The sequence below is a fragment of the Sipha flava genome, unplaced genomic scaffold (genome assembly GCF_003268045.1).
Source record: "Sipha flava isolate LNK unplaced genomic scaffold, YSA_version1 167_pilon_pilon, whole genome shotgun sequence".
NCBI classification, from domain to species: domain Eukaryota; kingdom Metazoa; phylum Arthropoda; class Insecta; order Hemiptera; family Aphididae; genus Sipha; species Sipha flava.
Window position 1 is genome coordinate 163,946 of NW_020271856.1, and position 144,179 is coordinate 308,124.

Sequence of the window (144,179 nt, forward strand, 5' to 3'; positions counted from 1 at the left end):
ATTATATTCGACGGACGACGACGACGACGACGACAACGTATTACATTTGTGCATGACCGCGAAAACGACACTCAAGACCCCGTGGCGCTCTATAGAAGGGATATTTCACGTGTATTAATTTCGTCGAAAAAGAAGTACTTTTCGTGATTCGTATCATTATTACATAACAATAATATTGTTGAAACATAAATGCAATTTTAAAATTGTGTCTCACTTTGATTTAAAATCACGGTGTTAAGGTCCAACACGAAATTCTTTTCACGTGTTTGAATACATAAATATATAGTATCTACCTGTAAAATAAATATAAACTCAATATGAAAATAATAACGCTAATGGAAAAACGGCAGCACCGAAAACGCAATAATGAACAAATGTATCTGGGTGTGTATGTGTGTGTGTGTATAGCTTTTTACAAATAAATAAATGAAAAATGGCTGGTAGTTTTGGAATTATTTATAGAATAAGATTGTAGTATTATTACGTATTATTGTTTTAACGTTGCACGAACACGCACGCGAGTTGAAGTCCTGCGCAATAATTATACAAATTTATTTTTACAGCGTTTTAAAAATCTCATGAAGTCTCCGATCATAGTACACAACAACAACAATAATACCACTCATACGAGCGATACGATTCGCGAAAAAAAAATGTTCAACAGAAGTTAAGTACTAACAAGAGTACGTGTTTATGTAGATGATCCTGTCTCGTTAGAAATACTGCCAACCATCAAACATATATATCGTGTATAATATTTCTGTAAACACAGTACGTTTTAAAAATATATCTCTTTTCCCGTTCGCTTTGTTTTCCCAGATTTCATAAAACGAAATAATACTCGCCACGTCCTTAAACAAAGATCATGACGATACGGCGTGCGACTACTACATGAGCACGCAAAGGTATTTTATGTATAATTATCATACACGCGAAGGATGGGAAATCTCGTTCGGATTTATAAACATAAAACATAATATTATGGTCACACACATGCGTATGATATTGACATCGCGCCTAGTGTTGAACATTATTATTATTATTGTTAGATTATAACTATATGCGAAATAAATAAACCGTGTGCCGCATAATATTTCGTTCTTGGTGCTGAACGAGTTCTATTCGATCCCGCGCACGCAAGAAATCTAAACTCGTTGTTATATTACGAATACTTCATTCTCTCGAACGCGATACGCGGTGTAAGATATATGCGGCACAAGGTTGACATTCAAAGTTCAAAGAGCTAAGGTTAAGATGTACAGTTTTAGAACACTACAATATATCACACCAGTGGCGTAACTGGAAAAAAATCTAGGGGGAAGCAAAATAATTTATTAATCATGATCAAAATCCTAAGCCCTCTTAGTTATTTTATAGTATGTTAAATAATATATTACATTTTTTCTTAACTTATAATGATTAAAATATTTGTATTTTTGGATTATCTGAGAGGAGGCAAAATTATCAAGAGGGCGCTTACTCTCCCCCCCACAATTACGCCACTGTATCACACGGTATATCACATGAGCAATTAGAACTGTCGTTGATCGATAAATACGATGATTGGTTTCGTTAGATGAACGAGTATAGTTGTTCAAACGATGTGCAGTCGAATAATACGTTTTTCCAGCATTACTCATCAGCTTGAGATTAAACGAAATTGATATCCGGAAATAATTCATAAACCATGATAATATGTGTGATGTTCAACGGTCTTAAAAAACGTCGTTTTTCCACAACCCCCTCCCTCTTGCGAGTGTCCCGGCTTATACTACTCTCGTCTATAATACATCTGCAGGCATGTTCAATAGATACCACTATCACTGCCGCGAACGATGATTTATAACCCGAGGGAGTGGTTATCGTCTCGTCGAACCACGTGGCCGGCTGGAATATTGTAAACGAAAAAATGTTAAAAGCGACTTTAGTAACGTGGTCTCATCGTCGTGATGGTGTCCTGCACAATAAATTACGCACAGTCACATACACGAGCAGCATACGTTCGGTACGATTCGGAAACACATGTTGAACCTTTCACGGTATGAATACGTTATTAATTCGGTAACAGTTTTCCTCTGCAGCATTTCTATAGCTATTATCAGCATTATTATTATCATACTATTACTTATTAGGTATTTGACTGCGTTCTATCTGAATTCTAATTTATCATTAGGTGTCCGGCGGCGGCGGCGAGACATTATTGTAATATTATTTATGTTCAAAAAACGCACTTAGCGTGCGATATCTTATATGTTTTATGCTATTATTATTACACAACCGATATCCAACTGTGGGCCACGTGACGATCGCTTATACTCGATTCGTAACACATTGCGCGCGCGACGGGCAGCTCTTATCAATAGGTTCACGTTTTGCCGGGCATTATATACAAAACCCAATGCGTGCACGGACGGGCAGAAAGAAAAAAAACCTTTCAGTATAGCTCTCTGTACAGAGTCATTAATTCCCTCCAGATCTATGACATTATTTTCTTTAGAATTTATTTTTATTTGGTCGGCCGCCACGACGTGTCCCCGGGGATAAGTTAAGGTCTTCGAATCCCCAGACATTTCTCCGATTCAATATTTCCTTTATGGTATACATATTAATTATGATGTCGATAACAAAAGCATCGCAACTTCCTTTCTGCTCATCTTCCAACAACAATCCTATTCGGAAAAATACTAACCGCACTGATTCTAAGCACGTCTTCGATATTCGGAATTATCCCATTTTTGATTACGGTTATTCGGTTTATTTTATTGATCTTAATCCGTACTGAGTTCACGCACAAATTATTAATTATTCTCAACTATACAATCGTAGCGTATAAGGGTACAACGATGTTATTGTCTCTGGTTTACAACCGAATTATAAATACCACTACACCGAGCAATAGTTTGACGTTTATTTATAATATACTATACTACTTGATCGTACTATATAATTCATTAAATTAACGAGTAAAATTATTCATTCATTTTATTAATAGACTGTACATAGAAGTTACATTATTATAACGCAACTGGAATCGGTTTGGCATTAATAATTAATAACAGGAAAATTATTTTAAATTTAAATTAATTTAATTAAGTAGACAGTCAGTATAAAGTGCTAAAGTGCACAATACGCATGTGATATGAAATAATTTTATACACTCGATAGTGATAATTCACATACAGTTAATGTGTAATTTAGCTATCCGAGTTAATAAGTAAATATTAAAATTTAAAATAAACGATTCTACTACTATTTGAAAACAAAATATCATACTCGCCGAATGTATATACGACAATACGTATTGTAATTATTACCATGGGCACTAAACCGAACTTAAAACTCAATCATAGAAAGTGTTTAATACATCTAGAAAAGATAATTGCAGTTAACAATAATGTCTGTTAAATATTGAAGGAACAATTTTAATTTGTTACGTGATTCTTCTATTAAAAAGTCGTCCGATTGTACAAGACACTAAACTTGGACTGTGCTGTAACGGCGATACAGCGAATGCTTTTCACGTACATTTTACAGTCAGTTTTTACTTTATTCGGTATTTGCTCGTCTACGATATCAATTTGCTGCACCGTTGCAGCGTACATTTTCGTTACGGACACAACCGATTTCACATATATTATTATACTCTTGGTATTTGGTAGTATTTTCAGCTGAGTGATCGCAGGGCGTATACACTTGCAACCGCTCGACACTGCAGTGAAAACCATTAGACATATTATTCCGTCCGATGGCCGAATTTCAATGCACAGACCCCCGGCGATCGTTGCAGACATTTATTAGGGGATGCTTGGGTAGACGTAGACATACACACACACACACACACACTCAAATACAGTGTACTTACATTAAAATAGGAAAAAAAAATGTGGAAAAAACATGGTAGGGGGTTCGAGGTCGTTACAAATGTACATATCGCTGTATGTTGTTCACCGGTGAAGCGTAAAGACGACGTGGCAACAAAAGACGTATTGTGCGTCCATGATCGTATACACATTGTAAGGTGGTACGGCGAGAATTCGGGAGAAATCCTCAAGCCGAGTTTACACCAAGAGCAATGGACACACGTGTGTGTAGTAGACGCTGTTTGAAATCCGTAGGTACTTTTAAAAGTAATTCGTACGTTTATGTCTCACGAAAACCCTAATATTTACTCCCTATCACCACCGTGTATTCGAACCAACAGTCATATTAGATGATCGTACATATAATGTTTAGGAAGAAAGTCAAATTTGATGTATTCGAAGCGATACAAAATATGCGAAGTATTTAATAGCATATTAATTTCCCGTTGTAAAATGTATACCATCGTTTCTGCCCGTTCATTCTACGTGGAAAAATCGATGACAGAGGAACGGTAACGTGAAGCTATAATGACGATAATTAAAAAGGAATTGAAAGGAATACAAAAAGTTTGGGATATGCTGATATTTTATGCGGTAAAAACACTGTAAATCACTAATAATGAAATCTCATCGAAATTTTGAATTTTATGATATTGTTGTGATCGATCATAATGTACACCGGACGGAATTATAATTTATTCAATGACTATTATCGTGTGAAAATGTAGAAACGAATACACTATCGCTTTGGGCTTCCGGTAATGGCTGTAATGAGTGATAATAATGAACATCGTTAGTGAACGTGTACTACTCGTACACGTACGAGCTATGATTGATCTCGATAAAAAAACGCATCGTTGTACTTGAATGGGTTCCCTTTGGAAACGGTTATTTCATCTAGGGGAGCAAATTGGTTCCTTTTTTAATCTTTTTTTAATACCTTTATAAGAGGCAAAAAATAGTATCGGAAAAAAGTAATGTTCCCGAAACTATCGGCTTAAAACTAAATAGAAAACCTAACCTCTACGGACTAAAAAATATCATTTCGATATATGAATTACTAAGTGTAAAAATGTATCATTGATAGTCTTACACGGATGATTCACATAAGTAAACACGATTTTATGTAGCAAAAAACTGTTTGAAAATCAAAATCTGATCTATCCCTATTAACATTGGTTCGGTGACAGAAGCAAACAGAAACGGCGACCGATCCGGCTCATCTGAACGCGATAACTTTTTCCCGCTGCAATCGTTTCGACCGTCGGGGCAGTTCAGGATTCAGGCAGAGGTGGCTTGTAAGCACTTATTGCCGGGGCGGTGCCCCGGTAAAACATTTTTTATATACATTTTGGTTAAATAAATTAAAATTTAGTAAGCATACCAGTGTATTTATAAATATATTTGGCGATACATAATTTACGTTTTAGCGTTTTATTAGTTTAATATGATACCGAGGGAAGCCAGAACAATTTTTTCTGAGTAGTTGTGGTGGTTTAAATTATACTGCCCCGGTAAGATGTAAATGTTCAAACCGTCTCAGAGACCGCGATTCGGTAAACCAGCTAAAAATCATGCCTGACTATCGGTATTCCGTGCGGACAATGGTGTCGTGTCAAATTGTTCACGTACAACTTATCGCGCACGACCGTTTATGTTTTGACGTAACACTCGCAATGTACTCGGCGAGACACGCATTACGCAGCAGCGTTCCGATAGTTGTGAAAAGTGCAGTTAACGCGTTCGAAAACGTATTCTGCACACCTGTGTGCATCGTTGCACCGAACCACGGCGGAGTGCAGGTGTTCAGCGCTGTAATAAAATGTTATAGTTTACGACGGCCCAGGAACGTATACCTCTACGCATGTTATAATGCGTCAAGTGTGTGTACGAATGTAAAACCTTCGACGAAGGGAAAGAAATTGTGTTTTATTATTATTATTTTTCATTATTACTTGTAACTATCATCGTTATTATTCCTGTGAGTGTATCGATAAGCCGTACAAACCGAATTGTTCACGTACACGATGTCGAACAAAAACTATGTGGTGGGGTGATTTAGCGGTTTTCCGACAACAAACGAATAAACGTCAAACCTTATTTCTAGGAATGTTCAGCAGCACAACAAGGCACGGATATAATGTGTAACTTAAAAGGTATTTCCAAATTAATAAATCACAGCGTGGCGTTGCGTATATTGTAGTTTGCTGTTGCATTATATAAGTACAATATTAAACCTACTATGCGCTGTATGCTTATTTTACATTAAGCTGTACATTATTATTTAACGTTGTTGAGTTCGATCAAAACGGTTTTCGAATTATAAAAATGTCCATGAACTTTTTATTAGCGAACAACTTTTTACACATGTATTTTATAAAAAACCATGTGCCTAAAGTATTTTTTACAATCACTGTGTAGTTGTACGCTTGTTTATCGACTGTTTGATTATTAAAATATACTAGTACAAGTATTGAGTTTGTGAATAACTTTAGCATAATAAAACATTTTAATAACGTTTGTTAATTTTAACATCGAAGAGCGAAGCCGGGCGAGTTAACTAATTTTATCAACCGAGTTAAATTAATCGACATAAATGTTAGTTAAATTTAAGGTTAAAAGTTATTTCTCTTTTTGATTAACCTGTAAAAGTTACAAGTGTATTAGGAAAAAATTTACTAAAATTGATTAAAATAAGTTAGTTTTTTTTTTTAATTAATAATATTTATTATGCTATTTATGTGGGGCTATCATTATTTTGATTTTTATTGAAATCCAGGAATGTTGCATTCGACTTAAAGTGACTATAAAATCAGTTCATTAGCTTTATATTATAGAAAATAAAACTCCATAAAATAAAATTTGATTGAAATAAAAAAATTACTCATTATTTAATATGTTTAAAAACGATTTAAACTTTTAAGTAGTTAATGCTCAACACTTTTGATGAAAAGTACATAATTACGCGGTTTTAAGAACTTTTTCCATAATCGTTGATACATGAACTTATAGTTAATTTTTTGCGGATAAACGTTGCCTCTTCATGCGATGGTAATATACGCAATAATATATCATAACTAGGGTTAGGATTTATATGCAATAACAAATTGTAAAATATGTATTTGATTTACCAAAATATGCAAAAATATGCAAAAACAAATTTTTATTATTTCTAGATATATATTTTTATCATAATTCATAATTTATTATTATTACATTAAATATTAGTTTATATTATTACACACTACTATGATATGTTGTTTCAAATTTTCAAATACGAACAACCGGCGATTTGAACGTAGAATAGATTTATACTGACTAAAACTTCTTTCCACATCACACGAGGTTATTGGTGCATATTTGAATGACGCGATTTTCGCTGGAGTTAGATTAATATTTATATCTTCTTCTTCATTTTCATATTCGCCGTTTATAATTCTATGAATTTTTAATAGTGTTTTAAATCCCTTATTTTTTTTTGGTATAAAATCTATTTTAGTTTTTACAAATTCTGCTGCTCTCCCGTTACATTTAATCAGTTTATCTTTCACATTTAAAATAATGGTTAAAACTTTGTCAAGAGATAGTATACTTTTTTCTAGGTTAGTAATAGCTTGGATGAGAAAACAAAAATTACTTTTTAAATAAGCTAAATCATTTTGTAAATGTTTGTCTTCAAACATTTCTTTTGATTTTTTAATTGATTCTGCTTCGTCGTCTAAATGTAATATTACAGATTTTATTGAATCAAAATTATTTGAATAGTATTCTACTGCATTTAACCATGTACCCCATCTAGTGATAATTGGTTGAGGTGGTAAAGGTAAATTTGAGAATAGTTCACGAAGTTTGATAATTCAGCTGGGAGCTTTCAAAAATACTTTTTTAATTGTCGCTATTAATTTATCAGCAGTAGAATATTAATTTCGTAAGCATTCACTAATTCTATGAATCCCATGTGTCAAACATGTTAATTTAATTAAAATAGGGTATAACATAGTCAAGAAATTCGCTGATTTAACCATATATGGCACGGCGTCAGAAACAAAAAGTAATACTTCTTCGTACTTCACTTCTGATGGCCTTAATAGGCCTTATAGTGCATTGCATCATTAAATATTTTTCCAATAGTTTGGAAATTACATTTTTCAGGTTCTTCACACATTAATAGATATGGCTTTGAATAATTGTCTTCGTGGAGGAGACCAACTATGACGTTACAAACATATCGACCGTCAATATCTGTGGTCTCATCTATTGAAACCCAAATTGAGCCATCACCAATTTCCGAACGAATACGAGAAATAGTATTTTCATAAATTGCAGAAACATAGTTTTTGCGAATTGTAAACTAGTCAGGAACACATTAACACATTTACCAGTATATTTTTCTAAAAAAATTTTAAATGATGGATGATTTAACTTCCATAAAGGTATATCCGATTCTAACATTGCTTGACATAAATCTAGAGAATAATTCGTTTGTTTATTTTGGTTATCTAACGTATTTTTAATGAACGACTGTTTAGATTTGGCTTTTAAATTAATATTTTTGTTATGCTTGCCTGTATTTAAATGCTGTACCACCTGAAAACGTTTTTTAACGGCACAGCTTGATCACAAATAATACAATATAATATTTTACCATCTGTTTTAAAAACGTCACTTGAAAATTCTTCTACAAATTGACGTAACTTGACACTTTCACTTTCAACTTTCGGCATTTTATAAAATTGTTAACTGATACTGTTATTAAAACCACTCAAATTTTTAAGTATAAGTATCCGCACATTTACACAACACACGTCGTGCTAATGAAATTAAATACGTCGTTAAATAATGTGTAGGTAATCCTATCGGTCGTCCGACCAAGATAAGATTAGATAGGTAATATTTATACTATATATTCGACGGATAAACCAAAAACTATCGGTATTATGAAATAAACGCCATTTAAAATTAACAATAATTTATAAAAATTTAAAAATTTAAGTTAAAAAAAAATAAAAAACTCAAAAATCTATAAATATGCAATTATATGCATTGTGTTCAAAATGTGCAAAAATATGCAAAAAAAAAATTGATTTTATTTAAACGAGAGTAAGCAAAATCGTGGACAAATCTGACAAACAATCAATTTTGACTTAAAGAAAAAAACATGCAAATGCATATAAATCCTAGCCCTAATCATAACACCTATTAAAATATCACAAGATAGCGGCGGCTCGCAGAAAGTTTTGGTGTCATATCGGGTCCGTCGCTCGCGTTAATGTGCAGGTCGTATGAGCGCACAGTTATTCTATATCAGTGGTCTCAAACACGCGGCCCACAATAAATATTTCCACAAATTTTTTTTTTGTATATAAAATATTTGATTTTTTGACACCCTGGTACAAAAGAAGAGTTGTCAAGTATCAAGTGCTGCTCTAAAACAAAAATAAATTATTATAATTATTAAAATAAAATCAATACACAATACAATGTCCATTTTTGTTATAATTATAATCAATAAAAGAAATACATATTGTCTTAATATATTTTGTTTATTTTAGATTTAATAATAAAATGAGTAAAAAAATAAAAAAGGTGTTTTGCCAGCGAACCTTTGACGTAAATATATATAGGGTAATTTTGGAGTTTGAGACCACTGTTCTATATTAATATGGTACACGTCGCTGTGCGTACGTTGTTACACGATATTAGCGTTTTACCCGACGTAATGGAATTCCGGTTAGGCGTTCCTACACGATTCTATGCACACACGGCAGTTGCCACCAATAATACCGGCAATACCGGCTGAGGTAAACGAATACAATGAATAAGTTGTATAGGACCTATTCATCTATACAAAGGCGTATTTATGGGGGTGGCTGAGGGCACTGCAGTCCCCCTCACATCCGAAACAGAAGTATTAAGTGTCGTCGAGAAATAACAGTGTTTGTTACTTTACAACTGTAAATATTTAATGTCTACCTACTGATTAAATTGAAACGAGAAAACATGTGTTACAACGACTAATACAATAGAAGTATCATGACTATATTGATAAACGATAGCAATTTATAACACTTTATGCACAGCGGTGTTTATAAACGTACATTTATACATCGTCATCAGACCTCCCCACTCGTCTTGCCCATGAAATACAAAATCTGAATACGATCTAAATCTAAAGAACCGAAACACCAACGGCGTGTACGACATCAGAATCTGGAAATTCGCGTACGAACGATTTTATGAACACCTTGTCGTTAGGTATTCATCATAATCAGAGTTTGGGACTTATTGTACAACAATTTTAGGAAATATACATATAAATATGCGTTTAAATTAACCGAAATGTGCGCAAAAATATGTAACTGAATATGTTATTAATGACAGTTAAAAAATTTTGATTTATTCATTTAAATTTAAAATTTTTTTTAATTGTTATTTTTTGACAACAATAACACTATATATATTATATTACTAGGTATGTGAGATTTCATTTTCTTCATCTTTTCCTACAATGAAAAAAACTAATTGAATACTTGTTTTTCTTTTACATTCTCTAAACGATTTACGATAAACGGTAGTATACGTAGGGAACAAGGTTCCTTGTTAAGGTCCTTTGTTGCTCTGTCAAACTCGTTCTATGATTACGTATATTGACCGATGCATGTAAGTTAAAAAAAAATGTGAACTCTTAAAATAAATCAAATGAATCAAACAAAAACTGCGTCAATATAGTATAAATAACAATTAAACTGCCAAAATTTGTTAAATATACATTTTGCTCAGAAAACGGTGAAATATGCGAAAATATGCTATTCATATTTTTATATTTCAGTTCGTTATGACTTAAAACAAATCTTACTCAGACTCTTCTGAAATCATTATTAAACAATATGCAAATGCATAAAGTCCCGAACCCTAATCATAATCATTGACGACGTGTTGCAAACAATAATAATACGCGTGCACTGCGATCGAAGACGCGACCTGAGCAAGGATAACTTGTCGTAGACGATTTCAACCTCCCCTATGCTCGTTTAAAATATTTTTTCTATGCATAGATCACTGCGTATCATCCGTATCAATACGATTTAAAATAAAAAACCGTATCGTTGTTTTACATAGTTTCCAAGCCGAAGAAGATAAGGAATGTATTGATTTTATAATTAGCTTTATTTTTTTTAAACCAATTTATCGAGTGGAATAAAATACTCGCTAAGTTTCATACAGCCTCTATTCGTACGTAGTGCGTTACGGTTTTTGGTATTTCTTGTTCTAGTATGACTTAAAACCATTGCATTAATACGACGCACTAGTATTTCTATGAAAACCTATCTAATTTGATAACTCGTGGACGGTAATTTGAAAAAGTAACGACCCGTGATATTATACAGGCACATACTCGTGAATTTTCGAACTAACTGTATTTTATTTTATCCTTGTATTTTTCATACTCGTACTCGTGTTTTCAAATTTTTACTTCATGTAGTATACAGTAAACGATTATTTCGAAGACATGCAAAGATGCTCTTGATCTCGTCTCAAAGTGTATATTCATGCTTCGTATCGAATATAATACTTTTGTGTTGATAAATTGTAGACAAAAACGGAACGGCATATTCAGAGTATTTCTCTGACTACTTGGTAACGTCCTCCGCACGTGTGTCGTAATATTGCGTCGTTACACCGCTTCACACGATGATAAATGATCGTCGTGAAAAGTACGTGTTGGCCGACATCGTAATTGGTTGTCACTGTGCAGGAAGCAGACTTGCAGATTGCGCAACGGTCGACGAGCCACAAAATTATATTTTACGGATTCGCGCAGGAAATGGACAGGAGCGTGGTTTAAAATATTCTTGCGTTTGCAGACCGTTCAAAATCCAAATAAGCCATCGCGTCTTGTACTGCGTACACATATATTCCGCGCACTACATACGTGTCCGAGAATTGTTTGTAATACGAATATTACGCTGGGCAGATAGCGGTATCGTATAATGCGTATAAAATAGTTTATTCTTTAGATAGGGAATTTTTGACGGCGACCAACCACCGGTAGATGAGAAGACATCGACGAACACTTTTGGCTAATGAACGATAAAAAAAAAAATTAAATTTTTTAGTGTAATCAATAAAAATCGTTCCGGTTATTGAAATCCACCGCGCGGATTCAGCGCAGCAGCCGACGACTGCAACGCCGCAGCGGTGCACGCGGTAACAAGAAATCCAAAATGGCTGAGAGGTTTATCATTAAAAAAAGTAAAAGGGTGCGCGCGCTACGGGTGCACATGTGCTTGTACGGTAATGTATTACTACTAATACAAGAGCTGCTGCAGCGCGCCAGTTGCGAACCGACTGCGTGTGTTCACGCGGAGTGAAAGAAAGATATACGCCAGTTGGAGGAGCAGAAAGAGAGAGAGCTACGAATATAAATATGTATGTGATATTAGAGCCCCTCAGGGATCGGATTGCACTTTTTTTTTCCGTTCATTTTATCGTCCGACCATAACACATGGCGACGATGTGGGCCCGCGTGTCTCGTCGTTTTGAGGGTACGGGAGATAAAATGTTTTTCCCTCTGTTCGCACGGAACGTGTGCAATGCGCATAGCGTACGTATTACACCTAATTATGCGACGATACACTCGGTGAACTCGTACGCACAGCCGTAACTAGAGTTTGAGGCGAGCGAAACACTTGCCTTGGGTGCCTGATGCTGGGGGGGGCGCAAAAATATTAAACGATTAACTGGAGAAAAAGTGTTGATTATTGTACAATACTGTATGATTGACGGTGTAATATTTATATATTTTGCGTTACTACGCACCAATCCGTAAACGTAATATTATATTTTAAATATAAAATGTATTTCTTCATCGATTACTACTAACTCGTTTATTACTTTAAAATTATTGAATTACTTTTAGTACTCTTTATTATAAATAATTATTATTATTATTATTATAGTTTAATATTTTGTTATTAATATCTAGAATACATTATGTTACCCGTATGACTATTTTCCGTTTAATCGACGATCGGTCGGTATCTGCTTAATATCTACATTATATTTGCCGACAAAAAAGCAAGGAAAATTAATACATAAATAATATAATTTTTATTTTAATTTTTAATTTGTATACATAAAAAATAAGTCTTTTCCTATTAAATTTTATACTCATAAAGTTTACTCATTTTTATCATATTTGCCGCATTATCACTAATTACTGTGTAAATATAAGTGCTGTGTTTTTCTAAAGCTAAAGATATACATTTGTACACTATATTAGAAAGTCCTATTGCAGTTTCTTTAATACCGATTAAATCAAAAGACTCTAAGAAAAGTGCTTCGCTATTAGAACTATGCAGTAAACAAGCAACATTTTTTTATATTAGCTCATTATGCCTCATTTTTCCAACTATCTATTAGAAGAGCTGAATTTGAATGAAACTTTATAGCTGCACAAAAACTATCGTGTACTTCATTTAAACGCGAGTTGATAGGGTAGTTCGTGATGGTGGATTATATGCGAGTCTTAATGATTGGCAAAAATCTTTAAAATGTACCGATTCAACTACAGAAAATGGAATATTGCATCCAAAAAACAATTTTCCCAATTTAAAGTTAACTAAATCAATTTCAGCATTTGTTATTTTATCATGGTAACGTTGAATAGTATCCTGCTGTTTATTTTTATTTTTTAGTGTAACGAATGTATCAGAATTTTTTGAGGTAAAACTTTCAGGAGTAAGTATCATAGTATCATTAAAATTAGACATTTCTAATTGTTTTTCACGTGAAGAACTTGCGAGTTGAACATCATTGTCAGCTTCTAATGGAATCGATAAGCATACAGTGGATGTATTTAAACTTAAATTAGGCATAGTAGTAGATGAATTTGCATTATTAAATGGATCATCTGGTTCTGAATCCGATTCAAATATATTTATATGTTTACATTTACCTTGAGTTTGAGTTTCAGATGTTGAACTTGACGCTACTGGTAAGATAGGAGAAGATGCTCTACCCATTATTTTTAATACTGGCGGTTCTTCATTACGGATAATTTTAGTAGCAGTAGAATGAGCAGATTTTTTAATTTCTGTTGTAACTATTTTGAATAATTTTGAAGTATTGCAAATATTACGGTACATCAATAAACGTGATTTACTCGTATTGGACAATATTTTTGAATAAAGTAAATATTTTTACTAATTGTTTACCTATGAATTAATAATATATATATATATATATATATATATATATATATATATATATTAGATTTTATATTATTTTATTTTTTAAGTAATTATTAGATACACTAATTAACGTTTTTTACCTTTTGCTTCTTCTTTGTGCCGTATATAATTAACATCCCATCCACTATGTGTTGGACGAACAGTCATATTTGTTTATTTGAATTTTTAAATTACTTACAAAATAATAAAATTATATTGAATTATATTCAAAATTGTGTTTGTGTATAACACAATAACGTGCGAACGCGACGATAACAAGACACAGACTAATGAAATGTAATAATAAAATATAAATAATATATTATACCAGAAGGCAGAAACCTATTTTAATTTTTTGTGTTCAATCGAATGACAACAAAAAAAATATTGAAAATGTTATAAATATCACAAGTTCCAAGTACAATGGATTTACTATAAATATGTCTGCGATAAGATACTGATAATTATTAATATATAATAGCACCACAATTGTCTATTTATAATGTATGTTTCCTTATTTCATAGTTAGTTTAATAAGTTTAATTTGAACTTTAAATATTATAAATGAATTTTTATACAGTATACAACGTATATAATTTTGTGTTCTATACTATATGTTATATACGTTTTATACGTACTTATAATACGTGTTTTATACTATACCGTATTAAACGTTTCAACCCCGCTATTTACTATTGAACGTTGAATATGTAGAAATTTCAATGAGGGGATCCGGACCCAAAACCCCCTCCCTTGAGTACACCCTCGAATTATTTTATTATATTTTTAATATAATTAACTATTGTTTTGAAACTTCTAATAATTTACAAGTATCAAATTTATTTGTTTACCATCACATAAGAAGATGATAATACCTGTGGCTAAAAATTTTATTTCTTGTTTTGCTAGAAACCTCATTAAAATTTTTCAAATTTTTTCGAATCGTATTATACACATTAAAGGCTTTGGGTGTGACAACCCTACAACCTAGGGGGGCGCATTACTTCAGTTTTGCTTTAGGATAAAAAATGGCTCGACACGGCTCTGCTCGTACGTCTATTATATGTTTACCGTAAAAATGTGTTCGAAATACGCACACGCACCGTTATCGTGCGCTTGGCTTCCAGTACAACCGAAAAATATTGAACTCGACAAACTTACGGTTGCGCGCATACGTTTCCAATAAATTATGACTGCGGATGACCGAACTCGCTGTAGTATTTTGTAGGACATCATCCCACTCGTCCCTACCTAGTACTGAGCCGAGGCGTATTCTTATTCGCTTACCAACTGACACGCTAATAAATTGATATCGATGTACTGATTAAATCGATCGTAATTGTAAAGCAATAAAATATAGTTTTACTTAAAACACTCTGTGCGTTCACAAGCATTAAGTTTATTTTCGCATCATTATGGTCCATAAAATCAAAATACTTTAGATATGGTTGCCAATTTTTCACATGTTCGTTCGACTTATTGACGTTGGCTATCTTCGAGAAACGTTTTCTATAAATTATAATCCGTTGAATTCACTCAAAACTTTTTCGTAATTTGCTCTGAAACGATATAATATACCGTGCTTTTGTTTTTTTTGCTAATCCACGATTTGTATTTATAATACGTTAATATATTATCACTGTGCAATCGTTTCACCACACACGACTGCCGCTCATATGGTTAATACCATATTACCGTACGTATGGTATTATAAACGTACCGTATGTAAATACATATTTTAATAGATTTTTGTAGGTAGTACCGCATGCGGTTAAAATAATATTTTATTTTTTCCTTGAAGGTTACCCCTACCGAGTGTTTACCTTTTTTTTTTGCTTTTAGTGTTTTATCGTTATTATTATTATCGTCATTAATAATATTTATTTATTTTTTAATGGGTGTGGGAATCCAAATAGTTTATACGTGTGTTCGCCTATCAAAATCAAACAGAGAAATTAGAGGGCGTCTAATGCGGTATGGACGCAATTTTTTCAAGGGTATAATTATCTACAACGATGCACGGGACTAAAGAATCTATCATTTTATGTATTCCCAATATATATATATATATATATATATATATATATATAATAAGAAACACACACGCATATACGTAAATGCACTGTACGTGTACACACGCACGCGGGCTCGTGTAATATACGGGATTCGTTCTGTGAACACAAAAGCGCCTCACCAACAACCGTGAAATTATTTTTAGTAACAAAAAGAGAAAAAAAAAACCGTTTGATTTCGTTCTTAAACATTTGACATCTATCAAGTTAATACACAAACAACGTACGCATTTTAAATGGACGAGTTCTGTTTGCAAGTTAAATCGAACATTTCGTATCATATTATACGTTGCGATGTATACATATTGGGTTATTATATTTATTTCAATCGTTTGATAAACTGAAAAACTCGCTACGTATACGTACCGCTAATTGCTACTGGAAAGCTAACCGAAACAGAACAGCGGTATTATCATTGCGGACGGCACCGAAAGAATGGTCGCAGAAGAAAAACCGTGCACGTACAACCGTACTTCAGCTGCTTGAGTTATGATCAAGACTAGGAAGTTGTAGCACTAAAAACGTTACTTTTTAGCTTTTAAATATACACTTAAAAATTCAAAAATCAAAAAAATATGCATTTAACTTGAAAAAAATGTAATTTTACAAATTGTTGGGTTCATTAGACACAGTCTGGATTGATTGAATTATAAACTGTTAACATAAATGTTAAATTACTTAAATATATTTGTAAAAATGTACTTAATATTAAATTATTTTATATGTTTACCTTGGAAATTAACATTGATAATTAAAATGATTGATAATCTAATGTAATGATATAATAAGGGAATAAAAAAGACGTCACTAACTATTAATACATCAAATTGTCGATGAAAACATAAAATAATATTTGAGGAGGTCTATTTATTCCCAATAATTAAAATATTTTTAAAAACATAACTAAGTAAATACAATTATTATCAACAAAATGTGATTATTTTCTAAATTATGTAAAAATATACCCGAAAATAACAATGTAAAACCTAAATTAACAAAATAAATAAAACTCGTAAATATGCAAAAAATAGCAAAATTAAATTTTGTATATGATATCCAAGTAGTGAGAAACATATTTGTATCTTACTTTGGATGTTCTAGAATGAACCAAGAAAAATATGCATTTGCTAGAACTTCCGGGCCTTGGTTATGACCAAAGTTTTACGCTCGCACAAAAGTTGCAGTACACCGTTCGGTCCCCGATTTTCTTGATGAACCGCTCATTTTATTTTTTTTTTTCATATTTAATAATAGTATAATAATAAATTTATTTAGCCCAAAAATGGGTTATACATGTTAAATTAATTTTAAATATTAATTATAAATTATATAAATACAAATTAATTGCCCGATTCACCACTGAAGTATCCCTCGTATTGGTGAAATTAGAGTCTTATCAAGTTCTTATATATATTATTTAATTATTTGACAGTTGTAAAATCTAAAATATACACAAAAGTGGATAGTTATTTAATAATCGTAGGATCTTAAATTAATGGAAAAATGAAAACTAACGAAAAAAAAAGAAAAGAACATCAATTAAATTACAATAATGTTTTCGTCACAAACATCGATCTAAAACGTGAGAATTTGGTTCACGGTAAACCGGTAAAAACGGCACCTTTGCGCGCAGTACTGCGCGTAACATCAGTAGTGTAGGTGAGGGGGGTCCAAATCACCCCCTCCTATTGCTGAAACCCAAATAAATAGATTAAAATAAAAACGATCGTTACATAAATATATCAACCCCTACCCCTCGTAAATAATTTCGCACGGCTCACGGTGCGCACATGCGCATGCGTGTGTACGAGTGTGTGCGTTGCACGACCGAAGGGACGTTTCGAATACGCAATGCAAACATCCTGGGAGTCGGAACTTAGTTAACATAATTCTTGGCGGCCACGGTGCGCGTACAGTAGTGCACCCCGGGGAAACGAAGAGAGACCCTAAAATCTCGGACGTTTTGCTACGCCTGTGCCTTGCGCGCCGCGGGTGAGTCAACGTTTTCGCGTGAGCCGTCCCCGCGGTGCAGTGGATGGAACCGAATTTCGGCTTCGCGCACGGCCAAAGCCACATGTATTTGATTTTAGATTGAAAGCTGCAAAATCGGTTTTTCGGTTTTTCGACGTCAAGAACGGACGGGGCACGTAAAACGAAGGGTACGGAAGAACCAGCCGAGCGCACGTATAATACACCTGCACGCGCGTACAAAGGATCTCCAACGTACAGCCTCGAGATGGGCCGCGAAGCTGTGACGGTTTGAAAATATTATGGTTTTCGATTATTCATTAGGCTCCTAATAAATAACAAGATGAAATGCGTTTCCTGTATAATGTAGGCGTTGCGCTCGGGCACTTGTAAATTGTGCTCACATTAAGTAGTTAGTAAAAATACTATAGTAAATTGCGTCCGGGATTTTTTTGGCTCTAAAATAGATATAGTAAATTGCGCCCGGGATTTTTTGGGGTCTATAATAGGTATAGTAAATTGCGCCCATAGTATGTACTATCTAAATAACCTCGTATTTATAATTTTATGGATAAAATATTAGAGGTACAATCTGAAATTTAAATAAAAATTAATAGTATAAATGAACCTTATAGGTTCATACATTTCATTTGTTTCTACATTTCAAAACACCAAATCAAAAAAAAAAATTTAAAAAATGGAAAAAAATATTCAACAATACAATAAAAACACTATTATGAGGGCTGAATATGGTAAGATGATGTCACATTACTATGCAGATAACTTATAACTCTTATTATTGAAATTTTAACCTAACAAAAATTATTTAAAAAACTTTATACCACAATATTTAAAAAGAAAATTAATTTTCCTATTTTTTATTCATTTATTTATTCATTTCAAGTAAAACTAAAAAAACATTTTTGGAGGACAGTGATAGTTGCCTCCTCGTGGTGTCCTCTGGGTAATGCTATATCACTATCATAAATATAATATTTCTATTGGGCGAAATTTACTATACAGAAATTTGTACCTGAAAAATACTGAGCGCAATTTACAATTGTTTCCCTTCGTGGGACGCAATTTACGTTTGCCTTTGCGCTCAACAAAAGCAAATGCAATAAATCGATAAAATATTTCCCATACATTGAATTTCAATGTCTCTCCGACTCTCTCTAAAATGTATTTCGGTCCGCGATGCCGAAGTGAATCTCAGATTTGACCAACTGTTAAAAAAAAAAAATAGGTCGACGGATAGCGGAGATTCGTCGAAGTTGTCACGTGGTTCAATCCTTATAATACATAACTTATAATTATCTAATTAATACGTAACATCCGTCTTACAAGTATTATCCTAATTCGAGAGACCACGGTTTTGTCAAAGAACGGCATCCTGGGTGCTGCGGTTCTTCCAATTTATTGGGAATAAACACCGCACGGAAGAAATTGATCGATATGTTAGCGATGAAAATGTTAATGTCCGCTGAGCGCGAACGATGTATATGTTTAAGTTTTATATTATTCGACGTCGACGATGATGATGATAATGACGATAGCAATAATTGGGTTAGCGATGATGCTCAGTATTAGTTTAGTTCGTCGGTGTTTGCTTTACCAAAGGGTTTTAATGAAATATTTTTACTATAATAAAACGGTGGTATACCGTTAACGATATATTGAATTATTGTTAGTGAGCGTGGAAAGAAAAAATAAACATGTATAATAATAATAGAAAACGCCGGAGAAAATGTGATATGAAAATAATAATATCAATTTTGATCAAATCAAAAGAAAACAAAATTATAAAACTCTCATCGGAAAATCTATACGTTACTGTAGTATTACATACATATATCGTATACTATTGAGGTTATACTATCGCTAACAAATAGGCACCGGTAAAACCGTCGTGTGGCCATTTCATATCATGTTACTTGGACGGCAACGTGAATTTGGAAAAATATCTAAGAGAGCTTTAAGTAATTCCCATTAATATAATAATACGCGATGGCTTTTTTATATATTAATACCAATAGTAATTATAATAACCGGTTTCCTAACAACTTTTTAGATTCTAAATGTATTGATTTCAATTTTAAAATACCAACACAGCAATACAGGCAGACTGACGTCGAAAAATACTTTTGCATGTTAGCAATAGAAACTGAATTTTCCTATGGATTAATTCAATAATATACTTTAGAATTTCAAGGTATTCGCAACTAAACGTGTTTAAAATTATAAATAAAATTAATCGACGATCCTCGAGACATATTTTTTTGAAAAAAATGTATCTGCAAACAGATCAACAACCATATTTTACGATCAAAATTTAAAATAATTTTAAATTCAACAATATTTTGGTCGTATATTACATATATTTAAACCGTTTATGGCTAACTATTGACAAAATCATAAATTATTTAAAATATACATCTAAAAGTATAAAATTGATGAAATATGTCCTAAGACCAAAAAGACTCGTAATATGTATTTATATATACAACAAAATTTCAAAACTGACCTTATGAAAGCATGAAACGTATTTGTTTCGTTCTTTACTTTTTTGTGATTGAGTAAAACAAATATTCAAATTCTACAAATCCTCTGCCCTAATATCTGTATATAAAAATAAATTGCCCCACGTATGTAAGAGAATAACTTGAGAAGGGCTTGACTGATTTGACTGATTCTTTTTTTTTTTTTTTTTGAGCTCGTAATTGTCTAGACAATGCTTGTATGAAAGAACATTTTTATAATATCTACCGAATAATTCTAACATTTATTACAGTTAATATAATACATGAAATGTTCGACGGTTTTTGTCTTATTGACTCCATAACTAGTTAACTGATTTTGATAAAATTTAGCACAAAGATAGATTATACCTTCCAGAAGGACATAGGCTACCTTTAACCATAAAAAAGGAAAGGGGAGCATCAGTACACTTAATAAGACCCGAACGGACAGATTTGTTTTATTGTTGATTTAACAACCGAAAAGATAGAAACAGTAGGGTGTGAACCTAGAAAACGGTAAACGAGTTTATTTTACTGAAAACAATTTTCGAGAGCGATTATCTTTTCCTTCAAAAATCGATACTCTCCTCTTTTTTTGATGTCTGTACAAGATATAAATTTGCAAAAACTTGTCTGTATGATGAGATGCCGATGTACTTATTACACTTGGAACACTACAGGAAGATAATGAAAACGTAGTATTCAAGAAAACAGATGGAGGTGAAGTTAGTTTACTGATACTTTTATTTTTACCTCGGTAACAATAAACTGTAATTACTATTAAAAACGTTAAAAACGTATAAGTATTGATTGCTTTTTATATATAAGTATCTAAACGATGGCATTTAGGATAATCAAAATTTGCGATCTCACATCTATCTGACATCATTTTGAAACTACATTTAAAGTACAAGGCCAGGTGTACCAAAAGATTGGGTTGTTAATGCCAATGCCTATTCATGACCCGCATTTAATCCAAATCTATTTTGTGGGCAGTTATGAAGAATGCGCAAAAACTCGGTGCCAGAATAATTTTATCAAATAAGCAGAAGTGAGAGCAATTGTGGGATTGATGGAACATTTCGTAGAAAATCATAATCAACTTATTCAATTTTTTTAAAAAAGTATCATTACAGTTAAAATAAGACGATTAACAGTTGAATTTCAAATCTTTGCTGTTCAGGAGAGAAATCATTTTTAGAAGATATTGCAGATTTGATCCACCCGAACCATTAAAATGTCTCTTAAATTATGTCTAAAATTGTCTATTCTCGTCAAGACTCAAATTCTTGTGTGTTTAAGTTAATTTTTAAAATTACATTGCTTGGTGCAACAGAAATCAAGCGGAAGCTTGTCACGATGCACAACACAGATTAATAATTTAAAAAAAAAGAAAAGAAAGATTAAAAATGAAATATATATTAATAAAAAAAAAATAATAATAATAAAAAAATACAACAAGATAAATTTTATTTAATAATGTTGATAATAATAATTTAATTGTTCAGTATTTTAAGAATACTATATGAATTATAACAATCACAAATTATTATTTTTAAAATAATAATAATAAAAAAAAAGGACAATAAAATTATTGAAAAACCAAATGTCAAAAGACAGATTGTAATACCAAATGTAAAAGGCCACGAAGACGGCAGAAAGCAGACATCTCGACGGTCGTCACACCGTCCGCGAACGCTTCGGGGCTCATCGCCGACTCCGAAAACTGGTTTGATTATCTATCGGGCGTCCCAATTGATAATCGAACGAATGGTGACACCAAGGCAAAGGGGTGTAACGGGTGAGATCACGGTATTCGTGTGACACGACCGTGTCAAGCTTTATGTCGAAATTTTAAATTCCAAGTCAAATTTACCATTTAGCTGATCCTTTATTATCTATTGATCCAGGAGAACAAACATTTTTATAAATATTTTTCATGAGCGACTCAAATAATTAAGTAGAAAGACGTTTGTTTGTTGCTTGTAATACCGAAAAGCATATATTGTTTGATTTAAAATGGAATTTACAAAATGGCGGTTATAATTTTTACTTCATTTTTATTTGCCTACAGTCCCCTAATTTTTCATATAGATAAACATTTATTTTCACGGACGAAGCCGAGTAATTCAGCTAATAATTATTATTTTAATTTTTTATTTTAGTAATTTTATGACTTAATAATTATAATAATTTCATTATATTCACTATAATTGTTATCTACTAGATGAATGAAATAAAAATTTAAATATGGTTAGATATTTAGATCGATACTTTTAATTTAAGTAAAATAGGTAAATTAAGTCTCCTAATTGACATAATCAGATCTAGGCATAAAATATGGTTCAGAGTTGGATTTCAAGCTCTTAAATTCGATTGGAAATTTATATATTAATATTTCAAACATTATCATTACTGATGATTCGATCGATCAAATAAAAAATTTACTGAAAATGGCGAAAAGTTTTTTTTTTTTTACAAATTTATTTAAATTTTTTGAACCCATTTGTATTATTCACGTCTGGAATAAAATATTAGCGGAAAGACATTTTATTTCAATAAAGAATAATGACCACATCTTACCGAGATATAATAATATTGCGTTAAAATGTTAAACTAAACAATACTCGATAAATTTTGTAAGACCGTACTCAGCATATGGTCAGCATGGCGGTTGAAATATTTTTCTAAATTAATATTGAGAGACCTAAGACTCATCAAGTCTCCTCGCACCATATTCACATCAATGGCAGTCGTAAGACCGGACGATTCTAGTCGATTCAGTTGTGCGGGGAAAATGTTAAAAACGCGCAAAAATAAGTCCTCTGCAGGTTTCTACAAATCATATCGTAATGGTGCGTTTGGAACTCGGCAGGGTTATCAAAAAGTCGAAAAATCGCAGTCCTAGAACGTAATTACCAACGAGCGAGTTCAGATTTCCGTAGGTGACAGCGACAGGTACTCAGGGCCGCCTCAAGGTATAGGTGAGCTAAACACCTGCCTAGAGTGGCACTTTCGAAGGGGCGGCATTTTCAAAATTGACTCGTACATTTTTTTTTTATTTCTGTCGGTGTTTTATAAGAAAAATTTTTAAATTAATTCACTAGTGAAAACCCCTTATCTATATAATAAAATAATATTGTCTAAGGTCATTATATTACTTTATATTACGGCCTATGCTGGGCATTAACAATTATTCTAAAAATATGAAAACACCACAATTACTTCCGCGATTTACGATAGTCGCAATAGTGAAGGGTTTTGAGTAATAATTGTAGAAATCATTTTTAAGTCTTTGTACATATTTAAAGAAAAAAAATTTAATATTTTTTTACTTAGATATGTCTCATATGGTAAAGAATAGGGGAGAGACTAAGTTAAAATGAGAGTTCAATTTTTTTTTTTTTTTGTAGAGGTGGCAAAATTTAATTTTGTCTAGTGCACTATTTTGCTTGGGCCGGTTAGGTTAGGTTAAGTTAGCCCTGCAGGTACATCGGTATCGTTTAAATTTTACGCGTGCATCGAACGCGAGAGAGAAATAACGGACCGCGATAAGCGACGAGATCGTGTAATATTTCGCAAGCAACTTCGTGCAGACGATTGCACGAGAAACCGCTACCCGTTGTTATCTCGAAGGGTCGGTGTTGCTACTCCGTCGACGGCGGATGGGTCGTATAACACGTTGTCGAATGGTTAAAATAACGTGTTTGTACCGAGAAGCAGTGCGGCGAACGGTAACGTAACGAACAGAAACACCCAGGGCCGTTTAGTGAGGGGAGAGGCAATACGGCCATTTAGCCCCAGGTTAAGTATGTAATGCAGTACACAGATTTAAATGAGCTTGATTAGCTAAGGTTTGGAAAAATTGAAGAATTTTGTAATTCTCAGTGAGTGTATTTTGTTTATTATATCTTATTATTGTGGTCGAAGGGCCCGAAAATTAATTTGCCCCTGTCCCCGAAAAACCTTTAGGTCGGCCCTGCACGCCGGGCTCGTTGGGGCCGTGAAAAGGACCGGTCGCGTCGTTGCACCTCGTGTTTATTGCATCGGCCACGGAGGGGTTCGCGAGCATAAACAAAACGATCGGGGGTTGTGCGCGTACGTCGGTTTCTCGCGTATGATCGAACGGGGAGCGGACGAGTGGCGGCGAAAGAGCGAGAAGCTAATGCATTTGCGGCGGCAGGTGGACGAGCGAGCGGGCGGCGGCGTGGCTTAATGGGAGACAACATTGGATAAGCGAGCGGAGAAACAGGAGAGCGTGTGCGTGTGTGAGCGAACGAGTGCGAGTGGTGACCGTGTGCGGTTCGTCTTCAAAGCAGAGAGGAAACGGCGGCCGTCAGCTGTGCGCCTCCTCCGCCCCACCGCGGACGCGGAGGCCGTCAATGGTCGCGTCGTCGTCGTCGCGGCAGCAGCGCGATCGTGCGGCGGCGGCGGCGGCGGCCGACAAAGCGCGTAGGGTAACACAACAGGACGCGATTTACATCGTACGGAGGAGGCCTTACGCGCATGCCCAACTCTAATCACGATTGAATATATAAAAAAATAAAATATATATAATACACGCGCACGCCTTGAACCCAGTGCTCGTATCGTCCCCGAACTATCGATTGTGTTTCGCTATCGATTTTAGTTTTTCCCTCTCGTCACCGCTGGCTCGCGACCGTCCGTTCTCTCTCGGTGCACCTCTTTCTCCCGCGGTCCACACTACCCTCCCCCGCAAACGCTTAATCATCGTAATAACAACAATAACACGACCATCGCCGCCGCCAGGCGTTACTTAATCGTCGGTTGCTCCGGAGAAAAATAAGTAAATCGCGGACACCGTACCGCCAAGACGTCCTTCTCCCCTTTTCCCTTGTCCTCGACGCCTCACCGAGCCCCGATCCGCGCCCCACCGCCGATAAATATAATCGTTACGTCGATAATATGATATTAAATTTTCGGAATACCTATATCCCGATGCTATCCTTTTTACCTCGTTGTGATACCGTACAGTATACTACCCTCGCCGACGCGATACCCTCCTCTCGATTTTCTGATAGACTTTGAACGCCTTTCGTACCACGTTTGCTCCCCCCCCCCAAACAAATTTACGCGTAACCGCGGCCGCGGACCGGAGAGCGTTTATTTGACGCGGACGAAATCGTACGCACCCACGCGCTCACGAGTTATTAATTATTATTATTGTTATTATTGTTTTTACCACATGTGCGCGCGCCATACGCGTCGTGCCGATGATAAATTGAACGCTCGCAGCTTATTGATTTTTTCGTTAATTTTCATTTTTTTTTTTTTTTTTTTTTTGTCACCCCGTTTTCCCTCCGACACGATTATTCACTACTGCTACGCGCCACCGTTCCGTGGCAGCAGCATAGTTGGTTTTAATCGACGCGAATTTCTCGCGTGCCCGAGCCGCGGCTGAACAAGGAAATATGTGCATGCGAATTACGCTGCGATCGAGAAAAACGGCGCGGTTGCGACGGTACGGAAACAAAACGGCCACCGAACATCGTGACAATAAATCGCTATATTATTATTACAATAAATGCACATCAAGTCTATTGCTACATTACTATCGTATAATGCATAAGTCCTTGGTCACTTCTGTACATGTCATAGCCGTCGTCGTCTTCTTTCGCGAGATCGACCAAGATGTCGAACAGGCGAACAATTCTAGATTTGCGCTATCGGTTATCTTTCCCGTAGAAGATTTAGCGTTGTTACCATGTACGAGGAACACATTCGCAAAGCCGCAGCAGAATCCAGGGAGACCTTTATGGTAAGTATGTGCGTTTCGAGTGGAGGCCTTGGGCAATACTGTCACAGTTGACAAATTTCCAACTATTTTTACGCGTCGATGATATTACGTATACACGAAACGGAAGCCAAGATTTCTACACTCTGTTGCACTATATTTTTATCAATAAATTTTATGCGTAATAAAAAGTCTTCTATTCGCTTGACAACCGCCCGAGAGAATTAAGTAATTTTATAAATGAAATAAATAATAAAACGAACTCCAGGTATTCTGATTTCTAATAGTTCGCAGCAAAACTAATCGAGTAAAACAAACGTGACCCATATCTTATACCGAAATGGTGCTGTTTAATTATAGCTTCGTAAATTTTCTCAATATTTTATTTTCTAAAACAACGTCAATAGTTTTAATAACCAATTTAAGGTTAGTTTAGGTTACAATGAAATCAATACCTATATATAGTTTCTTCAATAATTTAAATACTAAATAAACAATTAAACTAAAATTAGGTAATGCGAATTAATAATCGTACTTTTGCTTCTAAAAGGGCTCCTAAGCTCTGTATGCACAATGTCCCCTGTAGACAGGAATTTCGAAAAGTATATAGGTTATGTTTACCAACTTTAAGTTTACCTTAAGTTATTTAGTTATTTAGCTAAAAAACTAGATATCCGAAATTATGCTTTACCGTAATGATATATGATAGACGGAGGCAACAGACCCTGACGTTCACTTTTAGAGTCTTTACGAAATGCAAGGGTTTTGAAAATCTATAACCATATTTCATGAACATATCAACATTTTGCCATTATAATTTCTCTCTACGATTCATTTGTTTCGAGTTCAAGTGCTTGACTTTTATCTAATACGCATTATCTTTACATACCTACATAAATCCATTCTATGCGTCTATTTTGGCTAGAATTAATTAAACTACGGACTTTGATATACCATTCACATCGGATGATAAATGTAAAGCAAAAACAATAAATCTAGATTTTTTAGAAGATCTAATATTTAAATTTCAATTTCACGTTATTCTATAAAAATAAAATCTTAGAGAGATTTATAAACAACTGATAGATGCAAACAGTAGAATTGGTATTGACATACCTCAAGTAATTGGTTCGTGAATATAAATTGAAATAAATAAATGTTATTTTTTTCTCTTTTCTCTATTTAAATTATATTCCACTATCTTTTTTGATTGTTATTTTTGCTACACAGTTCAAGATTTTAAATACAAATATAAATTTTAACAGAACTTTTTTTACTCTAGAAAAAAAAAATAATATATACTAATGAAAAATGTCATGTTGTTTTACAAGAAAATTATTGATGACAAATAATTCCGTTTTTGTTTTATATGTTATTCTTTTAGGACTCGAAAAGAATATTACCGAAAGGCATTTATGCGATAGTACTCATTACTTGTGATTTAAAATTACTTTAATTTTAAACCTTTTCCTCTATCTTATGGTTTTTGTTGCTTTTCATACCGTCCAACGTACAATTTTAAACATTTATAGCTCGTTCGATTTTTGATATAACCATAAAAAGACACAGAAAAAGATAAAAAAAAAAAGATAGCTAGCTTTTTTAACGATACTCATTTTACCCTCGAATAAACATATTTCCATTATTTCTATGCTGCAGACTTTTTCCACCGCAGTTTACTTGTTTTTATTTTATTTTTTATTTTTATCATACTCCAACACTATTTATTCATTGAATAAATTATTCGTGAGAAACCTCAACAAAAAAACGAATGGCCCAATTATATATTCATTAAAAACATTTTAATATAATTTTATTGACGTTAATGTTATTTGAAAGTTCTACAAAATTATTCCTTATCCTTATTTGCAAATGCTGATATTTTTTTAAAAAAATGGCAATTCTATAAAAACGGTCACGTTTTAAGAATACTAAATCCTCTTTTAATGACTCAAATATAATCTTAATACTATGTGTATAAAGTAATGATTGGTTTAATTAAAAACATAATAAATATGGGTCTCAGATCGAGATGATTTTATTATAAATGTAACATTTTATTTTGCAAAAATAATTGAAAGATTTCTTTGTACAATGGAAAAACAATCAATCAATAGCAAATACTGGCAGTTTTATTTAATTATTAAATAAAATACATTGATTAGTTGTTTTTCGACCTTTAATAAACACGCGAAATCCTTGACATGTCGGAATTTTATGGGAAAATAATGATTATACAGTAGTAAAAATCAAACCTATTGTATGTGATTTATTATAATACATGTAGTAAATAATTTAACCAATGGCAAAAATTCTTGAAAATTTGTCGAATATATTTTAATAATATACACCTATAGGTATAATTTATGTATACCTAATACAAGCTTCGTAGCCTATGTATGTGTATTCATAATCCATTGGCACTGCAACGTATGCATACATAACATATGTATACAAATGCAATACAGAGGATAAGGATAAGAATATATATATTATATATTATTATATTCCTAATGGACTGCATAATATGACTTCATTATAATAAATAGTGGGTGTAAAAAAATAGGTAAGTGGTGGTATTGAACGGTAACAGCCAAATAGTTCATTATGAACCAACTATGTACGTAACTAAATCTTCACTTTTCAAATAGTTTTCAATGAAGACGGCCATTTCCATAATTACTATACGGCATGGGTACAAAAGTATCAGGTATATATGTATTATAATATAGTACAATATACCAACTATAATATTGTAACTATATGTATAATATACGGTGAATAGTATTTAAAATTTGATTTACTTGGTTGTTCCGACCGTGTATTTTCCCGCGCTCTCACTAATATCACAATTGAATGTACCTAAACATAGACATATACGTATATATAGAAATATTGATACAAATTACCTACATACATCGTATGCACGTGAATGGACCGTGACCATGATAAGGTCCCTCTCGTATTATAGAATCAAAAAATCTTCAAAACTCTCATTTCTTAAAAATATAACGCATTTATTTGTTTATTCTCAACGAAGATAAATTTTAATAAATTATAACGTAATACAATGTGCTTTTGAAATGTACTAGGAGTTTTAGTTTTTCAGAAATTACGACACGAACTACGATTCTCTTTCAAAATGACAAGAATATTGTAATACTTTATGCATTTCGAACAACTCAAGATTTTGTTTTACACAAAACATTAAGCATTAAACATCCATCAACATTCTATCAAGTTTATATATTTTACAGTTCTAAAAACCGTAACTCTTAATTCATTATGTATGCATGCCCAAAGAACGAAAACAAATTGATATTGTTACAGAAGTAGAAATATTTTCTATGAACTTGATGAATTTACATTCATAATGTCTATAATAAAATGATTACATTCGGTATTTTGACGGTTCTCACTAAAACCACGTAAACATAAATAACGCATACCAAGATTTAAGTACAATCGTCCTACACCGTAGTTAATTTGATTGTTTTACTGTGTATTGTAAATTGTATATTATTCGGGAAACGCCTTTGATTAATTTTATTTCAAAATTATTTATAACCACATTTTAACGGAAGTCGATCAAGAATAATCCAAATCTATACGTTGTGTAAGGTACAGCGTAAACATGCGTATATAATATTCTAAAATCAAATTCAAAATGTTCAAAGTAGTTGGACAACCGAGACCCTCGGAAACCCTAAATACTGGTTGGATTAATACGTTTTATTATACACTGTAAACACCGGTGTATATGCTATCACTTCCTCTAGGGCCGTTGGTAACAGCGGAGTTGAGGTGAGCCGTAGCGAGTGAAGATACCCCCAAGAAAAAACTCTAATCATGCGCCTCTTCGTCGCACGGATTTTCTTGTTCTATCGACTGGCTCGAAAAAAAACCATACATTTTCAAGGTTTTGACCTTCGATTAGAGGTTCACACGATTTTTACTCGACTGCACAACAAAATTATGCTCAGGATTTTTCATTCCCTAGAGCCAACCGGTCCGGCAGTTTCACCATTCGCCAAGTTTTGCAGCGCACATGAAAAGCTCAGAAACGTTCCACGTCTTTCTAGATTGGTAATTTTTTCAAACTTTTTCATCATTCTGTTTGCATTGTCGCAACGTAGAGGGGGCTTAATCGTATTTCTCTTCGGTCTCCACGTATTCGCAGAGCGCATACCCATATTAGAAAAATGCGTTTCGCTTCATTTTGAAATAATACCCTCACTTGCCCTTTCAACATCGTGCGATCCAAATCCAAATACTGCTTCTCCGGGCACAACGCGGTTGCGCGTACGCATTAAATACGCAAATGTCTCGGGCGCATGCCGTAAGGATGTGTGTGCGCACAACAATGGGTAAACTCCGAGGTGGAGGTCGTATTATATGGAACAAGAACGGATCGAACGGGCAATCGTAAAAAAGTGCCTTTGAATGTTGGAACACGGCCAATCCACGAGGCCGTATACGAAACCGCATCGGGGTGTACCTGCAGTCGAATTGACGTGTCACCATACTCATGCCGTAAACTTATTCCATTACGATATATTATAATTTATTTGCATACCGTATATGTGTATGTGTGTGTACGTGTAAACCGCCGAACGGATCGATCTATAAACATTCCGTTTTACTATAAGGCAGGGATGGGCAACTCAGTTACTAGATAGCCAATTTTTAGAAAATTAAAATCTAGCGGGCCAGAGCATAGAAAATAAAAAAAAAAGGTTATTTAAAATATGAATTTTAATTAGCATTTATATACACAGAAATAATACACACAACAGCACGATACGAATGATACAAAGAAACAGATATAGATAAATAGTTTGGTACAAACAGCTATGGTTAAAAGCTTTAACTTATACATACGTATGACATTTACACATTTAACGATGTTTAATACCCCAATAGCAATTATTATATCGATAAGTTAGAACTGTGGTACGCGTACCCCTTGGGGGTACTCTAGAGTTTTTAAAGGGTATAAGTTTGGCCAACAAACCTTTAAATTTAAATTATTAATGTGGAAAGGTTATTCAAGTTTAAAAGTAAATATAGAAACAAGTTAGATGTTGATGATGATATAAGATTGTATTTAACTAAATTAGAACCCAATATTGATCAACTGTACCAGCAAAAACCCTTCTCGCTAATTTTTTTGAAAGTAAGCTATTTTTGTTTTTAACATTTTTTGTGTATTAGTTTTTAATAAAATAAAAATGTATTTAAGTTTTTAAATTTTTTTATATTTATTGTACTTTTTCTAACTAAGGGGTACCCAAAAAAGTGTATCGATAAAAAGGAGTACATCGTTTATAAAAGTTTAAGGATCCCTAAGTTAGAGTATAGACGGTAAAGTTTAAAATTGTATTATGTAATTTTAAAATATAGCACGGGCGACATTAAAAAGGCTCGCGGGCCGCCAATTGCCCACCCCTGCTATAAGGTACCATAATATACGCAAAGTCAAATGTTGGCCCAGGTCTTACAGATAAGGGAGGTTAGGGGGTTAACCTGGGTTGCAAATTTATTGTACCAAACAAAAAAATAATGCATTTTATTTATTTTCATTTTTTATAGATCACAGTTTTCAGATTTCGGGTGCATATTTGTTTTCAATATTTATTCGTAGAACATCGGCCATCATCATAATTCTAATAGTTAAAAAATGGATTTAAATGCACTAAAAAACAACAAAAAATCCTTAAAAATTACGATTTAATGCACTTACAATATAATTTTTTTTTAAAAATTACACTAAAAAAGTGTTCTTAAAATTGTTGTTGACGTTAATAAAAATTGTTTTGTTATTTCAAAATTTCATATTCTTATTAATGATTCGTATAATTTTATAATTAATCTTTTTCGATACTCAAATTTTTCCAAAACTCAGCATACGATTTAGATAGATACATTCGTTATAATTTTACCTTGTTTCACATGAATTCAATATATGAATAAATTAATTTTGATTTTTCTGATTTTTTATCAAAGTTTATCAATTTATCTATGTTTATTCATTTTTATTAATGACTTAAAAACATTAAACTGCACTAAAAATGTCAAAAAATGCTCTAAAAAGTAAAAAAAAGTCTTAAAAATACAAAATGGGAGTTATATTGTTAAATTCCTTGATGTATGAATTTATTTTTGTGCTCGGAAAGCAATGTTTTTGGGCATTCAAGAAAAGTACAATTTGCAATGTAATCTGTTCGCTAGTAATATTATACGCGATTGTACAATACATGGAAACATTATTACTGCGCTGTGGCACTATTCTATTAAAATAGAATTTGTGAAACAACGAAAGAAAACAGTTATATACCAATTAGTCGTTCTATAATCTTTATTCCATCATCTGTGTTGGTAATTTTATAACATCATGTTTATTTTATTTGGATAAAATATGCGTAGCCGCGTATCATATATACTGCTCGCTGTCGACCTGTCGATATATTAAAGCAATTTTCAATAATTAAAAAAAAAATGATACATGACATAGAGTAGAGCAAATTAGTGGATAATTCAGGACTGTAGCGGCACTTTTATTAAATTCGGCCCTCGTATAAATAATTGTCCTGCTTTTTTCTAGATCTCTTCCGAAACAGGATTGATCGAAATCCATCAAACAGAATATGTCGATGTAGCCAACATATCTACACATATGAACTAATTGTGCATACAATTGTAAATCAATTATAAAACTAAGTATCGTGGAGTCGGAAAAGCCTACAAACCTCGACGAGTTTTTGATGTTAGAGGGAGAAGAATAGAATGAAGGAAAGAAAAGAAATATCAAGTTTTAGAATTGTAGCACTGAAATATTTAGTCGCTTTAGTACAACTCCGAGAGAATTGAATTGCTAAACTGTTCGTGCACTTATGATTGTTTTATTTCTTCTGTTGTGTGAGTGAATAGGAAATAAAGACGTTTTCAAATCCATTTGGTATGCATTCGAAAGTCGATTTGATCAGTAACATTATAGTTCTACCTCCCAAAAAACAAATGCGCATCGCATGACGAGCATATAACATTTTAGGCAAGTATTTTCTGTTTTATCCGAACATAAACATTCATAAAAACGCGCACTCACAACCAATACGAAACCAGAAACTAAAAATTAGGTTGACGAACTTCTATAATCGTAACACACCATTAAAATAAATTAAATGTTGTATTCGATATTCGTGTATGTTTTAAAACTTCAACTGTCTACTCGCGTAATTTGCATGCACTACGCAATAATGTACGGCAAAGTTAAACAAGTTAGGTAAACACAAGAACACGTTGTTAAATATAATTCGATAATTAATAACTAATCAATTTAAGACTCAACTCTTCAAGTAGTTTTTTTATTTTGTTTAAGTAGTAGGTAATCATTTTGTCAAACATTATGAGGAACGAGCGCACACTACAGCATTTACGCTGCTTTTCGTGTGTTTGAAATACGGTTAAATAAATATATATCAAACCCATTTTTGACTATAATATAACCAAACTTGAAGACAAGTTATTAAACAGTAAAACAACCAAATTGTTAACCGTTTTTAATGCTCACAATTATACAGCACTATAAGAACATTCGATCACGTCGACCAATACATATAGTTTGTTTTTGAAATTACGTTCTCCGCATTTAATAAAAATGTTACGTCATATTTTTTATACATTATCATATTTGTACTTTCATAAATAAAATACGGATGCGGAATTCGCAAAGAGTCACTCTTGAGTTTTATTATTTTAATAAACAAGCTAGTCGGACGTATACCTATAGCAATAAGTACTTGCGCACAATGATTACACTATTAAAATTATAGTCAAGTATTCCAGTAAAATTCATCTTTTTTCCCGAGAGTTGACCTATACTATTCAGTTGTCCTTCTATAGCCATGTAGTAACTATGTTATTCGCATGATACACAAAACCGCAGGACTGATTTTTTTTTAACTTTGTTAAACCATATACAATGATGTAACGCACCGAACCTTTTGGCTTTCAGACTTTGGTAAGTTTATTTTAGCCAGGCATCGTTTGCCTAATATACTTTCTTCTTTTACCTCTAATTGAACATTCATCCATTTTGTTTACCCTTGCATATAACCACGGATGACGGCGCATTATATGTGTGTGTGTGTATGTAATGAATACCTATATTTAAATGTGTACGATTTGTGAAATACCTGTTCACTACGCATAGACTCGACTGAAAAAGAAAACCCGATTATGATCATAATCGTTCGATCGCGTTTTCAACGATCGTTGAAAACATAACCTCATACCATTAAGACTGTATTAGTGGTTCAGAATGAAGGCGCACGATAAGAGACAGTGTGATGTACTGTTAATCCCGAACCCGTGCGAACGCCAATGGTTCGAAGAGAGAATAAAATGCATAGACCGAGCACATAATGTCACACAATGTGTGCGGTCCGCCCGCGCGAAAACACGTAAAACAGTATTATTGTTCGGAAATCAAAAGTTGGTAGCGCTCATCGATTCGTAACACTCGGGAGAGAAGTCGTAGAGTGGGCAGCCGTGCACTGGGCGGACGCGCGTGTGTGCATAATTTATATTTAATAAAAATTAACAATAACGACGCGGTAATGACAAGACGAGAACGATTATTGTATGGAATACACGTAAATACGCGTTGCGATGGGTTTACGCGGCGAACACTTAACGCACAAAGCGTTTCGGTCGACACAAAAGATGCCCTCGCGCGACGTAGGTCGACGACGGCGGTGGCGGCGGCGGCGCGAGTTGTAAAACGCGTGTGTAAAAGCAGTCGGTCGTCCGCGGGCGAGCGGTGACAACGCGTCGCGCGACGTCCGTGAACAGACGAAAACGAAACAAACGGAATTGAAAAAAAATTGAATAAAATAATGATAATAATGGAGAAAAAAAAGGCGAAAAACGGCCTTGGACGATGAACTTACGGCGGCCTCAAGGAAACGAGGATGGGGGAAAAAAATGTAAGCACGTGATCCGACCGAGATAACGTAACACGAGTGCTAGAGTTGACTGACGGTCGTTGTAACACGGAGCGTTGCGGCACAACATTGTAATACGGTACGACGACGCGCAAAGGATGTACAAATCCGCGGTTCGGATACGTTTTTATTTTTTATGGTCCGTTCGCGTAGTCTCGGAGACACGTTCTGACGGAAATCTACGACCCCCCCCCTCCCAGGAATGCTGATTCTGAACCGTATCACGGAACGATTAATGTTGATCCGATTATTCCCTTACAACGCGTACGTATTTGTGACACGGGTTTATTAATACTGTCATTGCAACACGTTATACGCTTTATTTTCGAGTTTTTTTTTTTTTTTTTTTCAGGCGGACGGACCCAATAATATTGTGTAACGCACGACCGGTGGCGCCGAAATAAAATGAAACCGATGAGGGGACGAGAAATATTTCTTGCTACCCACCGTTACACCGTAGAAACATGTATAGAAAGCCATATCGAGAAATTTTTTTCGGGAGGGGTCCAAAACATGTCTATTGTTATTTTATTGAATTTAGATTTTAACTTTTTATATTTGGTTAAAAATAAGACAGAAAAAATTTAATCTTCTTTTATTAAAATTAATATTCATATTTTCATAAGATATTATGATATAAAACTAAAAGCAGTCAATGGTTAAATGGAGTTTAAGTCATTTTTGACTGAAAATATTTATGTTGGTATTAAAAATAAATAATTATTTTAAACATTCGTACAATATTGAAGAAATTTCGGGGGGGGGGGGGGGGGCAGACACCCTGGACCCCTCAGATACGGCCTTGATAGAAGTTGACGCATAAAAGATTTTTTCGGCTACTCAACCACCGAATAAAAACGGGAAGAAGGCAGTCGCCCTTCTTGGTTTGGCGTCGCTGTATACAACCTGTACGAATGCAACAGTCGCGCTCGCAGAAACACACGCACTTACAAATCATGGAGTACACGTCTAGGTATAAAACGTATATTTTAACGCTGCCGTCGGATACTTGCAGGCGTACAAAGCGAAACGTGTGTGAAGTTAGCCCCCCCACTATAAAAAAAACTTTCCAAAATAATTGTAAACTTATTTTCTTAATTTGTAACTATTTGTAACCAAGTTTTTAGAATTTGTAACCTCATATTTTTCAATATACGGGTACTTTCTCAATGAGGAGCTAACTTCACGCAGCCCCCCACCCCCAATTCAACGAAATCGTCCAAAACAAATTGTAACTTATAAAACCCAATTTGTAACTATTTGTAACCAACTTTTTGAAATTTGTAACCTCTTAAATTTCGTGTAGTTACCGATTTCCCTATGGGGGGCTGCCCCCCCCCCCCAGTTCAATGAAATCGTCCAAAACAAATTGTAACTTATAAAACATAATTTGTTACTATTTGTAACCAAATTTTTAGAATTTGTAACCTCATAATTTTTAAGTACCGATGGATTTCCCAAAGAAGATAACTGAATAAAAAAATTAAGTTTTTAATTTATAATATCACCCAGTTCAATTTATCAAAATACATTTTATCATTAGCATAAGATTTATCTACTGGAAATATTTTATAATTACTTGATTTTAATTTATTTATTAATATTCTATTTGGATTATTACAATGCAGACATAAAAAGTGTAATCAGTAAGGTGCCACGATTTTTGATTGGTAGGGCTAATTGGAGACCAAGTCAGGATATTCAAAAATTACTTTTTAGCACAACCTACTTCCCTGAATAAATATCTAGGAACAATATATATTATCTAGGTAGGTACTACATTTATTGAATAACACAACGAACGAATAGTTATTTTATTATAAATAGCAAACTGGAGAATTTTTGTTCATTGTGTTTATACTACTCTCCATTATTATAATAATTTTATACCATTTTATATAATAGCAAATCATTTTCACTCAATAAATATTTAAAAAAAAAAGTTGTACTCATATATCAACTGCGTAAAGATCAATTTACAGATTCATTTTATTTTGTATTATAGCAAGAATTAATTTATATTACGGTATTTTAAAATGTAATGCATGTTGTGAGTTGAACTAGTGTTTTATACAATGCACATATTTTATAGTTTATAAGTATAAAATATAATTATAGTAATATATAATATTCATTGTAACTATAATATGTGACAACAATAGGTGAATTCTGAGTATACTATGTACTGTTATTCATTTGGGCTTTTTGGTTTCTTGGTTTTGTCTTGTGTATCTAGTGGATTAGTATAATACTATCCACACAGTGTTTCTAAATTTAGACATATAGATAATATTATTTTATATTTTATATAGTTCAAAAAATTTCTCTTATTGTAAGTCATTCAGTGGTCTATGTTTCTACTGGTATAGTTGTGTGAAAGGTATTCAAAAACAATTTTTTTTATTTAATTATGGCCAACAATGTAAGTTTTTCAAATATTTAAAACTTATTTTTAATTGTATTTTGTAAGACATTTTTGCTATGCGATTTTATGTGTATAAGTACATCAAATTAAATGATATTTTACTAATATTTTAAAATAAGAAAACTTTTACATTAACACGTTTTACATTAAATCTTAACAAAAATAATTCTCAGTCTTTCAAAATGATTTCAAATTTATTTTCGTAAGGCTCTAACAGGTGTATATTTATATTAAAAAATAATTTTAATAATACAAAGAAATATTTACATTAATCTACTTAATAGTTTATTTTATACTTTTGAATTTTAATGAATGTGAAGTGGCTTCTTATAATAAGTTACGAGTGGTAATAATTTATTTTATACGTTTATAATTTGAGTATGTTGTAAAATATTTTTAATTTAAGATTTTAGCCTAATCAAATAAAAATAAAAGTGAAATTCTAGTTAATTAAGACATTTATTCATTCTAGATTTTGTTTTTCTTAAATATAGATTTATTTTCTTCAACTTACGATCTATTCTAGACGAATTGATTTGGGTGATATTATAAATTAAAAACTTAATTTTTTTATTCAGTTATCTTCTTTGGGAAATCCATCGGTACTTAAAATTTATGAGGTTACAAATTCTAAAAATTTGGTTACAAATAGTAACAAATTATGTTTTATAAGTTACAACTTGTTTTGGACGATTCGGTTGAATTGGGGGGGGGCCAGCTCCTCATTGAGAAATTTATAATTACTCGGAAGGGCCGAGGTTACAAATTCTAAAAAGATGGTTACAAATAGTTACAAATTGAGTTTTACAAGTTACAATTTGTTTTGGACGATTTCATTGAACTGGGGGGGCAGCCCCCCATAGGGAAATCGGTAACTACACGAAATTTAAGAGGTTACAAATTTCAAAAACTTGGTTACAAATAGTTACAAATTAAGAAAATAAGGTTAAAATTATTTTGGAAAGTTTTTTTTATAGTGGGGGGGGGCTAACTTCATACACGTCAAAGCGAAAGCGATTTTACCGGTCGTTAAAGCATAAAATATCGCGACACACGTGCACTGTCCTCGAGCTGCTTAAACGATGTGCAGTGACGTATTCAGGGGGGGATGGTAAGAGGGTTATACCCCCCCCCAAACATTTTTAAAGTATGATTATTGTTTATTGATTATAATAAAAACACATAAAAATTCAAAAAAATGTAATGTTACATGTTTTTAAACCTTCCCCAAAAAAAAAATTCTGGATACGCTACTGATGATGTACACATGTGTAACGTTGTACACGTTGTTCCGGAGCACACACATTACGAACATCGTAATACGTAAATCGCATTTTAGATCTTGACGTTTGTCATACCGTCTGGCGCGTACTGGCCCACCGGCATTCCTGAAAAATCCCACTAGGCCCTCTAAAAAATTATAAGCCCTGGTCCCTTTACGAAATAAAGGTACCTGTAGTTTCAGTTAAATTCAGTAATTTTTTTATTTTTAACAATTACAATACAATACTGATGGACAGTCGACTTCTTATTTTAGCACCCAATGGGAAATGAGTAAAACATGCAGTTTTTCGAATAATTTAATTGATTTGCTTTTGATAAATATGTCTCTTATCATTAATTCGATTATTCCATTTGATTATCGCCATCACTAGTTGTAACATAACCAGCAGAATCAGTAAGTAATGCTACTGAAAATAAGTTCGGCGAAAAAAATGTCCTGTATCAGCTCGGGAATACAGTAAATTTAAATATATTGCAATTTCTTTGGGCATATTTCCAATTTTGCTTTTTCCAATAACCTGCTTGATGCATTAACCTTTTTATAACTATTAAATAACTATTAAATTATTTTAAGTTAACAATATTGTTTTCCATATCATCTTAATTTGATGATTTTCATTATTCTATAAGTAGTTACGACTTTACGGGTTCTATGAGTGAAATATTGACTATTCAGCGTATGAGTTATGTGTGTATACTAAAATCAAATACCTACTATATTTGGAACTTCCATGGAAAAATAAGAAATTAAGTTTAAAAATAACCAAAAATATTTTCCCGAAATGAAAATACAAACAAAATGTCATACCAAGAAATAATAATTACTCATTAATAATACACGAATTATAATTATGAATACAAAATCTATACATATATATATATTTATATACAAAAGAAAGTTGGGTTGGTTACAGAATTTATAATTCAAGAACGGCTGGACCGATTTTGATAATCTCTGATTTATTGAATTCGTCTCCGTACAAAAATAAAAATAACTCTAATATTAGCAAGAATTCAGAAAATTATCTATATAAGTAAAAATTTTATCTTAGATAAGTAATTAGATAACTTGGCGTTATTTATCTATATGAGATAAAAGATGACAAAAAATATATCTAGATAAGTCCCAACACTGTTTGTGGGTCATAAATCCATGTATTTCTAAAAAATATCAAATAACTCCCCTTTAATAGTAAATGATTGTAAACAATTTGTTTTTGAGTAGAGAAGTTTAATGTGTAATATATTTTTTTTTTGTTTTATAAATCATCCGAAGGCTTTTTTTATTATAATGAATTAATATAATCTTTAACAATACTTTTCAGAAGTGTACATAAATATTAAATATTAATTTTAATGAATAAATAATTTAGTAAATATTTACAAAAAACATGTTTGGGTTATCACTCCCAGTGGATATATATATTATAATATATACTTCACTAATGAATATTACATATATCGTAATAAATGAACGAAGAATGAATAGCCAATATATACAAAACAATTTTATCTCACCAACCTTTTTACTAAATATTGAATATCAGGAGCTACGTCAATGAATTTTTTATATCGATTAAAGTCAAAACCTAACTGGAATTTTTATTTTTTATCCACTCGATATTCTCTTTAAAAAAACTTGTAATTTTAAATAAGTATCAAAGTTAATAATATGTTTCATATTTTTCATGTTTTCAAGCATTGAATAAATAGACAATAGAAGTGACGGTTTAATTTCTGTAGATAATTTATTAAAATTTGTAAGAAACACATTTTCCGACAACGATTTGGTTTTATATATTTTTCTCAATTTTAAAAGTTTTTCATAAGACATTTTATATCTTTCTTTTGATTTTTCAGGCAATAGATTTAGTGAAACAGCATTTGCTGTTTTAACCATGTATGGTGACGTTCATGATTCACTACAACTACTGTACTGATTGTCATCTTTCGTATTCATGCTTGTTTGCGCGCTTCGCAGTCATACCATCACTGGTTCGATTGTGTGACGTGTTCGCGTCATTTGCAATAAAAAAGAACACTTAACAAGGATAATCAATGAAATTATAACAAATGCCGGGATAAACGGGCCAAAATCGCCACAGTAATATTAACAAAAAAAGTAATAATAAATATGATAAATCTAAAAATAACAATAAAACCACATAGGTATGCTCCAACCGCGTTGTAATAATATAACAAGACAAATCGTATAAAAATAAATATAATATTTTTAATGAATATAACGGAAGATACCTTGGACGGTTTGGCGTTCGAGTGGTTATGCCCACGCGACCGTGTTCACACGTGCGACGAACGCCACAACCGGCAGAAGAATCGGTTGATCAGCGGCGTCGGTCTCGATTAACTGGCTTCTCCACGCACGACGATAACCGAAAGAAAATTTCGGGGACACGGGTCAGCTACGGTCGAACAGTCGTCACACACACGAAGTTGTCCCCGGAGATGGCGACTCCACCGTGTTATGCCGCAACTACAAAAACACACGGCCGGTGGCACGGGAAAAACGACGAGTCGGACGTTCGCAGTGAAATTGTCGGCGAAAAAAAGTCCTGGCAGTAATGGCGTCCACGGACCGGTGATAAGCATACCGCGATAACGTACTGATCGAAAATACTTGAATATCACACGCCGACACCGTTATCGGGTGCTCCGGTTAATACGAAATGAGATAATTTGAACGACGACGTGACACTTGCGCGAACGATCTCATTCTCGAATTCGAATTATTATGTAAATCGCGCAAAACAAATTTATCCGTAACATCCAACGCACTTGTGTGGGAACAGTGAAAACGAAATATGTTTAAACGGTTAAGCGTCGTGCAAGGAGGTTGTGATACGTGTAAAAGATTTAACCTCCTAGCGGTCGCGCTAGCGGTGTTTACACCGCATCATTGGGAAAAACCGTTTTATTTAATTATACTTATCGATAAGATTAGTATGACCCTCTACTATTCCCACACCTTGTATTTATAAACATAATGCAATAGTCATGCATTTTGTCTTTACACGTAAAGTCACCAGTAAGTAGTCACAAAGTGTTAGTGAACGTTATTGTATGTCAATGCGGCGTAAACACCGCAGCGCGACTAAAATTGTTTTTCATGGATAATCGATAAAAAAATTTTAATATGCACAATATTATGTTAAAATAAAGTTATTTGATAAATTTAATTGTTTGTAAATGTCATTGTAAATTATTCCTTACGTGTATTATGTAAAATATAAGATAACAGTTCTAAAAATCAACACTAAAAATAAATAAATAAAATAGCGGTGTTAATTCCGCGGCGCGATTGCCAACGAGATTCTCATAGGCGTGACCTCTAGGAGGTTAACCAAAAGTTTATGTTTTGTACGGACCGTGGTATACATTTAAGTTTCTGGTTGTGCTGGGCCAGCGCTCTTGGAAATTTCTACTTTACTACACAGTGTTATAGAGATTTCCACTTTACCGTCCGCTGGATGGATAAATATGACAAACCAACGCATCGACCGTGGTCGAAAACCAAACTTTTGGTACAGGTGTAACAAAAATGTTATACCTAGGAAGTCATGTTTTCATTTCGATTACCGTTTACCTTTGTGTTTATCATTTCGATTCCTACGTTTGTATAGCACTTACGAGTGTAACAAGAACTTTGAATGGCTGATGAAATTATCTATTGGGATGAAAGTAATTCAACAGCGGACGATCTTATAAGTAAGGGAACAGGTTTTGGAATTTTTCAAGAATTTCGTGGAAGATCGAATGTTCTGCAAACGTTTTCAACGTCTATAATAATACACAAAAACAGTAAGATAATGATATATATTGAAATAATAATCTCGAAAGATTCATCCGATCTCGTAAAACATTTCTGTTCTCTCTTAAAATAATAATTATGTACCGTCACCATAATAGCACATCTTCACGAAAACAAATAAATTGATCTTGTGTCAGGCCGGGCGCAAATTGAACCGCAAGCGACGCAGCGCAGCACAGGTTATTGTGATCTACTGGTTTAAACAGACGAGCGTAAATTAAGTTACAAGTTGCGCAGAACTGCTCCTATGTCAACCTGCGTCGCACGCAGCGTATACGACACAGTTTCCTACGAATGTGTGACACAGTTTTTCAACTTAATTCTGATTTGATTTTTGGTCTTTCTTCAAGATCAACAGGTTTTTGAGCATTACACCCATCAGAAAAATTAACATCCTTTAAAATATGGATAACTTCATAAAATTGATATCTATTTAAGTGGAAGTAGTTCGTAAATTATTTTTCAGATAATTCTGTTGTCAAAGCAAATTCACCGTAGCTCTTTCTTTTTTTCATAAAATTACTATTCCGCGACTTTTTTCGTTTAATTAAAGAATATAAAATAAGTTCAACTAATTCCTCATCAGAATCGGATTCCGAACTTAATCTACTACTTCGTTAGCCATCACGTTGATGTCAAATGTTCAACTACACGAAACTGCGTTGAATATCAGCTGTTGATATTCACTCTTGCGGGTCACGCATTTGAGTCCTATGTTGCGCTATGCTACGCTGCGTTGCGTCGCCTGCGTTTCAATTTGCGTCTGGCCTTAAGTTTATTGTTAGTGCTTTTTCATATGCAAAAATTTACATTCCAATGGTCGTCAACATTTAACACAAAGGATTTTAATTGATTTTTATTTGAAACGTAATGTACTGTATAAGATGGTTAAAAGAGAACTAACATAGTTTATTTCAGGGATGAAAAATGTTTTTAATTTTTTTGTTTTTGTTTTTGTTTATTGATTTAAAAAATATCGTTTTTGTTTAACGTTTATGATTAACGTTATTTTTTTTAATGTTTCCAAATAACGTTTTTGATCATTTTTTTTTTTTTATATATTTTTATTTCTTATACCTACCTTATAATAGTTATAATGAATATTCAATACACTGAATATAGGATTGTACTTAAGTTATAATTAATTATTCTTACTATTTAAAATTTAAATTTCAAATAAAAATTATAATTTATATGAAATATGAAATAAGAAAATTCAAAATTTTAAATTAAAACGTTTTTAAAAAGTGCATTGGTAAAGACTAAAGAGTAAGTAAAAACGTAAAGTTAAACACTATTTCAGATTTCTGTAATGTCATGTTATTGTTAATATTAACTATAATAGTCAATAGGAAAAAGAGTAGATATAATAAATTATAAAACAATATAAATTCCTAATCAACTGCTAAAATCAATAGATAATAATATAATCATATTATAATAATTGAAGTGGTAACCATGTTATAGATTACACTATGAATCATAACCGTCGTTGTGAAAAATAATATAATTTTACCGTTACCACTGTAATGTGTATGTGCCATGTGGACTATAATTAATTGTTGTGCGATGTTATTAATATATTTTATTTGTCAACAATTACCTATTAATTATCAGAATTATCAACTTTTTGATGACAGATATACATTTATTTCGTAATAAATAATAATAGTATAATACTACAATTTATTTTCGTTTTATTAGTTGATTTCGTTATTATATTTTTTTTGTTTTCATTTTTTTAATTCATTTCGTTTTTCATTATTTTTCGTTTAATAATGTTTTTTAAAAACGTTTTAAAAACGTTTTCCATCCCTGATTTTTATAGAACTTAAATCAAAATGTAGATTAAATTTATTATTTAGGTTTATGGTTATTTTATAGTTTTATGTAAGAAATGGTTAAACAACCTGGCTATTGTTATAGATAGGTATAAATGAGACTCATCTCCATTGGTTTTTATATTAAGTGGGCCCTAATTATATCTACTTTCCCGGTAGGGAAAATGGACCCAATACGCGCCTGCGTACCGTAAAAATTACTGCGCGGGCTCCGATCTACGTGTCATGGAATTTGTTGACGACGAATTTTGCTCAGCGGAGCAGTAGTGGAGTATACGTCTGGGTGAAATAGTAAAAACCATGTTCACTGTGCGTTACACGCGTGGCTAATTATTACTGAACGAGATTGCGAACGATTACAATATTCTAATAAGAAATGTGCCACCGATGGCTGGTATTAAGAACATACGTTGTTCGAACAAATACGAATCTTAGACGTTCGCATTCGGCCGTTTTGCCGTATCGATGATTTTACCTTAAAAGCCAGTGTCAATAAAATTTAAATGAGTAAATTATGAGTATATTTAGGTCGATTTTGTAATTCAGTTTATCATGGCGATGTATTTATATGTATACCGTATTCAGACAATTCGGTATTTTGACCGGTAGCTCCTCATTTTTCGGTTTCCATTTTGTCGATCGACATTCCTTTGTTATAAGTATTTTAATTACGATTTAAAAGTGCGCAATGGATGACATAAATGCGGAAATTCTTGTATCATTGGTTGAAGCATTGTGGGATAATCATTGGATGTAGGTTTATAAGGATAAAACATCGAAATAATCGATATAGAGGGAAATATGTAGTGTTTTAAATGAAGGCTTCCTAGTACATTACTATTAATGTATTCAAGTCTACCTTCTCGAGTTTTGATGAGCATACGAATAAGACTGAAAACCAAGTGTTATAGTAGGGTTGCGTATGGTGTACGGTGAAATAACAGTCTAAACGGTCAAACCGAAAGACATCGAATCGAGAAAATATCCGATACGGTAAGACTATCGAATCGTGTGAACGAGCTCTTATTATATCAACTCAATTCAGTCATAATCGCCGTTGAATACGTTGTATATCCTCGTCTAATGGTACGTTTTCCTTGCAGCGTCCAAACACAGCGTCAGACGCATTATCTAGTGAGATTGCACATTTTATATGTGATCGTTTTCCTACTCGCGTTTGGTCGTTGCGCGTCTGTAAGATGACACACTACTAGTCTGAATCGGTGTTGCGTCTACACATTAACAATTTCAAAACAATTTGTATTTTCTTCGACCGAGGATGAAATATTAATTGAATTTAAAAAAATAGCGAGATTTTTATCAGCGCTAACATTATTTTCATTTTTGAAATTCGGAAAGCAATTGACAAAGAGCAAAAATATTCGCTTGTATCTCAGATATCTGGAACATAATTAAAAAAAAAAATTTTTTTACAACATAAAATTGTTTTACGTACATATTATGGTTATTGTTATCATAAATAAGTTCAATAGTAGGCAATTTTCACTCTAGTATCCAAGTATTATTTAAATAAAGTATTCTAACTATACTGTTGAATTCTTAAAATTAATTCTTAAAAATAATTCATTTTTAAACAATTGTTCTTCTTTAAGCATTTCACAAATAATATTATTATAATTTAAGACTAATTGTCGTTACATCATGATGAATATATATAATAAATAAATTTTAAAAAAACGCGTGTATAGATCACTGTTGCAAGCACTATGATAGAATTGTAGTCACCGCAGTTTGATTGAAAATTGAAAAAACAAAAAACGATTGCGTGGAGACGCATTCAAAGAAAACAGGCGAACGTTGAAGAAAAATTCTGCGTTTGGACGCTTCAGGGAGAATGTACCTTATAGCTGAGGCAAAACCGTCAGATTTGAAAAATAACGATAATAAAACCATAAATTGATTGTACATATTCCTATTATTGAACGATACAGCAGCAGATGTTTTCGATGAGTTTGTTGAAAAGAAAAAAGAACAAAATGCAACTGACCCGCAGATTATAGTTAATTGCTCAAAATTTCCTTTGTGTCGCAAAATAAATCATAATACACCGTTCCGTATAGGTCCCCGTATATGGGCAAATCGCCATTATTGTTGAAAATAATCAGATCTTAAAAATCAAATCAAAGCACGTTCATAAATAAAACGAGGATTTCGACCAAAACAAAACACATCGATTCCGTACGTTGAAACCTAATCGTATCGCGCAATCATCTCCACGCCGCATTTTCTCGTTTTCCACAGCTGCACATTCGCAACAATCTTATTGTTGTGATGTAACATTATACAGTTTTACGTTCGAATTATAATTACCTCTGTTCGTTATACATTTTATAATGTACGTATCAAATCGAAATTATTCATAGATTAAAATCATTGTTTTTTATTTTTATTGCTCATTATATGTATTTATTATCCACTTCTTTGTGTTACGCGATTTTCATATTATATTACACGATGCATTTCTCTTTTCGTGAAAAACATTGCATCGCAAGAAATATTGGCGCTGGTCACTGTGTAAAGGTCGGTTTGTTCGTTTTTCATGTTTTCGCTAGATCGGCAGCTCGAGCGGTTCGACGTCAGCAGTGCTGCCCGTTTTCGTCTTATTTCCGATTCGCTTGTAAATCACGAGGCGATAAAGGAGATTGCGCAAAAAAAGAAAATTTCTCAAAAAAAAATACATGAAATGTTAACGCAGCGCGCTCGGTACTAAGTCGCGGCAGTAGCGTAGACAGGAATTTTAATTGGTGGGGGGAGATGTTACCCAGAAAAATAGCAAATTTTTGTACAAAAAAAAATTATTTTTATTTTTCTACAAAATATGTTATAGTTTTCAATATATCTACTTTTCTTGGTTGACCTGACATGATATCAAGAATTTCGTCAGGTATAACAGGAATTTCACGGTTTAGATTTATATTTTATACTAACCTTAAATAAGAAAAATAATTATTTATATTTACTTCAGCCATCGTATTCCTTAAATATGTTTTCAGCCTTTTAAGTTGTTAAAATCGTTCGTTATTGTCGTTAATTTTAGCGATGCGCTAGACGTCGTACATGTTTTCGAAACGTTTCGCGGTATCGGCGAAACGGAGAAATTACACGATGGTGTTGTGTCAGTATGGCATTTTGTATTTGGCAGTTAGTTCGGCAACTGTTTACCGAAATATTTTTGTTTTATCGGGAAACGAAAGAGCACGCGGGCCCGGGAATTTCAACAGTACTCGGAACGCGTAACATTATTCCGCGCGTTTGTCCAGATAACGATATTACCTACGAGTTTATGCAGTACTATCCGTTGGTTGCGACTATACTTGAGACACGGCAATATATTGGACTTGACAATTGAACAATATTGTAATAGCGAACGAAGAAACCCGTACACGACAGATTTTTCGACTTTGATACGTTTTCACAAACATAACGTGTATGGTATTGTAGTACAACGTGTAATACGACGAGTTGAAGTTCGAATGAGCATTAAACTTCAGTACAATAGGTTGATCGATTTTAACGATACGTCCTGTTGGCTGTAGAGTGTCGAGTCGACGATAAAGATGAGTTGTACAAATTGTGATACGATAAGTTGTAAAATGTGTGCGGTAAATCGTGTATTGCGAGTTGGTAAGACTAGTATACACAACCGGTGTACAATCTGTCGTACGATTAATTGTACAGTGTATGGGACGCTTAAAGCCAAGTAACGCGTCATTATTATTGTTACTAAGCTATTTAGTTGAGTTTTGTTGAAATTCATCGAGACGCGCGATAATAAAAATCCCCGAAGTCGACAATCGAGTGATAACCACCGATTAAGGGCTATGTATAAAACGTACGGGCGCTCCCGAATCTGTAGGGGATTCTATTCGAGACCTAATCGAGGACCGTACGGAAAATGAAAACCTATCATAATTGATTGGCATTCCCATCGTCGTTTCTGCGGCACAACGAACGAGTGGTGCCGAGAACCCGGTCGTCGGCTTAGTTTTTAAAAAATTTTCGTCGACGGGGAGGGAAATCCGCGCGTCGAAACGTAACGACGTGCTCCGTTGTCGTGTTTGTTGTGTTTCGAACGCGTGACGGTGACGGTGGTAGCGGGGTGGTGGACGCGGCGCGCGTAAAAGCTTTAATCCCGTTCACAGGTGTTTCCGACCCGGTGGCGGCCGCAGCGGCTGGCGGTGGTGGGGCGCGGGCATATACGTTCACGTCGAAGTTACTACGGTTAATTTTCACTTTCTACGGCTTCTACGCGGGCGAAAACAGTCGGAAGCGAACGCTGATCGAACGCGTTCCGTGGTATTTTTTTAGTCTATTATTTCTCGCTTCGTCCGAACGGACGACGGCGGCGGCCGCGGACGAATATTGTTATTATTATATTATTTTCGACGGAGTCGTCGGCGGTAAGGTGAAGGCAGCGGTGGTGGACGAGAACGCGGATAAAAAAGAAGCAGTAGGAGACGAACGGCGGAGGTGAATAATTTACAGTGTAGCGTACGTGAAAAAGAGGGAAAAGCCGATTGTGCTGTCACGAGACATCGATAGTGGCGATGTATCGATAGCCGTGACCGCCGTCGCCGCGTGCTGAACTCGCGGTGTTGGCACACGTACACACGCGCGCGCACACACACAGTCACACAAACCCACAGACGCACGTACACGCGCGCACGGCGGCGGCGACGACCACGACCATGGTGGGGAACGTGACAGAGGGCTGCCGCCGCCGTCTTCGTTCAGTGTTCGACGAGATACGGGCGCGGCCAGTACGTCGGTTCGTGTGCGCGTTTCAGTGTGGCGTGTGCGTGCGTGTATGTGTATATAATATATATAATAGAAAAAAATAAAATAAAAAAAAAATAATAATAATTAAATAAAAAAATTTTTTTTTTCATCGTGTTCTCGTTCGTCGTCGCTAACGCGCGCGCGTGTGTGTTTGGTGCGCGCGTTTACATATCCGTCCGTGGTTGCCACTGCGAAATAATAATAATCTAAAAATTAGTATTTGCGTGTGTTGTGTATACGTGCGGCGAAACCGTGTTTCATTCTGGTTTTTCTTACCGTTCAATAACCGTCGTTGTTGTGGTTCAGGAATACAACCGTTGATACCGCCTCTTCGTTTTTCGCGTTCGCCATCGGTATCGTCGCGAAAAAAAGTGTCTCGTCGGTTCGTGTGCGCGCGTGGTGCGGTCGTTCCGAGTGCGTTTTTTCGTCGCCACCGCCGCCGCCGCCGCCGCCTAGTGTCTCGTTGTTGTCTGCGCGTGGCAGTCGCCGCGGCTGCCCCGTCGCTGTGTATGCGTACGTGTGATGCGTGTCCGCCGAAACGCCGCCGGAACCATCGTCGTCCAGAGCACCGGCACCACCACCACCAGCACCGGCACCAACGGCATCAATAGCATCGGCGTAACGTCGTCGTAGCGATGGCGTCGTGCAAACGGCCGTGCTGCAGCCGCAGCACGGGCGTAGCCAACAAGCGGCTGTGCTGCAGGGACGGGGCGTCCACGTCGTCGTCGTCCGGCGGCGGCGGCTCGGGCCAATGCCGCACGGTCGACTCACTGTTGGATATCACCGCGCGCATCGTGGCCGAGACCATACCGTTCCAGCGCATCGAGGAACGGTACAGCCGCATACCGGAACCGGTGCAGCGGCAGATCATCTACTGGTCGTTTCCTCGCAACGAGCGTGACATATTCATGTACTCGTCGCTGATACGCGTGTCGCAAGCCAGCTCGTCGTCGCAAAACTCGGAGCAGAGCAACCTGTCCTTTTACAAGGGACTCAAGTTGCTGGAGACCGGGTGCGTGGACCGGGTGCTGCAAGTCGGTGAGTGCGATTGAATGTTTGGAACCCCTAACCCCGTTTACGGTCGTTCGCGACCCGCAGGATATAAAATAATAATGATAATAGTAATAATAAAATAACAAAAATGTGTGCGCGCGAAGAACGCTATGGGTTTTTTTTTTTATTGTCCTTATGCGAAGGGTACAACGCATCGCAGGAGTATTAGTCGTGGAGTAGCAGTGGTTATAGGCGTAGGAGGTGGTGTAGGCGCAGTGAACCGACGGAACGCTGGATAAACGGCCACGAGGGGGAGGCGCGCATCGTGTGTGCACGCGTCGTCGTCTGCGTAGTGTCGTAGTAGTCGCAGTACAGACCGGTACACTGTACACACATACAATATACGTGTGGGGATACACACACGCACGGGCGCGCGCGTACATGCACCCGCGTCATATTGATCTAATAGCCGGCGGAATTATGTAAAATGCATGCGGGGCACGTCCAGGAAAATTCAACCCCGCCGAGAAGGAACTCATTTCAAATTCTTATTAGCCGTCCGTCTCCATCCCTAGCTTACTGCTTCTTCTCCGATTCTCTTTCTGCGCTCGACTCTTCCCCTGTTTCACCCACACATACGCACACATAACATCTCTAATTCATTTTTTCGTATTCTCAATAAAACGATGTGATAAGAAAAAAAAAAATCTCTGTTAACCGTTAAATCCAAGACATACCGGACTCGTAAGGCGTCATGTCGTACGGTTCGGACACCGCCGTCGCGACCACCACCACTACCAGGTGTTCCGGTGGATATGCATTATTCAAAAGCGCGTTTCTGAGGGGGAAATATCGATACACATAGGCGTGCGGTAATTATTATGGAGCCTCCTATTCCGTTTGTCAGCCACCGGCCGTTCCTCCCGCCCCTTCACCCCGAACACCACGGAGAATACGAATTAAAATAAATTACAATAACTAATATATAATATTTTTTCGTTTTTAAATATTTATACGTCGTTAATTATACGCGAGTCGGCCGAGTCGTATATTCATGAATGCGCCGTATGTAAATGCGGTCTATTGCTATTATTATACCAATACTATGGTCGTCATCATTATATTATTTCGCCATTGAAGCCGCCGTCGCCTCGTTCACACGGGCGAGCGAGTATGCCGTATGTGTGTGTGTGTGTAGGTAGAATTTTATAGTAAGACTTCACAAAAATAATAATTTCACGTGGTCACGGAAAACCGGTGTTTACCGGTGTTGTGTACATAGGGACGAGCAACAACCTAGAAGAGGAGAGGTATACATACTACATACATATTGTATAAAGCGACCGGACAGCAGCAGCAGCAGGTCGTTGCGTCGTCTTCGTCGTCGTGTACACACATACGCTAGGGCGAGCGGACGTTTTTATTTATTTTTCCTTAATTGTTGGTGTTCGGCCAAAAAGCGTGTAGGAAATCGGGCGTGCAGGATCGTGGTCAGGAGACGAGAGCCGCGGTGCGTGATCGCCAATGACGACCGTTATCGCCGCCTCGGGGCAGTCAGTGGATCTCAGGAATTTCCGGTATGCATCACACGTCGATTTCTCGGCGGCGGCTCGTAAACTTCTCATTAGTCGCCGGTTTTCGGATGTATCGTTCTTTTCGTCCGATCACTGATTTCCGTTCCCGACTTTCCCGTTGCTCTCTCGATACACTTCTGATCGCACATGTGAACTCTTATTATTATTATGACGTCGGAGCCGTTGTTTTTTTTTCTTTACGATTTAATAATATACTAATATTATTAACTCGATCGATCACCGTGTGCGTATATGTTGAGTTCTTCAATTATTAGTTAACGCTGTTCACGTCCCGTTTGGCAAAACTCTTGGCCCGCCGGTGACTCCCCGGTGGTGATGGAAGGACCACCTCGAATAAAAGGCCACGCTTTTGTGTGTAAAACAACAGTGTACACACGCGCGCACACTCATTGTTATCCTGGAGTAGGATGAGAGCGCGTAGGAGTCATTGCGACGAAATGTGTCTATTATATTATTTATAGAAAATCGGACGACATTAAAACGAATGAATTAGCGAAAAAGCCAAGAAAAATATATCGGGCTAGTAGTAGAGCGTATACCGTGCGCGTGGGGGTTGTATTTATCGAGTTATGCGCAGCGCAACACAATAGGGTTCCGGAGGGGCTGGGGAATTTTGACGTAATCGCCAATTTTTATTTTTTTTTCACGTGTAATTTTCCCTCGTCGGTTTTAATATTTTTTCGACGCGATGTTATTGTGTACGCATCCGCGACCGCCGTCTACTCTGCTGTTGGCGTCTGGGATGGTGTGTGGTTCTCATTACGATTAATATTAGACCTTTTTTCCCTCTTTTCCGCCCTCTCTGGTTAGAAACCTGAACAAATATTTTTCTCCGCGCGCATAGGTCTCTCGCACAACACACCGCCGCGCGCACTACATATCGACGCTGGGCCGCCGCCGCCACTGGAGGGTTCTCCTTTTATTATCTTTGCCCAAAAACAAACAATTGGCGTCATCGCGTTTCCAATATAACAATAGTCATACATTATATGTATACACATCTATCTATGTACTCTTGCACGGGTATTGTACGCCGCCTCGACAAACAAAAGTTTGAATTATCATTTTATTATTATTATTATTTCAACAAGTCAGTCTTAACAAGACACACGTATATTTTCTAACTTGGTGCATAGCCGTATGCAGTTGGTAGTTTGAGTACCTATGAAATGTATTATGTGAATCGATCCAAATCGTAACGCCTGAAATATGTATTATTATAAAAATATTGTAATCGGTATATTTATTGCGAAAATTTGAACAGCTGCGCGCAATGCTGATAATCGCCTCCACAGGTCGACGGTATTTAAAATAACTATACTCATTATTGATGACAATAATAATTAACGAGATAAACTCTTCGCGCCTGGTGTAGTTATCGCGCAACAACGTGACTTGGCTCGTACCACTGCGAAGTACTGCACCGCGCTCATGCACAGATACGAACTTATTACTCGAATCCCGTGTACGACTGGGTTGTTTGTAAACGCGGTCGACGTGGGCGATTTTCTTCCCCATGAATTATGCATATTCTCTTGATTATCGAACACTCGAAAGTTTGCTAATCCTTTATTCCGTTTACCCGATTGGCCTGGTTTTTTTCTCTCCCCCCCATTGCAGCATGTCCTCGTTGTGTACTTGTCGTGTGTGTGTGGTGGTACACCTAATTCAATGACTTCATTATGTGCTTTCTTCCCGTTCACGCGATTGGTAATGGAAAAATCGAAAAAAAAAATTGCGATTTGTCACCGTCGTCGCGTCCTGTGAGAAATCCACATGAAATGCACCGAAATACGAGTTTTGTTCATTTTTTTGTTCGCAAACAAGATGGCGTCGTCAGACAAAGAAACAGTTTTGTGCTTTTTGTAAAGGGATTTCATGTATGAAGCAGCTGAACCAAAGAATAAAATACGACCAGTTTATGTATGTGTGTGTGTTATAGGAAATCTATTATACGACTAAAACACGTAACCTTATATTATTTTTTCTTATAACACGTTACTGAGTGTTTGAACAACTGGCGTTTGACGCGTAATTATTGTTTACGTCGGCTCCGCACCATGTGTATGACACAAAATATTCCAAAAAAAAAATTCAAAAAACACGTTTTATCAGATATTGGCATTCGTGTGAAACATCGATCCGTCGTCGTCAGTATATTTTATCACGTCCGGCGCGCGTTGTTAACGCAAATGGTAGCCGATTAATCGTCGTCTTCGTGCGCTACGTCTCGTAGTTTCACGCCTTTATTTTATTATGAAATTTATCTTAAAATAAAAATATTATGAAATAATATTTATCTTTAATTAATCCTGCACTATAATTACAATAAGACATTGTTCCCTAGATAAACGGCATTCATTGGTAAAATTAGTTTGATCACAAAAAACGTATTAATATGGTATATAATAATACTAATAGTCATAATTTATAAGTTTCGTGCGAGTCGAACGACTGTTGTAATGATGTTAAAATTTTATATCAACGTCATCGGTTTTTTCCACGATTTACGATGTGGTGGTATCAATCTGTATACAGGGTGATTGTTGAACTAACGAGTATAACTACTATCATCATGCGAGAAACTAAAATTTTACATCTAGGTGCATCGAAATACAATACATATAGGAAATAATATGATTAATTCAAATAATTGTATTGAGATGATTTGGGCATGCGATGGGACGAGAAGAAACAAGTGCAGAAAGAGTTGTTATGAAAATGAACGTTGAAGGGAAAATAGGAAGAAGAAGACCAAAAAAAAAGATGGTTGGATACAATTGAGAATGATATGAGGGTCGTTGGTGTGTGTAGAAGATGTAGAAAATCTAGACGAGTGGAGGTTCAAAATGAGGGTGGCCGACCCTAAATAATTGAGAGAAAGGAAGGAAGGAGATAAAGAAATAATTGAATCTTGAACCAAATTAGTGAGAATTTTTGTGATTTATAAAGAAATAAGTTAATTTATGGTTAATATATATATTTTGATTCTTAACTTTGCTTACTTAATTTTATTTATTTTTTGACATTTAAATGTTCACTGATTACGTTCAGCTCGCATGTATCGCATGGTTCTGTTTATTTCGTTTGTATACTTCTTTTATAAATGGTATTAGTTTTGGAATATTTTCTTCAGCACATCGATTTAAGGTTAAGTTAATAGTGTTAATTTTTTTCTTTTCTGTAAACCGTGTTAAGTCGTACGTCTAAAGTTACATTATTAACCGTATGCTAATAACAATAAATTTCAGCTGTTAATTTTACTGCTATTCTCCTGAAAAACAGAGTTTACCTAGGTACTAATACCTAAGGTACCTAAGGTACTAAATGGATAGCTTGACACAATGGGATGTTCTTCGTAAGGGTGCGTTAAAAAAAAAAACGAGTATTACGTAATTAGTCTATACATATATATTATGGTAACATTTTTGATCTTCTGGCACGACGATACGGATTTTTCTGTGCTGTAGGCGTTTCTCGTATATAAAATATATAATATTTAGTCGATTGCGCGTCGTACAAGCAGCGGCAGTGACGATTCCTGCGGCAGCAGTTGCGTCGCCACGTGTGCTGGGAATAAGGGGAGAGACGGAAAGAGAAATAGACAGAGAAGGAGGGAAAAAACGAATAAATCGAACGTGCCGCTGGGGCCAATATTCGCACAGAGCAAACGTATTTTTCTCCTCCTACAAACACACGCACATATACCTTACACACAATACTGTTGTCCGTCTCGCGCCTTGTGTCGCTCCGCACCGACCCGCGTACCATGAACAACCCCATTGTTTCCTTTCTGCACAACCAACACCCTCGTCGACGGTGACGCGACGACGAGGGCTGCCAAAGATGCCGTTTTCGGCGGCGTTGCGACGTGTGAAGTATGCGTTCGTTTTATTTATTCAACCGTCATTTGTCCGAGTGCTGGTGGCGCACGGAAATCGTTGTTTTTACATAACGCGTTTTTTCTCTCTCGTATCCCACAATACTACCCCCGTCCACCATACTCCTGTCAATCGGTCACCGCGGTCGACGAGTTAAAGTATGTGCGTGTGCGTGTATATGAAAAATGAAGAAAGAAATAAAACCAATTTCCATCAGAGACCCTCACGACGCATAGTAACCATTAACCGCATGGGTCCAAAAATGTGGTTTTAGCAGATGGAGGAACGCCTTGTCTGCCGATCGGCATTATCGTCTTCGTCGTCGTCATTATTATTATAGATAGAAGCCAGACCGTAAATAAAAATCGGGTGATATATACGCCGGTGTGTATTTTAAAACGACGGCCGGACATTATCTAACCGAGAAATCTATACCGTCCTCAGCCGCCACCGCCACCACTACTACTACCATCACCGCTATCACCGAGTGGTGTGCGGTCTCTCGTCAGGTTCCGAACAGAGGCGGCGGCTGCAGCTGACTATTATTATTATAATAATATTAAATTGTACATTGTGTGTACATTGCGAGAGCCGACGGGGCACCTGGTCCTCGTCGCCGTTTCTCAGTGGTACTCAAACGTATCACCGCGTACGTGGCCACAGATCTTCAGGGTTGGAGACGAGATATAATAATAAAAGTTTGCGAGAGTATAAATCGACGTACAAAATGTGGTTTTTCGGTCTAGAAATTGATGTGCTTATAACGTAGTGGCGCAGAAAGTCTCATTAGGAGCCCGTTGCAAACTTTTCACCTTTTTTTTTCCCCTTAAAAACATGATTTTGTACAATATTTCGCACACAATATGTGTACGCCGTATTCGTACGCTGCTCGGGGTACATCAGGTCTTCTGTGCGTGGGGCTAACTCGTTCGACCACGGGAGAGAACGTGGCACGCACACGCGGTGGCGGCATGGCTATTAAGGAAAACACCGTCGCTGCCGCCCCACCGCGCGCGCGATCGGCAACGCTCCGATCGGCAACGTGGCAACCACTCGCGGCGGCGGCAGTGACTACACATACACCGCATTAATACTACTACTACAACTACTACTACTACTACTACTACTACTACTACTACTAATACTACTACTACTACTACTACTACTACTACTATGTTAATGTGTATACGCGCGTGTGTGTGTCAATGCACGAACGTGTGTGCGCTCACACTCGGTAACACTCGTACACAGTCGTACACACGCACACGGTCGGACGCGGGTGGCAGACCCCGTCCACGAAAACGAGATTGAAATACTTACGTTCGCGCACGCGGTTCAGAGAACGCGTTTCAGGGGCAGCAGACTCCACCGCCGTCGCCGCCGTCGTTTAGGCACTCCTCCTCCGCTTCCCGTTACGCGGTGTTGCGTGGTGCGTGCGTGCGTAATCTCTCGTGCTGCTCTCCGTCCCCCTCCTAGTCGCGGTCGAACTCTTCTCTTTTATTATTATTGTTACGGCTTGTGCGTGCGTGCGTGTGTGGTACGCGCAAGCGTAGTGGCCGGTAACACATGTCCGCGTGTGTGCATACAGGGCGATCCAAGAGAAACTGTATAAACGCTGTAATAATACATTATCGTGCTTGTCCTCGCTACTCGGCGGGGGTGTTTTGATTACTTCTCTCACCCCATCCCTCTCACTCGCACCCTCTCATCACTATCCGTCCCCTCGCCTCGTCCACTCGCTCGTACCGTCTTTCTGGTTTTTTCTCTTCGAATTTATCGATTTCCGCCACGGCCTGTGTTATTATTATTCCTACTTCTGTCGTCGTACATCTCCCACCTACTGTTTCCGATCGCTCTGTACACACACGTTTGTCCGCATAGTTTATTATTTTAACGTGTACTGTTTAATGTACTTAAATAGTCTTCGACGACGCGAAATAAGGACCAGACGAAATACTGGAAATAAAAATAAAAAAAAATACGGGTTTATTTTTTTCTCGTCGAAAACCAGTCCGAATTGCCGACGAACATGCGTACTATTTGGGTTATGTTATATTACTATAAGTACGACGACGACCGCGACGTCGCCAATTCACAAACTAGACTACGTTTACCGAGGGAGGGACACGCCGTTCATTATTATATTTTTAAATTTATACACACTCTCCTTGATTGACGTTCAAACCAAAGTGTAATAATAATATCACTGTTACTCTTTTTTTTTCTTTCTCCTTCATCGCTACGACGACTGTAGTAAAATAATATAATAATAAAAATAATATTAGTGCCCTGATATATAATACCTAATGATATTAATAATATTTTCGTGAATCCTTCCAAACTAACTGTTCTTAAAACTCTTACGATCATCGGGAACCCTGTAGCTGCACCGCACGAAGTCTTTCCGTGCCCTATAGTAAATAAAGTAAATTAAAGGTATTTTTCTACAATTAGGAGTGATTTATTTTGAAATTCGTCGAATCTACTCGCCATGAGAAGTTTAAGAATTTCTTATAGAGTTCTATAAACCTAGGCTTAAGAATTGTTTTTTATCAACGCGAATATCGTGCGATGCCCAATGAATATTTTATGACTATTTTAGTGATTTAGGGGAAACGTTATAAAAATTGATTTTCAATTAATATTTTAATCGGTAAAAAGAAAAAAAAAATGTGTACTTTAACGTCAATTATTTGAAAGCCATTTATATAATTTCCGAAGGTTTATTATTTGTGCCCTGCAATCGTGTATCAATCGGATCCGTAATGATTCTCATTTACGGTAAGTTCTAAAAAAAAAAAATTAAAAATAATATAAGAATAAATAGTATTGAATGTTCGAATTTGTGTTTTGTAAAATCTAATAATAAACTTAAGTAGTTAATAGTTATATTGTTCGTGTTGAAACTCCAAATTTTCTGAAAAAACCTATAGGAATGTTCTAGAAACTGGTTGTGCTACGATGAAGTTGCCTAGTTTAACACAATGTTGCTTTCAGTTCGGTGGAATTGTTTTTTAAAATTAATTTTCCCCTTCACGTGTAAAATTATTTTCGTACTAATTTCACTGATGAATTTTTACATCATGTATTACACAGCGCACGGACCGTAAAAACCATCAATGGTTCTAATAACACCGTGTTAACGTGATGTCCTGATTATGCGTTTATTACGTAAAAAAGGGGCAAAAATCAAAAATAAAACCAAAAGCGTGATTTGTATTAAAAAAACACGATGCCACGACAGAACACGACGCTAACAGCCGGTGCCCCAACACGCAATACAATAAACAATTCTCAATTATAACACTTTTTTTTTGCTTTTCTCGCGTTGAAACGTAATGAAATTATGCGTAAGAGCCATATCGCGCAAAGAATGGACGAAAAAGCGTCAAAACGTGAAAATACTGCGTGTCTTGTGGACGTCGTGCGTGGGTGTGCAATATTACGTTGCGAGAAGTAGGAAAGACTCACCATGTGCTGACGATCAGTGGCGGATTTAACGGTCGTTTGGTTGGTAAATGCCGACGGGGCCCCTTCTTAAATTGTTTACCGAGGCCCAGAAAAATTATAGTTAATTTTTTTTAAATTTCACCACAAAAAAAAATATATAGTACAAACTGTAATATCGTTTACAATTACCACTTTTATTTATAACAAAATAATTTAAATATACAGAAAATACTCAGGAACACTCCGAATACTTCAAAAATAGAACATTTTATTTACAAAGTAGAAAAAATCGAATCTAGATATAATTAGAAATACTGTTGCTTATAGAATTTTATATAATTTTCGAGTATGAACACTACGAGTATATGAACAATGATTTATTATCGGTTTCGCTGCATCACGTTATTTCTAATGTACTATTTTCCATTTTCGTATCTCGGAAATGCGAATATAGCAAGCAGCTTTGTAAAACGAGGCTAAGAATTTTAGTGATACATTTACTACGAGGTCCCTCTTTTGGATTTGCCGACTTCATTTGAACCTTTAAATTCACTACTGCTGACGATACAGAATGAGATGTTCGTGTTTTCTATGAAATATGTAATATACCATAATGTATACATACATTTTTTTGGCTAATTTAATTTTTAATTTTTTTTTTTACTTGGAATATTTATTTTGATCTATTCAAATTTACGCTGAAACCGACGCTTTATACTCCGGGTTTTTGTTCTGACCTAAAAAAAGAAGTAGACAAAAAAAAATAAAAAAACCGAATTACCATTAAATGTAAATTAATGTTGAATATTTATCAGGAAAAGTATTAGCGAGCCACTTAACATAATTAAAAATATTCAAATTCTCATTGTTAATAAAATGTATATGAAATATATAAACGCATTTCGAGGAGAGAAAACACAGCAGCACTGCTCTTTAATCTGCAGATTGTTGGACGCGTTGTACACTACGGGGCCCTACAATAATGGACTCGGTGCAAAATATAACAGTGATAATAATAATAATATTTTAGTGATTGTCTTAAATACGTGTAGTGGTTTTTTCGTATAATATAATAATATATACACATATACGTATTATGTGAATATATATATATATATATTACGTTTATTAATGTTTCTAGTTAAAATGCAGTGGCGCAAGGTCGTCTCGTTTAAAAGCCACTTTTAATTGGAAACTTCCGGACTTAAATGTAATATTTTAGACGATTGTGTGCTTGTTGTTGTGTATGCTCTTTTGCCCTAAGTAATATTTAAAACGCGTGCGTTTGCTCATTTTTACACGTCCAAAAGGTACGTGGGGTGTGCGATGGACGGATGATATTATCAGCAGCAGCAGCAATGTGTGCGTTCCTAGGATAATTTAGGTGCTACGTGTCGTCAGCGATCGTAAAGTAAAAAAAGCATATTTATGTATACTATGTATACATATATACTTTCTTTTTTCGATTGCGCGTAAAATAATAATATCTACTCTAAATTTTGCACATAATATATTATTATTATTCGCTTTGTGAGCGCACATAAAAAGGAACGAAAAAAAATATATTTATTGATGTATAGTATATACACCGAGACCACGCGCAAAACGACCATTGTCCGATTGTTCTCTAAATCTCAATTACATGTATAATAGTGTAAACGAAAAGAAAAATACACCTCGAAACGGGAATTTGTTTTATTCGTTTGCTTATAAACTATACCCGTGCATTGGAAATCGATAAAAATATATAGGTACGCGACAAAAGTGCTTATAATTCATCTTGGCAGGAATCCGAGTAACACAGTGTAACCACGCGCGCAAAGATTCGTCGACATTCGTTTTTTGGTTTTTAATTTAAAATTTGCGTATTATTAAAATATAATACAAAATTTGGCTTGATTATAATTAGGGCTGGGATTTTAATGCCCTAAAAAATTTTAAAAAATGCTCTTAAAAAAATGCATTTAAATTATATTTATTATAGCTTAAAAATTGGAAAAAATATTTTAAATTATACAAATGTATTTTAATAATATATAATAATAATAATAATAATAATAATGTAAAATATTTTTTTTGTTTATTATACGTTGTTACTTGTTTAGTTTTTTTATGCTTCTGTTTTCTTAATCATTCATTCTAAAATAATAATTTATAAAAAAATTTTAATATTTTAACTTGTTTTTGCTTGTTGTTATTAATACCAACCTGAACAATATCGCTATTGCACTGGATGATGATATGCTGTCTTATATTTTCAAATAAAAATAACCGTCGTTGGTCGGATAATATACTTTTGTGAGTAGATAAACTTCTTTCAATTTCGACTGATGATACTGAAGCATATTTAAAGTGTGAAATATCGTCCGTTGTTATATCTTCTGGTATATTATTTTCATTAGGTTTTTCGCCATTTATAATTTTTTAAATATTTTAAATAAGATAATTTTATAGTATTTTCAACCCTTTATTTTTATTTAAAATATTTTCCATTTTCTTATTTATTGCAATACCAATTTCATTTGGTGCTTTATTTATTAAAACTCTTATATTTTCTAATATTCTTAAAGATTCTGATAAACTTTGTCCACGAGTTTCTAATTTAGTAACTGATTCAGACAATGTACCGAAATGCGCTATTATATAAATAAAATTTCTGTGTAAGCTAGAACCTTTAATTACTGTTTGCACTTTTTTAATAGAAATAGCATCTTCATTGTCCAGTGCATTGACACAACTTGTTTGATAAATTCAAAATCACTATTTTATTTTTTACGTAATAATCACGTTCCCCAACGAGTTATAACTGGTTGCGGCGGTAAAGGTATACCTTTTGCTATTTATCTAAATTTCTCTACGCGGGAAGGTGCTTTCAAAAATATTTTTTTCCCTTTTGAAATTAATTTATCTACTTTCGAAAAATGCCCTCTTATTTCTTCTGCGACTCGATGTAGTGCATGTGCATTATAATTTATAATACATATACATGATACGTATTACGATAGAATGTTCATTCGATTTATGATTGAACGCGCTTTTGTTTATTATTGAAATTACTTCGAACCGATGTCGATCAAATGTTTGCTGGTCTGATATTAATTAAATGTAATGTTTTTCGTTCGCGCTACTCGCACGCGTAAATTAATAATAATGCGTATCTTACGAACGTTTTCATTTGAAATAACATAGTGGTATCTTTGACGGGTTTTTTGCACGGAACGAACCAAACCGACGGTCGTCGCCGACAACTGAACCGAGTGCGCGTTCCATTAAACATTTATGCTGTTTCTTCTGTACACCACGTGCACATTAATCCGCGTAATTTCTTCACCCGGAGAGGAGACAATTTGATATTTTCTCGAAATCGGTAAAGTTCGCGCGCCTAGCCGTGCGTGGTACGTAAACCGATCGAATAAATTCACATTCCATGTTTCACCGTTCCAAAAAATATTTTATAGGTGGTTAACGCAGCGGATGGGTATCGGAAAACATTTCCGACGAGTAAAACGAGATAAATATAACATCTGAATTCGAAAATCTGTGTTATGTAAAGATTTAAAAACTGATTTATTGCAACCGCAGTGAATTGTTATTTACGCTTCGCGCGACGTACGGCTGGCTGTCGTTATCAGAAAGCGACGAAGAAAATAGTATTGTTATACGTGTTTTACAAATGTTGTTTTTATTATTTATTTTTTGGCGTTTTAATTTTTCCTTTCGTATTTAACCTGATTTTTTCTAGCATAACACGAAGAAAAAACGACGACGTCTTCGACGTCTAAATCTAAATTGTTGCTTTCCGCGAAACAACAATAAAAAATACCACAAACCAACAAACCGTACGCTGTGTAACGTAATGCTCCTCCGTTCGAGTGGATGTCGTATTTTTTTCACTCGTCTCTGTCACATCATAATAATATTTCGGCCCTCGACCAATTGTCGGAAAAATTATTATTAATAAAAAACGCATCGCGCGCACCACTCCACTCCACTCTCTCGCACGCACGCACCCCTACCTATTGGGTTTAATTCGTATGATAATTGGAACGTTATAAAAAAAAAAAAAAACGAGATGGTCGTGTGTACATCCGTTTCCGGAAAGAAAAATCGCACCGTGGCAGCAAGCAAAAATCCGTTACGCAGATACACACTCGCTTGCACGTATTCATATAAATACATTAACCGGAACTTGTAGCCAGCCGTCGTTCGGCGTAGTATGGGCTCGGCGCGGGACCGGTTCTTTTTGTTTAATAATAATTTTATACATATTTAAAGAAAGACACATACACACACAGACTCGTATACATGTCATTAACATAAAACCAGACCATTATAAACGACGACGACGGCTGTGTTTGTGCGCGTATATTATTATAATGGAAACTTCTATGTATATAATAACAAGTACTTACAATATATTACTAAAAGGATATGTATACGCGCGCACAACGATCAGCCAGCCAGCAGTCTCTACGGCTACACCGCGTTGCCACGTCTTAGGAGAACTTGTAGCCGTCGTGTTTCCTTTAGGTATTTACGTTGGGGAGGGTGTTGTGAAAACACATTTGTTTCGCAACGTCGTCGTGATATTGCCATTATGTATTTGTGTGCACGTCCGTACGTTTGCGTACACAAAGTGATTCATTAAAAATCGATTTTCCTTTGTTCCAGAATATAGTCCTGTGCGGTAATGGTCTGTTGTATTTTTAAATCCAATATGTTATAAAATAATAATGTAATACACTGATGGACTTACCGAGCGGTAATAAGAGAACGCGTGGAGGGGGGATAAATGGAGTAGCGTTGGTGGAATCAAAATTGTGTAATTTCGTATTTTATTAATGATAAAAAATTTATAATTTGCTTTGAACTGTTTAATGCTCCGGATTAGAATATACTTAAAATGCCAATGAAATTACGTTTAAACGTTCAATTGAAAACGTATAACGCCCACTGCTGTCGACAAGTATCATCCGTGTGTAGTCTTCATGTTAAGCGACTTAACCGCATTTCGATTGAATTGGTTTTTAAAAGTTTCTATGTTTTTTATACAAACGTAAAACGATCGGTCTGCGTAAAAACGCAATTACATTAAGACAAGATTTAAAATATTTTTATTAGCATTTTTTCAAAACTGGTTTCGCCTTATGTGTTTCGGTTACATTCCTGCTTTTCATAACCTATATGTTCCTAACATTTAGCTATTGTCAATTTATTCAAGTTATTATAAAAATTATTTATGTAGTTTTGTGGAACACATTAAATTTTATCGTTTCTGTAACTAAAAAAATAGTACGTTATATTAATATTTTATGGTTTTTATTGTTTTGATTAGAAAAATTTGTTACGTCTGATACAATAACTGTAATATATGATTCAATATTTTAACGAATTACATAATAGGTTGGTACAATGGTGTGTGCTTGTGCATAGATGGTTATTTCAATAATTGTATTTTTAATAATATTTTGCCAACACTTTACAGTATGATGATTTATCAAATAATATGGTGGGAATGTGATACAGAAGGTATTATTTTATACAATAATTTATAAAATTATATACTTATGAAGTTTTCACATTTTTCATAAGTTGAAATAATACATACGTACGGCTATAGCGGTTCTTGACTACTTGAATGTTGTGTAAGATTTTAAAACAACTTAACCCGACAGAATAAACATGATAAATCATATATTGCTAGTTATTTTTATTAGTAAAATTTTATCGTATTACTTTATTTATCCTATGCTATAATTATAATTTTATCTATATTTGCGTTATTATTTAATTAATACATAATAAATTGAGTGGTTGGTTGATCAGCGGAACTATTCAAAACTATAATCTTACAGCGTATTTTGACTGTGCACTGTTAAAACACCATTTATATTGTGTAGATTAACTGTAGGTAAATTTAAATCATTAATACATTTAATTTATGCTTCAAGAATAATTTATATCTATTTACTCATACATTTTTTTTATAAAAATGTAATTTATAAAGTTAGCTCAATTGAATAGTGCTTTTTAAACGATGATGCTATATCTACTTTTGTGTTTAACGGAGTAAAATATTACCTGTTTAGCTCGAAAACAATTATAATCACCTATTATTTATTTTAAAATTAATTTAGAGATTACGTTAAAAATTTATTGAGTAAATAAACTAATATATTTTGTATTAGGTATAATATTAGGCACTATATTTTTCTATTAAAAATTTAGCTATAGAAAATTCAACTTATTATAATTTATGTTTCAGAAGTACTTAAATTTACTGTATAATCAAAAACAATTTTATTTATATTGAATAGGTTCACGTAATTACACCTAACCTCCTGTGTTAAACTAAGATATTCGCAAACGCATATGTATAGGACCTTGGATAAGAACATCTTATTTTAATTAGAATTTAGAGCCGTATATTAACTAATTTATCTAGCTGTTAGTTAATATATTTAGTATATATATATATATATATAGAGAGAGAGAGTGACTAGTGCTTAACATAATAAACTTATAATTCCTGTATGTTGGTTTAACTTTATTGATCTTACAAAATAAACATTTTAATATTCAAGAATATTCTTATCGTGATTTTATTATATTTATTAGTTTAATTAATTTAGTTTAAATGTGAATATAAAATGGTATATATCGTTAAATTACCATGGGCCATTAAAATTGTTTTTATCAATTTTTTCAAAATATACATCTCTTTTTCTAGTCAAAAATAAAATAAATTAAATGTACAATTGATTTTAAATTGTTTTACGGTGTACATAGATTGTTTAAAATTATATTTAAAAATGTATACATTTTTGAATTTAAAATGTTTGTTAACCTTGAAACTAATGTCAGTTGATCTGATAACAAATTAAGTTATCGTTACAAATCAAAAGTATACAGTAAGACAAAATAAAAAAAAAAAAGTGTACAGATTATTAGGGCGTTATAATAAATATAAAATGTATATATTGTATAAAAAATATATTATTTTGTATTTAAATAATATAGTAATTAAAGTATATTTAGTAAAAGTATACCATAATATTTTTAGTAAATTTCCATCAAATAACATTTACTGTTTGATATGAGGGTATTTTATGATATTAATCAACTGTAATTGTAATATTGTTTAAGTTTGTGTTGAGAGTTTAAAATGTTATTTTCTGAATCGACCGAATTTAATTTTCTGAAAATTTAACTTTAAAGTAAATTTGATGTATAATTGTTATAATTTCATAAATAAACTATAATTTTCATATTTGCTTTTCATTGGCCTAAATTCATTTCTCCAACCATTTTTCGTTAAAACTTTTGTAGTGCAATTCTAAAAATCAATTTTTAGCTTCTAGTGTTTTAATTAAAATTGAATTAAAATCAAATTACTCGTTGATATATATTACTTGCCTCGCACATATCGCACACAGGATGTCATTCTAATGGAATTATTTAAATTTAATATCAAAATAATAGTATTAATGTTGAGTTTTAAAGTTTTAATGTTCTATAATTTATGTATGCGCATATCCAATGGCTAATGCCTGATTATTGGAAATTTGATGTATTACTAAAATTCTAACAAAACCACCTAGTATTAATATACATAGTATTCAGTAGTTTGATAAGCATATTTTCGTAAATTATACGTATAATATTGATCAACATTTATGACAGTTTATATTCGGCTTAACCTCAGTTAAATTGCCGTTATTTTCATGTATAGAATTAACACGAGTCGTAATTGCTTATCGTTATTTTATGAATTTATGGAGTTTTCGTACTTTTATTTGTTCACAGATTTTTCGATAGTAATATGGGCTTTCTCGAAAACAATGTTTAATTATTTTGCACAATTATTATATCTGTTGAACGTATTGGCTAATAGAATCTTGCATTTTCTATGATATTCTACGATCCATCGATGTAGTGTTTATTGTCGAGATCAGTTTATTTCCTATAATACATAACACGTCGAATCAATAATAATAGTATTTAATATAGAATGTTGAAAAAAGTTTACCTAAAAATAATATAGTTATTAAAACCGTGTAAATAATATTACATATTTACTAGCGAAAAGTTTTATTCCGCGTAGGGTTTAAATGTTTCTTTTGGAAGGGGAAGGTTTGAATCATTGTTTTGAATTTGATTTCGAGGCGTACGCGGTCACTGGTTTACAAAGACGTCGGAATCGTATCTTTCGTGTTCAGTAGTACGTCATTGTGTCTTGCAGTCGGGCGACGGCTGTTTCCGTGTTACGTGACCGCGAAAACATCGCCGCCTCGCTCGGGTAGTAGCAGTGCATGTACGCTCGTGTACATACTATTAACAACAACTGACATTTCAAGCGGCGGACAGGCGACCAATATTCGGCGCGTGCGTTCAACGACCTCTCGCTCTTCACTCTCTCTCGCTCACCGTTTAGAGGGTTTTTTTTTTCGCCCCCGCCTCGATCCCATCATCGCTGGCCCGTCCCTTTGCGCGCGCGCTCACACGCACATGCACAGCGTAGCGCGACTACGTGTACGCTCGTGGTCGTGTCGTGGTGGTGTCGTCCACGGGGCCGCGCGCTCGGCGGCGGACGTCGTCGTCGACCACCACGACACGGCGACGACGACGACAACGGTGGCGGCGGTGATTCATCCCCTGCACGTACGGCTCTCGGAGGCTCGCGCGCGCGGCTTATACTTACGCACACACGCGGGGCGCGAGGGCGCTCGCCGCGACGCGCATCGATCCGATGCACACGCACACACACGGACGACAACGCACATGTACACACGCGCGCCGCACGCGGCCCGCAAGCGATTTTCATGTAAATTTCCCCGCCCCGCGGCCTAATAGTCATTTCTAATTTATCGCCTCTGCCTACCCCTTTGCCACCCCCACCCACCCACCGTAGCGCGCGATAAAACACCCCATGCGAACACGTCGCCGCTCATCATTGCGCGCGCGCTCATTCTCCTCTCCTACAATAGTGTAGTCCGCGGGGCCACACGTATGTGCGTTCGTTATTATTGTATTATACGTTTTGTGCACAAACGTATAGCGGAGAAAAATAAAAAATAAAAAAATTAAAATAAATAAACAAAAAGCAGAACGTATCGCCGCCCATATTTATGTATATTTTTTTTACCCTCTTCGGCCGACAGCCGCGCACGGGTTTTTGACTCTCTCGTTTTAATAATAATAATAATAGTGTGTAACAATACGACCCCTTATACTCGCCGCCGCTATACGTGCCCCGGCACCGGACCTTAGGCTGTTGTGCTGTACGCTGCTATTATATCAAACCCGTGTGTGCGCGCGTGTAAGTTGTAAATACTTAGTTTATCGATCGGTCGTGGCAGCGGATGATAATAATATTATTTGGACACGTTCGGTACTCACGCACGCACGCACGTCACCGCTTGCTCGACACCATGGCGCGGCCAACGACTCTTAACGACCACCGAAGCCGCCACCTCATTAGCTTCGATCCGTCGCCGTACTAACCGCTGCCGGCTCGTATGTACCTATACGCGCGTATTAGCAAGTGATATTTTTTCTGTTACGCCGTCCCGTGCGATCTGCAAGGGCGGTGGCTGCAGACCGCTCAGGATTCTATCGCGACGAAAATGTACCTGCGTAGAGATAATTAATTTAAAAATCGTTAACCTATATATTGTAACTACTATTAACAGAACTGTACGACAAGGAAGGGACGAGAGATGCCTATGTCCCGAACGGTATTCCTGGGAAGGCGCAAAATGAAAACATTTGCATTTTATGTTAAAAACTGTACATTTTGTAAATATTATTCACAAAAACATCATCGTCTTTTATAGTAATCGAAGAAATTGTTGAAAATAATATCTAATAATCGTAATTATTATGATATTTTGACGGTACTAGTTAATCCCACGTAAACGCTTCTCGAGTTCCACGCAGTTTTAGATTTTTGACATACGTGTAACTTTTCGATTTCCTTTACGCCGTCGCTTGACGAAACTTGAAAAATAGCCTTTGAAGGATTTCGAACCGTGAATTGAATACATTTGGGCTTAAAAACTTGAAAATATATTCTAATATTATTTAGCACTACCATTACGTGACTATTATATCAGCTCCGCGCCTCCACCAAATGAAACATGACTACAGTCAGTATTCGATAAACGATAGCGAATGTCCAATAAAAGAGTTATGTAGTGGAATCCTTATGATATAGCTACACATATCTATGCTATATATGCACTAGATACTCTAAAGTTCCTTTATTAATATTTGTAGCCCTGTTGTGGGACTCCAAATACTCGACAAATCGTCAATTTCGTAAAATATATTACTGTCAAATTAGCAACTCGATGATGTTTTTGAATTAAAATATATTTGTAGTTATTAAATGTATACACCTGAATATTGGACCACCGCATTGAACAATGATAGTCCGAATGACAGTCGGAGATGATATGAATGGACCTGATATTGTTAAGATCTTAAGTTACTAGCACTGAGATGGTAAAATTTCAACTAATATTGTAGATCATTACTGACCGTTGACGTCGTGAGACGACTCTTCTGTTGTATAACAATATATTCTATATTTATGATGATTTAGCTAAAAACGGTTTGTGACTCGCATAAAGGAGCCGTACACTGCAAATTAATTGGTACATATGGTTCATTTAGTTTATATAAATAATTATTTACCAGTTTTATAAGTAGTTTGAAAGACAAATTTTACGAAATTCTTAAAATTATATGTAGGTAGAATCCTTTTGAAGCCTTTTTATCCCTAGTTTAAAATGACTATGATGCCTATCGTTAAATATATTGATTTCAAAAATATTGATTTCAAACTTTTGTACGGATATTAGTGTTTTCGTGGGCTAATGGGTTTTCCTGTTATTGTTTCGGGCGCGCGCGCGCGTGTGTGTGTATGTGTGTATCTACACAGGGAAAACATTTGCCAATAGAAATTATCAGTAAATACTAGTTACCCCGTTTTTCTGTTCATCAACACTTATATCAAGGGGCAACCGTGGTTACGATGTCGCGTTTGACGAATAGCATTTATTGTCGAAGTGTATACCTATTTTGAAATGTACAGGCTCGACCGGGGTTGTCTGTAATCGAAAGAATACCGGTGAAAAACCCGTATTATATTGTTATTAGTCACGTATTTTTTTTTTTTTATATTGTAGTAGTGGAGGTGCGCATTATTGTATTGTAAGAAAATCGACTACTTATAATAATATGTCTGTACGAGTGTATACATTACAGGCGACTGCTTTCTTTTTGGCGTTACTAATGTATCAATTACACTGTCCGGAAATATTTTAAGAACTTTGTGCTGCGCGCACTATCAAAATGAGCATTATTTCGTCTATGTGGTGAATGTACAGAATATAATATAATAAAATAACGCCATAGTACATATTATTATGTTTATTACGTATAATTACGTTTAATACGTATCGTATTTTTAATTCGCTCCCAAATGCGCATTATAGTACCACTGGGTGTTGTCGTACATTGTAGACACTTCAATATTGCTTTTATTATTATTGTTCATATTAACTTTGCTGTCCTTACTTGTAACGATTATGTACTGCTGACACGTACCTGTTAAAATACAATAAAATGTATTGGTTAAAATGAATGAACTCCAAAATACTTGTTTTCCTAAAACGGTAAAAATATTCGATGAATTTATTTTTTTGAAGATGGGTGAATCTTAACGGTACTAAAGCCCTTTCGTGTGACTGATTGTGTTCGAAATAATAATCGATTGCCAACTCGGTGCCCCCCCCCCCCGCACTCTTCGCCAGAAAATCGGCCAAAAATCTTGGTGTACACACGTATATTTGTATGTGTACAACGATATTGGAGTGACGGACGTTGCGCAGTAGTTTGGCAGACATGGATATTATTGGCTTTGCTTGCGACGGTCGTCAAACATTTTTATCATCGGCCGCTGTGTTCAATCTGAAACTACCAAACAAACATGTTCCGCAACGGTTCGTGTAGCCTAACTTCTAATTCTGTAATTCCGATTATTTTTCGTGTACCTAATACATTATACGTACGGTATATTATAATATTCGGCCATTGTGACTGCCGAACAACCGCAATTGCGTTACGACACACGAAAACATGCAATTAGTTCTGCCGGCGATGCATTGTAACAATAACGATAATACGATAATTAACGTTTTTAATTGATAAAAAAAAAAAAATACTATGCTGTATATGGGCTTCTCTTCTTTAAGTTTTGCATGGTTATAATGGCGATCGCGTAATGTGCCTTTCAAGGAAGTCCATTCGTTATCAACTCGAAACACAATATTGCATACTATTGTTATATCGATGTATAGTATATTTATAAAACGATCGGTGGAGGTGTAAAATCCACTCGAGGAGGGCGTAAAGTGATATCCATAGCTCGTTTCGAATCTCCTGCGTGTTCTGCCGCAGCAATGGTCGGCAGATGTGTATTATGTGTACCACGCGTGTGGTGGGCACGACATGTCGCTGTGGAATCCTTCGAAAAGAGTCTCCCGCGATCAAAAGCAAACGGGAAACCGTCGTATATTTAAAGCTTTTTGGCTTCTATTCCAGACATACTTTGTGAATATTTGGCATCGGCCGTTGTTGGCCCGAATATCCGAGGTTTCCGTTTAAAAACGTACATGCGGACCGGCCCGGCTCCGGGCGGCGGCCGCTGCGATGCAGGCACGACGGTACGGGGAGGTGGGTTTGGGTGATTTTGGCCAGAAAACGCTGGCAAGGATTATTATTGAAAAGTGGCCAGAAGGGGGGAGGTTGAGTCGGCGACGGTGGTGGTGGTGGATAGGGTCATATCGTCGTTTGGCAATACGATTTCGAAGTTTGGCAGCTCCAGGAGTGCGCGTTCCCAGATAAGAACTCAACATTTGGCACTCCGCGATGCTGATAGGTGATGATGGTGGCGGTAGGTGTTTTCGGGGAGCACGCGCCACGGTGCGCGTATTATCATGTACTAAATCGCGTATACAGCAGTGGTATTGCGTAGTCGTCGGAGCCAAAGAAAAGCCGCGAGTGTGTGCGGGCGTTTGGCAAAGTCGTTCAGATATGTGCTCAGGCGGTGTCCCTTTCAATGCAGCGATACATACGAATCATACGTATGTACGTTGCTGTGCCGAAGAGTGTGTGATAGAACTCGATTGGGGGGATTCGGATAATATTCTCTTATCGGCCAGCGAGAATTTCACACTCGCATATGTACACGTGGTGACCGCTGAAACATACCCTCGACTGTGGCCCCTTGCATTTCCGCGTGTGTAGGGTATCCTCGTCAGCTGACGACGGTCGTCGTCGTCGACAGGCGGGAGAACGAGGAAAGGGAGAAAAACTCGTGTTTTCCGGAAACGGAAAGAGAGTTGAGAAACATCGTCGATGGCGGCGGCGGCATGGCGCGGAAGAGAACGAAAACAAACCGTCGACTTTTACTACGCTAACCCCGATCCACGTGCCCTCCCCTCTACCGCTTTCGACGGCGTGTTCCCTCCCCCCGTACTCCGTACGCCCGCGCCACCCTTCTCTTCGTTTCGGATCGCATGACCTCGCGCGCCGTAATACGGACAACGTTTCCCCTCCGCCGCCGTCGCCGCCGTTGCCCCCGCCGTATTCACCTTGACACGGTTTTCATTCACTCGTACATATATATACTCTCACAATTTATATATATATATACACATGCAATAGTATATGGTATATACAAGTATATATATATGCCGCCCCTCTTGTGCTGCAACGTGTATTTCGGTCCATTCATCGTGTACGTATGTATGTAACGTCGGTAACGGGTGTAATCTCCGCGGACTTGTGTAGTAGATTAAATGATTTTTTCGTTTTTTATCGGGAACGGTTTTCGGATCGAGTGTTTGGGATCCAGTCGAAATATGTAAAACAATAACTGCGAATCGAACGATCTCGACCGGATATTTCGTTACGCGTAGGTTTTGCGATTACGCACGAACCGTCGCGCGCCCTGCGCACGGATCGGATATTTCGCGGACTCGCCGATCCGCGAGGGTTGACGGGAAAAACGGTATTTTATGCGAACATACGCGCGCGCCGGTAAAACGACAAATAGTCGTGCAGGAGTGTACCTCGGATGCATGTGTGTGTGTGTGTGTGTGTGTGTGTGTGTGTGTGCGCGCGCGCGCCCCCGAACTCGCGCGTGTGTCTGTGCGTACGACTGCGGCCGGAGAGAGTCCCATAAGTGCCTGCTGCTGGCAAGCGTGACGGTAGTGGTGGTGTGTAGTAGTAGTAGTAGTAGTAGTAGTATCGCGCCGCCCCTCGGACTAGAGATCAATACGCACCGAAAACGCGTGTGCACGGTCTGTGTCTTTTTTTTATTATTATTATTATTATTAGTACTATTTTTTTTTTTTATTCGTTATCGCTGCCCTCTCGTCGCGCGCGCGCACACAGACCCATGAACGCAACTGTGTATATTATTTTACATACCCGTTTGGTTACGCGTGTTCGTGATGACGACGACTACCGACGTGGACGTACAGATTTTTCGAGGCTCCAATAGAAAAAAAAAAGAATAAAAGAATCTCGATAGACCCGAATGAACATGTACATATTATAGCATAATTTTTTTTCTCCCTCATTATTTCATTACTTCCACCGTCGTCCATAGATTTTCTATTCTTTTCCGCGTCCATATTATCATTATCGTCGTGCGCCGCCGCTGCTCCTTTCACGGTTCGCGTCGGACTGTCAAGACCGCACATGTGCGCGCGTACACGTAATACGTACCTCAGCGATATGCGACGTTGTCGTTCCGAGTACCGGGTGCACGTAAATAAACGCGCGTACACCGCGTTCGTACGAAAACGCGACGACGGCGGCGGCAGCGTTGGTTCGCCGCGGGTGGAGCGGTGAGCGGTGACGCGGGGTTGTGCAGTAACGGTGAGAGTGATGGGGAGAGGGGCGGTAGACGTGCGGTCGGGCGTACTGGGGAACGATGGCCTTGACACGGCAACACGGCCACTGAACCTGTCTAACCGCCGCCGCGGCCGACACGACAATAATGACGTCACTTTTGTTATTTTTTTTTCGCTACACACATATATATATATATTTCTGTATACAATACGTGTATTTTTATACGTACACGGGCTCTTACGCGTACACTTGCGCACACGTTCGTGTCCGCTTGACGAGATGATTCGTACCGGACGCGCGTCGTCAGTAGTCCGCCGCCGACGCCTCGCGTGTTTTCTGGATGATGCTGCTGCTGCGTTGCCGTTCGCGAGTTATATTGCGGCGGGCGGGCGCACGTCAAGGCCACGGAGACCTTGCGCGTCGTCGTACGCAGTGCACGGTCGCACGTAATCGCGGTGATCGACTCCCTCGGCCGTGTACCCCCAGGTACACACCGGTGGTTAGGGGTTCTCGGGCAGTGGTTCGGCAGGGACTCCCTGAGCTGCTCGCGTGACGTGCGAGGTGTTGGTTCGTCGGGGGCACGCACAAGTACTACCGGGCGGCTCCGGTGACCGGAAAACACGTTTCCGAACTCCTCGTATCAACCCTTAACCGGTTGAAAACCACTGAGCTGGTAAACAGCGTTTGGAACGAGCGCAAGCTTTTCAAAAAAATTTCGGAAAACCTGGAAACTCACTTAACCGGGAACAGCGTTCCAGACCTTATGTGTACGCTCGCGCTTTTAGGGTCGAGCGTGTTGTTGTTTTCTCTTCGGGAACGGCGACGGGCTCATCACCGGGGTAGTGGAAGCTGCCCCCTCCCCACTCGACGGGACATGTTTACACGTGTAGTACACAAATGCTGTGCATTGTTTTCTTTTTGTGTACACAAAAACTTGTAATGTACGAGTACATACGTATTGATCAACAACAATTATAACGCAGTCATTTTTTGTTTGATTTTTTTCAAAACCGTCGGTTATCCGAAATTCCTCGGACCGTGGTTGCGCAATAAGCGGTGTTAATAATGGTAGTACTAGTGTAGTGGTGGTGGCAAAAAAAAATGGTTTTGAAAATCCGTCGCGGTGTCAATCTTTGTATTGTTTTATAATCCAAGTAATAAAGCCGCACCTCGTTTTTATTAAAGCCTTGAAACAAACGTTGAAAATTTAATGTCTTCGGTTCCTTTCTTTTGCTTTTATTACCACCGAGTTTCGAATAATTTACAATGCCGGATCAATAGTCCTCTTGGGTCCCATGCACGTCACAAATCCCCAGACAAATGCATGTAGAAAAAATCGCGTGTGCATAAGACTCGGTATCGCAGTATATATACTATTTATAAATATAATCGTACGGAATATAATAATATATTGTATAGACTCTAAGAGGATTTTCGTTCTGTATAAACGCGTCTATTTTTATTACCGCGCGCTGTCGTTGTAATTATTATTATTATTATTAGTTTTTTCTATACTTGACTCCGTCGAATCGGGTTTTCTCCGTGCGATCCGTTTCTGCCCTACTGGGGGACGTTTTACCGCACACACAATGTATTCTTTTCCTGTACGTATCATACGTATGTAGTATGTAAATTATCGTATAACTGTATTACAGTGTACTATAACAAGTGTGCATTTGTCGTGTTTCAGGATTCCATCTAAGCGGAGTGGTGTGGAATCAGAGACCCGGGTCGCCATCCTACAACCATCCCGACCAGGAGAACAAAAAACACAAAGTGTCAGTCAGCTTCGACCGGTAAGTCATACTTCCACTAAACCAAATGTATACAATACAACCAAATATTTGTTCACTACACGGTATAGAATACAAACGGTCTCGTTACGATTAAAATTTATGATTTATAATTAAAGTCGTACGTAACGCGGCTGTTTGTCCTACTATGGCGTAGTGCCCTTTAGTTGTCTGATAAGTGTGTGTATGTGTGTTTTGTCCACGCCTTTTAAATAAAGTAATGAGATTAATTTTTTATAATTTTTTTATTGAATTAAAGTGACTATTTTATATTATCTCCTTCAAAGTAATTGCCCTGAGAATTCACACAGCGCTGGAGTTGATGTTTCCATTGTTCGTAGCAGTTCTGGAACTCAGTTACTAGAATAGCTTTCAGTTGGTCGGTTAGACATTTTAATATTTTCTAGTGTCCCAAAATGTTGTCCTTTAAGGTGAATTTTTATTCTTGGAAACAGAAAAAAGTCACAAAGACTCAAATCCAAGACTCGTCTCCAGTAATGACACGTTCTAAGAAAGAATGGTCATTTTCAATCTATTCTAAGAAATCGAGATACCTATCCCTCCTGTTGTCCTTTTGGTCTTGTGAAAAAATTTTCGGAACCATTTTTGCCCAGATTTTTCTCATCTCCAAATCAATGGTCAACATTTAATGAACGGTGGTGTGAGAAAATTCCAACTATTCTCCAATTATTCTGACCGTCAATTGACGATCGGGATCGGACAAGATCTCGAACTCTAATGATGTTTTCATCATTTTTTGCAGTTGAAGGTCTTCCACTGCGAAGTTCATCTTCAATCAATTCTCTGCCTTCTGAAAATGCTTTAAACCATCTAAAAACCTGGGTCCTTAAAAGCACACTTTCTCCATTAGCTTGTTGAAGCTTTTGAAAAGTTTCTGTCGCACTGTGACCAAGTTTAAGACAAAATCGGATAGCACATCGTTGCTCAAAATTATCGTCACCCATTATTAAAACGTACTAAAAAAAACTGGTTTACGAATATAATCGCCACAGACCAACACGTGGCACTACGAAGTTCAAACTCGTACTGACGGTTCATTACATGTTTATCAATAAACCTTTTCAATCGGAAAACCATTAGTGCTGCCAGATAACTACGCTATCAGTCTCATTACTTTATTTACACATATTCATATATATTTATTTTACTGCAGTTCGTAATGTATAATATATCTACTCGCAGATCGGTTTGCTGTTTAGAAAATATAATTTGAATTATTGTTACGTTTCTGTACGTATATCCGTTTCATGATTACAGAAAAAAAAACGGATAGGATAAAATTTTTATACGTATATAATATATCCGTCGTATCATGTACATTCGTGTTCTTATTATTATTATGTAATAATGTTCGCGTCATTCAATATAACAACATCCAAATGGGTTTCACGTTGAACATAAATCGACGTTTGAACTGTATTATATGTATAATGTTTTATGTATTGATGGTTGTGTTATTTTTAATTTTTTCAACTAAAAAATAACGCTGTATAAATTATTTTTTTAAGTACATTATTCATGACAACATACCTCTGTATGTTCGTACCTGTTCGTGTACGCATAATTTCATTTATTAAATTGCATTCATTCGTTATATTTGAACACACACTCGCGCATATCTTGCTTCGCTACAATATCATCGTCAGTTGGTTTTTAATTACTCTCGCATAGTTGTAATGGTCGTAATCATTCAGACGTAAATGCAATTTAAAGTGAGCATGTGTGCAGTGATACAGTATGATGGCCGTGACGAACGGTGCACTCGTATTACGCTGATTTACAAATTGTGTGTCATTTTATATTTGCATACATTTAACATGTGTTCATAAAATTATTCGTCCGAGGTACGTACGTTTGTTTAACACAAAATTTATCTGAAAAAAAAAAGAAAAACATTAATTTTTAGAGCGCGTGCGGTATAAAATGTACGTGAAAAAAATTGAAACGTAATCAAATATTTTCAGTTGAAAATACTCTGAAGTATATTTTTAATTTGTACAAAAGGAAAATCGTGTGTAGAAATACAGCACTTCTCGGAGTGGTTTCGAAGCGTTTCTTTGTGTATAGCGATTTTGATAGGCGAATTTTATAACAAACGTTTTGTGTACAAATATTATACATAGTTTTTCTTTTTTTTGTTCGTTTGCAGGTGCAAGATAACGTCGGTAACATGCAGCTGCGACACGAAAGACATATTCTGGTGTCCCCACGTTGTAGCCTTGTCCTTGTACAGGATACGGAACGCGGACAGTGTCAGGCTCAGGGTCCCCATATCAGGTAAAAATATTTTCATAGTTGTATTATTGTTGCGATTATATATCGTTACGCGGAAGTTTATGTTACACACAGAAATGTCCCGTAATGTAAACGAATAGTAACGTTGTTTGATGGAGGAATGAATAAAAACGCACGACACGTTCGATTTTCTGAACAACAACATATACTAAACAATAATATATTATAATAAAAATAATAATAATAATTATTATGATAATAGTGACAATAATTATAATTTTAATAATAATAATAATGATTATTCTAAATAATACTAATATAATAATAATTATAAATAATTGTAAAATGTCTTAATGTCATTGCCTATAGTTGACAGTAACACGTTAAATGTGAAAGTTTTCAAGACAATATATCGAATTATTAGTTTACAATGATTAAAAATACGAACAATACCGAACCCACGTTGTTACTATTGTTTGGATAGGAAAACCGTGCTCTCGTCTAGTTAGAAAATGTTGAGGGTTTACTTGTTTATCATGAACAGTTATACGCGATTCGGATTCATCGAATTCTATCTTTATAAATGGTTATTTTAAAATAGTATTTTTTAAATAGTTGTAATAACAAATACAAATCGTTGTTAAAATTAATAGGTTTAATTATAAAGCATAAGACATTTTAACGATTCCGGAAAACATGCGTTAAAGATGGGCTTAAACTGTTAAACTTTTATGACTGCAGAAAACTTATTTAAAAAGGCTTCGGATTCCGTTTGTACTTAAAACGACAAACTTCAGAAAAATATAATTGAATGCTTCAGCTTGTAAAGATTTGCTGTAAGACATTTATTTCATAGTTTATGAAACTGTAAATAGTTGATCAATTAGATGTAGTCGTATTACGTAGTTTTAAATTTTTTTTTTTTTTTTGATAAAATTAAAATTATATCAATTTATCGCAAATATCATGGCTTTTGTCGTTGACATTATTATAAATGTGCGTAGTATGAATTTCATTTAAGTACGATTTAGTTTATATATGTATATACCTATACGAAACAAGTTGGTTGAACCGGACTAGGTTTTTTAGGACAACAACTTAATAAAAATAGAATAAATAAAACATAATATGTGTTTAACTATAGATTATAATATACCACGTGAGCGTCTTGAAATTAATTTCTCTAGAAATATGCGTTCATTTATAATTTATAATATATTTATCAATAAATGTTAATACCAGTTATCTATGCATGCAATAATAATGTTTCAACATGAAAATTAATTTTTCTTTTTGTTGCTTGCGTGTTTGGCGTTAATACATACATGATTATTTATACATATTGTTCCTGTGTACATATCCATTATTTCACAACCCAATTGATTCACCTTTACAATTTTGTTTTCGACGTGTCTATACACTGTTAATTCGACTAAAAAATATCATTCCAACTCTCTGATGTGTGTGTGCAATGATATAGTTTTTTTCGACTGAGAAAAATTATTCAATTTTTCATTTCGAAACACCGGAGAACAAAAAGAAAAAAAGAAAATAGAGAACCAAAACACTTTTAATTCAGTTATGAAATAAATGTTACGTAATTGTTTTTTACCAATCATTATAGTAAAAAAAAAAAAAATTAAATAAAAAATATAACCACATCAAAACGAGCCTTTTAAATTCTGTTTTTAAGACGTTTCAGTTCGGTGCTCTTTCGTAGCGGCAACGACGGGTTGCGCAAAACTTCTATACATCACCCGTGTAGATATGGCGTAACGCCGTGTATACACACTTGTAAATATTTTTTCTTACCGATATTTTTTTTTATTTTTTTTTTTTTTTTTGGGAGATGTCAATGGTACGTTGGTTTTAACGTCAATGTTTTCCACCATTCTTTTTCGATAGAAAAATAGATTGGTCACGGAACCAAAACGAAACTGGCGAATCCAATATCCTTTTCGAATGGGAACCATCGTTTTGTATTGGAAAAAAAAATGTTATTGTTTTTTTTTTTTTATTATTATTATTATTATTATTTATAGACTTACAATATATTATTATAAACTGTAGGTAAGTACAAAAGTACTTTTAAAACATATTTATTCGGGTGAAATAAATACCTCTGATAGAAAATAGCACCGGTAAATATGTGGTAACCTTAAACATTTAAATAGCTTCAATAAACTAATATATGCACATGTGGTGGGAATAGTGACTGATAAAAATGTAACTATATTTTTCAAACAATTGTAGGTAGTGTACATACAAGTAGTATGTAGTACGATTACAACAATAATATTCTTGTTATGCTGTATTCTATATGTGCAGTAACTGAAAACAAACGCCTGAAACAAAAATAAAAATAGCGTACGTTGTTGCATAAATGTTTGATTATATAAAAGTGGAAATAATTTTACACATGATTTTTTTTATAATTTTACCAATGAAAGCCTAATTTAGGAATGAGCAAGGTTAGATCAATAAGGTGCAGTGTGAAAAATGGGTTTCTTTCTCTGTTATAATAATCATAGTTTCTATTGTTATAATTGTTTGCTATTTCTCTCTTATATCTCACTCGAAATTAAAATTTAATAATAAATTTGTTCCCAACAATTAATATTCGTTATTATTTGCCTACAACGTCACTACAATGCATAAAGTTATAAGTCTTAACAATTGAGTATAAAACAAAATTTAATCATATGATAAATTATAAGTCTCAAATATTTTATAAATTACAAATTAAGCACATAATTATGATTATGGTATTATAACAACTATAAGCAATTTATATAGTAATAGTGAGATAGAAATGTCTGAGGGTTGTTTTTTTTATAAATGATTACAACAATAATTAATAACATTACAGAGAATGTTATAAGCATTCCATGAATTGTCTTGTATTGGTCTTTGGTAGTGTATACATTTTCCTTTCTTAATATAATATTGAATAATGTTTGTACCAGCAAAAAAATTACAACATAAAAGAAGACTATCATAAAATCTCCTAGGTCCTCTTTATTTTGGAGGCCATAGGAAACTTGTCTTTTTGTGTTTAATGAAAAATATTCCATTGATGCCAACATAAAAATCTTTGATATAGTACGTATATCTCAAGCCGTACTAATATTTCTGAACGATATTTAACTGTTGGTTAAATAGTGATGTATGATGTAATTATAAATGTTCATTTTTTATTTTTTTAACCTTTACAAAATGTCAATTATCACATATGAATTTTACCTTCATTAACTGTGGGGTACATCAAAAATCGTTGATATTGCAAATTGTAAATTTTTATTTAGAAACTTTTTAGTATAGTACTAAAAATCGTTATAAATTATAATTTATAAGTAATTTACTGTTATTATTTATAAATTTAATAATGTATAATATTATAGTACAAACTAGTTTGGTGTAAATATTAAAATGTTTGCCTCATAATGAAACATTTGTTATAATATATTGTTTACGGTTTTGTATTTGTATAAGTATTTGTCATTTATTATGCTTGATAACATTCATCAACGTTATATTACACTGAATTAAGAGCATATACAGTAATTGAATAAACTTTATAAACTAAATGAATTGACAATGAAAATGTATTGAGTCATTTTAATTTTGACAAAGTCCACATTATAATTGTTTTTAAATAAGTTGTTTTTCCGAAACAAAATTTGCTATAAATGAAAATTTCTCATTAATTGGATAAATATAAAATATATGAGTATACGTTATGAATTTAATTAAAGTAACATTATAATAACTAAATAATTTTATAAATTTATTTTAACTAAAATTAATCTTAGGTAACTGAATAAAATTTGTAACTTTTAATTATCTCAAACATTTTGTTAAAAAATGTTTAAACAATAAAGAAATAGTAAAAATGTAGTAAAAATATTAATAAATCATATATTTTTTATAATAGTTATAAGTAATTAAAACAAATATTTTTTTCAAATAATACCTTTGTTTTGAAATTTTATTTTTATTGAGCTTATTCAATGGTATACGTATAAAACAAAAATAAAAGCGAAAAATTCAAATTGATATTCTTTAAACATAAAAAACCTATTTATTTTTAACTGTTGAACCGACAAAAATAATAAATATTAATAGTCAAAATGATGCACTTTTCGAAATGTGAACAATGCACGCAGAAATATATTTATTTTTGAATCCTCTACCCAATTAATGTTATAAATTATAATATTACTGTAGAAGATGTTATGAACGAGGTATTGAAGACTGGAAACTTATAAAATACTAGGCATGACTATTATACGCCCTTGCTGATTCAAAACTACGAGAAAATACGTATTTTTTAAAAAAAAGACGTAACAGGTGTCATTAAAATAATTATTTTTTTAAATACAACTTGCCTTTTTTTATTGACTTATCAAAGTACAATTTACTACGTGATTGGGTTATAGCTTAATCTAATCATTTTATTCGATTACCGAATGTCAGTCTTCGTTATCTAATATTTTATCTAAAGTAAATTTTACACGTTATTCAATGTCAAATCAGCAATAACATTTTTTTTTATTCTGTATTTAAAATGGATTTAATTATATTGTTCAAAAATAAAGGTTATTGTAAATATTTATTTGCATTATTTTATATATAATTACTGCAACATTTAGACTTGTATAGCGTTTTAAATATTATTAATAGTGTTGTTAAAGTATTGAAAACAAATGCTAATACTAATACTACCCCTATAGTATTTCTTGGTATTAAAAAAAATAATAATAATGTGCATGCATAACTTTTCCCTTGTACTTAAAAAAAAAAACAATAATAAAATAAATATTCTCTTAAATACCCTAACATTTTTGGTTGTTTTGTAGAAACACTTTTACAAATGGATAGACAACAGCTGCAAAAGTTCGTGCAGTACCTCATATCAGAACACCACACCGAAGTATTGCCTACAGCTCAAAAACTAGCCGATGAGATCTTGCAGCAACGCTCCGAGATCAATCAGATAGCCGGTGAGTCATTTGAACCGTCGTACATATTATTCAATAGAGTATCATATCGCGTTTAAGTTGGGTTCCCTGTGCGTGTCTCATCCGACCTCCTCTTCTCATCGGCGTGCACACACTCGTCCCCGCTCTGACCTAATCGTTTATTCTGGTGCGTAGACATCGTGTATACAGGGTATATCACGAAGATTTCAACATATTCCGATACGGTTTCGCTGTGTAATGCTGCGTCGTCGTCACGTCTTCGCGATACACCCTGTGCACACGTATTCGTATCTAACACTATTTGTACCTGTACCGGCTTGCGCACACATATACCTACGTGTTATATAAATATACACAGCGTGTACGTGTGATAAAATGTATAATATAATGTCCATGCTCTCTGCGCGGACAACGACCAAGTGTGTGTAGTCGAAAAAATAACTTTAATGGCTTGCGCGCGAGGTGCCCGACGACTGCGACGCACAAAAGGGGAGTTTCATTTAGTTTGACATCACCTGTCAGCCGTGAATAATGTATTTAAACAAACAAAAAAAAAAACAGTAACAATGGTCCTTTTTTTCGATTATTATTATTATTGTTCTGTGGTGCGATCATCATCGGGATCTGTACGTATGCGGCATGCATTTGTACGTTTGTGTGTACTATGTTGTGTGCTGCGACTACGATGTACCACCAAACGATTTACACACACTCGCTCACATAATTTTTATGTCCTTCGTAGACGATTTTTATTCTACTCACGTTGTTACGTTTAACGTATAAGGATTTCTTCTTTTTTTCAGACCAAATTAAAAGACTTATAATAACGGTTTTTTGACATCGTAAAAAAATATACACACAGCACTGTTGTTATCATTTCATCTCCTTCCTCCCCCTTTTATTCTTCTCCATTTCATTTTAAAGATAACAGACAAAATTATAATTTACCATAACGGACGGTTATTTTGTTTTTATAAGTAACACCATAAGTAACATTGCGATTTCTAATTAGGGATCTCTATGTAACGTACCCTGGAATGTGATAAATTTTAACGAGCTTAACTGAATAAACCGAGAATATGGATTTTGATTTTAACACAATCGTTTGTAGTCGACATTTTTTGATATGCTATAGGTTTTATGTTTGTGTTTAATTATTTATACATTTAGTACTTGTACCCAATATAATTTATAGATCGAAAAATAACGCTTACATAATGCGTAACAAATTTAATTAATTTAATAAATCAATGTAATTTACATATCTTATTAAGTAAACAATAAAAATATGAGCAAACCATGTAGTACCTACATTTATTTGAAGAAAACTAAAGTGGGATAAAATTTCTCTTTCAACGATATTTTTTTGTAAATTAAATTTTTATTTTTGATCCAACAACCCACCTGTGCTTTCCATGTAAACATTTAGAAGTTTACTTACAGGATTAGAATTACAAGCTGAATAAACGATGGAAGTATATTTTCCGTTCCACCTGTTTTATTATTATGGTGTATATCCGGTTGATATTACTTTATCACCGCTCCTAATGTTAAGTACTGTGACGTACGTCGAACAGCTCGAAAAAAATGTTTTAAGTTATATATTTTTGTATGTTTTTAACCTGCACTATCACTACTTATATCTCATTCTATGAGCTGTTATATGTTGAATGATGTGATTTAATCCACGCATAACAATTATTATTCTCGCTTTAATTAGTTTAACTGATAAAAATCTTCATTAATGTTGTTCTATGATAACATTCCGTATCTATAATTATTTATTTTTATTTGAGAAACATTAGTTTAAACTTCCGGACCAATTTACTGATTGAAATCGACTGTTTTTTTCTCATTTTAACTGGTGCAAGTGCGATTGTTTTTACGCAACATCCTTTGTAATTATCGACATCATCTAAAATAACGTTTTTTTTCCGGTTCAAATGTTTTATAAACCAATGTTAAATGACATTTCATTAACAATTAATAATACTAGTTGGTGATTTGAAATGTACAATACGTAAAGTTAACAATTTTCCTTATAATGTGCAATGGTTTCCACATTATTCAGTAAATTTTTTTCATCGTTAAATTTTAAAATACCCGTTAGATGTTAAGTTAGATTAGTACCTAAACTAACATTGTAGTCCACAAGGGGTAATTATAGAGAATTTTGATGTATACGGCAAATATAAATCCTCTTGGCCAGATTAAAAATTGGACTTCTTAATTCTCCTGCGATGCGTATCTTTGGTTGCGTACAAATGATAACAATTATTTTTTGTGGCATTGAATAAGAGACTTAGAATGAGCCATTCAACATTTGATAAATGTAATTCTGGGAAGATGAAGAAACCATTATATCGTATCCTATGGCTTTTATTCATCCAAATCAGATGTTTTAAATGTATACCTTACATTTTATTTATTTTATTCATGCAATATTGCTCATTATTTTGTTATAATTATGGTTTTCTTAAATCTGAGATAATAATAATATTTTTTGTTAATTTTTTTTTTTTAATTACTAATAAATTATGATATAATTAAAAATTAATAAATTATTAACAGTTGTAAATTAATATATTAATAAATAAATAGTATAAATAAAAGATTAGTCTGAAGTATTGTTATATTTGTAAAATACGAATGGTTTCAAATTAAAAATTCATCTTCGGGTATATGCAAAGTTAATAAAATTGCGACTGAATATGATAAAATAAAATCACAACAAACGACAAACACGAACAATTAAATTTTATTTATTTCTGTATATAAACTATTTATTTATTTATTAATTACTAATAACAGTATATTTATAGAAATTAAGATGTGGTCGTTAAAGCGAGCCATGTTAGCAACTATATATCTTAATACGGTTCTCTCTAATATAATGAAACAACCCATATACTTAGGTTAGGTATAATATATATGTGTTACACGCGTAACGAACATAATATTATTTTCTATTATTAGTTGAATTTAACTTTGTTTCCTTTAATTAAGTTATCAAACCTACCTAGTTAATAAGTGGTATAAAAAAAAAAAAAAAAAAAAATACAATAAACAATAGTTGTGCTCGAATTAAGTTTTATTATTTAATATACCGAACGTTAGCTATCTCAGCATTTAACCTATTTTATACGACCATTACGTATACACTGGCTGCAACACTACACTATCGTGTTAGACCTGACCTCCGTAGTATAATACGTAATATTGCACGAATAATCAAATCACTCATAGGATAATGTATAAGCATATTATACACACTGTATTAATAGCATAATTCTATAATAGGTTCGTCAGCCGAATTGTTTGTGTTGGAGGACAAACGATTAATTTAATTTTGTTGGAACGGATTAGTAGCGCATATTTTATTTCATTACGTCAAAATGTTATAATAAACTCTCAAAAATATATTATACGAGCCAGTAAAACTAATGACTTAGTGAGGAGCTTAAAATTTGATTTGTTTGTAGAGATGGTCGAAAAAGAAGACTGTTTTTAAGAAAATAATAGTAAAAAAAAAAAAAAAACCGAAAATATTTAGATTAGAATATGTAAAACTAGAACTATAAAAACAAAAAATGTTTGCATGTCCTGAATAGTGTTTCTCGTAGACAGTTAGACAGTTATGCCTGGTGATCTTCGACTATTTAAATATTACCACGGCATAACATTCAAGAAAGTAAGCATATTTTCTAATAAATCTATTTTCTAATATATATAACTCACCTGCCATTGTTGTAAAGGGTTTTTTTTTTTGTAGTAAGAATGGCCCTCTTCTGGAATATCAGTGTATATCTGATTCGATGGCGCCGGTGTGGCAAACAAACCCCGTGACTAATGTATTTATTCGCACTAGCCGTTCCCGTAAGCTTCATTTCTAGTCCTAACTCGATTTTGTCAGAACTCAAGTCCTTTTAGAAAGCACCCATTAGTTGTCCAAACATTATACAATTGAAGTAGGTCCGTACGAGTTAAAAGTGACTTATGTTTTTTTAGCAGTCCAAAAAACCCTATTTTTACAATGGAAATGATTTTTGATGTAAATTCTTTCAAAGAAAATGTACGTGCATTTTTAAATCAGGTATTTTACGTTACTCGTATTGTTTTATTTTTTATTTTATTTGTCGGTTAAAAATTAAAACAGAAAACACTCTTGCATAATAATATGTTATGTATTAATTATTCCGCAAATTTTGAAACGTAAAATGCGTTAATTTAATGTAGCAATGGATTGATGTAAGTATTTTTTTTGTTGACTAAGTAATTACACACTTTCTGAATGCGCTTCGTGTTTTAAGTGTTATGAGCATAATAAATTTGCCACAAGAAAAAAATATTACTCTTATAATATGTGGAGACTAAGCTAAAAAATGAATTCAACTCAGTTGAAAAGTAGACGTGGCGTAATAAAATGTGTTGTGTAGGTAGCTGATCAGTTTTTAATTATAATTCAATTTCGTTCTTTCGATTATGCTGTCAGAAAAAAAAGTTATGCAGTTCGAAAAAAGTGTGCGTATAAATAATTTTTTTTCTTAATTACTTGTTTTACTACAATTAATGCAAATAATTAGTTTTTAAAAATATTCGTGCGTAAAATATTGATACTTAAATACTTTATTATATTATTTAAAATTTTTAATTAAAATGCCATGAAAACGAATTTTTATAAATATAAGATTTAAGAATCAACTTAATTGAATTGCAAATTTTTTTAGAAATCGAACGTAGAGTTGTATTCTTTTTCGTCTAAATATATACGCCGTCTAGACGCATAAGATTTAATATTATAAATTAAGTTTCCTAAGAACGGTAATTAATTCAATCATTTTTAGTCTTTGAAATTGTTTTGTCTGTTTGTAAACTCAATATAATATTTTATAGATTTTTTTTTTTTTTTACTATAATTTTTTGTCTATTGACATGTACATACGAGTATAAATATAAGTATAGTACTCGTATAAGTCATAATGGTTATCTTTGTTACCAAATTTTTTTTAATGATACAACTGGTGGGTTTTGTTTAACTAGATATAATATGAATTACGAATTCGTCGGTCTGTATAGTATTTTTTTTTTTTTTTTGTACAATAACGCAGTCTGTTTTTTCGAACGTTGAGCAAATACATATTATCATGTGCGTTATAATATGTTTTATAGCGTAAAATTTCTAAATAAAAAGTCATTATCGGGAATTCGAGTTAGAAGTGGAAAACCTTCATTTTTTTTTTTTACCCCTTAACTTTATACGTCATAAAAGTATTTTTATAACCAATAAATTCTATTTTTCGTATTTGATCACGTCCGTATGAAAAAACGCGTAGGTACACCGAAATGAACGTTATTACATTTTGTGAATCATTGGTGATAACCGCCGGAGTAGTACCTGTCCGGTAGTTAGTTCGCCGAGCGGTAGGCGTATGTTGAACGAAATAACGACAAAGATGGTGGTGGTATGTAATGTGCATCTGTATGTTTTTCGTGTAACAATAAAAACGAACGAGAAAAGTAAATTTTTCTCTCGTCGCCATACGACCACCGCCGGTTGGTTAGTAACGTTAAGTGTACGTAGTAGCTGTGTATATGTATATAATTTGTTACACTTTCTAGTTGATTAGTGTTGTAATGTGTATGGTATCTAATGATGAGTGAGAAAGATAGTGGTGGGAGGGGGGCAGGCATCGGTCGGAAACTGAGAGGAAAGGAAAGGAAAAAAAAATGATTTTTTATCATTATATTGTGTTCTATATTTCGTCAACGCCATTTCCTCCGACCGGCACCAGCAACCAAATGGGTTTACGCGACGACGTAATGAAATGAACTTGTGTATACAACTTAGCTTTAATTGAACTTGTATAACATCATCACACAGTATAACGTATAAATCGAACGCGCGCGCGTTTATCGTGCAGATGTATTATACGTTATGCGGCGCACAAAGTATTTTATAATATTATATGTACCGGCGGCGCACGAGAGGCAGCAGCAGTGAACGGGACCTCGTGCACACACCGTGTACATATTATACATAAATACAGGCGCGCGCGCGCGACAAGCAATTGCACTAACTGTAATATCCGGTGTTCCATTGTTTTCCTCGTATTAATCTTGGCACGGCACGGCTATTATCGTTGTCGGCGTCGTAATAATAATATTCTCTCGTGCATGTATAGCCGACCCGTTTAAAAAATATACGAATACGTAATAATGATCACCGTTTTTCGCGACCCAAAATCATTTCTATAATGCTATTGCGGTCGGTTGCTATCCGAGCAGTACTCCTCGTCACCCGCGTTCGTTTTAAACGATAATACATTGGGAACGCGCGATGAATAATATCGTTGTAGTTCCTTGTGGATCTTATTAAAACGATAACAAATACGTCAGAGAACGAACCGGACGAAAATCGATTTTCACGTGCACGTGTGTAAATATGCATGTGTTGTGTTCAATTTTATAAGCGCCGTGGACGAGCAGGATACGTGCTGTATGAATAATCAGTTTTGACGGCGGTGGCTCGCGGGGTTACGGCAGTCGATAACCGCACCGATCGTGTTTAAAACATACGAACGTTCCCAACAGGGTAGGTTTTTCGTGGGTGTGAGTGCATTGTGTTTTATAGATCTGTGGCCACTCTGACCGGTTTCCAAGTGTCCGTTCGGTATTCGATAATCCCACGTCTTCCGTTTTTCGTGGTACGTCCCGTAAAAATATGTTTATACTGCGGCTAATAATACCGATGATAACCGATTACGTAGTACAATCATGATACCGTAATAATATATAGGAAACATTGGATTTGCGTCACTCTCTCTCTCTCTCTCTCTTTCCGTGGCTCGCAACGCCTTTCGAGCGGTTGTGCGCTACGAGTACACATTTCTTCGTGTGGTGGCGATCGTATTGTTCGTCGTAATCATGGTGGGAGGGAGGACGGAGAATAGAGCTTGAGTAGGGGATATGTGGACGACGACGAGGAGAAGGAGAATATTGTGTAGATCGCCGTGGGCCAACGTCTCGGGGGAGATATACGTTTCTGTGGGGCGTGGGCGGGAAACGAAGGGGAAAAATATGAAACCGGTTGTCCCGTCACTTTTTTTTCCCTACCAATTAATATCTCGCCGCCGCCGCGTACGTCCTTTGTGTGGCCGTCGCGTCTGCGTACCACTGCTGCGGAGCCGCCACACGCGTATAGGCAACCAAACGGGCACGTCATAAAGCCGTGGGACCGCATCGTCGTTCTGGAAATCGATTACCGTACACCGCCGCTGTCCGTAGATCATTACACCAAAAAAAAGGGTCGTGCCTAATTCCTGGTGGATTTGATTTATTGCCGGACCCGGTGTGTGTGTGCATGTGCGCGCGAGCGACTCGCCCGGAGCACCGTGTTCACGAAATTAACGGTGGGACGACGAAAAATGTTTTATAGAAAAATTCGAGTGGTCGGAGTATATCGTATGGTAGCTGTGTACGGGTATAATAATAGTGGCCGCGTTATACATCGATTCGTTTTTCGCGTTCCATCGTCAACCGTTAACCGGCGCGGCCGAGAAAAAATATTAAAAAATAATGTACTCGAGGATTCGCGTCTTCACGGTTTTCGGGCAGAGGTGAGAGGAAAAACAGTCGTTTTAACTGCGATCCTGTCTCTATCAGTTTGCGCGTAAGGTGGTGTACTTTGTTGTACAGTTCATTTACGTCGTCTTCTTGGATATCACGCACCACGCGCACATCCGAACAATAATTACAATTATTCAAATTGTTCGTCATTCGCGGCGAACGAAATTCATGCGACATTTTGATGTATACCATTATTTGGTATAGACCGATCAAATGTATATAAATCGATACAGGAGTGATGGTGGTAATATGCAGTACGTGTACACGGTATTGAAACGATTCCACCTTAAAAAATTACTTTTCTACTTCATTCTTCGGGGGTCCTGTACCCGAAATATGATAAGTAGACGTAAGGCCGAGCAGAGAGCTGGATAGGTTGTTTGTTGTCAGTTCGGACATAAAAAAAAGCAAAAAAAAAGTATTTTATATCGTTCGATAGGACTTTATTATACGATAGGACTATTTAAGTATGTAATAAAAAAATACGGTTCCTACGAGATTACTATATACAGAACGTACATCGGTCAAATTGGTGAATTCGTATTCGATAAAATGTACATAATAATAATATCTTAAGTGGAAAACGACAAACGGACGTTGTCGTACGCAGCAAATAAGTATATGTACTTCACATATTATATCGTATAGAAGCCAAACTCGTTCTACTCCCTACGTTTTTTTTTTTTTTTTAGATTTAATTAGGTGACCCAAAGGTCTCGGAGCTATTATATCAATTCGAGAAGCCGACAAAATGACTATTATACCACACTTGGAAGAAACGTACACTGTAGTATTTGGGGTTGACTATTGGAAATATTTATTCGTCGTATATTTTATTTCTGTTTTATTTTTTTATTTTTGCTTCCGTCGTCGTCGCGTCCTCCGATTACTTTTTCTCCTCTACGACAGTGTGTCTCGAATTATTTCCATTATAGCTGTACGCGCGTAATTAATTTTCCCTCGGAGCCACTCATTGTATATGTTTTTCCGACTGTCCATTTATAGTTGTTTGCTAATATCTACATATTTGTCATAATAAAAAAATAATTATATAAAAATCATACATAAGAATATATCGTAATACACACTTATTACGGTTTTCAAACTCGTTCTATTCGCTGTCAACGATACGAACATTATGTGATCTCAATAATAGTACAAGTATATATGTATAAAAACGGTCCTTTATCATTTTTTTTTTTTTTTATGTTACCGACGAACCAAATACAGCTAGTTTATATGTTTTTTCCCCGTTCGTATACTTATAAAATTGTATGGTATTTTTTTAGTTTTTCTGTAGTGAAATTGATCAAATTGTCATGAGAACCACAACAAACAGGTTTCTATTTCGTTTTTTCTTTCCGCATTAACGTTCTATATTTCGCGTATCACATTCTACAGTCATCGCTATAACATGCGGCATATATGCGCGATGCGTGGTATTATTCGCGTTTACCCGGAGAATAACTTTTGTTCAATTCTCGCACCATACGGATACCGTACACATATCCATGGCGTATTCTGCGGTTTATTTCTGGTGGTATGTACGGCTCTACATTATAGTGCTGGTTAATATCGATTTATGTAATGATAAACCGTGTCAAATGTTGTGTGCAGTGTGTCTAGAGACTTCGAAAATGCGTTAAATAGACTCGCGGCAGCGATACGATATGATAATGCAACGGGTGCAATCAACCAGTGGTGTGGCGAACTGTATTTATTACAGAAACGATTGCCTCCGACCTTTTAGGGGACGATTACCGATCACGTTATCTGCGTGTTTCACATATACAATTAGGGTTCCGGCGTATACACGCCTAAAGGTTCAGAATATTCGCATCGGGGTTCGCGACCGTCGAAGTTGGACCCGAAAACGGTCACGTACCTCAGCCGTCCGAAAGTTAAGGATTTCCGAGCACGTCAGAGGGTAGTAAAGCGTTCCAACGCTGCATGGTGTTGTTACAAACGTTGCGTATGGTAATTTACGACAACTGTTGCGCGGTTTTAAATGGAAAACGCCATCATGACGCGTACACGTGATGGGGCGGCGAATTATCGCGTGCAGCGAACATTTCGGTAAAACTGACTCTAGGCCATTGGTTGTCCAGTTGACGACGGTTCCCTTCTCGTTTACCCACCGCGGGGCCTAGACTACCACGTAGTACACAAATCGGTTATTATGATAATATAACCATCCGGATTTCCGTTTTCGCAGGAGCACCGGACCCGACTGCTGGGCCGAGCGCGGACGACGAGCACACGTGGCACCTGGATGAGGAACAGGTATGCGAGCAGGTCCGGTCGTACCTGACGCACGGCAGCTACTACAACGCGAACAAGCAGCTCAACTCGCTGTTCGCCAAGGTGCGCGAGATGCTGCGCGCCCAGGACTCGAACGGCGCTCGCATGCTGACGCTCATCACTGAGCAGTTCCTGTGCGACCCCAGGCTGGCGCTGTGGAAGTCCCAGGGCACGCCGATCACGGATAAGTGCCGGCAGTTGTGGGACCAGCTGGGCGCGCTATGGGTGTGCATCGTGCTCAACCCGCACTGCACGGCGCAGGACAAGAGCCAGTGGAAGACATTGCTGGAGAAGTGGACGCACGTAGACATATGTCCGCCCGAAGACCCGGACATGTTGGCACTGCCGCCTGCTTTCAACGACGTGAGTACATACTCTACATGCACATCAATACTCTCTTTCTCTTTCTCCCGAGCATTATGTACGCGATTCCTGTACCGTCTGGTTGTGTTGCAGAGAAATCACCATCCGCCCACTGAGAACGGTTTGGACGAGGACGTGGACAACGTCAACTACAGGCCGTCGTCCCGGTCTAGCAGATCGAGTCCCAGGTACAGGAGTAGTTATCCGAGCACCAGCCAGCGGATAAACCGAACGATATTCCACAGGTAAGCAGACACAACTCGTATACGTATTCATAGAATGTCTTACGTTGAACGTAGATTCTATGATCGATCACGCCGGGACTCTAAGAATCGAATTTCGGTTGGAACCGTATCGACCAGAAAATTACTCTTGTAGTCCTAACCTCGTTACCGCGGTATATTTTCGTACGCTCTTCTTGACGTTAATTTCGTTTCGCAGGGCTTTGGACGCGGTGAGCATGTCGTGGGACAATATTCACCTGAAGAACGTGTTGTCCAGCGACACATACAGCAGTCATATACCAGACAGCACGCAGTCGGGCAGCTTCAACGAGCTAGGACAGCCTCTGTGGCACGAGCTGCTGGCCACGTGCGCGTCCCGCGTGGATGCACTCAGGTCGCACGGCCACCATGCGGCAGCGCTTAGGCTGGCCGTGTGCGTGGTGCGCACCATGAAGCAGCAGCAGCTAGACGCGCAGCGCCGGTGGCAGGAGAGCCAGAAGCCGCCGCCGCCACGGTGCCCGTCCCGGCACTCCAACCCGCCGACTCGGTGCTACGAGCTGCGGCCTGCGCAATCGTGTTCATACGACACGTACTCGCAGACGCGGCCGTGCTCGTCCCGGTGCGTGTCGTGCCCCATGGTTGGCGGCTACGACCGGCTGTCCGCGTCGTCGTCCAGCGGCGGTGGCCCCATGTCGTCGGCCGCATCCTCGGCGTCTTCATCCCCGTGCAGTCTATCCCGGTGCGGGTACAATGACTCGCGGTCCGGCTACGCGACCGGCGGCGCGGGCTGTTCCAGTTATAGGTGTACGGCGTTCGCGGACGCCCCGCGGCCCAACGTGTGCACGGCATCCCGGTGCAACAGCTATTGCACTTACTACGACAATCATCCGCCGCTCCGGGTTCCGGGCCCTATGTCCGGTGGCTTTGGCGGCGGCGGCAGCAGCAGCTCCGGCCTGGGCGGTGGCGGCGGTGGCAGCGGTTCATCCGGTTACCGGTACCCCGAGCGCACCAACAGCCGGAACGGCGGTAGCAGTTCCAGCAGTTCTCGCGGCGGTGGTAGTGGCAGCGGTGGTGGTGGCATGGGTTCCAACCAGCAGACCGCCGTACTGCACAACAGCTGGACCGAAGGATGGGTCGGTCATCCGATGGACCCTATCGGCTGTCTGTTCGACACACTGACTGATGCATCTATAGTTCCTGATCCAAACGTGCCTCATTCGTCACCGTCATTTTTCGGTACGCGCTACGTTACCCCCAGTATAATATCGCGGACGACACATCGGTATACATATTTACAATGGTGTGGACGGCAAACGAGGGGGTATTTTTTTTTAGATGCCGAAAATTCAATATCCGCCTTTTTCTAAATCAAACTCTGCCGAACGCCGTGCGAGTGTTCCAAAATTCGTTTTTCCGTGTTTTCTTAACGGTTTTTATTGTCTGGGAGCTGAGGTTTTGGACAAAAATAATTCTGTCGACGCGCGTCCCACGTACGAACCGAAATGCACAGTGAGCTGGATAAAAGTGATTATATTTTCACTAATAATTTATGGAAGGACACCCTCTGGATCGCGTAGAGTTATTCTATTACGTGTTTGTGCTGCGTCGTCGTACACATCGTACCGCGTCGTCCGCGTCGTTCCCAGAAACTGCGCCGAGTCACGTTAATAATATCATATTGTGTGCTAATTCTTTGATGTTTCCCGCACAGACGCCAACGCATCCGAAGAGGGAACCCTGCGGCCCACCCCTCGTCTCACACACATACCCGTCGCCGGTTCGCAGGATCGCTCCGAAACGTACCTGTCGCTGGCCGTCGAAGTGGCACTCATCGGTCTCGGCCAACAGCGTAATATGCCTCCTGGACTGTACGCTCAGGTAATAAATCTCTGTTCAATGTACGTTTCCCCCGTAGGCTTAACGCACCGGTATTTTTCGCCCCGTCGTCCGATCGCGGCACGTGGTCTCGACAAATCGTAACGCAATACTGTTGTTCGTGTACGCTTCGAGCAATATTCCACCATCTATGTGTCCCATGCGTTCTGTGTTGTATGTAAATAGGTCTTGAGTAGAAACAATTTGTAACACGGTTTTATTTTAACTGTCAACGCGACATACATCGTCCGACGCTTGTTGTCCGTTGACATTTCGCTAGATATTTTGTTTCGCCCGAACGTTGACACCCGAACGATTCGCTAACCCCGTCTCATCATAATCGTAAGTATACGTTTTTCCTTCCGCGGTTAAAAATAACTCCATTTCAACCCCGTAGTGTCCCCTCCTCCCCGAAGCTTAGAAGACCATTGAAACTCGAAAATGTTTTAATGCTACGAAACGACGTTGCGATCATCATTATTACATTATAAATATAATATTAATATTATTACATTATAATTTTTACATTATTACATTATAAATAGAACGGCATAATATGCTGAACCGTACCAGTAAATCGGTATAACGTACAAAGTATTTTAGTACTTTTTATTCGTACACGAATCACACATACACGTAAGCGTGTTGTACTCGCTGTACGGTCGTAATCAGTAATATAATGTTCAATTAGCACCCGTGTAAAGGTAATCATAATAATATTTTAATGTATGTACCGTGCTCGCGCATGTACGTAATATGTGTTTTAAACTACAAGTGCACAAATAACCTACGTTATCATTCGTTGTTCAATTTGGCAAACATAATTATATTTCTATCTAATTTTTTTATTTTTGTCTTAATTTTTCCGACTTTATAAACACATTGGTACGTATAAACAATAACATTAAATGATGGAATCAAAATTTTTGTTCGGTTAAAAAAAATCTACATACCGTAAAATAATTAAAAGTACTACGCGTACAGTAGTGGAATATTGTTAACCGTGATACGTTCATACACGTGTATTTATTTTTATTCCTTCAATTTTTAGATGTGCGTGTGTGTGACACGTATTTTATGAGTTCTTATACAAAGGGTGGCAGTTTTTCGTTTTTATTGTAATTGTATTTTTATTCTTACTCCGCCATTCTATCAGAACTCGAAACGGAATAACATATATTTATTATATCTGTTTTACATTCAACGGTGTAGAAAATATGTCAGGACTTGAATGCGCGCAGTACTAACCCCAGTAGTTGGTGCGCGTACAAATCGTAAGCAAAGGCTCGAGCCACAGTACACGCGGAACGCATTACAATACTCGGGTTATGCACCGGCCGATTTCTTTTCTTCGATCCCTGTTCGACGCGCAGCGAACGACGTGCACACCTCTGTTATTTTTGTTATACGTTTTCGCAGCACGAGACCACTCCGCTATAATATTTCTGCCCCGGTACGAAACCGTTTCGCCAATATACGAGCGAATACACGCGTGTATGTAATATAATACCACGCGGAATTATAATGTATTATTATTACCGTTCGCGCGGCCTTTGTTGTGATTCGCAAACGCGTACAATACGGACGCACCCGGCCGCGTGTTTCGCATAGGCATTTCTGATGGATTATGATTACATTGTTGTTACCGTCTCGTTCGCGGCGCAGTGTCCATTTACCGGTTCCCTTAACTGCTAACGCGGTCGCGGATTTCAAGCATACTGCGCACGCACGTTTATGGTGACACACACATTATCGTGGGCTGCCATATTTCCAGATGCCCGTATCCAAGGTTTGCTCCGGAATAATATACTGCAACTCTCCCCCACATCCAGTGTATCTGGCCGCATTACTCCGGTGTACAGCGTATTTTTCAGTATCTTTAACATTTTAGACGATTTTCAAGTTGAAATCGCACACCGATGGTTCCTTTAGTTTTTTAATTTTAATCACAAGATTATCACCATTGTTAAAAACCAAATTTTATATTTCTATGTACATTTATCGGATATCTGCTATTATATTCAATTTTAATGTTATCGTTGGATATAATATACTACTATCTTGGACTAAACACATCTGCAGTTGTTGAGGACGGAAGGATAATTGTTTCGTATACAAGCCGCGTATTATTTTCATAGATATTTCTAAATCAAGCTTTATGTTTACTTTTGTTTCTATATACATATATTAATTCATATAAAATATACATAAACGTACATAAAAATGCGTAAACTTATTATATACACGTATTTATGCTCTCAGGTAACCGACACGATTTCGGACATTGTACGAGCGTGGTTCAAATATAAATGAGACTTTCGTTCTAAAATAAATATTTGTTATTATAAATTTTTTTTTTTTACAAGATCATAACTTTTTTAGATAGTCCCCCTCGCAAACTATGTATTTTTGCTACCTCTACGATAATTTTTTTATACTCTTTTTATAAAAATTTTACGGCTTAGTAAGTAGCCAATTGCGAACGTACTCTTCCACCTCTTCGTTCGATGTGAACCGCTGTGCTCCTAACTTATCTTTCAGAGGACCGTACATAATATAATCACACGGCGATAGGTCTGGACTATAGGGAGGGTGTTCCAATGTTTCCCAACCTTTTTAAGTTTGACTAATGTATCGCGTGTGAGCGATTCCCCATAACCTCTAACCTTCCATTTCGTGAATTTTTGATCAAAAGTGAGCAGTCTTGGGATCCAACGTACGCTAATTAGTAACTGTAATTAGTACAGTCGATAAAGAATTTTGGCAGGTTTCACATTTTCTTTTGACGAAAAACGCATGATGATACGTTGCACACTTTCGCTCGGAACTTCTTTTCCGCTCATCGTACAAAATAAACTAAAAACGGGCTTTTCGCGACTATGACTGTACTAGACAATTGCTATTAAGTCATTTCAACATCCAGTGCAGCTATACCCTCCAAACTTTATTTCTTTTCCGTAAAAACGAAGTCTCTTTTATATTTGAACCACCCTCGTATATATATACGGCATTTGTGTATTAGTCTTAAAGTCTGCACGCATATGTTTGTGTGTGTGTACATATCACTATTGCATTATACGTACTATCTGTGTGGAGAGAAGTTCACTGTATCGAAACGGCGGTCGTAACATCACGCCCATGAACAGGTTTCAAAGTTCACGGTTTTAGGCCGTTTTTACTCACGGTAACACATTTATATTTATAAATTTTCCCCCCTCGTAGTTTCGTTAAGGTCAATAAAACGGCTGGATGACAATTATGCACGCGTGTATGTGTGTGTGTGTGTGTGTGTAACTGTTTCGTATAATATCGAATTATACGTGTGCGAGTGTCGTATGATATATTTTGTTACGTAATGCGCAATCTTGAAGTATGATTTTTTTATACGATTGGTGAAAGTCCGTCCCCTATTCTTTCAACTCGTTCTGTTTAAGGTTTTCAAACTGCTTATTTTCGTTTTTCTCGTGTATGCGTGACATATAAATACATTTTTTTAACACCGTCGCACACCCAAGTTACACCGATACTGCAATACTTCGGATTTGCCACAAAACAATCTATAATATTTACGTGGTGTTTTAAATACGCTTGTCTAGCGAATAAACACGGAGTAGTTATCCCCCGTCGGAATCTACTCGTTTTCCTAATCATCAACCCGTCAAACGCCTGTTAAATCGCGATTATAATATATTTTCGTACATTGATACACAGTTGGTCTCCTGCGGTTTTAACTGTACCCAATCTATCTGTAAACGTACGCGCACTCTAAAAGTATCGAAAAACGATACTTTAAATCGAATTTTTATGTGGTGAACTAACTACATACACTTTATATTGTCAGTCACCGTTGTTTGTATTATTAGACTGCCAGTGGACTGAAATTAATTTCGAAAAAAAGAGAAAAAATAATACTTTTTAATCAATTCCAACCCTCGGTTGCTTGCGTCAAAGTAGTAAATTTTTTTATTTTTATTTTTTCCAATAACGTCACATCATCGTTTATTAATGACAATCGGTAGAAAGAAATAAAGAAAAAATACATTAATTTTAATACATAAAAGAATGAAGTTTTTAATAATGCAGAAATTCGTTATTAAATGTTTTACGTGTGCGCATGCATTACATCTAGGTCATAGCAATCTCTATAGATAATTATGATTTATATATTATTTTCTATTAAAAAGTTTGGCGCGTATAAAAAAAAATTAAAATTAATTTTCGAAGATTAACCTTCTTAATTATGAGATCGTACTTTTGTTTTTTGAATTAATAAAGAAAAAACTTCATAGACGTAATTAAAAAAAATGATTCCTTCAAAACGGTTTCATAAAAATGACCTGATACAAATTCGGGGGCTAATTCTACTACGTAAGTTACGAATCGAAAAAATGAGGTCGTCCGCATATTTGTATTTATCGAGAAAACAATTTCGCTTGTGAAACTTAACGCTAAACCAACTCTAATAATTTATAACACGTTTCCTAAAGTGTATGTGTGTGTTTGTCCAACCTTGAGTATTATTTATTACCTAGTCGCGTAGATATTAGACTATTTGAGATACAAAGCCTACAATTATACTGTTTCGAATAAATATATACTCGAAGCACAAAGGTTTTTAGTATTTTTTTTCCACGTACCGTCTGTATACATCACCTTATAATAATTAAATTCGCGTACACATTTAAGCGTACGTGGTGCATTAATTGGGATAAATTACATATCCCCACGGTGTGTATGCATAAATACCATGCACTGTTTTACTTAATACACAACGTTACAATATTATATTCAGAGTGATTATTTGTTGTCTTTAGTCGGTATTTTTATTTACTTTTCGTAATGTAATTTTTTTTTCTTCGTTGAATACATTTTAAACGTATACGGAGATTCACGGACACTACATTTTTCGCCAACTCCTTCTTTTATATTCGATTTTTAAAAAGGTGTGCTGGTGTGTAGCCTGTTGTAAACGAAAAGAGTAAATGTACCACTTCTACCATACCTATATTCTGTATATTACACGCATGGCAGCAAACACTAAAGTGGTAGTGGTGGGTCCACAATCTAAATTAAAATAATTGAATTATGGATGAAAGTAAAAGAAGATAAAATAAAAGAAAATAAAAAATGAAAAAGAATAATGAACGGTTGTGAGACGCGCGTTATATGTGCGTGGGCATATATGCGTACGTATACTTATAGGTATATACATATATTTACTGTTGGTGAAAAAGCTGTTGTACCCCCAAACACGCGAGGGGGCAGAGAAGAAAAAATCATTGTGAAGATGAATGAGCCGAAGAATTTGTGTCTGGGTTTTTGATTTTAAAAAAAGTATTCTCGCACCTCAGCCACACCGGTTTGGTCTGATAAGGGGGAGGAGTGCGTCTGAAAATTGAATTAAATATGAATTCCTCTGGACGACGTGCGCTTTGTTGTAAAATAAAATCGTATTGATATAAATGTTAGGTACATTTGGCTGTTATTATTAAACGAGTATTATACTATACAATGCAGTGTTTGAATCAATCATTTCTGTACTTTTCTTTCTCCGCACTATATATCGCTATTATTCAATGTCATCCGATGTACGATTAAACATCGAAATATAGCGTTATGACGAGAAGAAATCTCGGCGAAAAAAAATAAATGATTATCATACATATACAATATATGTGTATGTTCTAATAAATTATTTAAAACTATTGTATATATTATTTATTTATTACTACAATATTTATTTTTATTATTTGTCCTTTTTGTCGTTTCGCAAAAGATTTACGCACAAAATCATCATATTAAATCCTATATATTCATGTAAACTCAACTATACATACCGACTTGGTGGCGCCAAGCTCTGAACATATTTGTACAGCAAAATCTAAAATCTAGGATTCTCTCTCTGATACGTAGTCTAAAATCCTAATATTAATCTACGCAAATTGTTCGGGTATCCTTTACCTTTTTTATTTAAGATATGAAACAGCTGCTTATCTTGGCATATTATTTCGGAACCAATATGTATTGTTAATATGATATTCTTGACGAAGTGTTGCATATATAATGTGTTGTAGTAGTATCTGCGATTTTTCCACGCGATACTTCTTGCTGCGTTCGCGTGACGATGCGTAGAAATAAAAACAAAAACCCTTTGTATCGCGAGAAAACTTAAGGGGATGAAAAATACGAACATAAGAAAAAATTGTACCTACGTCGTCACCCATTCGCGTTTCTCCATTGTTCCCTGTCGAGCCATTTCACTGGTTCGTGTCTGCAAACGACAACAATGTTGTGCAGCAGCGGTGGAAAAAATCTAACTAATTTTTGATTTCTTCCCGGTCATTTTCGCAGGAAAAGGCGTGCAAACAAGAAGACAGACTGATAGCCAAACTACAAGAACTGGATATGGATTCGAATCTTGTGGGTGTTCTACGTCGGCAGGCCATAGTGCTGTTGGAAGGAGGTCCAACCAGTGGCCTAGGCCATGGCGTTCACAGGGACAGCATACCTATGCACACGTTCGCCCGTTTCCTATTCGTCGCACTGCTCGACTACTACCCTGATCTGGCCTACGACGTAGGTCTACGAGCGATGAGGTACGTAATTATTACTAGCCCACGGTACCACCGGATACTTCTTTTGCAGCTGGTAGTATAATACCAGCTATACGTGTTTACTCAGGTGTAGCCACTTTTCCGAAAATGTCCGAAACAGATTTATAATTATTTTTCCGAGAAACGTACGAGTACAGTAAGTGCGTAGGCTTTCTATTTGTTTTCATTCATACGATTGGAAATTAAAAACCATAATATCTTTTTATCGTTTAAATTTTTCATAATAATCTATTTCATAACTGTACCCGGTATATTTATTGTAATTTTTTTCATAATAATATTGTGTACATAAAATAAAATGTTTAAATAATATTATGTTGAAAATGGTAATTTATTCTCAAGGCAAACTTGCGTTCTCTGTATAATATTATATTAATTGTCTAGTACTGAGCTAGTAGGGTTTGGATGTTTATACACTTAAAATTACTGTAATATGTGTGCATTTATGCACTAAAAAATTACCAAATATGCACAAAAAAAAACATAAAATATGGATTTTAGTAAAAAAAAAAACCTCAAAATATGCCGAGTAAAATTTATTTTACCTTTAATATTACAATATAATTATAAATTATAAGTATGTATTTAATTATCCTAAGTTGATATTTTTATATTTTATATTTTTTTTAAGGTATATACTAATTATTAGTATGTGAAATATAAAAATATCAACTTATGTAAATTAAATACACACTTATTGTAAATTTTTTACAATATGACCTGTAATACAATGATTTTAATTTAATTTAATCAAACTTGAATCTGAAAATATTTAGAGCAAATACAGTTATACGGATCGATAATTTTATCATTTATCTATTCATTAATTTAGATTGTTATTAAAAAAAGGTTTAAAAGTTTAATGAAATATGCAAAATAAAAATTTAATTATTGGATGATTCAGTAGAAAATGAATCAAATTTGTATCTAAGTCCAAATTTAATTGGATCAATAGAAAAAAATATGCAATTTCATAAATGTCTGAACCCTACTAATACGGAACTCGAACGTTAAAGATTATGTATTATTTTTACTTGATATATCATGTGAGTTTATTTTATTGAAAACATTTAAAATGTATTAAATCTAACTTGATTTTTGTGGTTCCTTTTCATTTGTTTTTTTTTTCTAACTCTGCAGATTATTTTTTTTTTAAATATTCAATTTTTATGCCAACAACCGTGTCGTTGTTATTTATTTCACGCCTAACCTCCGACATCCGGTATTATGTTTGTGTGTAGATTACCAATTTTGGAGGACCATGAAGACTCGGACAATCCAAATGGCAACCCTTCTTCCGTGATGTTGAACCGGTATCCGCGATGGTTCACTCTGGGCCACATCGAAACACAACAGTGTACGCTAGCATCTACAATGCTGAGCGCTGCCAAAGGTATGTTGGTTTATCCTTTTCTCCGCGTATTCCTGATATCCCTTCTAATAATAATAATAATAATAATGAAAATATATCCGTTGCAGGAGAACTACTGCGACTGAGAACAGTACTGACATCGGCACAACGACACATACATAGCTCATCACATCTGTTTAAATTGGCGCAAGATGCGTTTCGTTTCGCTACACCAGAAAACGGACCAAGGCACCCACCGTTGTTGACCGTCGCCTTCGAACTCGGATTACAGGTATGTACGAACACCACGAACGCGTGCTATGTTATGGTTTCGCGTTTTGAACTCGAAACTTTGTATGACAAGAGTAAATATACCCCGTAGATGTTATTTTATACGTTAATAATTAGCGTTTATTTAAAATTGAGTTGCGAGTAGTAAAACGAGAGTTAATACAAACAAGAAAATGTTGATAAAAAATGAATTCATTATGTTATAAATATAGGAGATTATAGTTAAAGTGACTGAGGAGTGAGAATGATGAATAGATGTCGAAAAGTAGTTGCATGTAGGAATATGAAAAAGGGGACAGACTATAGACAAAGATAAAATTATACAAAAATAAGGATTCTACACCAGAAGGAACGAGGACAGTTGCAGGGAAGGATAGGATGTAGATTACTGATGATATTTTCTTGGCGAAGCGCGTTCGCATACACGACGAGAGTCTGTATAGCTGTCCGAAAGAGGAATGATTATAATTATTATACAAATGATATGATCATGACGGTAAACGTTATGGCTGAGATGTAATCAAAAAAAGTCACGAGATTAAATATATTCCCTTTATGTTTTTAAAATATAAAACCGTGTATCCCGTGAAATGGTATTTTGTTCTACAATAAAAAATTTAAGCGTAGATGTGACACGTATACCACACCCACAAACACAATTCATATACACATGCGTTGTATACAATTATGTGTACCGTTTCAAAAATGGCATTGTGTTATTATTAATTTATTTTTATTTTTCAACGACACATACTCTACCATTGCGCCAAGACGAAAATTCAGAAAAAAAAATTTCCTTTTAACAGACGATTTTTCTCCGTGTTCCCAGGTAATGCGCATCACGCTGGCTTCTTTGAACTGGCGACGTCGCGAAATGGTCCGGTGGTTGGTGACCTGTGCTACCGAAGTCGGCATGGATGCTCTGACATCTGTGATGCAAAATTGGTTCCAACTGTTCACGCCCACAGAAGCCACAGGTACTTACGCGGATAGCAATCAATCCCAATAAATAGTATAATACGCTGTGCGAATACGTTTCACGTAATATGTATTACTCATAGGCACAACTAAGGGGGGGCTTAGCCCCCACGGACCACGATTTAGCGTTCTCAAAAATATTCCACGTTATACATGACATACAGCATACTTAACTTAAAATAGTATCACATACAAAAAAAAGACACATTGCAGTAAATCCAACTTGGAATATAAAATACTAGTATATTAGTATAGTATATTAACATGGTATATAAGAGTAGGGGTAATCTACAGGTTATTTTAAATTTGTTAGGAGGGCTGTAGCCCCCCCCAGATTTTTACCCTAGTTGCGCCAATGGTGTTACTATCGTTGCATTTTCACGTACCTTTATCGAGGAACAATATTGTATTCAGTGGTGGAACTAGGAATTTTTACGCCCGGGGAAAATTTTAAAATTACGCCCTATCAATCGAAGACCAATAATCAAATACTCTTCTTGAGAATTTTTTTCTAATAATTAATATACAATCATACTTGTTGAGTTTTAACCTTATTAACAGTATTTAACAAAGTTAAAAATATAAAATTAGTTGTTAATAATTACAAAAAAAAATTACACCCTCTAATATTTTACGCCCAGAAATAAATCCCCGTCTTTCCAACATCTAGTTCCGCCCCTGATTATATTATATAATTGTTTAAACGAATGCGTTTTTTTTTCGTAGGACCCGTGGCCACAACGATCATGTCGCATAGCACCATGCTGCGGTTGAACTTGTCGTTCGAACAACAAGAGAAACTGTCAAGCTACGCTCGCACTTTGGCCCTTCAATGCGCGTCCAAGGTGAGCATATACCGCGGTATACCCGCAATAATTAGTAGGTAACGTAAAATATTCATAGTTCTGGTTCCAACCTGTGCATGACTGACTACCGTCTTAAACGAAAGTGTCTTCCTTGGGAAAAATGATATAGTCGATCGTCGCTACAGTATAATGTATCGCAATTGCACGTGAACAGCAAAAGAACTTGACATTGTGTCACTGCGAAACGTGTCTTCATGTACCTCTTTCTTCGACGGAATTGTTCATGTTTACGACACTTGTTCGACATCGTAAAATATTCTGTGACCGACCGAGAAATCGAAACCGTTTTCGTCCTGTTGAAATAAAGAACTGGGTATCCCGTTTCTGGTGCGTGTATCCGTCAAACGTAGACGGTCCCTTTATGGAAAAACCTGTACGATGAGATCAGATATTACCTACGTGTTGCTGCCGCCTTTGGCTATCGTTAACTCGTTGACCCTTGGATCGAAAACCCAACGGTGTTTCGCAATTATCATACGTTTGTTGTAATCGTTCCCCGTTTTGCAGGATCCACCGAACTGCGCGCTGAATGCTCTGACGCTGTGCGAGAACGACGCCACCGCCTTCGAGGCTGCTTACCAAATCGTGTTGGACGCCGCGTCGCACATCATGACTTCATCGCAGCTGTTCACGATCGCCAGGTACATGGAACACCGAGGATATCCGAATCGTGCGTACAAGCTCGCGATGCTCGCGATGAAAAACGTCCACTTGGCGTACAACCAGGTCAGTAGTGGTCCTACGTGATCGAGTCGTTTTATTCTTCTTCCGGTCCCATTTGTCAACTGTATAATTCGTTATCTGCGACAACTTTCGCTTAACATTTTTTTTAATTTTTTTTTTTTTAACTGTTGACTCAGGACACTCATCCAGCCATCAACGACATACATTGGGCCTGCGCACTGAGCCACTCTTTGGGCAAAAACGAGTTGGCCACCATGATCCCATTGCTGGTGAAGAACGTGCAGTGCGCCACCGTGCTGTCCGACATCTTGCGCAGGTGTTCGATGACGCCGCCCGGCATGACTTGTGCTCATACGTTACCTCCGCCCGATACAAGTGAGTGGTTTATTATTTAGCCTTTTTTTTTTTTATTTTTTTATTATTTTTTATTGCCGTACACTAGGTAGTAGTACTCTATTATTATTATAATCCTCGAGCCGGTCGTCCTATTGTGTTGTGGGCTAAGCGTCGAACGCACAATATATTGTAATATCCGACCGCCGTTTACTCTCAGCGCGCATTCTTCTCGTTCGGAATTGTAAAATCAAGAAATTTAAGTGTTATCATAAACACAATAAACGCATAAACTTTTGTCGGACGATAATGAGTGAATAATGTATTTCGACAAAATGTTTTAACACTTTTCTCCTAAACAGAGGAAAATTAACAATTTAAATAACTCATTAAAAATTATTATGTCTAGCCATAAATGAAACTTTTCAATAGGTAGCTAAATTCGTTAAGTGTACTTATGTGTCTATATATTTATTCTAATTTTCAAATGAATAATTCAATTTCAACATTGTTAGATTAAATATAAAAAAAAATAGTGAAAACATATAGACCATTTACGTTAACAAAAAGGACAGCAGCGTGAATTGTGTTTTATTTGGATGCGTCCATCCGATTGTAACTTCATAGGGCCTGTAAACCGAAATCTCGATTTGGACTAATAGAGTTCATTGTCGGTTATCGCGACGTCCAACAGTATGCCAGGATTAAAACAACGATTCTCGTTAACCCACCCCCGTCCCTAATTGATTGTATCGAATTGATCCGTTCGAACCCGCGGCGTGGTGCCGCACACGCGTCCCTTATCCTTTCCCGCCACCGCCATTTACTCGCCAACGAGACTTATTGACGGACAGATTTTTTCATGTCCCCAGGTAAACACCACCATCACCACCATCACCACCACCATCACCACCATCACCGGAACAACGGCAACAGCTCCTCGCGGTGCAGCATGATGAAGGGCCTGTCGTACGAACGGGCGCCGCTGCGCGTCCTGCTGGAGGCCGCGGTCGCCGCGTACGTGAACACCACTCACTCGCGGCTTACGCACATATCGCCCAGGCACTATGCGGACTTCATCGAGTTCCTGGGCAAGGCCCGGGACACGTTCCTACTAGCGCATGACGGCCACGCGCAGTTCGCACAGCTACTGGACAACATGAAGCTGGCATACAAGGGCAAGAAGAAGCTCATGTTCCTGGTGAAAGAACGCTTCGGGTGACTAGGGCATGGCGCGGCGACGCCTTTCCGTCGATGATTGATGCGGTGTGCTCGCGCCGAGTGCACGGTGTATACAGACTTACAACAACGACACCCGCACGACGTGCTCACCACACCCGCACCCGGTCAGACGCGAAATCTGCAATGCCGCGCTCGAGAAAAACAAGTCATCGGTGAAGTTACCTCCGCTAATAACCATACCTATAACATTATCTATAATGTCTCTTATTTAAATTGCTACTACATGTTTTTCCACGAATAATAATTTTTCTCGTTATCATGTTTTGTATTATTATTATTATTAACTTTTTTTTTCAACGACTCCATTATGAACGCGCATCGCCGAATCTGATATTATTACAGTTCATCCGACGCCCATTGTCGGGGGGCTCGGATCGGGTCCGCGCGATTTAGAATATACCAGTGGCAACAAAATTCCATGACTGCGACTCGTACTATACTGGTAATATACTGTTATACATTGATACCGTATCACAATGTCTGTCGGATAATTGTTTAAATGAAATACGCTGTAGTTTATTTTGTTTTACGATTAATTAATTTTTACGATATGAAATTAGAGAGAAAGGTTTTTTTTTCTTTTTATACTATTCTATTTAAATCTTTAAATGTTGACTGTGATTGGATCAAACGAACTCGAGCAATATCAGTTAGGTTTTTATTCGCGAAAAACTTATTTATTTTTATTATTATAATTTTTTTAATATCAACTTTTATGTATAATGTTGGTTGGTTTGTTACTCATAAATTCCTAGCAATTGTAGTCTCGCATATTTCTATATTAATTTATTTATATTTAATTGATAAATATCTAAGTTGACCTCATCTGCCATTGACGATATAACATTATATGAATGTAACTTAATTATATAATATATAGTATATATTCGAAAACAAAAAACTACATGCGTGATTAAAAAAAAAAAGGAAAAAAGAATAAAAAACAAAAACCTACGTTTTCTCATGCTTCGAGTACAATAATAATTAATATATGTACATTTTTGTGTAAATTTTATTTTAAAACTAAATTTATTTTTATTTTGTTTTTTTACATTTGCTTATACAATGATTTACAGTTAAGTATGCATAATCAGTGTACGTTACCCAATTTGTATTTGTGCAATCAGAATCTATTAGATTTTTTTTTTCTGTTATTATTTTGTTTTTGTAATTGTTTTTTTTTTTTTTTTTTTGTGTGTGATTTCGTGTGATTTGTATTCAATGTGTGTGATTTTACAAATTATACTGAAGCAACACTGGAATATATTTTTTAAATGTATGTATTCTAAGTTATAGGAATAACAGTTGTAGTTACAAAATAAAAAAATAATTTTTGTCCTCAAAATGGATGATATGAACTGCTCCTGAATGTTCACCAAAGCAATAAAATATTTTTAATCAAAGAAAAAACTATTTTTCTGTTTATTTATTTTGTAACTAAAGACTGTGGCATTTTATTTTTTTAGCTTTAAATACTTTGATTTTGTTAATTGTATTATTTGATAGTTTTAATCTAAGCGTGTTTATTTGTAGTTTTATTTTTCGCATATAGCCCTATTTAGTTTTACTTATAATTTTCTTTCATTAATATTATTTGTAAGTTATTAGGCTACTTATTAGACATCAAATATTCATTTTTTTTATGCCTATAATTTAAAAAAATATATTATGAATGTACATAAGATGAGTGCACAAGCATCATATTATGAATACTTATATAAATATATAATACATATATATTTATATATTAAGACCAATTGTATCATATATAATGTGTATTAGTTTTAAGAAGATGTTTATTATCAAAACATAAGAGATAAAAGTACATAAAAAATAAATAAAAAATAATAAAAAAAAATTGATCAAGTGTACAAAAATAGGTTACCTAAATGTTAGGCTTACTTTTGTATTGTAAATCGACTTTTTGTTTCTATTTTGTAACGGTGTGTTATTTTCAATGTAATTACGTACACATGATGTACGCAAACATGTATTTATAAGTATATATTTTTTTGGTTTTGCTCAATTAGAAAGAATGAAAAAAAAATCGATTGATTAAAAAAAATGTTAAAATTATGCGTACAATTGTATAAACATATTCATTATAAATATAACAAGAAATATTGTAATGATGAAATAAATTAACTCCCAATCATTACATTAAATGAACTATGCCCACCTATATATAAAATAATATTTTTTAAGATAGTTGTCGCTATGGTACCCGTATTATAATATACCATGCTAATTTTTAAATGAAAATCAATAAATAATTTAAGTAATATCTATAGTGTTAGTTATGTACCATAATATTATGTTATACCTAATTGAAGGAGATAAAAAAATTATATAAAAATAAATAAATACTGTAATATTTTATTGACTGACGTATATTTTAGGTACACTTTAGTAGAAGTGCCTAAATAATTTTAAATATTTATATAATATATTATATGCATATATATTTTTTTTGTACTAAAAAGAATTGTATTTTATGACATGTCCCATAATATCAATTAGGTACCATAGCAATTATATTACTAAAATTGCGCTTTGAAAAAAAAAATGTATTAAACCAGAATGGTGTTCACCCATCCCATTTTCAGTGAATTAGTTTTTAATTTTTTTTCTGTTAACGCAACTCAACTCGTAATTTATTTTATATTTTATGATTACAATAATTAAGTCTATACATACATATTTATTACATATTCATACAATATTTTGTATCTGTTTATGTGTAATTTTTTTTTTTCATTTCTACATATTATTATTAAGATCTCAGTTTACGATTATGAAAATGCTACAAACGGATGGATTCTCTTTTTTTCTTTATTATTATATACAATTTTTTTTTTTTTGTGAAATAATCCTGTGTACCTACATATTTTAGTTTTAGGTGAAAGTATATTTTAAAAATAAAAAAATAAAAACAAATATAAAATGTGAATCAATTAATAAAATCGTGTTAATGTATTATTTATAATATGAAAATAAGATCTTTAAGGTTTTTTGTAAAAAACACACAAGTTCCCTTGAGAAGTCTATAATTGAATCAGCAGAACAAACGCATCTTCCAAAGTACGAGTAAATCAACACAAGTAGAATCTTAAAAAAAAAGAACCCATTTTCCGGACACAATGTATCTCAGAAAACAATTAAATGCTTACCAGCAAGAGTATATCAATATTAAAAACCCACAGGTGGTGCTTAACATTAAATGATAGCAGTGGTAGTAGGTAGTATTGTTAAGTAGAAGCGCTAAGAAATCAGCCTAGGAATTGTGAGGTCTCGCAGTTGATCAAAACTTTTTTCTTTGAAATCAAGTGCACGTACTGTTGATGTGGCTACATAGGAAAAAGGCCCCAGTGGTGTATTTCAAAACCCTAACTGAACTGGGACACTAGTGACCGAATCCGTTTAGACTCCGTAGTGCACATCTTTATTACGTTCCCTAACTGATTTAGAACACACTATTAAATATTCGTATAAAATGAATATTTTTGTACCTATATTAATTATATTCATTTGCTAGAATAAAATTAGGATTGACTTTAGTTTAAAAAAGAGTGCAAGCAGGGAGACCTACTGAAAGTGCTCCTCCAAAGAAAAAATGAAAAATAAATCTAACAATATTGACGATAATAAATGTAGCTCCAAATTGCACTGACTTATTAACATAAAAATATAAATAAATAACAACAATGTAAATAATTTAATGTATTATTATGTTATTGACTAGGTATAGTATAAATAGCATTGTTAAAAATATATCCTCCCTTTTTTAAATTGATTTACCCAAATCATATGGAATATAAATAAATGTATTAGTTAAATTATTTATTATACTTATTTGTTTTAATATTAGCATTACACTATTGAAGTTTAAAAGTACTAAACAAGGTACGTAGAAAAAAAAAATACTGGAAACATAATTAGTATAGGTACAAAAATATCCATTTTACACGAATATTTAATAGTGTGTCCTAAATCAGTTAGGTAACGTACTGAAGACGCGCACTACGGAATCTAACCGGATTCGGGCACTAGTGCCCCAGTTCAGTTAGGGTTTGGAAATACGCGCCCCGGTACATTAAATAAAATACTCTCCCAATATTACGTTTACGCGTGGATAATTTAAATATTGGACGTACTTATCATTAGGGGCGGCCCCCCTCTCCAAGCTCGTACCATATTTATAAAAAAATGTATACTGTTAACAAAAAATGCATACTATAATATGGACACGCACAAGTATGTAGATAGAGCCATAGAAGTATGACGGTGTACATGATGTAACTGCTATCTATATTATGAAGAACCAATAAGGGTATAAATAAACTACATTAGTATAAAATATACTATGATATTATTATTTTATAATATTCAAAACATGAATTGCGTAGCACATTTCTGTACTGACTAAATTGTTGTTTTCTTTTTGTTATAAGGTTTTGTAAAATTATAACTTGAACCCCCCCCCCCCCTAACCAAGGCTTTTGAGCCGTCACTGCATACCATCGACATTTCATTATAATAATGTACGTTGTCGGAACAACAATTAGCAACGGTGCGGATACGATTTGTTTCTGCGCACGTGGAATCAATGGGGTTTACAGGACTGTATATAATATACATACAATTAACGATAACCCAACACATTATCAATTGGTGGTAGTGGTGATGTTTCGGATTTCTGAGATCGAACGAACAAAAAATTACCAATAGATTTTGCTGTTGGAAAGTACGTACCTCTATCGGAGAACATGTGTTCAACTAGACGTTTTTCGATGGTAATGATTCGCCGATAACATTCGCAGGATCAACGTTTAACCCGTGTTGAGCACGTGCGTAAACGTTAGTTTTGAAGTCGGAGCAGAACGTGACGTATCTACACAAAACGTACTAACTGCGTCTCGGGCGCATACCGTTCGGACGAATGGCGCATTCAAGAGCCGTTCTACGTTTCTGCGGGACGTGGGTTCGGTGTTGAGTTAGTGTTGAGTTGACAGGTGACTGTAACGAGAACGGGACGAAAAAATAAAAAAAAATCGTAATAAATGATTTCACAACGACGAGCGAAAAAAAAATAAAGTCGTCACTTCGTGCCGGTACGGTACACGGATTTCCCGTTTTACATTTCTTGTAAGCTCACGTAAATCGTACGTTGTTTTTATTCTTAAAAGAAAAAAAACTCTCTCTAAACTTTACTTACTCTATGGTACACGCGCAGGATTGTTTATTGTTTGCGACTGATAATTGATAACGTTGATAAACGAGCGGCAACGTAGAGCGTGCCGATCGGAAGACGGAAATCATAGGCGGTGTCGAGACCGACCCCGGAATGCCAAGATACGATAAGTTCGCGATTAGAAGTAACGGTGTGCGTAGCTGAGCAACAGTGGAGTGAAGTAAGTACGCGCACGAAAACCGATCTCAACGCTGCTCCAGGTTCGTATTAGCGATCGGTATTCTAATGTTGTACGCGTTTGTACGGATACGATTGTGCACGGGTATTACGTTCAGTTAAACGGAGAATCCGTTTAGACAACGCGATTTCGTTGCGGAGTTCATCGCAAAACCGACAAAGTCGTTCGGGGACGATGCGCGCGGACGACAACGTGTGATGACCGAACCGCGTTTTTCGGGCCCCCGCACGGGTTATCTTCGTGAGAGTCCGACGGTTAGTCGTCATGTCATCCGGAGCTAGCGCAGCGGTCGTAGGTAAATTGGGCCCCGAATTAGTTAACCGTTTTTCCAAAGGGGTGGATTGAGTGCCTTGCAGGCGCATCTCTAGACATTTTTGAAGGCGGGGAGGAGGGATACACCTATTTTAAATCAAAAATCATTAATATAATACAAATAATGAATAAGTAGGTACAATTGATCATGTAACAAAATCGGTTTTTCGTTTATTTTTAGCAAGTTAATTCAATTAACAATAACACCATCGACATTTATATGAATGTTTCTGTGCACACGCATTAATGCCAGTCCTGTCAATCTATTTTGCCCTATTTGGCTCCTTAACCAAGTTTTTAATCTAAATATTATGAAGTAAAAAAACAAGCAATCAGGTGAAAGATAAATTAATCTCTATCATTATTAAGCATTATCCAAATACAGCAAATATAATTTGCAAAGATTTACTCATCATATTATTACTCTATGGAATATCTATTGTTCGTGGTATCCATTATGAACGTTTTAGCCAGTACCATGGTCATAGTTTTTTATCTATAACCGCAGTCGGTACTATTATATTTCATAATAAATTATTATTATCTTTTTTTCATTAATATTATAACAATTTTTATCACTGATCATTATTATTTTGTTAAAAAAAAAGGTTTGTTAATACATTTTTAAAAATTGCTATAGGGTAGGAGGCGTCGCCCCCTTATCCCTCTCGGGGACGCGCTTGGTCTCTCGTGTAAAAATTAAAGCTGTGAACCAAATTCCTTGTATACTCAAATTATGTACTAGTGCTAAATTAGTTACTACTTATAACTAGAAGTCGGACTTATAGTCTCTTAAAATCCTTAAAATATGATATTTTGATGTAAAATAAATTTTTTCCTGCGAATTCGTGTTTTTAACGAATCGTAAAGATATCTTTACTCCCATTTAACTGCATGGACTAGAAAAAAGTATGTAAAATCATACAAATCCGACCTCTAGACTTTGGCTAGCGAGAGAATGGCCACCCACGACCAAAATTAGTTCATTCTTGCGCATTCCCGACCCGTGCTCAGCCATAGATTTCCTCGCTAAGAACACTTCGTTAACGATAAACATTACTATTTTATTATTGACATAATAATAAAGGTAATGGTTTCGGTACGCACACTTCTATTATATACGGTTGGAAATAATCAATAGGTTGTTCGCCGACCGTTCAGGTAATGGCTGTCTTTTGAACAAAATTGAGATGTTTAAAACATATTGTTTTAAACATTAGCTAAAAACATGTTTTAATCATTTAATTTAATCAAATGCGGTTTTGTTTAAATCGTTTAAAACATTTGATTTAAACAATGTAAAAACAACCATTGTTTTAACAGAAAAAAACATAATTTTTGGCTTATCATCTACCAACTACAAGTTTTGTTACATTTTCTGCAATAGTTAATTCATTATTCGATTTTTTATTGTTCAGTGATTAAATGGTGTTTACCTTATGATCTAAAGTGTTTACGGTTAAACGACTGTAAATATTGTAACCACAGACTACATTATCATTATAGCATGATGTATAAATATTTTTCAACTACGAAATACTTCAATATTATAATTTTTAGTTGATTATTAGACCTTTTGAAAAATAGGAAACACAAAAACACGAATTTTATCACATTCTAACACATATAATCACAATAATAATAAAAAAATATTATTATATTGCATGGAGACTAGATTATAATACTTAATATTATGTATTTTAATAACATTTATTAGTAAATAAATGATTATATTAATTTTCATAGTATTAAAATATACCCAATGACTTATAAGTAATAGTCAATATCAAGTCTACAGTAGTCATTAATATAAAAAAAAACCTTAACGTACACCTGGATTAGTTGTCAATAATTATTTTTAATTTTAATTTACAATATACTTATTTTTATTTTTATAATTTATTTACGTTTCAAACGTAGTACATATTTTTGTTGTTATATTTTTACTATTTAGTATTTATATGTTATTATCAGTGTTATTACTTATTAATTATTTGCCGTAGGCACGTAGCTAATTAGCTATATTTAATATTATATTTAATTATACTCCTTTAGGTTTATATATTATATTATAAAGAAACCTATAGCAATAATTTTATTTCGATTTAAACATGTTTAAAATTATTTAAAAAAATAACTAAAATAAACATGTTTTAAACGATTAAAACGGTTTTTTTTTTAAAAAAAAAACATGTTTATTATAAACTCTGCTTTTGAATGATTGAGTAGCTAAAAGGGGGAAACGAGATCTCGACGAAGGCTCGATCATTATTTTACACGCACAGAACCGGCACTCTTGCTGAACAGACTATACTTATAACGTAATAATACATACATTATATATATTTATAACGACTGAGTTGTCGGTACGCTGTTTTAGACAGAACACGTTTTTGTAGATTGTTACTTAAATGTCGCGTACTAATAAGATACTTGTCATGTTTAAACGTAAATACAGTAGACTCGTTTTCAAAGGTTGTTTGGTGTATTTTAGTCATATAATCATACACCAGTGGTGGATCTACAGGGGAGAACCCCCTCCCAAATCAGGAAAAATATATATGAAAATCAATAATTTGATGAATTAAGAAAAAGATTTTTTTTTTAAAAAAAAGTATGAGGGAAAGTATATAATTTGTATTTTTATTCGTACAAGAAATTAGTAGTCTTAGATTTAAATTAATGTTATTACTTACTATTATCTTAATTCATTATCAACCACTGACTGCAATGTTATAAAAAATATCCCAGGGGAAAACATTTTTCAAAACCTCCCCAAAATAAAATCCTAGATCCGTCACTGTCGTGCACCATCAGTTATTGCAAGCAATATGTACGAGCACTATGCACGTCTATATCAACTTCACCATGGATGTAATGAAAAATGACACGATAATTTTTACTCTTAACGGTTGCAAATTTCGGTTCCACGAAATGTTAAAAATATTAGTATTATTCATTTATGTACAACTTGTCGTTGTTTACAATATTATTTATCTGTTATTATTATTGTAAAAAATATTTCATAATATCATTTATTTATTAGTATTATTAATTTGCAACAGTAAATATTTATTTTTATTTTATTTATTTATTTATACATTGTTAACGGGTGGGTACCCTTTGGAAATAATAGTACAGTACAGGAGTGTACCCAGGAATTTTTTATGGGAGGGGGTCCAACATTTTTATTTTATCTGTTTTCTAATTATAATTATAGTTAAACTCAATACCAAGAAATTACTGTTAATATACTATAGTATGGTTTATACATGATAGTTATATAATCTATACCCTTTGTATATTGAGAAGATAATGGGAAATTAAAATACACTATATACAATTATTGGTTATACTATTTACTATTAAATCGTTGAGTATGTAGAAATTTCAATGGGGTATCCGGACCCGAAAACCCCCACTCTCCTTGGGTACGCCCTTGGTACAGTAAATATTAGTTTCAATATAACAATAATGACAAATATTTTGTACTTAATTTACCGTTTTAATTTTTTTATGGGGGGAGGGGGGTACGATTTTCCTAAAAGTAATAAAATTGTACTCGATATACCTAATCCGAGCGCAGCGAGTTTGTCACACAGATTGTCATCCATGTGAAAATGCGAGCGTCATTTAGATAAAAAATATCATAATTTCACCAACAATTGGTAACCAACCTTGGGTTACTCGTTTGACTTTACGTATAGCGTTCTCAATGCGACACGATTTAATCCGTCGATCGTATTCTAAGACCAACATTGAAAACTTGATTATCGTGCCGTGATGTAGAACCGCGTGTTTTCCATAGCCGGTAGATAGCGCGCCGTGTTCCTATTTTAATTTCATTGAGTCATTAATATACCACGCGATAATTTTTTTTTGCTATTCCAGGGAATCTTAAAGCGTATCGAGAGTTCGTTGTATAGTTCTTTGAAATATAAGTAACTGAGCAAACAAAACAGTACACACACTCGTTTTGTCGGGAAAAAACTGTAGAATGTTTCGAACACATTCGGTTGAAATCATTTAAAACGTAGCTAGTGAAGTTGTTTTCCACGTGTTTTCCTTTTATCTCCGAAAACCTTTTCCTGCATGCCGGATTAAAATACAATAATGAGTACGGGAAGTGTCGGGAAGATTTGTTTGCAATTGAAATTCGGTCAAAGTATTCGCCTGTTTCGACCATTTTCCATTAAAAATATTGACGGTTTTTTGGGTCTCTTTGATCACCGAACGAACATCAATCAATGAAAATGTAATCATTATATGAACGAAGTATGTACAATGTATAAGTTGTCGAAGTTATCCATAATAACGGTTGACTGATGTATCGGTCGCGTTGTAAAACAACATGTAAGAACTTGACGTTAAGTAACATCCCTTACACCGTATGTGAGTACGTCCATGTTGAGGTCCAATTCAAACGCAACGCTCGGTTCCCGGGAGACGTTTCTGGACATTACATTGTGGTTTATCGCACGTTTACCCGTGACCAACCGACCCAATAATCGTAATTAAAAGCACCTTCAAAGGGTTGCGTCAAAGGTTTAGGCGTCCTGGTCGCAAAATACGGGTCCCTCTAACGCGTACGTGTCTAGCGAGTGATAACGAATCGCACGTTCGCAACGAAAACACCGTTGAAGTCTGTGCAATTAAACGGACACGAGCACTCTGCAGGCCGGAGTTCAAAACTATTTGGTACCGCCTTCCGAAAATAATAATAGCAATACAACCGACCAGTGCCGTAGCAACCAAACATTACGCTCGCGGTGAAACTTCAAAATGTGCCCTTATGTATTTTTAATTTAAAAATGTTATGCTTATTAGATATTATTTTCAATGGTTGCTTTAATTAATGTGAAGGATGTTAAAGGATTTGTAAATAAAATTGATATTGACCGTTGTAATTCTTAACATTAAATGCAAGATTTTAATTTTTGTGCTTTCCCAAGAATTGCGCTCGGGGCGTAGGTACATCTCGCCATCCCCTTGCTACGGCCCTGCAACCGACACAACCCGAGCGTTGATTACCCGCGTGTAAATAAATGCTATTTTATTATACGGGTGTAGATTCGTATCCGAGTGCGCATTACATCGTAACTTGCGGTGCACTATTGCAGATCAACAAGCAGGCGGTGACACTCTTTCAACGTTTTACCGATACGCGATGTGAAAAAAAACCAAACCGTACGCGTGCTCGCCGATCTCATGCGGTTGAACCGATGAGTCGAAAAAAATAGTCAGGGCCGTCTCAAGCTTTTTTGGGGCCAGAGGCAAATTAATTTGGGGGCCCTTCGACCATAATAATAAGATACGATTAACAAAATACTCATTGAGGATAACAAAATTCTTGCAAACGTATTTTTCTAAACCTTAATCAATCAAGCTCATTTAAATGTATGTACTCCATTACACACTTGAATATTATTCATATTATTTATAATTTAATCGTTCAAAGTAATCGGACAAGTCGCTACACGCTCACACGCGCGTGACATTAATCGCCGACACGCAGTGTGTAAAATTGCTCAGTGTAATCGAGGCTTTATTATTAATTCTTGCGCATCAAGACTTTATAGGGGCCCTCTAAAAAATATTCCAACATTGGAGCCCGGGGCGAAATGGCTTCGTTGCCCCCTCCCTCTTCTGTATGGTCCTGAAAACAGTTATTGATGTAACGGTACGGATGTTTAGAAACGACACGTTTGGGAACATGTGATAAGAAAAAGGACGTTTTAACATCTGGAAAAATGCATCAGGGTACAGTTGATACGTGCGCAGTAAATTTTTAAACTTCGACAAATCGTTTCGTACGTTGATAACAATTCGCCGTACAACCGTCCTCTATTTTGTCAAGATGGCTCTGCCACCGCAACTGCTGGGCTGCACACGGCGTCGTCCTCGTGAGATTATACATTTGAACGGATTTTAAGACCATCGCCAAACGTGCATTGCGTTGCAAGTTAAATAATCGATGTTCACCGATTATTCGCAAACGTTGATTATTGCGTACAAATCAGCAGCGGATTGATTGCGTTTTACAACCTACAATGTAGATTCTACACCGTAATTCAGCGCGAGGTCTCGAACAAAAACCAAACCCCTGGGCGCAAGCTACGTCGGCCTTTCATTATTACTGTACTGGCCCCGACATACTCTTTTGGGTGTACACACAATGTGTTGTACATTCAAAACTTTCAACTACGCATTCGAGCTGCAGTTCGCATCGGTTCAATTATGATGTTACTACACGGATGATAACATTTTATACGAACGAAAAAATGTATTACACAGTAGTATATTATATATATATATATAAACAAATATCTCATGATATTTACGTCAAAAATAACATCAACATTCAAAACTAGTGTTCATTCGTATCTTTTTAATATTCTTGAAAATGTTATGTTAATCATCGAAATACTGCTAATCACCACTATAAACTATCTACCAATAATTTTATAAAATAATATATGTAACTAATAATAATAGGTACTTGCATAGACCTCATGTAGCCTAATACATATTAGTATATTGCGTTAAGTAAACTTATACAATTAGTAAAATAAATAGAAAAATATATACAAATAAAATAAAACTACGGGTATTTTAAGTATGATGGTTATGAATATTTCAGATGTGTGAAATACTGACACGAGAGCCCATTTTATGTTTAAGGTCGCGAAAATCTTAACGGTTCAGAGAGCGATCGCCCTCCCATCCGCCATATCAGTCCACCCCTATGTTGAAGCGAATAACTATTGCATTACAATAATATGTATCGAAGGCAATCGCATGCTTTAACGATGATATAAACATAGATTGTATCCTATACACGTGATTCGAATCACACTATACGTTTTTTTTTTTTTCTGCTAACGTTTTCTGCGCTTCGTAAAAAGTAGCATTACGATGTAGTTAAGAAACATGCAAAGCCACATGCCATATAGGTATATGATATAGTACTATCAAGTCCTACGAAAAATGCATGAAGCGATAATTCATTATATTTTATCACTGTACGTGTTTTTTATTACTTTTTTTATCGAAATGCATTGTAAATTGTTATCGTTTAATTGATGTATAGATGAAAAGTTGAACGTAAGACAAAAAATGCGGACTAAGCGGTTGAAATGTATACGCAAATTGCAAGTATCAACTGAAAACAACGAATGCGATACATGATTTTACCGATATTCACTTTTTTTTGTTTAAATGCACATTTAGAGTTATGAATTTCGATTTCGCTCACGTCGTTTGGTCCACATCATCGGCGCAACGTCCATGCTAACCTAATCTAACCAAATGCAGCCGTTAGCCTTATTTTTTATGTGTAACAAATTAATACACATACGATATACATATTTATTGTATTCAGAGGTCTTAGGAGATCCAACCCACGGTTTGATATACCTTAAATATTGTGGTGGGCTCATGAAGGATATAATATAATAAATGTACACAACCGAGTGTTACCAATATTGTTTATGAAATGGAACCTTTCCAAAGTCTTTGGGATGCTTGTCGTGCGGATGAGGTAGTTCGTCAATCCTGTTCTCAGAGATTTCGTCGTCAAATAACTCTTTTGAGACTCATTTCCGTGGACTTCCAAACATGCTTCTTTGAATGGTTTGTACTTCACTCTTGAACCGTCAAGAGCCGTTCCTCATTATCTTTTTCTACCCGTACGATATTGATCTTGCCAACGCTATTTAAGACAAAGGGCTCTTTGAATGCTAATGAAAGGGGTCATTAGCATTTATCGTGCGTCGGCCTCACATGTAAATTTATATCACAGTATTATAATACCGTATTACTTAGGCAGTGGCGTTCACTAAACGTGCCTACTCCAGGGGCGCGAATTGCAAATGATCGCAAAAATCGTATTTTAATTTTACCTTTAACTATCATTTTTGAAATATGTATATTTTTTCTAATTATACACTTAATAATAAAATCATAAAAATAGCAAAAGATAATTCGTTAAGGAAATTACATCTAAAGAAATGATCAATGAATTCACCAGTCGTAAAGCGAGAATAGCAAATTTTTAATGTTTAAAATGTACACTGTAATGATAACTTATAAATATAAATTGTATTCTTAGAAAAAAAAAAAAATAATCAAGTTAAAGGTTAAAAGAAAAATGATCACATCAAATGTTTAATTGGTTAAAAGACCTTTTCTTCCAAGTTTGCCGGAGGTATTAGCGAGTCTTCTTACGTCACTGTACTTAGAAAGTATTGTACTTGTTAATGTACGACAATTGTTATATGTATCCGGTGCGAACGAGACCGAAAGTCGTTTTGGTAGACACATTTTTAAAATAGTATCCACATGATATGTATTCGCATAATCGCCATCGCCGTGCGGTATTCACCCAACGTTTCTTATAATTGTATGCAGATCTTATTTCTCTCTCTCTCTCTCTCTCTCTCTCTCTCTTGTTTGCAACCAGAACCTTATCGAGTTTTTTCATCAATCGTCTCACACACCGTTTATCATACTCGTACATTCATAGTATACGTTTCACGTACGCACATTGGTTTGAATCACGTAAAACATATATACTGCCACGAAGTCAGCAAAACTTATCAAGTTAAACCTAACTTGACTCTTAGGACCTATTACATTTTCACATTTCAGTGTCGGTTCGACTTTTTCAAATTGTAACGTGGTAATTGTTAGTGCACATACGCGCGTTATATCTATCCGGTCCTGTATACAAATTTCACAAATTGTTTTTGAGTTTGTTACTATATTTTTTATCTGAGGTAAAGGTTTAAATGGTGTCAATTTCCAACGCGGGTTAACCGTGATACGTGTTTATGTACGATTGTAACTAAGATTTTTCATTTTTTTTAATGAATGAATTCAACCATTTCAGATTTCATTAATTAGGTATATTAACGACGTCATCCGATTACTTAGTTTTTTTTACGAATTATTGATTTTTTAAGTGTCTCGCTACGGCTCAATTATTTATAATGTAATAAAATTGTATAATCGTATAATAATACAATACGTATACCAATGTTTGCCGCTTTTATTAACATTTCATCAACTTTATTATATCTTTGTCGTAATAAAAATACGGATTATTGCTATACAATAGGTATATTATTTGCAGTTTTATTATCCTGCGAGTAATTATGTTTTATTACTGACTTATACATTTGCCGTACAGCCTGTTATTAAAATTTTTGCTTGGATAGAGTTCGACTAACTATTATCATTAGATTGTATTATTATATTATATTTAAAATTGTAGTTATATTATTTGTATCTAATTGAAAATAATTTCCGTTAAAGAAATTTTTGAAGTCAGTCAAAAAAAACGCATGTATTACCGTACAAGATTTTCGATTTAATGTTTTTTAATCGTTTTATGAAATACAAATATTTCAGACGTTAATTAATTTACTAAATGTATCTCATAAAAATGAATAATTTAATTGTTATTTTGTTATCGTTTTTAATTTATAACGTGTATATAATATATGTTCATATAAATATTATATTATACAACTTTTGTATTGTAATACTGTTATCAAAAGTAACATAGTGTATATTCTAAAAAAAAAAGTACATCCATTGGTACACAGGGATCATTTCATTTTTTCTACGGTTTCTGTTAGTCAACTTGGAGAAGCACCAATTTTTCCATTAGTCCCAATATATATATGCCTTCTACGTAATGAAAAATTAAATCATCATCACAAACTATGCGGTTTTTTTCAAAGTTTTCATATAGGTACAATCAAGAACTATTTCTCTTTTTAGTATTATGTAAAAAAAAACCATCTAGACAATTTTTACATTTAAATTTTGAATGTAAAACAAATACATTTATTACCTTCGATTAATACAATATCATACTTTTTGACTTGAAACCTATAGACTATTATTTATTTGCTGATAAAAAATAAATAAATAAAATAATAAATTTGTCTTTTTCGTGAAATAAAATCACATAATCTATATAACACGCAATACGTTTCTCCAATTGTATCCTTTTCTTTTCGTCTCTTCATACCATCTGTACCATACTAATATCTTATTCTATGTAAGCATAATATCAATAATAATAATAATGTAAAATAATAAATGTATTAATAAGTAATAATGTAATCATATTAATTTATGTATGAATATACCTAAACTGTAATGCCTCCAATGGCCACAGATGCCGCGGATAGTAGTTTCTATAATAACAAAAAAATTAAATCCCCAGGTTGAAAAATTAATACATATATAACAATCATCATACATAATATATTATATACGCTGTATGCGAGTCGATAACTAAATTCCATTCAATCGATTGTTTTGAAATACCTGTTGTCGATAAAATATAGATCTATATTCTATTGACAATAATCAAACAATCTCGAGATTATTATTCTACTTATCAATGGTTTTAAACGTATTAAAAGTGTTTTCCCTAAAGTGGATTATATTTATTTTGCTTGTAATAACATGATGACGATGATGATGATTGATGTGATCATAATGATCAATTTATAACATTATTTATAAAACAATAAAATATTACGAAAATATTACGAAAAACCTCTTTGCAAAATATATCGATATTTGTATATTTTAACAACAGATATCAATATGACGTCATCGTTGGAATTTGAAAATAAAAAACAGGATTAACCAATTCCGGAGTGGTACGAGAAACACGTTGTCTTACGAGCAGGTGCAATGACGTCACTAGCCAGGTATCGAATAAATAATTCCATACGGTTTTTTTATTTTTTTATTTTTTTAATTTGAATTAATTTTTGGACTTCCGATGTGGATATTTTAATTAGATCCGTGCGCGTTTATACTACGTTGAATCGATCACGAAAACGTACGATTATGAATCTTAAGATAGTTCATCCAAATAAAATACAAACCATACACGTTTAATGATTTTTATCGAACGAGGGAAGTTCGATGTTTACGACGAATTTCTGAAGCGTTGACCTCGGGAATTCGTTTGCCCACTCGGCCGCCCAAATCTCGCCGAGGAGCATTCTTCGCAGGGACCCAATATTGAAAACGTTTACGGCATATAATCTGAGCTACAAGTGCACCCGACGTATCATCGTTTACAAGTAATATATTATGTACACGCACAGGTACAGATGGAAAGCTGCGTGATTCTTTCTGGAAGGACCTCGTGCCCTTGATCGGGGACGACTCGTTCGTTGTATACCGACTGCGTATCGACGAGGAACGTTCATCCGCGAGTACTACGCGTAAGCGAACGATACGACACACGCATACGTAATACGATATTACAATAATTGCAAATATTGTCATAGCATTAAAATAACAAACACGCGAACAACAAGGAAGGATCTAAGGTGAGTAATGCTGCTCGTAATATTATAATAATTATCATAACATTATTACAATACGGGCGCGCGCACACGCACCAAACGGTCGATGCACGTATAAACATAAAAATGACTGCGGTTGTATTGGTGACGCGAAAACAATATTGTAGTATTTAACAGTATACATATATTTAGTATACAGTACCGAATGGATAATCAACCGAAGGGCACAGAATACATTTTATTAAGTATGCGCCAACCTATAATACATTTATTTCAACTGAAGGTTTTATCCATTACTGTGTGTGTACGTGAGTGTAAAGATACTACTAATTTACAGTATTATTTATGTTCAAATATATTTGAAATATATTATAATATTACAACTATGGTGCGTATAAATTATCCGGAAACGCGGATGCGACACGTTTTAAAGTTCAAAAAATGTGACGCACTGCAGCGACCACCGCAAGTTCTATCGACACGCGTAACATACGTATATACATGTCATATTGTAGCACTCGTATAATATACATATTGTATATTATTATCTGTTTACGTTCGCTCGTCCCCGGGGTTGTACCAGAAGTGCGAATTATTTATAACCGTTGTAAATATATATGCAGACTTGACGACCGACTAATGAAATCGCTATGAAATCGTTGTTAAAAATGGTTGCTCGTACGGTGTCTCGGTAGATCACAAGTGTTCGAGATAAAACGGTGGAGACGAAGCTTTTTTCTATTAAAATATGGGAGAAAAAATTTCGCGTTATTCACTTCTTCTTACATATGTATATTCATTGTACGGTATAATAATGAAACTGATAACTTATTTTAACCGGGAACATATTTTAGTGCAATTTAAGAGAATCTATTACCTATGGAAAACCGAATTCTTAGATAAGTATTTTTGAACGTATACAATGAAAACGATTGATTTTGAAAATCAAATAAATGAGACCACCTCGACGTATTGGTGAAGGATATAATGAATGTGTTGTACTAACAAGATTCAGTGATCTATCGCACACGGTTTTATGTCTTTACGATCTCCGTGTTAATTAAGATTGATGGTGTGAGATAAAACGAACCCACTGCGACATAATTCTGTGTATGTTTGGAAATCCGTCGTGGCGTAACATAATAGATAAAAAAAACATGCGGATTATGTTCACCGTTTTCCGACCACAAAATTATACTTTTCAAACAAAAAAAAACTACGAACCGTTTTCGTTTTCGTTATACTATATATGATTATTTATTATAATAAATATGTCCGGAGTGAAATGCTGAGCGAAACGACAAATCCAAAGAATATTGAAAACGTGTCGAAAAAATGTAATCGTTGCGCCGTGGCAAGGGGATTTTCCACAATACGTAAAGTGTAAATACTTGAATATTTGAGAACACGACACTGTTAATAGAAACAAAATGAAACCAGGAACTACTGCGTAAAGGTCAGCGCGGAATAGCACATATTCGATATGGTCGTGTGTTCAGTTTATTCTCGGTGAATCATTCGGAATTTCATGATAGACCCGGAAGAACATTGCAGCCTCCTGCAGGAGTAGCATACTATATGTAGGTACTGACTAGAAACAAATTATACCTACGCGAAATATTTTACCGACAATTATCGGAAAATATACCATTGAATAAATTGGGTGTAGTAAACACATGCGAATGCCATCCACATCAACTCGATCTGCAGAAATACTTTAAGAGTGATAGACGTTTATGTTGATTTTGGCGTCTGCGAATGACGTTTGATTCACGCAGTCGCGATACCGAATGAAAAAACAATATCGATAACAGTTGTTAAATGTTTAGTTATTGAAAAAAAAAGGGATAAATAATTATTCAGTGTTAATTTGTAGATCGTTGCAGTCATTTGCAACAGTAAAACAGTGTACGATCGTTGAAAACATTTTTTTCTCTCTTTACTACAGTTAAAACTAGTGTTATGCTTTAAAACCAAGCTTTGTCGTTTATCGATCACACATTCGATTCACGTCACACAGAAAAATGCAGAACATTTTATTTTTTCTGTTTCCTATTTTTGACTTTGAGTCTTATATACTTTTAATATTTTCTAAAATTCTTAATCAATCGCAAATTTATTAATTTTTCAAAAATTATCACGATAATGTAAATTAATTTATATCAATTAAACTACTAATAACGGCAATAATTTTTAGAATTTGTACAATGTAATATATTTTTAAATAAAAAATTGATAATCTAGAGTTTTTCAAACTTTAAAATAATAGTTGTGAAGCTTAAATGCTTTATTTACATTCTTTCGGGGCTTTAACATCAGAGGCAAAAATTCATTGTTTTTCTTCATTACATAATCCATGTACGAGTAGGTAAAGTAGCGATTATAATATTTCTATATAGTACTTTCGAAATTATTGTTAACTCGATAAATCGGTTAAATATTTCATTTGAAGTTTTTAAAATAGGATGCAACTTAGATAACGCAAATAGACAGCTCTTGAACAATCCATTTCAACGAAAACAATTGTTCCATTTCTATTAAAACGCCGTAAAAACACGAATAAAATAACTAATACACTTTTAATATTGTTATATACACTACTGGTATTATACCTATATGGTTTGGTGAAATGTTTTTCTAATAAACTTATTTTTGGTTTGAAAATGCACTAATTATTATAATTATTTTCAATATTCAGTGTGTGTATAATATTATTAAAGATATATTTAACGTTGTAAAAATCATATTAGTTGATTAGTAGATGTTGAGAATAGAAAATCTAGTAATGCGTACTTTGTATTTTGTACTTAAACACTTAAGTTATTTTGACTATATTTATAAGTTAACATTAATTTAAAAGATTGTGAAATCACACATAACCCTTAATTTGATTTGAATTTATTTTTAAAACGAAAAAACTGATGTTTTTTTTTTTTTTTAAAAAAATACAATTGAACACAACCGCTTATGCTATATTTATATATGATATGCGGTTGACAGCTGAAAAAAATGAGCGGTCGGTAAATTCGTTAAACAAGTGAACATTTATGGTCAAAAAATAATAATAATCGTTTTATCTTTATTGGTCTGGTTATTGAAATTAGTACATTCGCATCTAATCGTCGTCCGCATAGAACATTGTACGTTTCGATCTAATCAAATCGGATAGAATCAAGTTGCTAAATGAAATAGAACGGACGAAAACTTTGTACTATTCATATTTTGTTACGAGTGCATCGCGGTCTTAGTTACTCATCCATACCTTGATAACGTAGTCGGTCGGTATGAAACAATGATTGGTTATGGCGGTCCATTTTGAAACGATTTATCATCGAAATCCGTAAATACGATATTTTCTGCTACACTTTCAATATCGAAGAATTATATCGAAAACGTCGCAAGGGCTCGTTTATGTTTTCTGCCATCTTGGAAAACATGTTAAATGAGGTAAGAATCCGTTTCATAACAATAGTACTACAAATATAAGGGTTTCACATAAATAATTTGCACGCTTTACTTTGGTTGATTGTTCACACTCCGAGTGTTATAAAATATATGAAGTCATAGGAAAAAGACTAAACAGTACACACGTACTGTTATTTAGTAATTTCAAAGTTGGCTGAGGTTATTTTTTTCTGTTATAAGTGCAGAATCTTAAATCTTTAGTATATGCATACGTAAACGAAAATTTTTCATTTTTTTTAGCTGATATTTTGGCACATATTAGTGTACTATCATGTTGCACACGCTTGGCTTTACGTTTTTCAGTGCATGCATGAACTTGCACGAGTTCCGATTATAGCATTTACAGACACGACGTGAGAACACCCATCAGCACGTAGCGAGTAGTTTTCGCTTGTGTCGTCCGTCGTGTGCGCGTATGTGTTTGTCGGTCGACTAGAAATGTATTACAAGCCCGCGGTAGCTATAACTATGTCGAAACGATTTAATCGTCTTTCTAATATTGTAACGACGACGACGATCATTTTACACCAGCCGACGAATAATTCGTATAATCCTAATTATTGGGACGTTTATACTCCCGAACGGGTACGTACGTCGTATAACGTACGCAAACTGGTCTGCCGGCATGATACCTGTGAAACGCTGCGTAACTAAGTTGTCGTATATAAATTCAAAATAATAATATTTATAACAATTAGTAAATGGAATACGATTATACTTCAAAGAATATATGTACACAAGAAATTGATACAATGCATATAATATAATAAATGTGGGCGCCACCATAATTCATTTAAAATAAAATATAATAATAAATTAAATAAATAGCGTTTGTTCTTAGCTAAGTTGCGACGCGTCTACGAGTGTTTGATTTGTGTCTATATTTTTGAGCGATGTGTCGCGTTTGCAGGTTTTGACAGACATGTATATTGTTAGTTGCTTATGCCGATACCGGCAACGTAGACGGATATTTGGTCACATCCGTGGGGGAGAGGGCTTAACATTTTTGTTTTATTCATCAGCGTAAACAGCCATTTTTAGGCGCTACTAACTAATGGCTACTCCTATTTTATTCTAGTTCGAGAACCAAATATACATATATAGGTGTAATAGGGACATAAAAATATAAAATATTGAGATGCTACTCATTTTTTTTTTTTAATTTTAACTGTAGAAATATGTTACTTTATTTCCTTTATTACCTACAAAATATGGTTTTCTCAATAACGATAGTCCATAAATATTCCAGACCATTCTCGTTTATCAACAAAATAAAATAAAAATTATAAATATCAATTTATTTTGACGTCTGGATTGGTTTGATTACGTTCAAGGGGAGCTTCAGCCCTCCCCAGGTCCCTCCCAATATCCTCCTATGACCGGCAATTGATCACAACGTGTCCTGTAATATACGAGCGACGAGCAGTTGATCTTTTTTATGCACGCAATCTCAGTTACAACTTATATGCAAAACTCAGCTTTTATTATGCTTTAAAATTTAAGGTTTTTTGAAAAATATATTTTATAAGTGTTAATTTCTTTGAAATTACATTACTGGAGCAACTAATAGAGGATGTACGTAAATATCCTTGTCTCTGGAAAAAAAAATTTAAATAAATATCGAACCCGTCAACATATTGAGCATGACTGTTCAGTGTGAATAATAGTAAATATCGTACGTAGTATACGTATCGTGTTAATCTATGTGGCCTCACTGTCTAGTGAACATATCATAAAAACCATACACAGTAGGCCTATACATATCATACGTAACATAACGTTATGTGTGGCCTCAGATTTATACACAACACAAGTACAATTTCTATAACATGCGAATCCAGTATAAAAATATCGATTTTTTTTTTTTTTTTGTCTTTTCTCATTTTGATTGTATACTAATTATTATCAACTGTTGAAACGTAATGTTCCAAGGTGGGCGGCATGTTCAGTGCATGGTTAAATAATATTGTATCACCATTGTTATCAATTAATAGCACGAACACCGACCCGGACCTGTTTTTATTATTATCTTTGAGATCAGTCCGCGTTAGTACCGTGCTCCGATGTACAGTCTCGTGTATTCAAGTTTTTTCTATATTATCAAGTAATATTTGCATTAATTAAATAAAGTGATCCCGAAAAATAATTAAATTTGTTTTCATGAGTACCATCCTGTAACATGAGCAAGCCATGCGTGTTATAGCTTCCATTCAAAATTTAATTCGTGTTTTAATACACCTCAACAGGAAATATATTCGTTTTTAGAGATTAAAAAAAAAAATACAATATATTAATATACAAAATATTAAGACAAAATAGTTTTGATAAAAAAAACTCTAATAATATATCAAATAAAAATAGATCAGTGAATGAAAAAAAATTTAAATTCATTAAATAAAATATACAAAAATACTTAACCGAACGAATTTCTAAATTAGATTATGTGAAAACTGCTGCATTAAAATGTCAACCAAAAATATACAGGTACCTAACAAATATATAACTATAAATTTTGTAATAATAAAATTAGTTCACTCACCCAACATTTTAAAAACAAAATTTATTTATTTATTTATTATTAACAATACGGGCTGAGCCCAATTTAAATAATCATTTAATAAATATTTTTGGGGTTTAAGCCAATATACCTTCTCGTGGTGCACCTTGGGTAGCTCGAAATAAGCTGAGATGTATTTGAGTTACGACAATATATACTCTCGGGCAATACCTTATTCCGGACGCACTCAGAACTTTAAATGAGGGTCATTGCGAGACGCACTCCGCAACCTCTCACAAACTCCAACCGAGCACATACCATCCTGCTCCACTCCCTGAATATGTACGTATAATAATTTCCGGAAAAAATTAGAGTAGAACTCTTTTTCAGCATGCTCACCTTTCACCTCACAGATAAGGCTATAATTTTTTTTAGCAAAATCGCTTAAAAAATTTCTCACTAAATATAATACGATAACTTTCAACTCACTTTATGAGTCATTCTTCTACAGTAGTAAATAACAAGCAACAATATATTTGTTACAGAGGTTGGATTTTTATGGTTTTGCATATTTGTTTCTGTCTATGTAGTAAAATGGGAGTGAAATATCTATACGTTTCATTAAACACGTAATTCATAGAATAAAATGTATTTTACATAAAAAAAACATATTTTAGGGGTTATTGATTAATTTCCCCATCAATATTCTGATGGTTGTTTTGCGTCCTTTAATTCTGAAAAATATGAGCTTTTTAAGCTTCAAATATTTATTCTGATTCTATAATAACAGCTAGATGATGTTAATATAAACACAATTATAACTTCAAAAAACACTCCTCCATACCTTTCGATCAAATAAAATACATTGGTCCATATAACTATAAATACTTATTAAAAAAATCATCTGAGTTTTACATTGTTACTGTTGTAATGGCTAAAAGTCAACCAAAACGATCTGTTGTTCATATTTCTTTCAGATAAATTCATTTAAATTAAATTCAAATTGTCCAATTCTTCCGAGATTGTCTACTATAATTTCAGTTTAAAAACTAAATAAAACTCTTGATTAACTATCCATCGAACAAAATACTTGATATGTTAACAAAATTAATTAATTCTCTAATGTATACTTTCTTACCCGGTACTTAATTTAGTATTTATAATTGCCACTCGAATATACATCTGCATAATTCTACATAAGGAGATGGGATTAATAATTATTGAAAGTAAAACAAAGTGTATGATATTATTATGAAGAACCCACAATCAAACATAATTGGTATACTAAAATTAGTATACATAATTATGTCCTACTATAGTAGGACAATTAAGATTTTAAAGGGCAGAAACTTTTAAGTGCCTAGGAATTAAGAATAGGACTAGACATAATCAATAAATGACATGATGAACTACAAAGAGTAACTGTCGGTAATAAATGTTTTAGAATACTAAAATCACTTTATGAATATAAAATTCTTTGAAAAAAGTAAAAATAACAATACACAATATACTTATTCAGTCAACTGCATTGTATGCATGCGAGGTATGGCTTTCAACAAAAACAGATGAAAAAAAATTAGCATTATTTGAAATTAAAATACTTAGACGTATATTTAGCCCTAAAAAGAATAAGAAAACCAATGAATATGAACGCAGATTATGACTTGAATAATCTATACAACTAACCGAACATAGTAGTGGTAATGAAGAGCAAAATAATCGAATGTGCAGGAAATGTCTTTGTTTGTGGAGAGCTAACTCAATATACAGGACATTTGTGGATCACTATAACAACAAGGTTGGAAAAGACTGCTCTATGTCCTACACTTTTCGCAAAAATTTATATTTTATTTTTCGCTATACTGGACAGTCACAATTTTTCTAGTACACGACAAAAAGAAAAACGAACATTTTCTGTAAAAACACTCGAATTCTTCTGCACTTAGACTCAAAAGTAAAATGCATGTGAACAGTCGACTGTTTCTTTGGGAAGTGTGATAATGCAATACATATTTTCAATCTCGTTAAGGAAATTACGAATGTGTATAAAGTGGCGTATTTACCGGGGGGGGGAGGGGTGTCCAGGGGTATTGGACCCCCTCAGAACCTCTCCAAAAAATAAAAAATAAACTAAAATTCTTACATATTTGCAGAATTGGCTATGTTAAACATTCACAGGGAAGTTGAAATTACTGTTGATGAAGTGATAGAGGAGTTGGTCAAAAAATAGAAACAACTGGAATTTATTTTATAACAATACTTTATAATATATAATGCTAAATACAATATATAGGTACATATATATAATATTACATAAGACTATACGATTATTACATTATATATTTAGTTCAACTTCCTCCAAAAACTACATAAGGACGTAACTAGTACAATATAATATATAGTTAATATAAATTATGTATAAACTGTGGACCCCCCCAGAAAAAATTGAAAATACGCCAATGTGTGTATATAGGTTGAACGTGCTGCGGTCGCATGTTTTGTATTATTCTTCGGTACGAGTTAATGAATAATCGAGGGAAAGGTAAACACATAAATCATACGAAATGCGATTTATTAATTTATTTCGCATGCATGTATTTAGGTACTAGAAAGTATATTTCTCAACTGCAACGATGATACGTACACGTCATATTATTTTATATCGTTTTTCTCGACTTGGATTTTCTGACGGACGTAAATCAAATGTTTACACTTTATAAATATATATATTGATAAACGGTAAACGTGAAATTAATATGCGAATACGTCGTGTGTGATTTTCTGGGTTTCGACGTGGAGAAAGTATTTCCAGATGATTTTATCGTTGGAAGAGATCGCCGGACTCGACGTGTCGTTACAGCGATTCGAAACACCACAGTTTAGCGAGTTACAACCGTCGTGACTAGAAAGGATTTTATGTTAATAATATTGAATTCCAATATAAGCAGATACTGCATTTCCGCGTTGCGAGAACGCTTTAACGATACAGTAACACAAATCGATGGTTTTGTCCGTATACACAAGATTCAACGAAATCACATTAATGGACGCGGTGCCCGTGTAGGAAACCATTTATCGTCGATCAAGAGGTTTCAAAGTACCTGATATTTTTTTCCCCGTCGAGTAGATACGTGTACACAGTGTATTGTAATTTGCGCTAAACATATTATAACAACGAACGGCGTATGTGCGTTGACTTCATACACTTTGTACAAGTATTCAGTATCATTGCGTGGACGAGATAAAAAAAAATAATATATATATATAAAATTATACGCCATAAACGTGCATCCGTTGGAATAAAACATTAGTTGATTGAATGCGTTCCGATAATAATCCATTAGGCTCAATTATAGGCTTTTTAATAACTTATTAATAAGCAAACACGTAGGAAATCACGATAACGACGTGATTGATATTATTGAAATTTAATTGGACGTAAAAGCGTACTTATAACTAATCGGCACCTACGTTACAACGTTTTCATACGTTTTACCTATCGATATAATGATTTCAATATTTTTGTTTTGTTTCTTGTTCGAGTACGATTTGATTTCCGTTTCAAACCAAGTTTTCGATGAGCACAAAGTTCTTGAAAAGAGCGTTGGACCTGTCCTAAGTCGTTATTGCATAGTGGCCGTCCACATGCGATAACGAATTTAACAGACACCGATGTGAACGTTTTCAAAAAACACTTATTTTTATATTAAATTAATTGGTATGTCAAACTCGCTTAACAGCGTGTTTGTCGTGCACAATGATTATGTCCTCGTCGGCGCCGTTTCGCAAGCGCTGGTTACATATCTTAGACATTTCGGCACCAAAAGGACACGTTAGGTTTTACGACCAATATTTGTCATAGTTCCTGTACTGCAGTAGGCAATCAATAACATCATAAGGGGTGGACAACAACTCCGTGGGTTGTACAAATAGATTTTTTTTCCGTCTCGTGGAAAAAACGTATATATTTTTAAAAAAAATCGAGTAAGAAACACTTGCATAATAATGCATAACACGAGTATTAGTCCACTACTAAAAATCAAATCAGAGATATGATATCTCAACGGTTGCAGTAATTGAAAAAATAAATTACCATTATAATACGTTTACTACTATACAGGTACAAATAAATTGGATATTTATTTTATTTTTGATTGCATATTAATCATCACCTTTCGTATTTTAATCACAATTCCTATAAATATGAATAGATATATTTATTTTGCTAACGACCATTGATAAGCGAAAACATTTTTCATTAATAAAATATATTACAAACAATTATTGTATTTTAAATTATAATTTCTTAAAATTTTACAATCAGCATTAAAATTTTAATTTTATTTTTATTAATTATTAATTATATTTTAGTTTATTGTAAAAATCTCTTTTTGAAATGCTAAGAATGATTATTCTTGTATATATTATACCTATGGTATAAATATGCTTGTCTATCTCTGTTGTAACTATTGGGTTGGTAACTTAAAGACTACCCATTTTATTACAAGCCAATATTTCTATCTAATACGTTTTATACTATGGTGATTTTGTTTGTATTGAGTTTTCTCTAGATAAATCGAATACTACCGAATACACGTGCATTATACCATACAACACATCGGTGAATCAACACACTTTGCTGTGTCTGTACACAGTTTTAAGATGATCTACATTTCACATGATTTCATAAGCTCGATGGTACGGCAAAATTAAAATACATTCGCTTCGGAATCCTACAATGTGAAAGACATGGAGAGCGGGAGAGAAAAGAAAATGCATGAAGATGGTATTTTGTACGTCATGCAGGAAATTTTGTTGGGATAGTACTTGTGTAACATCGATATTAAACCCATTCGAAAACAATATTATTTTCAGTTACATTAAAAAAATAGAAAGCTGTTCGCCACCGGTCCAGATCATATATGTACACGTATATTGTACGTATTTACGTGCGATAACTGTATATCGTCGTGACGCAATCCATCCGGTATTCGTAAACTATGCTATGTTTCAGATCGAATTGAAATCAATAATTACTATAATTTACAACAAAACATAATTGACTGTTGGGTTCATAACCAAGACGTAGGTACTGTAGTACGTATGAGCGAACTACGTCCAGCCATATTGGTAGTACGTCACAACGAATGGGAAACAGTTGATCGACAAAAATACCCGTCCGCGTCGTGCCGTTCGAAATAATTCACCACACAGCAATAGCTCGAGTGATACAGATTTGATGGTTTTATTCATTTTTTTTTTTTCGTGTGTGCTTTTCGTTCGCGCACACCTCTACGGATCCTCTTCAACATACGTGCGTATACAGACACGAATATTGAACATGTGCAAATATTTTTTCAGTTTTCGCGAACCGCTAGTTTTGACGGTGAATCGTTTCGCGGTAAAGTAAAACATAATATTTTTTAGAGTGAAACAAACGAACTGCTCGCAATGCGGTCCGCGTGCTCTTTTCGTACAAACAGTGCTTTGCGGGCAAAGTTACGCAGAATGATAATTGTAGACGTTTCAGTACTGTTTCTCGATCTCCGCACGCTCGATGCCGAACCCGGTATTCTTATCTGTCGATTTTAATTGCGACCAAACTTGGTTCACGCTATAGCCGCCGGTTGAAAAATCCTAAAATTTAACCTTGTGGTCACTGATGGCCAGTGATGACAAGTGATACTTGATATTAATTTATGATTATACGTTTTCGTAACTATCAATTATTTGTATTCAAAACCTATTTAAACGTAATAGATGATAAATTAACTAAACACGGAACACACGGTTTACACAAAACACGGGGGCAATGAAACGTATGAAAAAACAAAAAAAAAAAATGAAACGTTAACTTAACACTATCGTGAAAATTATGAAGCACGGCGCGTGTATAAAATATGCATAATATAAGCGTCGCGATCGCAGTTTTCGTCGATAACACGCTGATGCCCGAGCGTGGGGTGAATAAAATGCACGTAGTGGCGTAACTTCGATTGCCCGTGGCAAAATAATCCAGCCTTTGGTATTCAAAGATCCATTCCTCTTAATAGGTGATATATATTCAAAAATATATTTAATATACAATTATGAATACAGTCACTTTTTATTACCAATTATATGTACCTCATTTTTTTGGTTTAAATAACGAACCAATAAAATTGTTTTAAATATTTAATTCATATTTAAAAAATGTTCTGTCAGTTTTATCAACATTTTTTCGTTTTTGTTTTTTCTTCGGTAAACTTATCGATTAAATGTTCGAAGTTAACCTCTCGAGCTGTTTTTTTGTGCGATTGGGAGTAATGCCAGATCATTTGATCAATCTCATAATACGAATCGATAACGAATCGAATAATCGACACTCGCCCATATGATTTTCTAGACTAGATGTTATGCTGCTTTAAATATAGAGTGCGTTTCGCTGTTATTTCTATTCCAAAATAATTATTATATTTATACATATTAATATCACAGACTTGACCCTCCGACAAGCAAACGATGCACATAAAATAATTTATAAGCGTGTATCAGCCATATTTTTAAATATTAAACTAATTTTATTTTAAAATAATCAGTGACGCAACTACACACTTGAGGACCCTTAAGTAAAATATAAAATTGGGCCCACTAACCAACAATATAAATGATCTTAAAAAAATTTAAGGTACACCTCTTCCTCCTCACCCATAAAGTAATCAAAAACCACTGCATCGTTAATAATTTCATAAAATTTAAAATAATTCTATAAATTAACTTTTTTTAAATGATTTATATTTATAAGTTAAAATCAGTATTATTTTTTCTAGGGCTCTTTGTAAAAAATCATTCACAAAATGTTTAATCTAAGCTTAATTACTGTTAATAGTAACCGTACCCGCGATACCATTCCTCAGCTTGTCGGCTAAAGCTCGTCGTGTTGCAATAACGAACTTTTATAAGTTGAAAAAAAATTAGTTACTTAAAACACTTTTCTTAGCCCTATTTATTATTTAGCAATGGTAATTATTTTTTAATACTATTCAATAAATAACTCGAAATATAATATACTTCATAGGATAATAATAACAAATAACAATAACAATAGCAGTGTAATTATAATATAAATATTTAATTTTAATCGATCCGTAAATGTTTATAATAAAATAAAGAAAAAAAGTAATTTTTATTGTTTGTTAGCCGAGCAGCAACTTGCATTATCGGGGGGGCTCCAAAGTTTCACTTTGCCAACTTACCCGCTAGCTGCGCTACTGAAAGTAATTTAATTTTACTAGGGTATAGTTTTTTCTAAAGATTTTAAATTTTTTCAATAATAGTGATCTATTTTTTGGATTCTCGACGTTCCTTAGTACGCCCTCTAGAGTCATGGGTCCGCGACTCATTGCCCGTTATGCCATTCTATCGGTAAGCCACTGAATACACGATGGTAGAAATGATTGTCAAAAGCTCGGAATGAACGTAAAACGGTACTGTTGGGATATTTATAATATTACATTGGTATAATTGTACCTCCAGTTTCAATAAATTGTTTGAGTTTTTCAATTTCACTTTTAATACCTAAACTTCATTGTTTTGGAAAATGTTAACGATAAATTTGTACTAACACCCACTCCAAACGTGTACAATCGTCAACAATTTTTATATACTTCTATCGAACCCGTTCATTGCTTTCAATTGAAATTCGGTAGCGCTTTTTTTTTTCCGTGTAGTCACACGTGTAACTGCATTGCCGTGGGGCGCGCACGAAAACATATCACGACCGTCATAATGTTAAGATGTTATTCTGTCGCGTCAAACGGACCTTACAATACGTTGCGTACATTTATGCAGTGAATAATTTGTATATTTGTGCTCGGGCTCGCCGTAACGAATATTTAAATACGTGGCTTCGGTTAGCGGGTGGGTGCCGAGAACGTGTGGGCGAGAAGAAAAATAATCTCCTCGTTTCGAAACCGAAAGCTGCACGGCCGGTCGTCGATGTACCACGCGAAAAATACGGTCGGAAACCGCGAGAATACAGTGCGATGTGCGTATACGCGTGTTGCGTAGATTTGAACGCGGGCACACGTGGGAGAGATCGCCGCGACTTTAGAGCCCGACCGTACAGTTGGTTGGCGTGTAATGCTAGTACTTCGCCTTTAGCCATATACATTATAATATATACGAATTCGCGTGCGAGATCATAAATTCAAAAAGTATGTACCCATAATTGCACGTATCCGAGCCGATTGGGTAATCCGAATCATTTCCGATACCCAGGACGCAGCAGCACCGTAAACAACATGGGCAGGATCAGCAAGGACATAATATATATATATGTGTGCGTAATACGTATAAATACATATTGCGCGCGTGTTTTATGCGGACGGTTCTGGTGCTTAGTGGTCATATTATACGCGATGTGCACGTGGGTATTTTCCCGGGAGGAGTTCGTTCAATTTATTTCGTGCCAAATGCCTCCCGCCTTTTTCGATGATTACAAGCCGTTAAGGGAGCGCAGCCCTTTGATTTTTAACCGCGACAGTAATATATATATACCTTCATGTATACATAACTCTGTATCCTATATCAATATAACATAGCGTATACGACTTTCGAAGTGTAATACGGTACATGTATTTGTAACACTGTAATATTCGGCGGTGCTCGTTGTACACACACACACACTCACAGTTGATGCAAGTGTGGGCGTAAATAAAAAAAAGACTCTCTTTCACTCTCTCTTTCTCTCTCTCTCTCTCTCTCTCTCTCTCTCTCTCTTATAACTTTTATCACTGACACGCTCTTCTGTCCATCTTTCTGTCTCCATTTCTCTCTTTCTCTTTCTCTTTATCCTTATTCGTCTTTCCACAGGATATATTTTAAGTATAAATATATATATATATATATATATATACATATATCATTGTACATGTCTTGTTGCTCTCTCTCACTCTTTCTCTCTCTAACACCCTCCATCCGTCTTTCTTTCACCCGTCACTGCCCGTCTTCGTGGGCACACGACGATATCTTCTCAGTGTCGAAGTTGACCGACGTGGCGACGGCTATAAGGGTGCGTTTCACCACCGGTAGCAATACGACCACTTCGCGCATCCCTGCGTACGGACGACAACGACGACGGTGTTTTGTGACCAGTCTATGGACAACCGCAGTTGAGAGAGCACAAAAGCGCACACATCGTAAATATATTTATATTTATATCAGCTTCTCACGCGTTATATTAAACATACAAATAAACATTATATATACCAACGCAGGAACGTACACCGTACGCAGTGTTCCAGGTAAGATTACGCGACCTCACCTATTAGTTGTTGTGATTGTTTTTTTTTACTTTCACTATTATTATAAGTATTATTATTATTATTATTATTATTATTATTACAGTGGTCGCCGTTTATTAGACTCACTTTGGGACCTGACCATTTGAGTCCATTAACCGATTGAGTCAATAAAGCGAATGACCAAAAAAATATTTAAAACATGCTTAAAATTAAAAACTTATTTACTTAAAAAATATTAATTGAGATTCAAGGTATATATAAAAATAAAAATCTAGCTACGCTATTAAAAACAAATTAATATGTATATAAGATCTAATTAATTTTTAATAAAAATACATCCAGGGTTGATTGGATTTTCCCTTATTCAGTGAATTTCATAATCATATCTTCGTAGGATTTATGTTGGTCGAGTACGTCAAATTCATCTCTTTGCTAAATCCCTCTACGTAGAATTTGAAGCGCTTCTAGCATTTATTTAATTAATGGTGGTTTTTAATCAGGTTCCTCTTCGTTACTACCACCAGCCATATTTTGTTTTGCCCGTTTTGACTATATTTTACCACATATTTCTTTCTCGGTTTCGAGATCAGTGTTTTGGACTTCTTTGAGAATACTGATCCATACCGGTACCGACTTATATCGCATTTATAACACGTTTGTTCAATGGATACACATATTTTCTTGATTTATCTCATTTTCAAATGACCCTATAAACCGGCTTGCGAGTCAAATAGACGAATTTTTTTGCTATGCATTAGTGCGTTATGAGCAAATCGGGACCAGCAGTTTTGAGTCTTGAGTCCGTGTGTCCAATAAATAGCGACCACTGTATTATTATTATTACCATCGTCGTTGACATGATTTTTATTTTCGCTTTCAGCGCGCATCCCGTTCCTAACCACCGGTTTATCACCCCATCTTTCGCTGTTCTACAGTGTAATGAATCATCGCACTTGATAATTTTTCCGCAATACGGATGCATATTAATAACATTGTTTGACTGTACGTGATTATACACACGCGTGCGCAGGAATAAAAATTACACGCGCACGACGTTAATACTCACCGCTAGGGGGAATCTGGGGGATCGGGGGATGAAGTGTATACTTATATGTGTACCTATACATGCATACAAGTACGCCTCTAAAACGTAAACCGGTGCCTATCTATAAATGTACGTAAATAGGTACCCTGAAGGTGATCCGGCTCATTGTCTCTACGGACCCACAGCAGTGCTGCTGGCCGTTATCGATGTTCTGCTACGGTCGAGTTTTCACGTCACCCAACGATACGTATAGACGGATAACAGCCCATATACGTACATATTATTATTATAATGTGTGTGCGCGGTGGTTAAGGTCAATCCGACCGGTTTCGGCGGACGAGTTCACGGAACCGCGATACACGGGTGCGAGTAAAAAACAGAGAGAGAGAGAGAGAGAGAGAGAGAAAAGAAAAAAAAAATCGCGAATCTAATAACGACAAGAGGAGATATTATGTAGATATACGTGCGCATATACAACGAGACGAGGAAAAAAACGTGGGGTCGCGCCGTACGTCTACGCCATTTCCGCGTCTGCGTAAATAATTATCATTGTACTCGTAATAGTATAATTTATACAAATATGAACGTACAGGCCGTTGCCGAGTGTCTTATTTCTCGTACACATCGTTGGCGGCGCGATTCGCAAACAAATATAGTCCTGCAGCGATGACTGTACCGCGTGCGTACATGCAGCATTGTCTTGTACGCTATTGTATAAGCACAACAATTTATCTAAATACAATATTGGTATTTACAGAGATGGGAAACAATACAGTCTCGCCCGAAAGGTCAATCATTACTCCTCTTTAGTCTAACCTTGGGGTATGTGAAAGAAAACAACTGTAATATTGGATTGTTTAGTAAAACCAACAAAACAATTGTCATCAAATTTATATGAAGAGGGGGTACGTGAAGCACAAGTTAGATGCCTATGGGTACGCGAAATGCTGTGGTCGTACGTTTCACGTATAATGTTTTTTGCGATCATCGTTTCATTGCCTCACTCTGAATGTACGGTTTTTTTATCTTATATAGCAGAACATGCAATTGATAGTAAGGAGAATCTTCGTTTTTCGGGCAGTATCGGTTTTCATTCGTTAATATTTCGTTGACATTTCGGCGTTATTATCGACTTTTGGTTTCTTCTATATTCTACGCTAGTATCACTTTCAAACATCTCGATACGCAATACTTTACGAAACGTATTTAAAACATAAATCGCATACATGCAATAATGTTGGTAAGAGAATTAACATGTAGTTATCGATTGTGAAATGGTGATAACGTTTCTAAAAAAAAATTAAAAACAACTGTCCACTGACAGTATTTATCTTATAGATAATTATCCGAGTACGAGAACACAGTGGTATCTAGCTCACGCCACTTAATTTGACCTTAAGATGTCCGTGTTAGTTATTTCAGCGGAGAGATTTTTCTTCGAATTAAAATCGATTAAAAAATTTATGCAAAACTCAATCGGCCGTGATTGTCAGCAAAATCAGACGATTCACGCAACATTACAGTAACATATAATTAACTATACACTTTCAATGAAGTAAACGTAAAATATTATTATAATATATTACGGTTACAGCTTTGCAAGCGAACAAATATTGTTACATAGACATGTAGTGAGAATATAAAACTGTATTACCCCATCGACGGTCGTAGACTATGATATCCGTGCTAAATAGTATTGATGGCTATTTAAAGACTATGGTTGAACGTTATTTGGTGCAGTATTATGCATTTTTGTTATATTCTAATCGTTTAACGTAAAACGCCAGAAAATTATTATTAATGCTTTGAGTGAGTAAGTAGATTTTTGTTGCATTCAAGTATACATACACTTGCCGTTCATGATAAAGTGCTTTTTGTTTAATCGTTCTGCATTTCTATCCATAATGATGGTGTGGAAAATCATAATTTTTTTCATGAAATCAATATTTTATGACATTTTTCATATGAACATAAAAAAAAATGCAGCCGTAAACAATCGGTATTATTCAAGTTTGTTAAATTCCGTTTTTATTTTCGTTCCGTTAAGTGGTGAATATGCACGACCTATCAGTGCACTATACTTTTCCTATCTAACATTATGCATTATACAGGATAGTTCATACATGTATGGCATTATGAAAATATCAAATCTCTGAGATACACTCTATGTACGATTGTTAATTAATTAAACCCGATAATTAGTCATTTATTTTAATAACTCACAGTCACGCCTTCCTACATAGTGACGCATGAAATAGGATTGATATTTTCAATTATTCAATATTCCATCATCACCGGTATCCCGTTCACAGGACAATGACATTATATGAGTTAGGATTTGTACAATATTTGGCTTTAATCGTTTACAAATACATTATGGTTAAACAGCTGTTTTCCTATCGCAACTCACTAGTTATTCATATGATGCGTGTACCGCGTGTATACTTGGTACTTCAAACAGAAAATTTTCTAAACCGGAACGCACGTTTGTAAAAACGATTTTTGTGGTATTTTTCCATCATTTTAGTCTTCGATTTCCTAAAGGTTTACACTACGTCATACGTACCATATGCGCTAGTTTTTTGC

General features: G+C 35.0%; 2 protein-coding genes across 3 annotated transcripts in view; both read left to right on the top strand.

Annotated features, from left to right (window-relative positions):
• Positions 1-49,868: 49,868 nt before the first annotated feature.
• LOC112679757 (zinc finger SWIM domain-containing protein 5-like) lies at positions 49,869-108,475 on the top strand. Of its 2 annotated transcripts, none has more exons than XM_025549668.1 (16): positions 49,869-50,628; positions 76,131-76,236; positions 78,404-78,531; positions 83,349-83,492; positions 93,313-93,761; positions 93,855-94,006; positions 94,203-95,221; positions 95,697-95,863; positions 102,212-102,456; positions 103,716-103,867; positions 103,954-104,117; positions 104,946-105,093; positions 105,821-105,939; positions 106,468-106,686; positions 106,821-107,019; positions 107,832-108,475. In XM_025549668.1, the coding sequence occupies exons 1-16, from the start codon at positions 50,226-50,228 to the stop codon at positions 108,197-108,199; spliced, it is 4,182 nt and encodes a 1,393-aa protein (XP_025405453.1). In that variant the 5' UTR covers positions 49,869-50,225; the 3' UTR covers positions 108,200-108,475. The 2 variants fall into 2 exon arrangements, with proteins under 2 accessions (XP_025405453.1, XP_025405454.1); XM_025549669.1 differs by having other exon boundaries at positions 107,850-108,475.
• Positions 108,476-140,408: 31,933 nt separating this feature from the next.
• The window catches only part of LOC112679724 (ion transport peptide-like), a 92,072-nt gene continuing 88,301 nt past the window's right edge, over positions 140,409-144,179 (top strand). The window contains exon 1 of the mRNA XM_025549615.1: positions 140,409-140,548. The gene's annotated coding sequence lies outside the window, so the exon portion shown is untranslated. The remainder of the gene's footprint in view (positions 140,549-144,179) is intronic.

Excerpts from the sequence above, each read along its gene's own strand:
- LOC112679757 (XM_025549668.1), top strand. The coding sequence starts at position 50,226 with ATGGCGTCGTGCAAACGGCCGTGCTGCAGCCGCAGCACGGGCGTAGCC. Across the intron at positions 76,237-78,403 it reads GTGTCAGTCAGCTTCGACCG|GTGCAAGATAACGTCGGTAA; the intron begins GTAAGTCATACT and ends GTTCGTTTGCAG. Across the intron at positions 107,020-107,831 it reads GTTACCTCCGCCCGATACAA|ATTTTTTCATGTCCCCAGGT; the intron begins GTGAGTGGTTTA and ends ATTGACGGACAG.